Source organism: Xiphophorus maculatus, chromosome 3 (assembly GCF_002775205.1).
Source record: "Xiphophorus maculatus strain JP 163 A chromosome 3, X_maculatus-5.0-male, whole genome shotgun sequence".
In the NCBI taxonomy this organism is placed as follows: Eukaryota; Metazoa; Chordata; class Actinopteri; order Cyprinodontiformes; family Poeciliidae; genus Xiphophorus; species Xiphophorus maculatus.
The window spans coordinates 30459087-30592952 of NC_036445.1; the positions used below are offsets into that span (position 1 = coordinate 30459087).

The 133866-nt window shown below is 39.9% G+C and overlaps 5 protein-coding genes and 1 long non-coding RNA gene across 15 annotated transcripts in view; 4 read left to right on the top strand and 2 right to left on the bottom strand.

The window, feature by feature from the left end:
* The first annotated feature begins 544 nt into the window (after positions 1-544).
* On the top strand, positions 545-29259 carry LOC111608196. The gene is made up of 4 exons (XR_002752587.1): positions 545-812; positions 15679-15716; positions 23706-23805; positions 28820-29259. It is a non-coding gene; the product is annotated as an uncharacterized LOC111608196 (long non-coding RNA).
* A 2281-nt stretch (positions 29260-31540) lies between these two features.
* Positions 31541-39007, bottom strand: LOC102236537 (cytosolic non-specific dipeptidase-like). Its single transcript, XM_005813685.2, has 12 exons — positions 38899-39007; positions 37249-37359; positions 36571-36714; positions 35545-35707; positions 35219-35307; positions 34883-35080; positions 34732-34816; positions 33156-33316; positions 32910-33074; positions 32692-32833; positions 32224-32371; positions 31541-31706 (listed from the first exon to the last, which is right to left on the bottom strand). Exons 2-12 carry the CDS (start codon positions 37357-37359, stop codon positions 31628-31630), a joined length of 1485 nt encoding a protein of 494 aa, XP_005813742.1. The 5' UTR covers positions 38899-39007; the 3' UTR covers positions 31541-31627.
* A 2027-nt stretch (positions 39008-41034) lies between these two features.
* On the bottom strand, positions 41035-45001 carry LOC102237057 (THAP domain-containing protein 6-like). 2 transcript variants are annotated; one of them, XR_002752496.1, is made up of 6 exons: positions 44884-45001; positions 42859-43083; positions 42591-42704; positions 42241-42451; positions 41652-41805; positions 41035-41521 (listed from the first exon to the last, which is right to left on the bottom strand). XR_002752496.1 is itself a non-coding variant. In XM_005813687.2 (6 exons), the coding sequence occupies exons 1-6, from the start codon at positions 44961-44963 to the stop codon at positions 41509-41511; spliced, it is 765 nt and encodes a 254-aa protein (XP_005813744.2). In that variant the 5' UTR covers positions 44964-45001; the 3' UTR covers positions 41035-41508. The 2 variants fall into 2 exon arrangements, 1 of the variants encoding a protein (XP_005813744.2); XM_005813687.2 differs by having other exon boundaries at positions 42859-43051.
* A 1240-nt stretch (positions 45002-46241) lies between these two features.
* On the top strand, positions 46242-77226 carry taf2 (TATA-box binding protein associated factor 2). Its single transcript, XM_014474386.2, has 27 exons — positions 46242-46632; positions 46785-46839; positions 47599-47759; positions 48535-48653; positions 48751-48892; positions 49617-49848; positions 51649-51833; positions 51917-52030; positions 57431-57530; positions 58136-58221; positions 59235-59370; positions 59443-59597; positions 59839-59953; positions 60136-60245; positions 60699-60764; positions 60853-60979; positions 62212-62337; positions 64761-64901; positions 65592-65702; positions 66134-66327; positions 67039-67178; positions 68109-68178; positions 68673-68782; positions 74701-74930; positions 75134-75298; positions 75759-75861; positions 75933-77226. Exons 1-27 carry the CDS (start codon positions 46583-46585, stop codon positions 76253-76255), a joined length of 3666 nt encoding a protein of 1221 aa, XP_014329872.1. The 5' UTR covers positions 46242-46582; the 3' UTR covers positions 76256-77226.
* Positions 77227-80098: 2872 nt separating this feature from the next.
* On the top strand, positions 80099-107311 carry enpp2 (ectonucleotide pyrophosphatase/phosphodiesterase 2). Of its 9 annotated transcripts, XM_023331525.1 has the most exons (26): positions 80099-80181; positions 80464-80569; positions 84967-85122; positions 87023-87148; positions 88171-88231; positions 88334-88431; positions 88872-88951; positions 90281-90400; positions 91096-91151; positions 93082-93147; positions 93753-93825; positions 93901-94009; positions 95551-95676; positions 96314-96345; positions 96455-96582; positions 97988-98063; positions 98313-98400; positions 99058-99227; positions 99690-99740; positions 100577-100712; positions 102475-102614; positions 102780-102915; positions 103140-103217; positions 103360-103492; positions 105841-105994; positions 106106-107311. In XM_023331525.1, exons 1-26 carry the CDS (start codon positions 80164-80166, stop codon positions 106274-106276), a joined length of 2688 nt encoding a protein of 895 aa, XP_023187293.1. In that variant the 5' UTR covers positions 80099-80163; the 3' UTR covers positions 106277-107311. The 9 variants fall into 9 exon arrangements, with proteins under 9 accessions (XP_023187293.1, XP_023187290.1, XP_023187294.1 ...); XM_023331522.1 differs by having other exon boundaries at positions 93753-94009; XM_023331526.1 differs by having other exon boundaries at positions 93753-94009; positions 100667-100712.
* Positions 107312-116924: 9613 nt separating this feature from the next.
* Positions 116925-133866, top strand: part of LOC111608156 (ectonucleotide pyrophosphatase/phosphodiesterase family member 2-like) — a 25965-nt gene continuing 9023 nt past the window's right edge. Inside the window, exons 1-14 of the mRNA XM_023331331.1 lie at positions 116925-117057; positions 121457-121612; positions 123513-123638; positions 124693-124753; positions 124856-124953; positions 125398-125477; positions 125611-125730; positions 126425-126480; positions 128412-128477; positions 130411-130483; positions 130559-130667; positions 131654-131779; positions 132417-132448; positions 132558-132685. Of these exons, the coding sequence (XP_023187099.1) occupies positions 116925-117057; positions 121457-121612; positions 123513-123638; positions 124693-124753; positions 124856-124953; positions 125398-125477; positions 125611-125730; positions 126425-126480; positions 128412-128477; positions 130411-130483; positions 130559-130667; positions 131654-131779; positions 132417-132448; positions 132558-132685 (1364 nt within the window). The remainder of the gene's footprint in view (positions 117058-121456; positions 121613-123512; positions 123639-124692; positions 124754-124855; positions 124954-125397; positions 125478-125610; positions 125731-126424; positions 126481-128411; positions 128478-130410; positions 130484-130558; positions 130668-131653; positions 131780-132416; positions 132449-132557; positions 132686-133866) is intronic.

The window sequence follows — 133866 nt, forward strand, 5'->3', positions numbered from 1 at the left end:
CTTCTGTTCCTGTTTGCCAAACATTTTATATCTCTTGCTGAAATATTTCAGGAGCTCAGATTCTTCATTGATTCCATCCTCCACCCTCCCAGACATCCCATCCTCTGTTCATCCCTTACCCTTACCTCTTCCTTTTCATTCCTCATCTTATTCCCACACTTCCTCCTTCTTCCATTCCGCCTCTATCCATCCTCGTTTCCTCCCTCCCCCCCCCAACCTAAAAGAGAGGATATAGAGAGGCGAGACCTCTTGTCGGCGGTGGGAAAAAAGGGAGAGACCATCAAGGCGCAGACAGAGGGATGAAGCGAAAGTATAGGTTAGTAGGTAGCAGTATAGGCCTGTTCCATCCTTCCTCCCCCTCTCCTCACGCTCTGCTTCCCCCCTACCCCCGTTCACTGTGCCAGGGTGGTATGAACTGCTGGATTACAAAACAGCCCTCCCATGTGTCTGCCTGTTCTCTGTGCCAGCTGAGAGACAAGCGATACTATGCTCCCGGAGCGCTGCTGAGGCTGAGGGGTGGGAGGGAGGGAAGAAAGATGGAGAAAGTGAAGCAAAGAGTGAGAGAAGCAGAACGAAGAAAGTGGGAGGACAGAGAAATCAGATGAGCAGGGATGTAGGGACAAGAAGACATGGAATGGGTAGACAAAAGATGTAGAGAAAGGAGGAGAGAGAAAGAGAGAGAGAGAGAGAGAGGAGGAAAAGAAGAAGGGAGGTTGGAGTGATGGCAGTTGAAAGCTTTGGGAGGAGCGGAGCACTGAGCAGCATCAGCCAGCGCTGTGAGAGCATGTTGAGCCTGCAGGGACAGCCGGGGGGTAAGTCACACACCACTCAGCTAAACATGCAACACTCACGGCTGCCTGCCGTTCTCTGCATCTCTGTCCCGTCCTGGGAGGCCAGAAGGAAAACTTTCACACGCAGTCTGAAATTAGAGACAGGTCTTAAAGCTGCAGGTCAAAAACTCAGAACCACCCGTTTACCTGGGCTGCTACATTATTTTCTTTTCCTGTCACTTCCACCCAGGACAGCAGTATTCTGAAAAGGTAATGTGAGCGAAAGAGACAGCTCAGGAGCAGGACCATCAGGGGATGCAGATGATGGCATGGAGACCGGAGAAGGAAGCCCTGTTTCCTGGAATCAATTTCAAATGTCTGACAGGCTGTCCGAAAATCATTATGCAACCTGCAGACACAAAGACAAGCTTTAAGAAACGGCATGCATGTGTGACGAGCCGCTGCTTCTGCACACGCATTCCTGCAGCGCACAATCAGCCCTTCTCTTCGCTGCACACACTCCACTCAGCTCTGAAACAGGCGAAGCCACTGGGCCTTAAACTGGGTTAACGCTGCAATTCAAACTATTTTTCCATCCTGAGTTTTTCAGCCTGCAGCAGGACAGAATCTCCGTTCGGTGGGTGGGTGCGTGGAGCCAATCGGTTCTTGTTTCCGGAGGTGAGGGGTCACTTGTGGAGGGTGAAGTGGGCTTTATTGTGTAAAGGAGAACTGCTTCCTGTGATTCCTCTGCATTAGCCCCCAGCAGTGTGGGGCTGTGGAGAGTTGAGGGGGGTTCAGCCGGCCTGGCTCCGCTGCAGCCGTGTTAGCTACATTACAGGCCTCCGGAGGACGGCTGGGTGCCAGAGGTCGTCATGGTGAAGGGGGTGGCGGTGGTTCGTCATGGTAAGTAGTTGTCATGGAGACTGTGGATGTGGGTGGGGACCCCTGCAGAAGGGGCTCACCTGGTGGAGTCCAGATGCTGGTGGTGACAGAGTGAATAAGGCGGGGTCGGGTTGATCTGTGGGAGTCAGTTCTGCTTCTGTCTGACCCCGGTGTTCACAGCTCACACTAACTCCTGGTTAACCCTTTAACACTGACTCTAGAAAAACAGAAATTAGTCAAAAATGTCCACACATTTAAGGCTAAATCCTTTTTTTTTTTTGACAAAATCTCTGCTCATCAATATTTTTGCACTATTTCATGGACATTATATCTTCACCTTCCTAAAATAATGGTCCAAGTCATTTTTTGTCAAAAGTGATTTAGGCAACAAGAACAGCAGCAAACCCTCCGCCCGTAAAAAAGCAACAACATTTTTGACAACAAAAATAATGGAGCATATCCGGACAAAACTGGCACTGCCCAACTGTAATACTTAGGTCCTCCAGCAGGGGGCACAGGGTCAGTGTATGATGTGATGCAGGAGATTTTGGAGGAAAACAGCGACTTTGTTACAGAGGAAGAGATGTCAGATGAACACGTAGCGAAGCAGTTTCATTAACTTTAGCAGAAGCCTCACAGTTTAACAACAGTCTTGGTTGAGTATCTGATGGTGGAGCTAGGGGCGGGAGAGTGGGGGAGGGGAGGGGCAGGCAGATGGTGCAAATCCTGAAACTTCACCATTTATTTAACTAGTTTCTTTTTCACAAACTTCTTATTTGCCTTGAATTTGCCTGGACAGTCTGACACTGCGCTGCGCAACTAATGAGAAAACCAATCCCTCCAAATGCATCACTTGACACACATGAATGTAAATATAACTTCTTCATCTATTGTTCAGGCTTTATCACAGTCAGATCACCGTGGTCCCCTGCTCCCCCCTCTTCCTCCAGCAGCATCTTTTATCTGAGCTAATAATGGCCCCCGGCGCTGATAGCGACCCTGTTTGTATACTTTTGTGGCATGAAGCCTCTGCGCTCTCACATGTGCTGGCAAGTAGAAGATCGTTTGAAAAGCACAAAGCCGTAACAGTACGCTGCTCAGTAATGCACCCCTCACCCTCTCTCTGCAGTTCGGCCATTCAAAGCGGTTTGGTGGCTCACCTGGACTCTGGGAACAGGAGAGGCTGTCAGCAGCAAGAAAACCCCAGAATGATTTGAGGATGAAACGATTGAAACGGAGGACAAGAATCGCCTCCGATTGAATTAGTTCTGTTTGATCAGCAGTAATTCAATGTGCTGGTCTGAACGCTTGCTCATCCGTCTCATGTATCCAAGAGGCGGAGAGGCGCCACCCACATCAGGCCGCCTGCACCGGGTATCTGCAGAGAGAACGCAGCAGCTCCACCAGGCCGGGAGCTGCTGCGTGCGTTTCATACCACGACGCTCACTGCTCGTCTATTTGCCTTGAAAACAGAATCAAACAGCGTGCGCCTGTAGCGCTGGGGCCTGTAAGGGCCCCTGGGTGCGGCTTTGGACTGAGGAAACACAGTTCTGCCAAATCAGGTGCGTTTAATCTGAAATTGTAACAGAGAAAATGTCTTTAATTTTAGTCATTTGCTATTCTTTAGCTTTGTTGCTTTTTCACAATCCCTAGACTCATTTGCTGTGATCATTGAGGCGAGTCACACATGTACAGAGGCTTTGACTTTACAGTTTCTGATAACTGCATAAATATATTGCTTTGCATATCTTTGTCTTTGATTAAACGCATCAGCTAATATTTTTCTGTATGTTAAAGCTGTAGCATGCAACTTTCATTTTCTATTTTATTTTTTTTCTAGTATGTAACTTTCATAAAAAAAGAAATGTATTTCACATATTTGTTTAAACTTTCACTTTCATGTCCTAACAGTCTGATATGAGAAAGATAATCTGTGAACAAATCAAGCTCCTCCGCCTTCTCCCAGTGCTAACTAGAAACAACCAATCAGAGCCAGGAGGCGGGGCTTAGGACTGTCAATCATGGTCATGTGTGCACCGCTCACAACCTCCCACCTCAGAATGTGCTAATGATGGAGAAGCAACTTACCTTTACAGGAAAACTGCTTCTCCGCCGTCATCGGTGGCCATACTTATTAGCTTGAGCATTCAGGGTAGGAGGTTGTAAGCAACAGACACACAGCCATGATTGACAGTGCTAAGCCCCGCCTCCTGGCTCTGATTGGTTGTTTTTGGTCAGGAACTGCGTATTTATTCAGGGAGGAGGTGGAGGAGAGATCCATCCTTTTTTGTTATGAGACAGATAACCTTTTCACAGGTTATTTGTCTGTCATTTTTTTTAGGATTATAAATAAATTCTTCTTGACTACATATATAGCTATATATATATATATATATGTATATATATATACATATATATATATATATATATATATATATATATATATATATATATATATATATATATATATATATATATATATATATATATATATCCAGTCACATTTCTTACATCAGATTCTGCTCAGACATCCTTCTGGTGAAACCTCGTCTCTTGTTTTAGCCTTTCTCTATATTTTCACAAAATGTCCTTAAATTTAAAGGACATTTTGTGATACATAACGTATTTGAATATTTATTCCAAATACTATGTAATATATATATATTTAAATATACATTTATTTATTGGTTTTACCACTGATGACAATCCCATTTCTAAGAAGAAAATAATCCTTTTAATTATTTTTTTATTTTGCACCGGACCACTGTCCTATCTTTAAATAGTGAAATAAAATACAAACATAAACTCTCATTTATTATTTATTTTTTATCATTTAAAAATGAATTAAAATTGTTTATTTCAACAATTCTAATTGTTGAAATTAAACAATGTCAACATGGTCATATCTAAAAGTAAAATTAAATATATAAGTGCATTTTTTTTTACTATTTCACATAATTTTAATATTAATATATAATATTTAGGAGCCCTTAACCCTTGGAAAATACAATGGAAGAATATCACGTGGGCATTCCTCTGCATGTTAAGAGGTGTTAAAGACAGCTCTGTCACAAAAGTAAGAAAAAAATACTTTTATGCATTTATTTATTTTACTCCTAATCATAGTAGCGCTTTTAAGGAATGATTAAAAAATAATTAACTTAACTTATATCTTTACTTTATCCTAGTGAAAGCCCAATCTTCAGGTGATAAAAAAAATATGTAATAAACGTTTTGATTTATTTTACATCTGTACACAGATCTGTCTTTGAGAAAAATCCATGACTTTCCTCAAAGGAAAAAAATAATCTGACATGGATTAGGACATTTTGTACATTCAACTTTTTAAACTTGTGTCAAAAGAAAATATGGAGGTAAACAAAACAACCTTTTTCTACAGAGCTGAGTATTTTGTTTTATTCCAGAATGCAGAGAGAAAAATGATCAGAGAAAATAAAAGAACATTTTTGGTTTTCTTATCTGCAAACTGTGAGTCTGGCCTGTAAAGACAGATGTGACGTTTGTCTCCAAAAGTTAATAAGCAGTTTGAAATAACATTGTGTTAATAAAAACATTTTCAGGTGGAACATTGCTGCGGCATTTAATATATGCAGGGCCGGTCACACCACAGAGCTGATGCCTGCTCCTATTCAGCAGAAATCTGAGTCCCACATGGGAACATGTTCATCCTATCAAACACGTGTTTCTAAACCTCTGCTGATCACAGAGAGGACACTGCAACAATAAAGACATTTAGATAGATTTTAATCCCGTAGACCATGCGACTCTTTCCTTAAATCAACCAGGAGATACACTATATTGCCAAAAGTATTTTCTCACCTGCCTTGACTCACATATGAGCTTAAATGGCATCCCATTTCTAATCCACAGGATTCAATTGGACCTTGGTCCACCCTCTGCAGCTAGAACAGCTTCAACTCTTCTGTGAAGTCTGTCCACAAGGTTTAGGAGTGTTTATTGGGATTTTTGACCTTTCTTCAGGGAGCACATTTGCGAGGTCACAAATGGATTGAGGATGGAGGATGAGAAGCCCTTCTCTCAGTCTCCGCTCTAATTCATCCCATAGGTTTTCTATCAGGTTTACTTCAGGACTGTGTGCAGGCCAGTCAAGCACATCCACACCAGACTCTGTCATCCATGTCTTTATAGACCTTGCTTTGTTGCTCTGGTGCAGTCATGTTGGAAGAGGAAGGGTCCAGCTCCAAACTGTTCCCACACAGTTGGGAGAATGGGATTGTCTAAAATGTCTTGGTATGTTGAAGCATTCAGAGTTCCTTTCACTGGAATTAAGGGACCAAGCCAAGCTCCTGAAAAACAATCCCATTTTGCCCACTCCACCAAACTTTACACTTGGCACAATGCAGTCAGACAAGTACCGTTCTCCTGGCAATTGCCAAACCTGGATTTGTCCATCAGATTGCCAGGTGGAGAAGCACAACTTCAGAGAACATGCCTCCACTGCTCTAGAGTCCAGTGGCGACGGCTCTGCACCACTGCATCTGATGCTTTACATTGCACTTGGTGATGTATGGCTTGGATGCAGCTGGTCACCATGGAGCTCCAGGAAACTCTCTGTGCACTGTTCTAGAGCTAATCTGAAGGCCACATGAAGTTTGGAGATATGTAGTGACTGACTCTGCAGAACCTGGCGACCTCTTCACTCTATGACAGGGGTCTCAAACTCCAGTCCTCAAGGGCCGCAGTCCTGCAACTTTTAGATGTGCCTCTGCTGCACCACACCTGAATAGAATAATTAGGTCATTAAGGCTCTGGAGAACTGATCTACACAAGGAGGAGGTGATTAAGCCATTTCATTCCAGTGTTTTGTACCTGTGGCACATCTAAAAACTGCAGGACAGCGGCCCTTGAGGACTGGAGTTTGAGACCCCTGCTCTATGTGCTTCAGCATCCGCTGACCCCGCTCCGTCAGCTTACATGGCCTACCACTTCATGGCTGAGTTGCATTTTCTTAAAATGCAGCTAACAGTTGACAGGAATATTTAGGAGCGAGGAAATTTCACCACTTTATTTGTTGCACAGGTGGCATTCTATCACAGTCCCACGTTGGAATTCACTGATCTCCTGAGAGCGAGCCATCCTTTCATATGTTTGTAAAAACAGTCTGTATGATTAGGTGCTTAATTTTATTCAGCTGTGGCCATGGAAGTGACTGGAACACCCGATTCTGAAAATTTGGATGGGTGAGCAAAAGCTTTTGTCAATATACTGTATGAGGTTAACATGGAGACTTATGTTTTACTCCAGGGTTTTACTTATAAGAGTGACTTTCTTTGTGTTTGTCTTTAGTTTTGTATCATCTAATTAAGACTTGTTCAAATGTCAAGAAGAGTAAGTGAAGCACATCAGGGCCATGTTGACTTTTCAAACGAACATGATGATGATGTTTAACTGTAAAAGATTAGCTCAACTGCAGGAGGAATCCAGAGATAGTTGCTTCTTTTGGAGGGAGTCCAAAACAATGTGTGTGAATGCCAACAATCCTGCTGACTGGAGCGCAGCTAATAGATACTTTTTCTTTCCAAAACTAATCTCTCGATCTGTAAGAAGAAACTGCAGCAGCTCATTGTTAAGTAGTTTAAGATTATGTCAAGATTAAGAGCACAGCTTCTACAGACACTGCAGAATTACTGTAAAGTTACATTACTGTACAGTAATTCTGAGGGACTTTGAATATTTCTCGTCTTTATGCTTAAGAATATTTTTCCTTTACATTATGAAATGTTTTAAGCTTAATAACAAGTCTAAAGGTAAAACTTGGAAAACATATGGAGATAAATAAGATATAAAAAATGCAAAGGAGAAGCTAGAGAGAGGAAAATATATTTAACAATAATGTAGAAAAAATACAACATTTTAAGTCATTTTTAAATTAAATCTAAAATAAATCCCACAGTGAAGAAAAAAAGCTAATAAATGATTATGATTGTAAATATTAGTGTCTCCATGCTGACCACTGAAAACTGAAAAAGATTTATTTTTGCCATGACAAGGTTTTATAAAATAATTGAAATTGCTGCACTTTGCCTTCCAGAAAAAGATGGGATTTTGACGTAGTTAGTGATTTGATCTGTATTAAAGTGTTATTTGAAGAAGGAACCCACAAATAACACTTTAAAACAAAACAAATCATGTCCTGAGGAGTTGTCAAAGTGCAAAAGAAGAATTTCATATTAGTCATTCATGTTAATGTGAACTGTTCACATAGTATAAACAAATCCTACGGAACATCTCAAAATGTTTTTTGCCAAAAATGTCACCGCTTACCCAGTCTTTCATCTTGAAGGTTTGACTTTCAAGAGACTTTGTAAAACAGGAAGTTCAATTTAGAAGGGGGATAAGATGATTGGTCAATGTTCAGTTGAGTTGCAGTGATTGGTCAGATTTGCAGAAAAGTTGCGATGGCAGGTCTTGCAAAATTTGTGAAAGATTAATTAAATTATTAGATATTTCTGTGTTTTCAGCAGCTCTGGTTTGACCCAAAGCGGTGCGTCCCATCTCCATGCATGCTTCACACCAATTGGCTGATGAAGAGCAGACAGCAGAGCAGCACCACCGCTCTCTCTCGCCCCTCCCCCCCCTACACACACACACACACACACACACATGCGCACACTCATGCATTGTACATCAGGCGCTTCACATGATCCCTCTCTGTCAGTGTGACTGGAAAAGGAGCGGGAGAAGAGTGTGGATGTGATGGAATTCCTGGAGAAAAGGGAGGGTAGGCGTGCAGGGGTGTGTGTGTCTGTGTGTTGTGTGTCTGTGTGTGAGGAGTACTACTCCTACATATTCCCATCCAGACAGAGCTACGTTTCCATGTGGGAGGAGTTACAAGAACAATGATGAGTTCTCGTCTCTTCCCCCTCGTGCTCGGTGTGTGTGTAAGACATCACGTGTGTGTGTGTATCCGTGAAAGTGTGTGTTTAAAGAGCAGCAGACTGTCACATGCAGCAGAGGAAGTGGAAGGTAAGCCCCTTTTTTTCTTGTCTTTGTCTCCAGATTCCTTTACTCAGATGTTGTATGGAACAGATTTCAGTTTTGGTCAGCCAGATGTTTGAACGTTGGGGTCTGCGCTCGTTCTTCTTTGTCCGCTAATCTTTCATCCACTTTAAGCACTTTCGCTGTCAGGACGGCTGATCGGGATTGAGTACATTTAAACGATGAAGGGTTGGTTGTAACTCCATCATCCACACCTACTGTTCATGTGTCGCTGTGATGAGTGTGTGTATGTCGGCTGTGGGCTGCAACAAGCCCCTCTGAGATGATGTATCCTCGGTCCCTATTTGTCAAACTGCTCCCCGAGGATACACCTTCCATTTTTCATTGTCTTCCCACGCTTGTCTCTCTCTCTCTCTCTCTCACCGCCCCCCCCCCCCCCCCCCCACACACACACACACGCAGACACACACACCTTCACTCACACAAGAGCAATACTGGGAGGTAAACTTTCTATTAGAATGCATTGCCGGCTAACATCTGGTCCTGGGTGAGTGCTGGGGGCTGTCAGATGGGCTGAAATGGAAAGGTGATCGGGGGGGGGGGGGGCTGTCAGGGACAGACTCATGGAGAAGAGGTGAACATGCCTGAAAAAGAGCAGAAACTAACAGAAAGGAACAGAGTGTCAGGAGGAGGAGAGACAGTCGGTGTGGAATATTTTCACACGCCTGGTTGCCCCCCCACCCCCACCCCCACCCTGGCTGTGTGGACAGGCAGGCGGAGCGGCCCTTTGTTTGACACATAGCTGCACACAAAGGCATCCACACTTTACTAGGGCAAAGACACACACACACAAATGCTGCCTCTCATCAGGACCACTTGTGATTGGCTGCAGCTACACTTCATGCCTGTGCTACAGAGCAGTGCTGGAGTAAAACAAAGCCTTTTGGTTAAATTGCATCTTTCGCTGCGTGTGTGCCCAGAGGAAGGAAAGTCTTTGGTCCTACATGTTAGGAGCAGATAAGATGAAGCAGCGTTCAGCAGCAGCTGTGAGAGACCTTTGTTCCTGCTCAGACAAAAGGGAACATGTTGACTCTAGAAAGCACATTGGCTCACTTTGAGATTGCTCATCCTGAGGCAGTGTGACTCGACTGTCGCTGGAATATTTTCCCAGACGCGACGTGATTCATTAGGCTGAGCGCACACACACACACGCATCAGCAGAGATTTTGATTTTGTTCCGGTGTTGTGCTCTGAAATCCGACCTGAAGGGAACGCCGTGAGTGGGAAAAGAAAGGTTTGCCTCATATGAATTCTTGAATTTTTGAACCTATGCAGAGCTCTGTTTAGTGCAGGAGCAGTCTTCAGACAGGACTGAGTGTTTCTGATGTGATCATTCAGAGCTTAAATACAGGGTACAGTGTGAGTGTGAGGGAGAGTGACAGCTGGATCTTGTGCTGAAATAACAAAATGATCAACTTTAAATATCTGTGCTTCTAACAGAACGGAGCGTGTCTCCAATTCCAGGAAACATGAATCTCTTTGTTTCTTCAGTTTCCTCTTTGTTAGAATCCAGGAGCTGTTCCCTGTTTTACATTCTACGCTGGGCTGGAGTTGCCACTAAAAAGATCTTATATTGACTTGTATCACATTCTTTTCAGTGACTTTGTAATTACTGATATATTTATGCATAATGTGTTATTTGTTTCTGTGGTTTGTCTTTTTTTTAAAAAGTTTTTTCTCTCTTTCAGCAGGTTTAGAGGCAGACTTGTATTCTCGCTATCCTTCTTTCTCTCCTCTACTCTTATTCCCCTCTTTCCCTTTAAAAATGTTTCTCCACCTTTCACCCTTTCTTTTCTTAAAGCCATTTTTATCAAAGTTTTAGATATATTTCAAGTGGAGCGTCATATCGAATGCCGTAATGTTCCACTTGTGAAAATAAATTTGTTGAGCCTCACTTGACACTCAGACACACTCGCCACACTGGCTGCATTCCCATTGCAAAAGTCTGCAAAACTTTTTAAATATTCTGCTAATGTCAGAGGAAACATTGGCATCTTATTCATGTGTTGGAGCGACAAGGCCCGCCTATGGAGGAAGCATTTTGGGGAAGTAGTTCCCGATTTTACAGAAGAGTTATGGATTCAACATGTTCGAATGACAAACTTGACATTTAATGAGCCCACAAATAAGCGTGTTGCTGCTGTGTTCAAACTGGCATGATACAAAAAAAATAGTGATTCCACTGCAGTTTTGCAAAATCCATCTGTTTCTATACAGCTGAAAATGTTTTATTGAAAAAGTTGTTTTTTTTAAATTGCATTTTTCCCATAAAGCAAATTTATTTGCTTTATTTTGCTAATTTAAATTAAAATTAAATTACGCAATAGTATGGAGTAGCAGTAGCAGTAGCAACCATATGTTGCTACTGCTGGACTAGAAATGTTAAAAATACAAGAGATTCCAGAAGCTACTTTCAATAGCCACACCTGAACTTTTTTTTAAAAAAATTTAAATTTAAAGGAAAAATACAGTTCACATCACAAGTCAATATTATGTAGTTCTGGTGTTTCACACCATCAACACAAAACAGAGTCAGAAAGCTGACCACAGCTTCACCATTTCTCTCTTCATTATTGCTATTGTGATAACTGCTGATGAGTCTTGGTGGAGGAGTTTTGACTTCCTCTGCTTCTCAGATTCGGATCATTGCCCTATTCCAGAACCTAAGCGAGGTTGAGCTTAGGGTCCCAAACCAATAGTGGAAAATTCTCCTTCAGATTTTTCTGCTAGAGAATGAGTGAGGCGGCCCCAAGCCATCACACTAGCACCACCACGTTTCGCTGTTTTATGTTCAAGCTAAGAGTAGCTGAACTGAAACGTTTAGTTGTGAACACAAAAAGCAAGGACAGAAGAAATTCTTAACAGTGCTTATAATTTCTCACAGTGCTGTATTTCAGTTGGATTTTTTTTTTTAAATTCCAGTTACAAAGTTTCTGTGGGAATGTGTGGTTGACAGATTCACACTTTAAGTCGCATAGCAAGGAATTTAGGGCAGTGCTGGGCAAAAAGAGACACGGCTGACTCTGAAATGTCATCATTTTCCAATCTGCCACAGAAAGCAGGACCACAGCACTCTGAGAGGAGCAATGTTTAAAACAGTTCCTGGCACTGAGCTGACAAAATACTGCACAGATGTAGGGCTCGCAGGATTGGTGGTTATGCAAATAAATCTAATAAGGACAGACAATGCTTCATTCCTGAGCTATAGAGAGCATGTTACTGTGCACATAAGGAAGCCCCAGTCTTGCACTTTTCACTATGCAAGTTATTACCACAGAGCCTAATCCAGCACACTGCGCAGAGCTACTTAGAGATAGGAGGAAGTGTGAGTCTGGAGGCGAGGGAGAGGGAGAGGTGAGGCTTTAATTCCAGCTGAGGATGGCAGGTGTGTTAAAACCTGATAAAACGCAACATTAGCTGAGTGACAGACTTTGCTAGTGGCTTTTATCAGAGGATGTGTGTGTGTGTGTGTGTGTGTGTGGGGGGGTGTGCTTGCGGGTTTGTGATAAAAAGGTGTGGGGATGTGCATGTGTGTGCATTTGGTCTTGGCAGGCCATCTTCCCCCCATTGTTTTCTGTCTTTCTCTGCTGGCCTTGTTTGCTGGAGCTGAGAGGAGAGCAGTGGTGAACCAGATGCAGCTTCCACTGAGAACATCAGCAGAACCTGCTCTCTAAAAACGGGGCGAAGAAAAGAAAATCACAAATTAATTTCTTCACCCTCCTGGATTACGGCTCCAGCAGCGCTGACTAGAACATTTAGAAGTTTAGAGACACTCGCTTAACCAATACCATCAGTATTTTTTTGCAGCACTAAGACTTTTTCATGGAGGTCAGTTGGTGTGGTGTACTTTGGTCATTAGATGACCCGTTTCAGCTGGTTTCTTGGCACTCTGTCTGACTGTACGTCCTTTTCTTAATGCGTTCAATACGTTTTCACTCTATCATTCAACTTCATTGCATATTATTTAATTTATGAACCACTTTCTTTTTTTGGGATTTGGGGATTTTTTTTCAATTGTCATATTTTTCAGGGTCTTGAACTGCATTCAAATTCTTATTTTATTTGTGTTGTGTTATTTGAGATCATGTCATATTATTGAAACAATATTTAAGTTTTTTAAATTTTATTTTTAAAGTGTTTTTTTTTGGGCTCTCATGGCCTTTATTTGACAGTGGTCAGACAGGAAGGGGGTTGTGAAACTCAGGTGTGATGTTTCACACCTGAGTATGCTCCATTAACCTCCTTCTGAGGTTAATGGAGCTGATCACATGACCATGTTGGTTTGATTGTTCAACAGTGCTGCTCACAGTCGATTAGTGCCACCATAATTATTAACTGAAATACTGAGGACTGCTGTATTAATCACCTTATTGGTCAGTTAATCAAACTTTATTCTTGTGTTCAATAGGCCAAAGGAAGAGAATCTTCATCGGCGCAGACAGAGAGTTTGCATACTGCTCTATTAGGTTGTGTTGTAGCAATGGCACATAAGTTGCTATGTTTATTCAATGGAATTTGGATCAAACACTCAGTGAGGACCTGGACCTGTTGGAGATCAGATGACATGTCGGAGCAAACTGAGGCTCTTTAGGCTCCAGAAACGATGTCAAACTGAGCAGAGGTTTAACACATAAACATCATAACTAGGCTGGTTAAACCTGTTTAATGGGTTTTAACAGAGGGATGCATAGAACAGACTGACAGTAAGGATATAAAGGTCATGCTGTTGCTTAGGCTGCAGGCTACTATCAACAGGCTACTGTTGATTATTTTCTATCAATAATTCAAGACCATTTTTACATTCTCTCTGTTGTTGTTTTTTCTTATTGTTTTAAACTAATAATAACCATAGTTGACATTTTAAGTGGCAGAGATTTAAAATACACGATCAGCTTTACTTTTATTTTTTTCTATCTCTACAAAAAATCTGCTTAGTATGTTTAAGAGCAGAAATGGCTCTTTAGATTGTAATGGCTGCTAATGCCTGTGCTACATTATTAACTAGGTTAAGAAGCATTGCTGTAACATTTTCTTACTGCTGAGTGTCTTCTTACACCGGAGAAAGTAAAGGTAAAGATAAGGCTAGAGTTTGAATTAAGCCACATACATAAATTTAAGTCATCCCGTCTTTCTAATAAGGACAGAAACATGAAGTTGTATCAGTGTGGCTTGATCCGCCTCAGTCAGGTAGCTTCAGCAGAGAGGCGAGGACATGCTTCCTTCACTGCTGAGGGATTTGTGAGCGGACCCCAGGAGCCTCCATTCTTATTTAGGCCTGCCCTCATTTTTTATCCTCGTTTCTCCTGAAGGAGGTGAGGCTGCAAAGCGCAGCATTCACCATGAAGCCAGCACACATCCATGTGAACATAACGCACCTCTACCTGCTGTGTATCCGGCCTCATTTTATACTACACTCCTGATGGATGGTACTTTAAATGCTTTTGCTCAGGCGACATAGGAATATTGTGTCATTTTTGAAACTATGACACATGAGCATGAATTTATATTCAGTTTTAGCTTGATGCGACATTTTCAATGAAACCATGTCAATTAGATAAAAACATTATTAGCTGTATATATTTCCATTGGCCTAATTAGAATTTTTTTTATTTATTGACTGTCAATATTTTCAACATTACAAACATAGTGTTTTCCTGATATTGTGCACTAATATTAACACACAAATCAGTCCAAGCCCATAAAGTATGAGTAAACTGTTGTCATTGTGCCATGAGGAGCTGCTCCGGCCTGCTAATGTGTGACAGGTCACATGATCGCTGTGTGACTTCCATCCATCACTGGGAACAAACAGACACAACTCAACTGAAAATGATCTGTTAAAAACTCACAGCAGAAAAAGTGAAGAGAGTGTAAATTATGATCAGACTTTTCCATGAACCTTTATGGGGATTTAGTTTTATGAAGATATCTGCAACAAGGTTTAATTTAGGTCCAAGCTAATGCATTTCAATGGAAACAAAACCAAGTTCAGTCCAGGATATTACTGACAATAGTCCAGCTGTGTGTAACCCTTATGCAGCTTATTCAGCAGCATGCAGGAGAAAAGAGGCAACTAGGCAAAGAGTGGGAAAAATATGTTGCCATTTTATTTTTAGCAGAACTAGAGACAGGGAGGGAGACGATCCGCTCCAACAGGCTGAAGAATGGTCGGGTTACTGATGGTTAGCATGAAGGAAAATCTCAGCTTTCTATCAGTATTCTATGAGCTGTTGAATTTAAAATATGGTTTGAGTCCTGAACTGATTGCCATTCCTGCATCTTTAAACAGTAACAACATGTGAGTTTTTCCTGTACGGACGCAGGTCCTCCTGACGCTCCCGCTGATAACCGTCTCCTCTCCCAAGAAAAACAGGCTGATTTCATCCGGCCCCCTCCAGCATTCAGCTGCTGAACCCTCCCTGTCTTTGCTATCTCTGATTCAGAGCAGCGGCTGCTTCGTCCCCGAGCTAATCAATGCTGATCATCATAGAGGCATGATTAATGAGCTTATTATCAACGCAGAGCGGACCTCATCAGCGCCTCAGAGAGAGACAGAGGCAGCGCAGACAGACAACACTCACACATATTAAGCACACATGTCAAACATTATTACAACATATAAATCTGTCATATTTCTCAAAACCTCTGGATATATAAATGTCAGTCCAGTATTTGAGAGGCAGATTATTTTCCTTATATGGAATGGATGACATAAAGTAAGATCCTGTATACTTCAAAAATATGCAGTTGAACTTTATACACATTTCAATACAACAGATGTAATTTAATAGAGTAAGTAGTATATAGTCATATTTGGTGTATTATGGATAGGAATATAAAAGCTTTTACTTCATCCTATTCCCTTTGAACCACTCAGTGTTTTTTCTCTGTCAATATGTGTACATGTTACTTTTTTAACTCCATTTGTTTAAATAAATAAAAAATTAAATTAAATGAATGACTGACATCTGTTCTGATCCCACAGGTCAGCTGTCAGCCGTAAGGACTGAAGTCAGCTGAGCGGTAAGAAAACTGCTCTTCCTGTTTCCTGCCTACTGAAACACACCATCCTGCTGTGGTTTAATGAAATTGCAGCCATACATGAACTGGTATGATGGCCTGTTTCACGCTCAGAAGTTAAAAATTGCAGGTTTCAGGTTGAATACAAGCCAACTGCAGCGCTTTGTGAATTCTGACTTGGAAAGTCGGATGTTTCTGTAACAACCCCAGTTTTTGGGTAAGACACTAGAACCCCCTCCTCGCCTGCTGGTGGTCCGACGGCCTGGTGGCGCCGGTGCATGGCAGCCTGGCCTCTGTCAGACTGATCCAGGATGGCTGTGGCTACTGTCCAGTAGCTTACCACTATCAGTGTGTGTATGGATGAATGACTGAATGCAGTGTGAAGCGCTTTGAGGTTCTCTGGTGCAGATGAAGTGCTATACAAGGACAGACCATATCTGTAGTGCAGCCAGAGGGTCAGAAGGAAGAGGGGAGTTCTTTTGTGGATCTTAGGTGGGGGTGAAGAGTTGTGAGGTGTGAATGGATGTTTTCTAACCTGGTGAAGTCCAGCCTCTTGTTCTACGCTTTGCTTTGTCCGGAAGGTCTGGACCCTCGGATGTTGAGAAACGATGGCTGGCTGGAGGCCTGGACTGTGTTGAAGTTTGAAACAACTGGATCTAGTTCTCCAGTTCAGTCTGTAGACTCTGTAGCTGTGGTCCAGTGCTCTTTCTGGACCACTGCCTGGGGCTGCCTGGTGCCTGGGAGTTGCTCTCTGGTGAAACTAACATGAGAATAGCAACAAGGTACATTTGAAATGCAGAAAAACACAAAGTAGGAGTAAACGTAATGGTATTTACAGTTTTCAAATTAACACAAGCTGTTGAGCCAGTTTATCAGTCATGTTTATCAGTTTTCAACCTTCCTTCCTTCAAGCCACTGAAAACATTATTACATTATAATCTTTTAATTTAGCTGAAGGTGATGAGCAAATAACTGTAAAAACTGAATGATTTACTTCCTTTGAACTGATGAATCATCTCCTCCCCCAAAGTTGGAACAAAGCAGGATGGAGGTAGCTACTTTTTACAGGACAAAGTAAATGAACAGGGATTGAAATAGGCCAGTAGATTGACTTTATTCAGAAGAATGGACAGGAGAAGATGATGAAAAGACTTGGTCTTCGCCATAAGACTTGGTCTTATGGCTCAGCTGCCTCCCATATTTGTTCTTGTTCAGAAATTTGTCTTTAAAGCAAAAATCATGCAATAGAAGAATAAAGTACTTTTAGTCAATTCGCAAGAACAGGAAAGCCTAACCTTTCAAAGATGCTGTGGTTTTATTACCAAGTTACAATATGAAGAATCCTCCGACTGTTTCTTAAGGTTTTCATAGTTATTACATTATGAAAAAATATAGATGTAGCAAACCTCCAGGGGTCTACCTACCATCCACAAGATGGGGCCAGACAGTCAGTTATATAGGAACTGTTTTAGTTGACCCAGTGTGGTAGTAGTTAAAATAATTCATAAATGCTTAGACAAGCAAATAACAAAAATACACAACTGTAAGTTTAAACCTAAAACCTTTCAAAGATAATTTAATCTTTGTTTTATCTTGGATGTTTTGGCTATAGAAACCCAAATCTAGCAATTCTAGTAGAATTGCTAGATTTAAGGAATCCAACCATATTTTAGTGTAACTGTGCAAATCGTCCGCTGTCAGTTGATTCAAATACTGCATGTCTCTAAAACAGTCATTTCCTCAATGACCCACCTTGTGATTTACATCTGGAACCAACCAGATATCAGCCTGAAATCCAAAATAACAGGACGTTTCTAGATAAAAGTAACTTTTAAATATGAAAAAAAAGTTTGAAAATTGTACAAAATAATAGCATTGAATACCTGATTACAATTTTGCTAGTATGACTTGGTAAATATCTGAGGCAGTGTGGACAGAGCCTAAGTTAAATACATTTAGAATGTCCCAAGTACAGTTGTCCAAATAAGCAATATTTAGATATGAATGGTTTTTAAGATTTCTTTTTTTACATAGAAAACATAATCATCAACTGAGATCTTTTTAATTTCCCCAAGCTAATTTAAGGCCAACATATGATGCATTTCAGCTAAATGTGTTGTATGTTATTGTTTTTACTTCACTAATTCATCACAGTTGTCTCTTTTGGGGCTGATTGTCCAGCTTGATTGTGATTGGCTCAGATGCCCTTTAATCTCCATATAGACACATTGTCAGATATCTGCAATAAGCCGAAGGTGGCATGTAAATGAAGCAAGTCATATTACAACCTTTTAGCATTTTTGGAGTACTGCTTATTCTACTTTGTAGTTTTTCAGAACCAGGCACTTATTTTATTTTATTTACCCCTCTCATTTTTTACATTGTTGTTGTTCTCACTACTTGAATAGACTTTGCAAAAACAAAGTCATGGTGCAATTATAAAGCTTCAGATTGGGAAATGGGAACATTATCTGCTGCAAATCAAAGTAAGTTTCCACATTCTGTCGTGAGAATCAGCTGTAAAGAAAGACAGACTCTTAATAATAAGGTTTGGTTAAATAAAGTTGATGCAATGGAAGGACGAACTGCTGCAGCATCAGCTGCTCACAGGAAGTCTTGAGCTGTCACTCTCGTTGTTTAGCAAATTATAGTACATTGTTGCATTCCTTTCTTCTTTCTGCTCACACGCCTGCACACTGGTGTGTCTCGTGGGAGCCTGGCAGACGTCCTGCACACTGAGGAAGCTGTCAGTGGCACTGTACAGCTCTCTGAAGCAACCTCTGTTTCCCTACAAGCAATTCCACATTTCCTCTTACTCCTGAATACTTTTTACTTTGCAAAAAAAAAAAAAAAATTGTCATCTTGAACTCTCCTACAAACCCGTCTATAAAAATGGTGAGATGAGGCTCTTTGTCTGAAAATCTGAAAAACGGTTGCCATGGATATTATAGGATTTCTCGAACATGCATGAAATAATCAAGACAACAGTCCAGGTATGTTTTTGATGAGGGAATAACATTATAACCTGTTGCAAAACTCCAAAACAATGATTCTATGTAATATGGCTTTTTTAATGAACTGATCACAATCTGATTTCATTTTTCTATCAGTGCTAAAGTAGGATTCATATGGAGAACTTTCTTTGTGCTTTCCTTATTACAGAGGTTATGGTAGAGATAGTCACCAGACCTAATGAGTGTTTATGACGGTGTAACATGTTGTGCGTTTCCTCTGGAGGTAATTGGGTGAAGCAACAACCTAACAGGAGCCGGTCATTTGGCAGCTCTGGCTCTGTGGATGACAGCTCAATGTGCTGCTGGTGCAAACAGAGGAAGATGGTGGGAGAGGAAGCGAGGATGATGGCCCCCTACAGAGCATGACATGACATGTTTGTGTATTTGTGTGCACAAGACATCTGCGTCTTCCTTTTTTTTATTCTTTGCTTCATTCTTCCTCCACCTCTTCAACTCTCTCTCCTCCATCTTGCTCCCTCATGCCTGCCTGCCTCCCTGCGTGGCTCCCTCCGTCCTCCCGGCTGTCGGAGGGGACAGCAGCTGCTTCGGAGCAGCTGTGGCACACCAGGCCTGTCAAACTTCCATTGTACAGTCCTTGTATTTTTGGTGCCACTCTCTGCAGCTGCAAAATAACATCCAGTATCATGGAACGAGCTTCGCCCTGCTGCTGTCTGAAAGGCCGCTGGGCCACATGGTGCCTGGGAGGTCCAGGCAGCGCCGGCCGGAACGCTGCAGCGCTCTGTCAGCGCCTTGCTCCCGAACAAATCCTGAGAGGAAAAAAGAACAAGAGGAAGATTATGAATGGCAGCAGCTAAATAAGCGGTCGGAGACTCCAACGAGCAAAGGTTAAAAAAATTCAGTTCAATTCACAACACATCGTCTCTCAAAGCAAGACTAATTCAACTATTTATTCCCGATGATGTCATTGGGAAAATGAATCAAAAATGTGAGTTGAACTCTGAAAATCAAAGGGCTCCTTACCAGATTGTTGGCAAACTTGATGGCATGCTGAAGATGTGGTTCAGTAGTTTGATTGGAGCAGAAATGCAGCAAGGCTACGTTCACACAGCAGGTCTTAATGCTCACTTCCCAGTTTTTGCGGAAATCCAATTTATGCTTTATTTTGTTTTGCGTGGCCGTTCATAAATATGACTAATATCAGACTGCTGTGTGGATGGTTTATGATCCCAAAGTGACCTGCAGGCGCAGAAAAAAAACATAGATGTCACACATTGTTTACAGAAGTAATAAAAAATGAGTCTACGCATCAGGTTTAAAGTTTATTCAGCAATCAGAGCTGACAGGATTGTTTAATTCATAACAGGATGATGGAAGTAATAAAAAGAAAAGACGACTAGTAGTGATGGCCTTCAGTGAATCATTGGCTGCATGCAGCTTCTGTCTGTTTGGGTGTGTAGTCAGAGCCAAAAGTGGTGGACTGTGATGGGATGCTGTCCACTGACACACACTTCTTTCATAATTTCATATTTATAACTTTCAGCCATTGTTTACATCCAGATTCACCACGTCTGAATTCTTCAGGTGCAAAATCATTAACTGAGTGACATAAAAGTCTGATGAAACATGATGTGACCGTTCAGACAACAGGCGCTTTGAAAACAATCAAATATGTATCTGATTTAGTTCCACATACAGAAGTGGCAAAATCGGATTTTTTTGCAGGGTGAAAAGTTTGGAACTGGGCCTTTCAGACTACGATGGAAAATTTGGATATACCCACTGTGTGTCCTGGTGTCAGTAGCTCTGGAGGGCTGTAGGTGGCGACCCCTCTCCTATAAAAACTGTAATTTTTTTCTTCCATTTCCTGTCTTTTCCAGATCTAGTCCTCCAGGGTCTTTCGTTCTTGTTCATGAAATATTTCTCTGATTTCCTCTCACGGTCCGGCTGAGTGGGTTAAAACTTGTTCTTGCGTTGGCCTGTGATGGACCGTGGACGGACAGGTAACCGGTTCAGGGTGTACACCACCTCTGCATCATGATAGACAGGTGGCAGCATTAACAGTTTCATGGTGGTCCTTCAGGGCAGCGAGTTTTGGACAGATAACAGTGAGGGACATCAGGCTATGACAAACGTAAGCATATGCTGGATCCACTCCTTGCTGTCACAGATTTCCTGGGGTTGTTGGATTTCTTCTCGTGTGTGTGTGTGTGTATGTGTGTGTGTTCTGCTCATGTTGCTCCAGTTTTCACGTGTGTCCCTCTATGCCGCAGAGACTCGGCTAGCAGCCCATGCAGAGCTGCAGATCCAGCCCAGTGCCTTCTCCTAATGAGCAGGCTGTTGTTGGCCTGCCATGGGGACCCTGCTTCAGGGCTGGCACGCCCTGCAACACTTTACAAACTAATTAAACTCCAAAGTCTCCTCTTCTGCACTAAAGTCAAGGCAGCTCTCATCTCAAAGAAAATCCAGGAGGAAAAACTTAATAGCTTTTTTTTTTCTTCTTCTTCTTCAAACTCTGTTCTATTTGACTTCAGTCGCACAACCTTCAGCTATAGAAGCGATACTTATTGCTTTCTGCAGATCCCTATAAAAGTACTCGCAGCCAGTGAACTTTTTAATATTATTTTCACTTTGCAACCCAAAGCCGCAGTGTATTCTACTATTTTACACAGCAGACACACATATAGCAGACCATAAATGTGAAGTGCAAGGAAGATCATTCGTGTTTTTCAGAATTTTTCACTCCCTTTTGGGTGAGTCTCTACATCTTTTTGCTCTGCCTATCAGATTGGTCAGCTTTTAACCTGGAGTTATCTCCATCCATCTTCCATCAACTCATGATGCTTTAATGAATGTAACTACATATTTAGGGTGATGTGCAGTGTTAATTTCCTTTCAGTTATTATTGTTACATTTTCTTCCACGTGTGCTGTGTCTCCTCTAGGCCCGGCGGCATGGGTGGGCATTGGGGGCATTGCCCACCCACGGAGTCAGCCGTGCCCCCCCTGGACTGGAAGCTGTTTGTTGTTTTTACCTCAGAGTGGCCAACTCTCTGTTATTTCTATATAGATTTGACACAGTAGGGGCTTCCGCACGTCCTATATCAGCGCCTTCCGTCACTTTTTTCAGTCATTTAAACTGTTTAATGTTGTTAACACCGTTGTGACCTGTTTTTCCGAGCCGCCTTTAAACGCAACATGAGCGCTACGACGCTCGCGCTGGGTTTACACCTGTGCGGCAGGAGACCTGCTGCTGCTGTGCACAGCTGCGCAGGTGTGTGTTAGAATTATGGCAGCAAAACGCAAAGAACTTTGCACAGTTTTTTCCCCAAACTAACCGACTGAGTTGAGTAATGCTGGTGGATGGAGGTAATGTTAGCCAAATGATGACTAGCTAATACAAATACAGCACCTTAAGCTTGTTAACTAGTAGCCTGTAGACTACTGATGTTGTTCATGTTCAAAAGTGTGTAGTACTTGTTACATTGAGTAACTTTTTTAGAAAAAATTTACTTATATGAGTAGTTTTACTGCACTGTACCTTTTTCTTTTACTTGAGTAATATTACTATTGCTATGTATTCATTTTGCCTCCCAACCGACCCCCCACCCCCATAATAAGCTGTGCAAATGATCTAATCGTCTGTTGATTTGCAGCAATCCACATTAAAAGCAGATATAGAGGGCCCCAAAATCAAATTTCGCTTTGTCCCCATTGAGGCTTGGGCCGGCAGCCCTGATGCTAACATCTCCACAAAACGTATTAAAGATTGTGATTGTAACATGTGTTACATACAGATGCTGATTTTCCTGTAAAATGTATAGAACAGGTAGGAGTGATTAAGATGTAGCAGAAACAAATTTCATATGGTTCTTGTGGATTTGACGTTTTCCTTATTGGTAATAAAAAGACAGCTCTGTACTTGAAATTTGTTACGTATGGCTTATTTATTATGAAATAAAAACAGAGCCTGTCTTGAAGGAATGATAGTTGGGGTCTGTCTATATGCTGGAACTCTTTGGTCTCAGGAGTGACGGAGCGGTAAACGTGCTGGATTCCACCCTAGCAGTCGAAACATGATTTGAGTAATTTATTTTATTTTTTATTTTTTTTGGCTCTAGTGGCCTTTATTTGAAAGTGCTCAGAAAGGAAAGTCAGGTAAAGAGAAACAGGGAAAGGTCACCAGGCCGGGAATCGAGGACTAAGGCCTCCATATGTTGGTTGTTCTTAACCCCTGAGCCACCACAGCACCCTGAGTAATTCATTCTTAAGTTTATTGAAAATTTATGATAAAAGGATCATTTGTGATTTTCACCTTCAGCATCTTGACTGTTTGCACGAAGACATAAATGGGTTTAAACCATCCGATCAGAGTCTGTTGCTACAAAAGTAACCATGCCACATCAGTTGGGCTTTCTTGAATATTTCCATATGAAAATGTAGCGTTTCCTCCGTTGTGCTGCCTCCAAGCCACGCTCGCTTTGGAAATCCAGACAGGCATCAGATTGGCAGGCAGGCCGCTGTATAGCATCATGGCTCACCAGCCAGCTGCACTTCCTGCGATAAGGCTGCCGTTCATTCTGGGCCCGAAGGTGCTGGATTCAATCTGGCCATCTGCCGATTGCTCAGCGTTTCTGTCTGTCTGCATAAACTGCAGCACATATTCCTGTCAGTCAGAACCTCCACAGTATTTACCACCTTCATTTCATTACACTTTCTTCAGCAGAATAATCAGTGGAAAAAACTCAGAAAACCCCTCAAACCAGGAGGAAAAATATTTTGAACAAGTTAAATGTGATGAACAAAACTTGATTTAGCAGGCAGTGATTACACAGAGCAAATATTCTGAAACGCTATTGAGTGACTGAATGCAGTGACAGCCTCCTTCCTCGTCGCCCTCAGCCTGTGAGAAGAATGATAAGCCATTGAAGCTGGTGTCTGATCTGAATAAAACGACCAGGACCTCCATTAGAAAATGCTCAGCCAGCTTTGGGCTCTCATCGTTTTCTGTCTCTCTGCAGAGCGGAGAAACGGCGGGGCGTTGGAAGAAGCTTAAAAGATGGACGCCTTCAACAGAGATGTGAAGAGTGTGTAACTTTCTAACGACACAGAGAGGAGGAGGTATGAGGTTTCAAATGGTTTTAAATGATTTACTGTTTCAGAATAAAGGTGCACCATATTGAAAATACTGTGTCTATGTTCCTGATAGAGCCTCAGCTCTAACTGCGCAGAATCATCACAACCTGTAGAAACTAGGGAAAGGCTTGCCAAAATAATTCATATTACTACATATTATATACAAAGAATAATACAAAAACATACATTTTGGTATACATGTGGAACTGTTCATTTTCCCAAGTTGGCATACAGACCTTTTCATGGAGCATATCTAATATATTCGAAAGAAAATACAGGTTGGAACAGCGAAGCACCCAGATGCAATGCTACTGACATGCTATCAACAAGAAGCCAATCCAGGACCTGCATTTATTTTCCTTGCTGCTGATTGGTTGTACTTCCAAAAGCAGAATTCGGGAAGACAGTAGATGTTACCTTCTATGGTAGTAATGCATAAACCTGTTTCTGATTCTTGGCTAAAGCAGGTTAGCAAAGAGAAGGAGTTCTTCCCTTCGAATAACCATCTGCTTCATTAGTAAATACAGTATATATGTTATTACAGTAACACTTCAGACATTAACAGATGTATTGCATTAGATGTCCGTATAAAGTTTTTATAAATGTAAATGTTGAAGTGCTGTTAACACTTAGTTTATGCGGCTGAAATTTTGACACCCAAACATCCCACATAAACATCACCTAAAATAATGGAAAGTTATTTTTGGGGAAAAAAAACATCACCACCTCTTTTCTTGCCAAAAGATGATAGAGGCAAAAATTAAATTTTTTTGACAATGAATGTCTTAGGCCATTATATTAGAATGGGGGCGATATTTTACACGTGGTTTGCTTTTTGTACATGCACAAAAATCACATGAAACCTTCAAGCATGTTTGTCCCAGGAGACTTTCCATAGAGGTGCCTATCAAATAAGATGACCCTCTTCACAAAGTGCACTGGTCACAGTATATTGGTCAGCATGCACTCACCAGAATTAAACTGCAAACTTAAATGATTCCATACATGTACAGCTTTAGGATTCAAATAAAAAAAAAGAAAACAGAAATATAAATGAATAACTGCACTCAAATTATAGACGAAACAATGACCAAGTTTTATTGCAACAAAACTATTTATTTACTGTGTCCTAGATTTTTCATGTAGGAGATAGTCGTAATCCTCTTAGTCAGAACACGTTTTTCTCATCATGCCTAAGGTGTCTGCTAAGCAAAATATTATCGGAGGGTGTGAGGTTCGGGGGGGCGGGTTGTCTAATCAGGAAAAAAGAATCAGAGAATCAGACAGACAGCAGCTGGCTTTGCTGCGGCACTTTGTTCACAGTGGAACAGACTGGGACCGTAAAAATCTCTTGACAACAAGATGTTATTGCTTGAGGTATTGAGACGGCCGCATATGAGAAATATATATGTGTTTATGTAATCAAAGTCAGGCGCAGAGATATTAAACTGGAGAGCTCCTAAATAAAGATGCATGCACTGCAGTAACCCTCTGTGGTCTGTTTGTCTGCTTTTATTTCCAGTTAGACGCCTGAAGGCCCAGTCAGTTAGGATGAACTCAATCACAGTGTGAATCTGAACTTCATTAACTTATGAAATAAAACAGCCAATTTTAACTTTTTAATAGAAAAATACTAACAAGATTTTTAAGGCAGTGCCGTTAATTTACAGATGATAAACACGATCAGGTTTAAACAGTGTTTGCTTTGTAAAACATCAGCTAAGGGAAAATAAAATAAATCTCTAATGTCCTATTGTCTGTGTGATTATCATACATGTAGTTATTGAAAATATTTCATTGTGTAAAGCTGAGCAGTGACTCTTAGATCATTTGCAAATATGTTTTGTGCTGAATCCAGATGTAACATAATGTTCAGTGATAACTGAAACGCCATGTGACCGCTCAGGTGGAGGTAAAGCTGCAGACACTCTTTCTCCTCACATTGGTGTGATGCTCTTCCTCTTCCATCTCTTCCTCTCCTTCCACTTCCTCATGTCTCTGATCACCTTTGACCTCCATATGGTTGGGAACACTTTTATGTCACTTCGTCTACTCGACCCTTCCTCCTCATTTCTTTGAAGATTTAAAGCAACTTTACCTTGATTTCTCTTATTGTTGATGGTTGTAATTTACTCATAATGATGATCAAGATTGCTGTGACCAGTGGTTGCGCCCACATCGTAGACGCAGTACTTGCTGCTTAGAAAGGATGTAAAGCCTCTACATCCTCTGGAGCTATTAATAGTCCCTCATCCTACAGAGAAAGATTATTCCCATGTGAAAAGCATCTAGACGGCTGCCAATCTTTCAAGGAACGCTCGTCTCAGCAAAAGGGCTGCAAGGTCAGACTGAGAGTTTAAAGAAATTGCAAAAAAAAAGAAACAGAAAACCAAAGAGCTTTTTCTGAGAGTTCTCACTTAACATGCTAAACACGTCAAGTTCATAACCGAACAGTGAGGAGAAGAGCATCCAGTATGTCTTGGTTTAAAGTGTTGAAGGAGAAAGCTTTGGATCTGAGTAAACCACCAGACAGCAAAAAGTAAAAGGCCATGTTTTTAAAACGAGTGGAGCACGGTGGTGGAGAGGAGGTTATTTGGACTTGTTCCACAGCTACTGGACTATGTTAGTTATTAACAGAGATTGTCTAATATGAAGCTAATCTGCTTGACAGATGAGGCTTTGGGGTCATCATTAGGTCAATGATCCCCAACACAGCAGCTAATCTGCATCAGCATGACCAAAGAAGAAAATGAACAACATGCTGCAAAAGTCCAGAACTCATAATTGAGATGCTCTGATGACAAGTAGTCATTTGCCCATCAGTAGCTGCATTTCCATTAACCATAGAACAGGAAAAGCTGAAATAATTTTGCTTAATTAAAACACGGCAATTCCGTAAAAACTCACATCTTTTGAGAAAAGGTTGTTGAGCTGGGATGAAGTGGTTTTTCAGCTGTACCAAAATAGATCAATTTCGCAAAGCTGAAACGGAAACACTTTTTCTTTCTCCCCTCTCACGAGTCACATGATCAACAGCTGAATGTCACTACTGAAACCCTGAAGAAGACGACAGGAAGTAGTAGAAGGACGATGGTTTGTTTCTGTTTCTTTTATGTGCAGCTGGCTCCACCAGAGCTCTCACTGCATCACACAGCTGATTAAAGGTTGTGTCATTCCAACATGTTGGATCCATAGCTCTTCTCTAAAATCACCAACTACAATTTCCCCCAAACCCCAAAATAGAGTGAAATAGAGCCGCTCCCACATTTAAAGGGCTTGTTGTTCCAAAGCCTGAACAAGACACTGACGTCTCCTCTGATTGGCTGATAGATAATGAGTGCTAGCACCAAGCCTGGATAATGAATATATCTCATGTAGCTGTTTACATCTGTCACTGCCATGGTCACATGAACAAGCTTATCCATGTGCAATTTTAATTTCATTTCTTATTTAATGGAAACACTGCAAAATAGTGAAATAGAGTTTTTTTTCAGTATCTGCAGAATGTAGACTTGTGCACATCTGCAGTGGAAATGCAGCTACTGTATATGAATGTGCTGAAATGAAAGCCACCAAAGTGTATTGTTTGTAAGATCTGGAGAAAGATGGCTACAGAACTAGTGAAGGACAGATTAACAGCAAAGACAGACTGTGGCAGCTGGAACAGTAGCTGAAAACAATGAAACAAAAACTATGTCATGTTTAGATGAGAAGGTTAAAGGAAACTTCCAACAGCCTTTAAATAAGATATCGTTGAGAAGATTCAGACCTCTTCCATCTTTTCAACTGGTGCACCTTTTTGCCTCTAACTGAGCCTGTCTGCATCCCCGCTGCCCTAACATGCACACGCTCCCTATACCTCCTCCAGCTGATAATTCCTCAGGCTACTTTTGATTGTTACTTCAAATCTTTCAGCTCTAAAAGTGTTTGTGAAATCAGCTAAACTGTGAGCAGAGTGGCTGGGTGGGTTATTTCCCCCCACCACCACTTTCTGCACCTCTTCCACCTCTCCTTCACTCAAGTGTTTCCATTCATTATGTGCATGACATTCTTTGTCTGAAGGACATTGGCGGTCAGCCAGGAGTCTCCGCTGAGCCAGTCCAGGCGTTTAATTGAAACCATAAAAGAACTTTCTGTTGGCACAAAAGCCCTCATGTGGGCTTTGTTGCAATTAGATAGACCAGAAAGGCCAGTGAACCTGATGAAAGGGGATTAGCAGGAATGTGTTGCCTGGATATTATGTGAAGTGTGCCGTGGCAGCTTTCAGAAGAATTAGTAAAGGCTTGACCTGTCCATCACCGGTCAGGGAAAAGGACAAACTGATGACTAATGGAGTGAGAAAAGGCAAAGCTTAAAACCCAGCTTCACTACCAGGCCTGCAGAACATTGTGCACGCTGCTGCTAATCAGCTGCTCCCACCTACAGCCCAGCAAAGCACTCTGACACAGTTACTGGGAACTTCATTATTCGAGCTGGCCCAGTGTGAAGGTTTAACCAACACATTTGCAGAGGGTCACAGTGCTGGAGGCATGTCTCTAGTCCACGTAGAACCATAAATGTACATATGGTGATTCTTCATGCCTTATGAAACTGTATCTGAAGCTGGAGATCACACTGTTTTTGATGTCTGGCCATGTTTCTCTCTGTTTTTCATAACTTTGGCAGTTTTGATGCAAATTAATGAAATTTGGCCAGGTTGTGAATTATGCAGGTAAAATTAGACAAATTTAAAAGTCAAAATAAGATGATAATGATAATCATAATGACACATGATATGGCAATTAAAAGAGCATTTTTTGTGTGTGTGTGAGAGAGAGAGAGCAATCCAATGGGGAAAAAATGAGGTCCGGGAAAATGTCCTTGTTTTCACCAGTGTCCCGCTTTGTTGGTGATAGTGGTTATAATAGCCCGTTAAATGCCATCGATATATTATTGCCAAAAGTATTTGCTCACCTTGATTCATATATGAGCCTAACTGGCATCCCATTCCTATTGCCAGATGGAGACAATCTGAAGGCCACATGAAGTTTGAAGATCTGTAATGACTGACTCTGCAGAACCTGGCGACCTCTTCACACTATGTGCTTCAGGATCCGCTGACCCCACCCCATCAGTTTACATGACCTACCACATCATGGCTGAGTTGCTGTCGTTCCCAAACACTTCCATTTTCTGATAATACAGCTGACAGTTGACTGGAATATTTAGGAGCTAGGAAATTTCACAACTAATTTGTTGCACAGGAGCCATCCTACCACAGTTCTGTGGGCTGTGGGAAGGTGCGAAGTATCCTGGGGGCATGTTTATTATTAATGATTTGAAATAAATAAAATTATTATTTTTGCCATAAGAGTAAAATAAACACATGAATTACCACCACTCCTATGAATAACTAATAAAACCAAACTCTATGTTTGTCAGTACCATTCATTAAACCAGCAGTTTACTTCTTTACCTTGAACATCATTAATTGTGGTACCATTTAAAATCATGTTTTCCTGCTGAGTGTACAATCAGAGGAATCATGCCAGATTATGATTGGTAGAAACCAGATCTTGGGCCTCCCAGGGGCCCGGGGTTACAGTTTTACTAAATCTCCTCTTGCTGCAAACCTAGTTTTTCTGACATGATTGGAGTGTTCCCACTCAGCGGGGCTGCTTCAAGGTGGATTAGGGCTTGCTGCTGTGAGACCAAAGTTATTCTCAGCTTCATCATAACCCTGTCCTCAATTCCAAAGCACTTTATAAATAGATGAGCAAATTGAGCGCTGCTACATTTATGGACTGGGCCTTTTGTTTCACAGAGCAACTCTGCAAGATTTTATCTTTAATTGGGAATTTTGTAAAAGATGAACTGCTGCAGTGCTGAGGTCAAGATTCTAAATTACATATTTCCAACATTCAATTGCTGATTAAATTGATTTGCCTTTATTGTCTTTTCTGTAGGTTAAATCGAGGTGCGTGTGTGTGACCTGTTTCACATCATCAGCCTGTAAAATGTGAAAGCAGAACTCCTGTGTGCAAACTGCCCCCCAGTGGAGAGACTGTGAATGACGTGGAAACTGGTCCCAGTATTTGTTGAGGCTCCAACCTGGGTACTGCTGCAGCTATGTGTATGGACAAGGTAACCCTGGACAGAACTGTACTGCAGAGGGGAGATGGCTTCAAATGTTACAGAATCTTTGCTGGTTCAGCAGGTGTTGTGTGTGTGTGTGTTATGTTTCTGTCTGTGGAGAGAAGTTCTCGTCACACTGCCTCTGCATCATCTCACAGCGCCGTGGTGAAGGCTTGTGTGGGTGGGTGGGTGGGGAGGGTCAGCTGGTGTTGTGAATCAGGCCGCTGAGGTGTCAGGGACGGCTTCTTCACAACACCAGGGTTCCTCCCAGCCATTTCCTGCTGGAATACATCAGTGATCTGCAAGAGAGCTTGGCTGAAATAAAGCCTGAAGTCATTTCCACAGTTGGAATAAATGCATTTTTCAGTCTGGTATAAATCGACACAACGGCCATGAGTTTGCGTTGATTTTTGTAGGAATGTTGATGTTATTGAAAACTATTTAACCAATATGAATTATAAACTGAACTTGACTTCATTATCTGCATTTCCACTGACCATATAATTCCAAAAATTGTAATTACAAAAATAGATTAGCTTAATGGAGACACGCCAATTAAAAAGAAACAAAAAAACCCCATTTTTTTTAATTAAAAGATTTTGTCCTAGATGTACTTAAATTTGTGTATTTTACAAAACTGCAATGGAAACATTTTTTGCATCATGGGAGTGATGTGATCAGCAGCCGGATGTTACTACTGGCAAAAAAGAAGATGACGATGACAGGAAGTGGTAGGAGGATTATGACTTTGCCTGGTTTTTAAATATCACATGAACTGACTTATGTATGTGTGATTTTAGCTGTGTTTTGTATTTAACAGAAACTCTGCAACTGCAGAATTTCATTTTTTTACATTGACAGAATACTGATAAACTTTTGCACACATTTGTAATGGAAACACATTTACTGTTTGATAACTTTGATAAATGTGGAGTGGATGTAATTGACTCGGAATATCTGTATGACTGAATTAAATTGATATTATTTGTAAAGTGTCCTGAGATGGTCACATGTTCAATAAACTCAATTAAAAATATGACCATTGGGTATTGATCAGCTTTCTGACCAAGGTCTTCAGTCAACTGGCTTTACTAGCTGGACTCCAGTCAAGTTGCAGAAATGTCTAAAGGACAATCAGATGAACCTGATCTCAGTTCTGAGTCTTATAAAGAGTGTGACTACTTATGCATGTATTATGTCTGAATGTTTACATTTTTAAATTAATTTTTCAAATATCTGATAAGAAAAATAAACCTTCCACTTCTATTTTAATAAATGACTCAATGAACAATGTACTGTAGTTTTTGACTCCTTGTTACCACTTATTACACAACATGACAGAATCTTTTTCAATTAAAATGTATACACAGTTTTGTATCTGTTTTATTTTTATTAAATGAAACAAATGCAGTGTACTACAGTACTGCATGATCTAGAACATAACTAACACTAATTATACATGGGGAGGGATGAAAATAACCAGAAGAAACATGGATGGATGGATGGATGGATGGATGGATGGATGGATGGATGGATGGATGGATGGATGGATGGATGGATGGATGGATGGATGGATGGATGGATGGATGGATGGATAGATAGATAGATAGATAGATAGATAGATAGATAGATAGATAGATAGATAGATAGATAGATAGATAGATAGATAGATAGATAGATATTCCTTTAATGATCAAACACTGGTCTTGTTAATCTGGGCGACTTCATTCAGGTAGGCGATGAATAACTTGGTTCCTTCGAGGTAGTTGTATCTGCAAAATAAAAAAGTCTATTTTGTGCATTTATTAAAATTATTCAACTCAGTTGCACATTCCTTTGATTCGGACTATGCTATTTTTAATAACTGTACAGTATTTTATTTATTAACTTTGCCCTTACTGTACACTGTTACTCCTAAATTAATTTTATATATAGTATTATATTTGTTATCTACATGTGTGATTACCTGTCACTTCCCTAATATTACACCAGATGTTCCCCACTGTGGGACAGTAAAGCATATTTCTATTTAATCTTTCATTCAGAAACCTCAGTGAGTTTTCACATGCATCTACATAAGAATGACTTCAAAGGAGGAAAACTAAACTTTTAGAACCGACTGACCAAGCGGCTGAAATTAATCTGACAGAAAATCTGTGGAGTCACATAAGGGCACGTAGCTTCCAACAGTGTCCTTGGGCAAAAGAGACCAAAACTGAACAGAATTAAGCTTATCTTGTGAAAAAAAAAGGAAATTAGAGTAGTTGTTAGGCATGAAGTGTGTAAAACCTGCTCATTTTCTCATTCTGGGAGTGCATTCCATCATCAAAGCCTCCAATGGGCATCATGATGATGCTTTTCCCCGTCACATCCTGGAAGGTTCTGGCAATGGGGATGGTCCCACCTTCACGGATTAGATCAGGATCCACATTGAACACTGAAAGAGAGCCAATATGTATCATGTATGTTCAGTATAACTCAAATGCAAAAACTCTTTGTCTATTGTATGTTCTTCAGAGTTGGAAGAAAAAACAACAAAGCATTTTCAAAAGCCCTAAATACTTTTACAATTTCACAAATAAGCACAACATCTCCTGTTAGGTTAACAAGCTTCTGTAAAGCCAAACAGTTCAGGTAGAAGAGAACTGAAGTAAAACATATAGCTGTGTGCAGTACAGATAATTTTTTTCTACCTATAATGGCTCTAAAAGGCTGTTGTAGGATCCAGTCCCTGGAAAGCTGAAGTAGCTTTCTTACCTCTCTTGATCGCTGCCTTTCCAGCTTCATACAGAGGGTGCTTAGTGTCAGCCAGCCAGGGCTTGGCCCCAATCACCATGGTAACTTTCAGCTTGTTAGGACTCTTTCTCTTAGCAAACACAGAGTGAAGGTAGTCCGTCACCTAAAGCACAAAAAGGAGACTTTAGTAAAGCAAAGCACTACATAAATCAACACTCTAAAGCACTCATATATGCTACCTGTTTCTTGACCGCTGCTGGGTCCATGTCAGGGACTTGTCTTATTGAGAACTTAGCAGTAACCTTAGCAGGGATGACCGTCTTTGTGCCGGAGTCAGAGAAAGCCCCCTCTATACCATGGATGGAAACAGTGGGGTAGCGCCACCTATGCGCCAACAAGTCCACCTTTGGAGGAGCAATACAGAGGCAACCCCTTGTTGAGTCGGGAGAAAACTCGGGTTTTTTTCTGACTTGACTTTTTACTACCTTGTTGTTGTACATCAGGTGGCTGACGCCAGTCTTGTTCTTGTAATTGTCCACGTCAAACTCAATATCCTGATACATTTTCCATTCTTCATCCGACAGAGGAGCCACTGCTTCCCGGATCCCCGGAATCAGAATCTTTCCACTGGGGCTGATGAGTGTGTCTGAGAGAAAAGTGACCATAAAGCAACTCAGGATTTTTTTTACGATTTTTCTTGTAATTTCCCCCAATATAAAACATTAGCTGAGAAAAGCATTCAAATATGACTATTAAACCATAGTTTACGATAACTGGTAAGTTATATTTTACATCCCTGTAGAGAAATTTTGACCCATTCATGTTTGCAGAATTGTTTTAATTCAGTCACTTTGGATTCCCCCATCATCCCAACATGCTACAGCATTTCACTCAGTTTGAATTTGACTAGATCATCCTAAAACTTCCATTTTGATTTCAGCTAAGACCGTCATAATATCAACACTACGTTTGACTATTGGTGTGATATTCTTTTTCTGAAATGCAGAGTTAGAGGGAAGTTAAAAAGAAGTACCGCTTTTTCCTCATCAGTCTACAGAATATTTTCCCAAAGTTCTTGAAGACTGTCAAGATGGGGTTTTTTTTGTGAAGATGAGACAGATCTTCGGTCAGAAGTTGTTTTTGCCCTGGAAGTTTCACTTTTCTGCTACTTGTCCATGTTTTCTTGATTTGTGGAAAGTGGTTCTACCTTGTGGTTCTCTGGACTCACTAAAAACGGTTTTCTTTTTAGGCCAGTAGATCTCTGTATCTTTGTTTCTTCTCTGCTCTTCGCCTTCTTTATTAGCTTTAGATGTGATAGGCTGCTTTTTAAAGTCTTTTAGCACATTTCATGTTGACAGCAAGGTTCTATTTAAGTGATGTTATTCTACAGGTTTGGGATTAATTAGGTCTGGGTGTGCTCACTGAAATTAAACTCACTGTTTTAGAAACAGCAAGTTTTTTTAAACATATCAGTTAATTCCTGATTTAACAAAAAGGGGTTGCAATGACTTTATCAAAGGGTGTTTGGTTTAGGTAGATTTTTCCCTTAATGAATGAAATCATTGTCTGAAAACAGTTTTTCATATTTGCTCATGTTATCTTTCATAGCAACATTATTTGACTGTCACAAACATTATCGTGTGGAAAAAAAGAAAATTTGGAAACCAACGGTAGCTAAATACACCAGATAATTTACTGCAACAACATATAGGTTTGAACATTTTTTAACAATGATGATTTCTTACTGAAGAGATTTGTCAGGAGGCTCTTGATTTTATTTTTAAATCTGACAAAAATGTTTGTCCACATTATAAACCAATTCACTTCTTATTTCCCTAACTTAGCTAGCCATTTCTAAACACGCAAGTATTTTAATGGATGTTTTCCTTAGAGATCAAAGGGTACTGCTCCTTTAGCCCTTCAGCTAGTTCACTGGGGAGTGTCTTGATGAGAAATCTTTATTCTTAAAGGAAAACAGCTGCGTAAACTACCAAAGGGAACAGAAAAGCAAATGAACAGGGCAAAGTGTGAGGATCAAAGAAAGACGCCTTTTAGACCCACCAAGAATGCCAATGAGGTCAGTCATTGGTTCGATCACAGTGCCTCCATAGACACCAGAATGTAAGTCTTGTTTAGGGCCTTCAACCTACAAACACACAACATAGTAAGAATCAGATACAGAGAGAAACGAGTCAAGAAAGAATTCTACAACCTCTGCAAAGAAGTAGCAGTTCCCTCTGGTGCCATAGGTTAGGGCTGGCCGTCTGCTCAGCCAACCACAGTCAGAAATGATGATGTAGTCCACATCGGAGAAGAAGGTGTCTCTCTGCGCCAGGATCATTGAATCCAGGCCGTTAGAGCCTGTCTCCTCCATACCCTCAATGAGAAACTTCACATTCACTGGCAGGTCCTGGTGGATGCCAGAAGTAGAGTTTAAGAACAAATGCAGTAATTGTTTGACATACAGAAATATAGCCATTTGAAGTGAAAACTATGTTTACATAATACATAATGTTGTCTCTATAGGGGTCGGTGTGTTTTCTCTCACCATGCTGAGGGCTTGGTAAGACTGAACGGCGTGGATCCAGGCCAGAACCGGAGCCTTGTTGTCTGATGTTCCTCTTCCATACAGATTACCTGAAGGTACAGTGCCATAAAACATATTTATTTATTTATGACACTACAACTAGAATTTGCTGAAGGTCAGGAAAATTTAAATGCAGATCACAAATGATGTCATTTTTGAGATGTTTCAAACAGACATAATAGGTATCTTTGGACTGATGTGTGAAAAATAATTCCACAAGAAGAAATCATCATTCAGTCAGTTAAAAATCAGGTAAAAAGCTGTATAAAGAACATAAAGGTGACTACCGTTGATATCTGTCAGGTTGTAGGGATTGGTAGCCCAGCCGTCCTCCAGCTTCGCCGGCTGAACGTCCACATGACCGTAGACACACACTGTGTGTTTGCTGGGGTCACTCCCAAACTGAGCTGTCACTACTTTTGGCAGTGCTATTGTTTGTCCACTTGGAAGCTGCATTTTCAAAGGCATGGTTGGTATTCCCACATTTCTACAAAATGATACATTAGCCACCTGATTTGGAAATAATATGGCACAATGTGAACCAGTACCAGGCGGTGTTGATGTGTGTTTACGCATTTGGCAGAAGCTTCTATCCACAATAACTTACAAATGAGGGTATAACAGTAAAGTTAAAACAATAGCTAATTCAAATTCAAAATTCAAAATTACTTTATTGATCACAAAGGGAAATTAAATGTTGTAACTCATTCATTCAAATTCTTCAAAGAGTTATTGTAGCTGTTGATGGCTGTTGGCAGGAAAAACGTCCTGTAGCAGTCTGTCTTACAGTGAACTTAACTTAATCTCCTGGCCATAGCCTCCTTTCTGATCAAGTTCAAAGTACCCCACTAATTCCACCTTTCACTTTATTGTTCTCGTTGTGGAATAAATGTCGGATCATTAACTGGTTTTCCATAAAGTGGCTGCCACTGGGTCTCAGGTGGAGCAGAAATGAAAGGTAATTGGTGAGCAGGGAACACTGAAAGGCTGCATGTTTAGATTCAGTTTGAATATGGGATGCTTTTATCCAGAAGGTGATATTGTAAATTGGGTCAACGTTTGAAAATGTTTATGAACCTGCTGTTAACTGTTAGCTCCTGGCCTTCAGAAGGTTTGTGCTTGGCTGTTCTGGTAAATCAAGCTGCAGTTTTGTCATCTCAGGTATATTAATGTAGACATAAAGCTGTCCAAAGGAGCAACCCCTGCAGAATTGTTATTAGCCTACTGAAGTAAAAACTACAAACTCCAAATTCTCAAAGAGAAGTTATAAAAGGGAATCACTTTAGCAGAGACCTGGGGGTTTCGTCACTGACCTCTTGCTCTCCGATATCAACCAGTTGTACCATTCCTCCCATCAGTCTCAGCTTCTCAGCCACCAGCTCCATCATGCGGTGCAGGTCTGGTCTTCTCAGAATGTTGCTCGAGTCACTTTCAATTGCAACCCACTCCCTCAGAACCTGGCGCACAAATCAAAGTCTCATTGTGAATGAGCTATAACTTTTAATCAATCCAAAGAAAGTTTATGCTGATATAACAGAAAGTTATTCTGTTGAATAAGTGAGGTGAGTCCTTCTGTAAGCAACTAATACCCACATCTTCAACAAATCACAATGTTCTTCCTTCTAACTTTTATGTCAGACCTGTCCTCACATACCTGTGGACATGAACTATGGAGCACTTTCATGAAACAGAACTCAAACAAATGAAATCCCTAAGGAGAACCTGCTGTCATTGTGCACTGTGGTGGAGACACAACCATAGCCGAACCATGAGGGTGAGCGGAAGATCCTGCAACAGAAAACCTGCTCCCACTTTTATTTGAGCTTATTGTTCATAGGTGCAAATTACTTGCATTGGCTGGACCCAATGAGTGTGGTTGATCAACATGTAGTCAGAGCAATCAGCTTTGGCGAGAGATGAGGCAAGTAGTATGTCAAAAAGATGAGCAGTAAGATGGAGAATCAGCACCATCAGTGTTTCAAGTTTGTCACCTCAACATGTTCTTCCTGATGGTCATCAACGTACTGCGCCAGCTCGGTGTACGGGAAAGCCTGGCAACAGGAAATGACCAGCAGGATGAAGGGGACGGTTTGAAGATTCATCTAGTGGAAAAATGAAAAATCAAATGATAGTGGGAGTAGCTTGTTGGAAAAAGAAGTTATCACAAATCATTAAAAAATTAATAATTATTACATCATAATCTAACTGAATATTGAAGAAGTTCTAATTTAAAAATCAAGCAAACAGATACTGTGTTTGATAATTGCTCAAATAACTCTGAGCAATTATCTGTACGGTGGCTCTCAAAGGTGTACATACCTTATTGAACTAACAAAAACTGAAAAAATAAAACAGGTGGCTTTCGTAAAACATAAGAAAACTTAAAACACATTCTGTGCCCTAAGCATCCAAATATACTTACTCATCGTTGTTCTTAGTAGTTAATATTTATTTCATTTTCCTTTTAAATGTGACCATCACTACACAGCTTGCTTGAAGATCCATTTTCTGATTACTTCATTAGGATTTAACTGAAGTGCAAAAAAAAAAGTATATTTATTTTAAAAAGAAATTGTGTTGGCCTTGGTTTCAGACTCTGCAATTTGGTGTTTAAATATTGTCAATAAAAAAGTGTTCCAATAACACATTATCTAGTAATATTTTCTGATATCCTGTCAACTTTTAACATTTTTGACACAGAAACATGTAGGCTGCTGGCGGACCACCCAGAGCACTTCTAACACCTCGCTTAGCAGGTTGTCAGTGAAAACAAGATGTAATATATGAGACAACAGTGAGAAAAACAAGAAACTGGTCAAGGAGGTTGCAATGAGACCAACAGTAGGACTAAAGGAGCTCCAGGAATTAAAGTACCGGTTGTGTCCTACATGGAATAACCTGTTTTCTCCGTATGTAGTGGTTCAAGATTGAAAGATGGAATCTTTTTTTCCACAGAATAATCAAACACACTTTCATGAAAAGTGAGAACCTTTGGGCCACAGATCCAAAACATCTAATTCACAGAGAACAGCTCTGTACACCTTTGCTGGGAAGTTGTAAAGAGAGATTCTATTTTGCGGCATTAGACTCCATATCATTCCAGATTTGATGGATGCAACCAGAGTCCAGAACTGAATATGGCAGGAAATCTGGGAGGTAAACAGTGGATAAAGGAATTTGTTTCTATCTGAAATATCTGCAGAACATTTGAAAAGCCGAGTGGAAATTCTCTGATTAAGATGTGACATCCTGACTGAATCATAAAAAGGTATTAAAAGATGTTTCAACAAATCAAGTTTGCATCCAGGTATTTTTTAAAATCTATGTAATGTATTTGTTTTCAATTGAATTGTACAGATCATATGTCAGTTTAAAGGTGGAGAACATTTAGAAATGATTTGAAACCTTTAACATCTACAATAGCATTTTAACATGGATATGGAAACATTTTAGACCCTCTACAACCAGCTGCTCTGCTGAGTCGCTCCATCTCACTAAGCAGCTTTTAAACAGAACTTTTGCAACTTCTGCCTGATCCCTAAACCGCTAAAAACTTTTCAGCTTTATCTCGCTATAGATTAAATCTTATTTCTATTTTTATGAACATATAATATCTTCACAATATGAATATATTTCCTTACCTTCTCTTAGATCCAGTGGAAACAGTCTTATCAGGCCCAGCAGCTGTGGCCCCATGTTGCTGGTGGGACATTTATACACATTCCCTCATGCTGCACTCTTACAGGGCCCCGGGGTCACACTGTCAAATGTTTCCTGACATCTTGCCAAGACAGCAGACAAATGCCTTTCTTTTTTTGCTGAGAAAGACAAAACTCCACTCAGATCTATTGATCTTGCTCCAAGAATGTGCTCTAAGGATCGACGGTGGGGGGTTTGTGTGCGTGTGTGGGGAGAGGTGCTCGGAAGGACAAAACATCATGTGAAACTCCTAATTACTGTGCTTCCACACACACATAACAAGTTGCACAACAGACGGCCCCCTGAACTAAACCTCAAAGGAACAGCGTTTCTCAAAGGGCAATGTGAAATCATGGGAAATGACAAATGGACCGAACTTTTCCATCATATTGACCACTGATAGCATTTTACATTAGAGTCACATTCACCCATTCGCACTCACAAATGCATACACATTTATACACCGATACACAATTGTTGTTTTCTGTCTCAGGAGGCACATGACAGAGGAGAGGAGGTGCTGTGTTGACTTGGTTCCAGAATGGAATAAACTTTGAACTACTTGAGAAAAATTGTGCTTTGAGTCGGGGGGACAAAATAAGTGCCAGTACTCCTCTTAATGTCATACATATTGTAGGACAGAAACATGGGTGATATTTTGCATATACTGTAAATCTGTCTATCGATCTATAAATCAGTGGGTTTATTGTACAGAAATGATAAAGAACACAAAAACAAAACCAGTTCTTAATCAAATCCACGAGTGAAATTCAACGTGTCATGGAGCCACTTAACGGCAAGCCTCATTGTGTTAATATTGACATGAAAAATAATATTGAAAAATAAAGATATAAAAACCAATCACAGAAGTGATAAGTCCTTTATTACAATGATAGTGTAAGGTTTTGGTTTTTTCTGTGTTCAGTTAGGTTTTTGTGTGAGTTTCCTGTTGTCCTGTCTACCCCTTGATTGTTCCCAGCTGTGTCTCGTTCCCTGATTACCCTCTGTGTATTTAATGCCACCTGTGTTCCTTGTTCTTTGTCGGTACCTTGTCGTCTTACATGCTGTCTATTACGTTCTTGTCTGCTGTCTGCTCCCGCTCATCTGTGCTGCCTGGATTATTGTGTTTTTTGGATCATCTTCATTAAAATCATCACTTCTTCATTCCAACCTGGGTTCTCAGGTTCCTCACCACTGCTAACTGCACTTTATGACAGTCTGTTAAAAATACTTCATCCCAGTATTATGAACAGAAGGCGACTATACATATACACATAGTAATCACTCTTAATATCTTTAACATGGTTTAATAAAGAATGTACTGTTAAACCAAAAATATTTACAAATATTTTAAAAACAGCTCACAAAAACAAGGCATTTTGTTCATTTGGTTGACGCCAAGCAACAGGACTTTCTTGTGGTAACAGACTAAACTAAAGCGTTTTCAAGTGACATTTTTTCTTGTACTACCTTTCTGTAAATCAAGAGAAGTGACTTTGACAATGTGGTGCATCTTTATCTTAAAAAAACAAAGACATAACCAATGACAACAAGTCAGAAAGAATGATGATTGTCAGGGTTTCCCCTCTATGCCCGGTGATCTTTAATACTACTGGCAGTGTTAAAGATGCATTAATACATCTTTGTGTTAAAGAATGTTAAGCTGACAATTTATGTGGTTTTAGTAGCTGTTCCATTTCGTGGCTATTAAGGTTTTTAAATAAGCGCCACAAAGACAGTTTTGCTTGCCCAAACTTTATGGGACGGGTTTTTCTGCTCTCAGCGCGGATGCGCGCATTAATCTTAGCTGACTGTAGATAAAACATTTCATTATGTGCAGTTTGGTGTGTCACTGCAAACAAATAAAATAAAAACCAACCCGTGTGCTGTGTGACAATGAGGCGAGCGTGAAAGCTCCTCCACGAACAGAACCACCAGCTCACTAACGCACCAGCTAAGCAGGAATTCAGACTTTATCAGCGCAGACACAGAGTCAGCATGTTGAGACTAAACGCACAGAAGTAAAGCCTGCTGGCCTGCCAGGCTTACGATACACTGGGGGAAACCCTGAGTGTCAAATTATGTCTAATCTTCTCCAGTGTCTTTGCGAACAATGTGTGCAATGGTTGACACCTTTGGAGGTTGCTGTGTTGAAGCTCCAGTATCTCAGCTCTCAGCAGCTTCACAGTGCCCTGTGATGGAATCACAAGGGCAACCATGTTCAGGGTTAGGAGGTGGTAGTTCTCATCAAATGATGATGACGTAACATTTCTGACCAGCTCACGCGACACAGCAGTTTTCATAGAATCTGCTACGAATCCTGCTGTATAGACCAGAGCATTTTCCACCAGATCACCAAACTTAGTTGGAAGATAGCCATGGTCGCACACAACAGCTGAAATGGAGATTGTTACTCTTCAGCAATTCAAGCAGAGGACATCTAAAGGTGACAGGTACACGTCATCATGTTGGGCAGCCACATTGCCTGTCCCACTAGGTGAGCCACCACATCGAACCATCAGACGTCCTGGAACTGGCATGCAGATGGATTGTTACTCCAGCCATCTAGATTACAAAACGGGCACAACATACAGGAATTACTTATAAGACATAACATACAAAGATATTTATTGAGTATATTTTCAAAATTTATTGTAATTAAAACAATAAATAAACTGGTCAACATTAAGGCTACCTTTGTAATGTATGTGGATGTGGGAGGGGCAATTTTCCAGTGTCCCGGAGGTACTTGTATGCCTTTGGACTGTGCAGATGGAGTGTGAGGGCAAACTCTCTGTGCTCCTTTGTGTACTCATGGCCCTGCTTTTCCAAGAAGTCCAGCTGAAGATCTGAAATGTTAAGAGCAAAAATGAAAAACCTCTCCTTCAGATAAATAGCTGAGGATGTTAAAAAAACAGTAGTTATATTAAATAAATTAGAATATGTGTTCCAATGAGGCTCATTTGTCAGATAAAAAGTACCTTTTGAAAATAGACGACAACCCGAAAGCAGGTATAAGACAAACTTTTCATTAAGGCTACATCTCTGTATTAAAAATGTTTTTTTTTATTGGTCTGATGTAATGTCTGATGTTAATGAATCTTGTGTGCATTAACTGTAAGCAGGAAATCATAATTAACAGCAATGAAGGATTTTAAATCTATGTTTAGTTAATCTATATAAAGTGTTTCACTTAGTGTTAAAGTTCCTGAAATAGATGGACTTTTGAATAATTTACTGAATGGGTCTTTAATATGAATTTCAAAGAGCTAATTTCATCTTACCTGAGTATAGTTCAAGCCTCTCTCTGAGCTTCTTATTTATTAGTTTCTTGTCACTCAAATCCACCAATAGAGACTGAACTGTGGTCTTTGCCCTCTTTTCTCTGGCCATGGCGTTTTTCTTTTCCCGCTCTAGACTTTCCACTCTTGCCAAGGCTTCCTTCAGTTTAGCCGCAACAGCGGAAAGAGAAGCTGGCAAGGCGTAGCCATGATCCTAAAAGACAGAGAGATGAAGATCACACTATGTGATCTAATTGACTGCCTTCAATTGTGAGTGTGTTTAATATGAGTGCTTTGAGAGTGTAATGTGACCATGACCATAATAGTATCATGTTTAAAATATAAATACTCACATCAATAGACTGAGGTTGCGGCTGTGAGGTACAAGTTTCTGTGGCATCCTGAGAGGCCACAGACAGGCTAGGTTCAACTTTTATGGAGGTTACTGTCGTCCTGCACTTTTCTGGCTAAAGTGAAGAAGCATAATGATTATGAACTTTACAGTATATAGCTATCTGTACACATAAACAAATGGAGGAATGAGTATCTCACCCTGTCCTGTGTGTGATTATACAATCTGTACATTTGTGAATGCTAAGAGACTTAAGACGATACACCTACTCTTTGGAGGTCAGCAGGGAAGCTGAAGATTGATGGAATAGCACCATCTCTCAGTCGGACAATCTGACCGGTTCTGTCAAAATCATCCTGTTTAAAATGCTCACTGCACAGCACTGATGAATCACTTGCAGTGAATCCCTCTCTCTGCAAAGTCGCTTCCCACTTCTTCCTCACATTTTTGTCTTTGGGAAACCTTCAAAACGAAAACGGGATATTTGCAAGTGCCTACACGAAAACATTGTTCAAAGTAGATTAGTCTTATTTTTTCATTATAATGTTCTCCCTGTTTTACTACTTTTTATTTTCAATTTCTTATAACTTTACTTCAATTAAACTCCTATTTTGATGCATTTCTGTTAATAATGAATCAAAACTAATGAAAATGTGAATAAGCTTGTTTGAAAACTGTTCAGTCAGATGTTCTGTTGTATGAATGGTGGGCATGAGATATTGGCATCTTACTGTCAGCTGGGTAGTAGTGATTTTGATTCAATTACATTTACTTGAGTAACTTTAAAAAATATATATTGTAGGAGTTTTTCACTAAGTTGTGTTTTTTACTTTTACTTGAGTAATTTCACTATCACTACCCTTATTGAGTAGAATTTCTGGATTCTCTACCCACTGAATGAAAAACAAACATGTTTTAACTAAAAATTCACCAGACTAAGACTCAGACATACACCCACAGTTTTTGTTAAAAGTTTCACATATTTTATATTGAATTACTGTCATTTTGGTCCTTAAAATACCAAAATTTCCCCTTAACTTTATATTTTGGTCCATCTGTTGACGTTTAAATATTAAATGATTGATAATTTGATGAACTACTGTGGAGAATTAACCGTTCTCCATGAGGAGTTCTTGATGTATGAGGTTACAGAAGAGTCAGTGAGTTGAATTAATGAATTCCATTTATTAATACCACAATATAGCTGGTCCATTTCACATGCCACCTTTACGAGGTAGCAAGTCAAAATGGCCCCCCAGAAGGGGTTGTGATCTCCTTTGTTAGCCTCTAGTTACGCCCCAAAGAGTTCGTTCCTTAGCTCCTAGTATAATATAATCTTCTCCTTGAGGGTGTTTCCTAATATGACATTTCTTTTAGCTTTAGCTTAGCAACTAGCTAACAAAGATAGAAGGAAAACACAGAATTATTTATTCTCAACACTACTCAGTACTTGAGAAGACTTGTTTACCAAATACATTTTTACTCTTATTTGAGTAGTTTCTTGGATGACTACTTTTTACTTTTACTTGAATAAAAATATGTTGAATTAATGATACTTTTAATTGAGTGCAATTTTTGGGTACTCTGCCCACTTGTGCTTAATGTTAATAAGGTGAAAGAATTAAATATGAATCATCTGTGACACACCTGTGTAAACGTTTGATGGTATAATGTCAAATTCATGACAAAAGCCGAGAAAAGCACCATTTTAATTTCCTTTTCCTAGCGTGTATTAAACTCCATGCGCGCATTGAACGTCCCACGCAAGAACAATCAAAAGTGACCAGCGCTATTATAGCAAAAAACTCAACACAAATGCACGAGATGCAGCTCTCTATGCTTTCAATATATCTACCAGGTCGCTTGTGGACTTACTCGTGTGAAATATTTGGTTAACTTTTTTTTTCAAAACTTGAAATTATACTCTTTACAATATATCAGCGCTGAAAAGAGGTGTACGCATCAAACAAAACGAATATAAGACACTGAACACAGAGAGGAAATCCGTAAGAGATTTATAAGTACATACATGCATTATGTAGTACAATGTAAGTTTCATTGTGTAGCTGATGCAATGAATCTACATTCACATACCTCACTGATTTTAAGTGTTTTGCTGTTGTTTTTTAACCAAACTTTCCCATCAGAACATTTCACCTCATTGTAAAAAGCAACAGTGTATTCGATACACTTAAATGCGATTGTACCAGTAATAGCAGAAAATTTATAAGGCACTCAGAATTTATTTTATGTGTACGGTTTTCAATCGACGCATTCTTCCACGTTTATCTTACTTGTGAAAAGTTATCCCCCGAGTCCTAACGTCAACAGTCCGTCGATTTGAGCAAAGATTAGCCGCACAGTGCTGAGGCATCTTGTGATGTTTATGATTTAGCCAAGTAGGTAGGACGACCGCTCCAAGATGGCGGCCGTATTTCCCATAGAAATGAATACGTATACGCCGCATTGAGCGCTGAGTCCTGGGTTACGTCACCGCCATCTTGTGTGTGGCAGTAGAGCGATCGGAGCTCCCTAAATCATGTGCCGTGTGGACTTGTTTCAACCGTTTTACAGTGCAAACTGGATTCATTGGCATTACAGTAAGGATGAAAGAAGTGATTGGAGTTCTCCCAGTGTGACCAGCAGTCTGAAGCCCTGGCTGTGGCCAGTGTTCCCAGTATAATAAATAAATGTGTTTTATTCTTTCACTTTTTGTGTATTTTTAAATATCTCAATCTGAAGTATTAGATTCAGATTGAAGAATTAATACATGTAATGTAATGAAACAAAAATAATCTACTCTCTTAGAATTATTTTCACTCTTTGGTGTCAATAGCAGAGTTGACAACATACTGTAATAAATATTTTTTTCCAGAAAAAAGTAAGAAAAATATGTAGTTTAATGTTTGACAATGATTGATTTATCAAAGTCATTGTCAAGACATTTCTCAATAATATATGTATAAAAATAAATACAAGAAAAAAGATTGTCTTGAAACGTTAAATGTACTATAAATTATGGAATCATGTAAATATGTTCTTTAATAAAACATTGTAAAAGTGTGAGTCTGTTCATCAACGTCAATATAAAAATTATCAGAATAATTTCTATCAAATAAAACACTGTGCTCTTTATTCAGAAATCCCCCAAACCAATTAAATAATCACATCAAAAGTTAGAAACTATGTCTTTAGTCATTTATTTGATTACCAAATATGTGTGTATGTGTGTGTGAGAAAATGTGTCAATGACAGGTATTAACTTAAAATACTTTGTAGAACGGCACTTTGAAGTTCGGTCAATTTACTTGTATTAGCTTACTGGCTTATAGGCCACATCCAATATGGCGGACGCTGTGACGTATCGCAGCAATGGGCTGACCCGCTCCATGAGGCGTCTACGTATTCATGTCTATGGTATTTCCTGCCTTCCAACAGCCAATGGGATGCAGGAAATACGACTATTTTCTCAACCAGGCTCCGCCCACATGGAGTAGTTAAGGTGTTCCTGTTTTTATTCAAGTTAATCTGAGTAATAATAACAATTTAATACTTATGATTCAAATTTGGTCGTTCTTATAAGTGTAAGTTTTATAAATTTATTTATTTTTCCTTTTTTGTTTAGTTTGTTTTTACGCGGCAGGTCAAAGGTTACAAACAAAATGGCGGAACACCAAAGCGCTGCAGCTACAGTTCTGTGAGCGTCTATTTTGATGTTACAGAGTCTCCTTTCTGTATAAATGAAGTAACGGTTCCATGTCGTTCAACCCCTCTTCGGAACTAATCGCTTCTCTTTATTATTTTATGTGGAAATACTTCCGCGGAGTTCTTACGACGGTCTCCGGGTGAACACAGCTCTTGGGGAGCCCACAGCACAGCGGCTTGCAGCTGCAGATCTGTCCGCTGTGTGATGAGTTTTCTCTGATGATCTTCAGCAGCTCTAAGTGAAGAGCACCATTACGGATGCATGACTTATTCAAGCTCTAATCAAAGATGAACAAGAAGAAGGATAAAGGATTCGAAAGTCCACGACCTTTTAAATTATAAGTATTCTGTTCTACGTTGCAAGAAATCAGAATGAAAGAAAATTGATTTCCAGTTGTGTTCAGAATAGTCACCGTGTTGCATGTTGCTAATATTTACTAGTGTTTGTCACATTACTTACGTGTTAATATTATTTGGTTATTGCTTTTACGACCCATCAGGTGGTGTGCATCAACAACATCAATTTCCAAAGGAAGTCTGTCATTGTGAGTACTATTCTTAGTGGGGGATTTTTACATTCCAGGTCTTAAAGAAGACCAGAAAAGGGGCAGCATTCGTTTTATCCATTATCTATTAATCTTTTTATCCATCCATATGATTTTCCCCTCATACTTCTGTCCATTTGCTTTCTTACAGTCTAGTTTTTCAGGTTAATTAATTAAAACCTTCCCTGTGAAGGAATATTATCGAAAAATTCATACTTACAGTGGCTTACAAGGTTCAACAAAATGCAAAACTTCAACACAACAGCAAAAGCCAGAAGAGGATTCATGCTAACATGAGAGTTATGACACATTAGCTGGCATAACTTCCACTTTAACCTAACGCACAACACAAAAACAAAAGGCCACAACACAACAACAAAAGGTTACAATGGATGTTATGCTTAAAAAAAAAATCCCTATGGTCGCCTAGGAGGGTCAAGAAAATGCAAAAGCCACAACAGAATTCATTCAACAAAGGTTTTGATAAACTTTAAAATAACTATAACATTTCTGATCTGACACATGATAATTACATTATGCAAAGGAAAATTACTAGTTACATATTAAAATAGCAAATATTAATTCCTATTTTCAGTTTGAAATGTAGACGGAGCAGCAAAAACAATTTTCTAAGCTTCAGTAATCATTTCTTTTAATACCCTTTAAGTATTTGTTTTTAACCAGATAAATGAACCTCAAATCATTTGTATTTTTCTAGTGATAGCAGTGACTGACCTCTGCCTCCTCACTGTGCCGCAGGGTTATGTGGAGCTGACCATTTTTCCCACAGTGGTCAACCTGAACAGGATCAAGTTGAATAGTAAACAGTGCAGAATCTACAGGGTCAGAGTCAACGATCTAGAAGCCCCTTTCATTTACAACGACCCCACCCTTGAGGTGTGCCACAACGAGTCCAAGCAGTAAGTAGAACCAGAGCTGTCACAGAAAGGGAACCAACAAACTAGTTTACGCTTTAGTTTGTGGAGTTGATGAGTTCTGTGTGATTGGATGCTATTGTTTCAACTTTTAGCCATTTTATTGTTTTGTAATTTTGATTTCTTCCTGTCTTGATCATTTTGGCTTGCTATGTAAGCTATTCCTAGTCTGAAAACATAAAGTATTGCTTGAAACCTGTGGCCTCCTTGATAATGTGGAACATCCTTCTTAAGTAGATTTCCTTTATTTGAGCTCACCAGACAAACTAATCAACCCAGCTCTCTGAAATTAATTATAGTGATTCAAAGAGCCCTGACACAGAATACTATCTATAAATTTAATAGCACAACAAAACATTTTATTTTTATGACACCTAAATCCAATTTGCATAATAATTTGGAACACGGTGTAATATGTAAAATTGTAGTTCCTGCTCAGAATAATGTATCTCAGGGACAGAGTTGTAACATAAATGTGGGCTTCTGAAGTTAAGCACAGTGGAGGAGCTGTGGTAATGTGGGAGTTTGTTGCAGGGAAAAACACAGTTTAATTCCCAATTTTCCAAAACTATATTTATAATTTTGACCATAGGTGGGTTTAAGCCTCTGCTACCATCTGTATGAAGTTGTTAAAGACAGTTTGTGTTCTACTGACACATTCCTTCCTGCTCTTGTCCAGCAGCTTATCTGAGCTGGAAATGTTTGGACAGCTTTCTGAATTAAAGTGCAACTGCTAGATAATAATATTTTTCCTGAACAGACGGAACCTGAACTATTTCTCCAGTGCCTACACAGCGGCTGTAAGTGCTGTGGACCCCGACGCTGGGAATGGAGAACTGGTGATCAAAGTTCCCTCTGAGCTCTGGAAACAAGGAGATGGTGAGATGATGTCTTCACATTCTCATCACCTTGTCAGAAAAAATGACTGAGATTGTTTTGATAATGACTCGTATCACATGTTTGTGTTTGGGTCCAGAGCTGAAGGTGTTAAAGGTTTATATTGAGTTTTCATTGGACCAGCCCAAAGGGGGTCTCCACTTTGTTGTTCCTGATGTGGAAGGCAGCATGGCAGAGAGGGGGGCCCACGTGTTCTCCTTTGGATACCAGAACTCCACAAGGTTGGACATTAGTGCAACATCCGGATTATCTGAAGTCACTTCAGTTTAACCAGTTATATGTAAAATTGACTTTTTTGAGCTTCACATCATGTTATAATGTTATTCACTCATCAAAAACATTCCTGGAGTGTTGCTTTGATTTCTTTTTTCATGCATGTTTGAGAAATTTTTTAATCTCCCGTGGCAACCATTCAGTTGTGCAAAACGCCTGGGTGGAGCTAGCCCTGCCTTCGAGGTGCTACTCCTCCTCAGAACTGCGGTTTCAAAGATTCCACCTCAAAGAGCAGCTCCCCAGTGATTCCCTTACTCGGCTCCTTCAGACTAGCCAGCAGCAATTAGCAAACACATGGTGGAACTACTCATCTGCTGAGCTCATTATATGAGTTACTTTTCAGTAGATTGTGGGTAAAATTGTTGTTAATGGGTTAATAGAGGAGCCATAATGACTACATGAAGGTGACGTTTTAGAAAGAGCAGGAGTTTTTGGAGAGACGGTATCCCAATGTCAAGGGATTAAATTATGAAGCAAAATTTCTTTAAATCATATGTGACATATAGCATTTTTATAACAACTGAAGGTAGCATGGTCACTTGATTGTACAGTAAAATGGCACTATTTGTTTGGAAAATACATAATACTTCCCCTTTAATAGATTGATTATAGAAACAAAACCTGGGAATTCTTCCATCTTTGTGGCCCCTTCTGAATCTTTTCTCTCTCCAGGTTCTGGTTCCCCTGTGTGGACTCCTACTCAGAGCTGTGTACATGGAAGCTGGAGTTCACTGTAGATGCGTCCATGGTGGCAGTGTCCTGTGGGGACCTGGTGGAGACCATCTACACCCATGACATGAGGAAGAAGACATTCCACTACATCCTCCCCATCCCCACTGCGGCTCCGAACATCTCCCTGGCTGTGGGGCCCTTTGAAATCCTTGTGGACCCCTACATGCACGAGGTGCGTACTCTGTGATCTGTCTGGATGTCACTGAAAGATGTCCAGACATTTAGTTCTCAAATTAATAGAATAGGGGAAAAAAAACGCTTTTCTTCTTTTTCTATTGCTCATCATTGGGCTGCCCATCTCTGGAAAATCTTGTTAAACCCAGGAACTTCAGGGACTTCGCAACTCCCTGGTTGTTGTCTCCGAACCTGAAGAACCTTCTGAGAATTAAAAACTTGATCAGGTTTTATCTAGTTAAGTCACCTCTAAATCAGCTGTAAATAGTCAACATATTTAAAAAATATATACAGTCATAGCCAAAAGTTTGGACACACCTTCTAATTAAAATGGGTTTTCTTTATTTTCATGACTATTTATAAGGCAATAAATCCCACTTATTAACCTGACAGGACAGGTTGACCTATGAAGTGAAAACCATTTCAGGTGACGACCTCTTGAAGCTCATCAAGAAAATGCAGAGTGTGTGCAAAGCAGTAATCACAGCAAAAGGTTGCTACTTTGAAGAAACTAGAATATAAGGGGTATTTTCAGTTGTTTTACACTTTTTTGTTTAGTGCATATTTCCACATGTGTTATTTATAGTTTTGATGCCTTCAGTGTGAATCTACAATGTCAATAGTCATGAAAATAAAGGAAAATCATTGAATTAAAATGTGTGTCCAAACTTTTGGTCTGTACTGTATATGTTGACTAAAGATATTGATGACCATTTACTTTTTTTAACCTACATTTCAATCTTCCCGTACCTTGTTTTATCTGGAAAAAGCAAAGTTAATTTTTTTTTTTACAGTAATTCAAGTTAATTTCAGATCCATATTGTCCAGTAAAACTCATAACCATGTAAAGGTAAATAAGTGGTTCTGATACTAAGCAGCCTTTCATTTTTTCCTGTCTATTCATAGATGTCTTTATATTAAAGAATTAGGACCATTGTAGATAAAAGACACAAATCTTAAAAGGAGTAATTTTTTGTCAGAGAAACTGACATTTTTAGGTTAATTTTACACATCTACAAGGAAAAATGCTGATATTTTCTGTGGACAAGAAGTAAAAATTTAAAATTTCCTTATTGCCAGCATAAATTTCCAATGTTAAAACTAGAATATTGTCTGACATTGTAAAGTCAGACATTTGCAAGGGAGAAAAACCATTTAATTTCATGAGAAAAACTCAGAGGTTATCTAAGATTATAAAGTCAGACATTTGTGACAGAAAGTAGCAGACGTTTTCTAAGATTGAGATGGAAATGTGAGGAATGCACTTGTGGATATTTTCCAGAGTGTCAGACATAGATCTTGTAATAGAGGTATAAAACGTCCGGGTCCAGTCTGACTGCAGCCATATGTCAGCTTCCTCCTCACTATTTCAGGTGTGTATTCTGGATCTGGTTCGAGGCATTCCTGGTGAGTCTGGTCCCAGGAGATGTCTGATAATGAACAGAACTCAGGTCTACCACTGACACTTAAACTCAAATGCACATCTCTTAAATTTACCACTTGAACGTTACTGGACCTCTGGAACATTTTATTTAAAATATCTGAATTTATAATCTCTAAAATTGTATAATTTTCTTCTTGCAAATGGATTAGGATTAGGGAATATTCAAGTTTTTTCTTATAAATATGTGAAATTAATCTCTAGATTAATCTAGTTTTGAATGAGCCTTTCTGTAACTTCTCCTCATGACCACTAGATGTCTCTAAACACCAGTTGTCAGATTGAAGTTGAAGTATCTGAGACACAACTGTCCGGGTTCCAGTACCAAGCCCTCTGTCATGCTCCTGTCCTCTGCAGGTGACCCATTTCTGCCTGCCGCAGCTGCTCCCTCTGCTCAAACACTCCATGTCCTACCTGCACGAGATTTTTGAGTTCTACGAGGAGATCCTGACGTGCCGCTACCCTTACTCCTGTTTTAAGACCGTGTTTGTGGACGAGGCCTACGTTCAAGTGTCATCCTATGCATCGATGAGCATTTTTAGGTTTGCATGGAAACAGAGGTCTCGTCTGCAGATTGTTCCATGTGTTGTAGGTTGTTATTCATGCAGTTTGCTTTGTGTTTCAGCACCAACCTGCTCCACAGCCCTATGATTATAGACCAGACCCCTCAGACCCGACGATGTCTGGCCCAGGCCTTGGCCCAGCAGTTCTTCGGCTGTTTTATCTCCAGAATGTCCTGGTGAGGCGTAACTTGTTTCGTTATGCGAGGACAGAATCTCAGACTAAACAAGTGTTTGTATTTCACCTCTTTTCCCACCAAGTCCACCACCATGACTCAGCACCATACTGCCTCTCCAGTGTGGTCATCTTAGGGTAGTTGCTCCAGAGTCTCTGGAGGTTTAAAGCATGATGTAGTTGGACTCTGAGATAAACCTTGTACACCGCATGTATGCATAATGGATAAGAACTGTCAACATTTCTTGGAGGAGTCTTGCAGTAACATGTAAACAATCCTCAGCAGAGGCTGACCTTCTTTTTCAACTCTGCTACTATTTAGCCCTCAATGCATTTAATGGCTGCTGTTAAGAGATTTGCAACAATACTCAAAGTTTTATGGGTTCTTTTTGTCAGTATGAGAAATCATAATCTGTCCCCTCTATGTACCAGATTGATTGCTATGAGAAGCTGTTTTATTCACAGACACTGAGCACACCTAAAGTTATGGGGAAAGGATGCCTTATAACAGGGGCTGACACTTCTGACCACTCCAAAAGCATAAAGCAGACTGCAGCTGAGGGCATTCTGGGTAAATAGAACCAATACAAACTCATGAGTCAAGCAGTAGTGAGAGAAATGGCTCATGGTTTTTTGCCAAAAAGAAGAGAAAATTTCAAAAAAAAATCTGATGCCACTAAAGTTTTGTTTACATTTCTTGAAGAAGGAAGTTGTGTTGTTTCCTTCAATTGTTCTCGGTGCAGCGCCCCCACAGGCGGGGAGGGGAACAGGTTGCTGAAAGGTTTGGTTGGTTTGACACAATGCAGTGTGAAAGGGAACACCAGCAACTGAAAATGGAACAAATACTGCCACTTTGCTCCCCAATTGAACAGAGTCTACCGGACTATCAGGTGTGAAAACACCCTAACAAATAGACTATTACTCCATATATTTCCACATATTGTAGGAGTGCTGTCTGTGCCTCCTCATTCATTTTCTCCTTTTCTCTTCATTCCTCATTTTGTCTGGCCTTGAAGCAAACATCACATGTGGTGGGGCCTTCCCTCTATGTGGTGTTTAATGTTCAGCAGGCTGTTGTCATAATTTTTAACAGAGCGTGCCACTGCTGTTAGCAATTTCTCAAAGCAGGGGCTCACTGGGGCCCTTAACTGAAAACAGGCCAGACTCATTATCCTGTCAGACGCAAAGAAAAGCAAAACTGCTCTTTACCACACCCATCTGTGTTAACTGACAAATGGAGGGGATCTTTGTTAGCTTGAAGGTCTCCACACGCTTCTGTGTGTCCAAGAACACAAGCTGCTTGATCCTCGCTGACACACACACATGTGCTGCTCTCATGCTGTTTCTGACTCTGTTGTGCCTCTATATTCCTCTTAGAGACATACAATTTTCACTTAGCTTCATAGAGGACAGCTGGTTTGTAAACAGTCTACTCAAAAAAATGAAGGTGTTGATTTTTGTTTGTTTGGGGTTCCTGAGAGAAAAATGATCCATCATTGTGAATGATTCAGCAGTTCCTTGAACAGTACGTCAGCATATTCACGAGATTCTGAAGCACATACTGATGTACGTAAAGAGTCCTGGCAGGCTGTAACCATGGAATGTATGGATGATCAGAACAATAGCAGGGTTTTTGAAACTGGGAGAAAAAAATGAAAGTTTATGTTCATACCCAAATTCATTGGGAAAACTATAAATTCTTATTTCTCGCTGTCCAAAGGTGAGGAAAAAAATAACATTCAATATATTGCAGCATCAGTATAAAGAAAACCATTCAACACTAACTGTAAAAACTGAAATATGTCTATAGATGTGTTTTTGCTGATTACTGAACTAATATTTCTGAGAACTGTGGATCCTCCTGAAGTCTTGCACCACTGATCTCTTGCCACTGCACCAGTGGAGACTTGAATGCAGTTGTAAATAGTGAAATGAGACTAATAAGGCAATTATTCACAGGTTGTTTCCTGGTTTTTATGGTTTAAAAGCCACAGACTGCAACTTCCAGTTGTTTGAAAATGTGTAGGTAGAGTTGATTTTAAAAAACTGTGTTGATTCCTTCCACTGGAAAGGAAGAGGGAAAAAATAAACTTTGACCTGGATTACAAATGGCTATATGAAGATACCTCTAATGACACATTTATAATGCTTACAGTCTGAAACTGAATTATTATCACTTCTATCTCAGAGGAAGTTTGCAATAAACCACAGATCTTTTGCCTTATTTCCACTGAGCAGTACGGCATGGTTCGATGTGGTTCAGTACACTGTAGCCCCTTCTGCACAGATGTGCCTTTAACTGGTTCTTTCCCTGTCAGCCCTGGCCAGATTCGTCTCCATTTGCCGATCCTGTGCGGTTCCTCCGCGTTTTAGGAATTACCTTAGGAACAAGCTGGGCCAAGCTGGGTATTGTGCGCAAGTGATTCGATTGGCAGCTGACTAGTGGTGCACCGATTTATCGGCCAGCCAATTTTCTTAATTTTGGGAGATTGGTAATTGGTCTATGTTTAAATGTGAAGCCGATCTTAGCCATCGATCTTAGCCACTGCCTCAACAAATGTTGAAAAATCAACCACTGTCCTGTTCTAATATCTCCTGAGAGAGATTTGACTGTTAGCCTAGTCCACCAGGTCATGTCTGCACATTTACAGTTAACAATAGTCACCCAATCTTTGACAACTTTGCTATTTTTAGTGACATTTCAGACAAAAAAAAAAAGGTATTTGCCAGAATTTGAATCGGCAGATCAGGGTTTTTACAGATTGGTAATCGGCAATCAACCAGAAAACTGCTATAGGTTCACCCCTACAGCAGACTGCATTTGTTGATTGGCCAGTGGAATCACATCACTGGATGAGTAAAGGCAACACTTGCAGAAAAGGTCATACAGCGTTGCATCAACTGGATGGGGCGATCCGCAATGAACGGATAAACCGAGAGATTTAGCAGAAACTGACTGCCCAAGGGAACAGCCAAAATGACATCATCATGGCGTCGACCACAGCTCCTACATACTTACAGCCCGCCCACGTTCCGGCCCATATTCTCGCCCACATAGTGGGGAACACACCACCAATAGAGAGACATCTATCTTGGCTAGAACTGAACCAGAAATTAACCGGCTAGAATTAGAATTGACAATAGCGTTGTTGTTTTGAGCACAACTGTGGAACTGTTGACTATTATCCTCTTAGAAAACTATTTTGTTTGTGCTTTGTGTGTCTGCAGCAGAGTTAGTTTTCCAGTAATAATGACCTCCTAATGAGAAACTTTAGAAAAAATTATTTATTTCTCAGATATTTTCCCCCAAATCTAAGGCTGAAAATCTGATTCTGTGAAGCTGAAAATAATGAAAACATGACCCAGTAGTTATACCCTCATCCAAGGAGGATAAATCTCTTTTTTTGTATTTACTAATAGTAAATGTGTAGATAAAATCAGCTCTGGTAACAAAAGGCAGCCAAGGTTTAGCACAGCATGAAGCGGTGAAACCACCAAGGTTGAATCAACCTATTGTGCCTCCTTTTAACAGGCTAATAAATCCATGATGATAAAATTATGTGAGCAGTGTGTGTTGTGTCAAAGACTGCCACAAAAATACCCAAAGGGCAAAACCATCTTACAGAAATGATGAGGCAGCTCAAGTGTGGCCTTCATTGATTCTGAGTTGCCTGGGATGAGGAAGCTAAGCTGTGTGGGCTGAAAGGAGATGGAAATGACAAACGGAGTGTTTTGGAAACTTGACTTCACATCATCGCATTAAAGCACATTACCTCATAGTCAGTGCTGGATTATCAATGTGAGGTCACTTGGTGGCTATTAAGTCATAAAGGAGCTGATTCACTTCCAAAAAATGAGCAAATGTGTTCCAGGCACGTCAGCCTGTGTGGTCATATGATGATTTAGGATCAATGTTCTGCCTGTTGGTCCTTAGGAGGAATAAGTTGCATAATTCAATTCATCCAGATTGAAATTAGAGCTACAAGTAACTACAAATTATTATAGTTATTAATTATTCTGATGATTAATCAGATTTTTTAAAAATGACACAGTCTACATATTTTTCATTTAGTTACTTAAAATCGTTTTGTACAATATTGGCACTACATTCAAATATGAAAAATAAATAATTCAATTTTCTTATTGAAATAAGAAGATAAACATTTGTAGCCTAAAATGGAATAACATAGCATTAACAACCTGGTGAAGCTAAAACTAGGCCACTTGAGGAGTTTTGGCTAAAACCTATTTACTGATAACGGTATTTTTATTGCAAAACATATATTAGTGCAAAACATGTATTTTGTATAGTTTTGACTTGGTTACTGTTCTGAATATGTTGGGGTATTTTTTTCAGCATATTCCATTTTGTGGAGTCTGTATACTCCAGTTAATGATTAATTGATTACTGTATTAGTTGACGATTATTTCTATAATGGATTAATCACAATTAAGTCGATTAATCGTTTCAGCCCTAGTTCTTCATGTTCATTGTTCACATTGACATTCATAGTTACACATTCTGAACTCAATTCTCAACTTCAAGAACTACTTCTCCCTTCATTTCTTATTATGCCTGACAAAAAGTTTGAACTTCATGTCAAAGGCTTTGGTGGCTTTTTTAATGTAACTGACCATAATTCAGAAAGAAAATATGGATAAACTGAAGCACAGTGATTACTTTCTGAGTGCATTCCAATGCTTTTGTCATTAAAAAGCAAAAATGATTAAAAGTTTAAATGAAAACGGTCCCAATTTGAATATAAATGTAATTTTGGTCACTTTTAACCGTCTTTTCGCCATTCCATCAAGGCAGATAAGTTTTGACTTTTTTGAACTGTCAAAAACACAGACTACTGCTGTGTAACTGTACACATATGTTGCCTTGGAAAAGGGCCAGGCATTAGCAATCGCTGCACTTTTGCTTATTATTCTACACAAAAAAATTCTAAAAGGCTTATTATTCTTTACATAAGGGAATTAAAACACTACAATCACCCTCTTTAAAATCCTGATTCTGTTGAGGCACAGTAGCCTAAAAAATCTTCAATCACAGACTACAAACAAGACAGACTACATTTGTATTAATTGGACTGTTGCTTCCTGAACGCTGGTCTGAGAGAAGACTGTAATATTAAATACAAAGCAAAGCAGAATGTAACTATCCAGACTTTACTCCAGAAAAACAAGTATATACCATTTTTTTAACAAGTTCAGGATGATCTGTACCTACTTCTAAAAACCAGCGTCATTCAGAGAAACTCCATTCATTAGTGCATATCTGTTACAATTTCCCAGATAGTTTGATTGAAACACACATTGAACACATTCAGCTGTTAGACAGAAGGCCTGTGACACTTTGGAAAGGCATGTTTTGTCTCTTATAACCGATGTTCTCCTGCAGGGCTGATGAGTGGGTGTTGAAGGGCATCTCTGGCTACATTTATGGTCTGTACCTGAAGAAGACCTTTGGAGTCAATGAATACCGGCACTGGATTAAAGAGGTAGCTGCTTTGCTTTCAACTGTTCCTACTGAATTGTATTAAGAGCCACAGAATCGTAGGGAAAAAATAAATAAAATCTCCCTCTGATGTAAAAGCTTATAACCAGTTGGAGCTCCAATAACCCACTTGTTTTCTGTATGAATGTAAGGAAATAATTTCAGACCGTTTTTCTTGGCTAAACTTATGTGTTTTTGTCTCATCTTTAAACCAGATGAGCCGTTTGGTTAGAAAAGGCTGCATTAAGTTCAACCAAAGTTCTGCTGCCATAATCAGCTCAAAGAGAAGAAACATATTCAGTATTTTTTTTTCTTAAAAAGTTAACAGAGGCCTGCAGAGTCTGAAGTTTTATTGCATTTCAGAGTGGAAAAAATAAACAATGGACAATGTTGGACTTTTGAACTTTCAGGACCACTTTAGCTTTTGCTGTAGATTGCATGTGGAAATCATAGCAAACAGTCCCTTGACATATTCTAAACAAATATTAAGCCCTTGTTAAATTCAGCTCTTTCTATCGGACTTGAAGGAATTTAAATAACGTAGATCTTTGACAAAAATGTAATTGTGATAAACATGTTTTTCAAAATGTTCTTTTCTGTGTTTGTCAGGAGCTGGACCGGATTGTGGAGTATGAATTGAAGATGGGGGGTGTTCTGTTGCACCCCACCTTCAGTGGAGGCAAAGAAAAGGACAAGTAGGGACTTAATTTGTTTAAAGCGTGTTTCAGCTGTTGCTGAACGTTTCCACCTAGGATATTTTGTGTTTAATTTATAAATTTTCAATATGGGGATCTGAAAGTCTGATTGTTTATAGAGATCATGCTTCGTGATTCAGGGCGGCCAGAGTGCAGCTATGGTCTGAGGATGCAGATCTCTGCCCACCGTAACAGTAGAGTCCACAATGTGATTAAAACTGTGAAACCAGGCTAATACAGAACTAATCTGACATGTTGCAAAGTGGTTATGGTCTAAATATTTGCATTCCAGCTCCAACTGAATGGAATATTTAGTATTTAGGAAAAAAAAGACTTTTATTTAGACTTTCTCCTGAAAACCACACAAAGAAAGGCCACATCAAAGCGCACGCAGGGTCAGTGTGACGCCTCCCCACTGTGCACAGTCCCTCCCCCGGACTGTGCACAGCGTAAAAAGAGCTTGCAGGGGTTCAACTGATGGGTTAAAAAATGCAGCGATAAATGTTTTCTTAATTTAGGAATTTACCATTCCTAAATTATTGTTAAAATGTCTAATTTACGTGTAAAACAAAATTACTTATTTTAAACTGTCCTGAATATAAAAACCTGGAAAACTGAGATGTTTGGTTTGAGACAATGAAATATTTTCTTTAACATTTCTAGGACAACATGCAGTTTTACATTCCAAGCTTACCAACTTAACCATGTTGATGATTAATCACAATGTTCATTCAATTCTTTAATGGAATGACAGCACATACTCAATTAGTATGTTTTTTGTAGGTTTTATACTAAAAACATATCAAGTTATGTGTCACTACCACCACCCATCACAATAGATATTGGGATATGAATTTTGTGCTATATCACACATCCTTAGTGAACCCTTGGTAAAACTAATCTGTGTGAATAAGGCTTTACTCTGTAAATCATTGTGATGTTCAGAAAACGAACCCAGTACCTGGAGGAAGCCACCTGTTGCATCCTAGCTGACCCAGCTTCTCCGTTTTCAGCCCCACTCCCCACCTTCACTTCTCCATCAAGCACCCCCACACCCTGTCCTGGGAGTACTTCAAGATGTTCCAGTGTAAGGCTCACCTGGTTATGAGGCTGATTGAAAACAGAATCAGCATGGAGTTTATGTTACAGGTATGACACTGCCATCACATCACACTCCAGGCTTGTACTTTCCCCTTTTAAGCCGGAGTTGTTCTCCTGTAGGTGTTTAACAAACTCCTGAGCCTGGCCAGCACAGCTTCGTCTCAGAAATACCAGAGCCACATGTGGAGCCAGATGCTTCTGTCGACGCACGCCTTCCTCAAATCCATCTCCAACGTCTCTGGCAAAGATATCGGGCCTCTGATCAAGCAGTGGGTGTATCCTTCCTCATGCTGGGATTCAACCTCATCCGTTTGTCACAACAAAGGCAATTATCAAGATATGTTGCTGCTGAAAAACAAAGCTTCTTTGTTAAATGCAAAGCAAACATGCTCTTGTTCCATCACCTCTCAAATTACAACCAAGTGTTGTTTTTTTTTTCCATGTTAGAAAAAGTTTCTCAGATTTTTGGAGTTAGTGTCTGTGCACACGTCAAGCCCCTTAACTCTTCATGTGCAGAGATCAGAGCGGGGTTGTGAAATTCTTTGGCAGCTTTGCTTTCAACAGGAAGAGGAATGTGCTGGAGCTGGAGATCCGCCAGGACTACACGTCCTCTGGAACTCAGAAATACGTGGTGAGCAACACAACCGCTCAGCCTGCAGAACACACACATGTTCTACACACCGTTATGCTCACATTAACAGTGACCTGGTGGCTTCTTCTATAGGTTTACATCAGTGAAATTGACTTGGTTTCTTTAAAGAGACTGAAGCCTGAATCAGGCTCAGATATCAGGTGTTGTGTGTTTGTCTGCAGGGACCCATCAAGGTGACGGTCCAGGAGCTGGACGGCTCATTCAACCACACACTGCAGATAGAGGAGAACAGTCTGAAACATGACATCCCCTGCCATTCAAAGAGCAGACGGTGAGCTACACTAAAATGCACAAATCAGATTTACAAAAATCAGAATCAGAATTACAAAATGACAAAATTAAATCAGAATTATGAAAATAAATTTGCTTAATGGAATGGAAACATCACATTTATCTTGTGAGCAAACTTATTAATTTATGATTTTAACTGAATGTCTTAACACTGTGATTTCAAAATTTTGTTTAGCAGAATATCAACAAAGATTTGCACACATTAGTAATGGAAACGTGGCTACTGTCATCACTTTTTTGCTGTTTCAGCATTTAAATCAGTAAGGAGCAGCATTAGCTTAAAGGCAAATAAGTTATTTATAATCCTGCCAAATGTGGACAAATTGTAATGTTTTTTGTTTCTTGTTTTGTGGCAAAAATGTAGATTTCTATTTCTTTTTGGGAAACGTGTTGCTTTTTGCTGGTGTAAAGCTTTTTTTGGTGACATTTCCAGAAACAAGAAGAAGAAGATTCCTCTGATGAATGGAGAGGAAGTTGACATGGATCTGTCGGCAATGGAGTAAGAGCTTCAACTCTTTTAAAAGAATTTCCTGTAAGAAGCATTGGCCTGGTTGTGTATTTTCACCTCTCCATGGACTCCTCCGCAGCGCCGACTCTCCACTGCTGTGGATCCGGATAGATCCAGACATGTCCATCCTGAGGAAAGTGGAGTTTGAGCAGGCCGACTTCATGTGGCAGTATCAGCTGCGCTACGAGAGGGATGTGGTAGCACAGGTAGGCTGGGAATTGGTCAGGGTCCGTCTCCTAGCAACAGGCGTCTGTCTCTGGACGTTTGCTTGGACAAATAAGTTCTTCAAAACGGTGAACGCCGATTTTGTTCACAGGAGGTTTTTAGAATAAATTTTCATACTTGTAAAGTTGGAGAAACATAAAGTCTTCTGTAAATTTAGGACACGGCTGCAGGCTTCTGCCTGAAGGCCTCAGATAGCTTTTTGAATGTCACCCTGGGTTTCACCCTTTTAACAAGACAAACCTTCTTCAGAGGGTGGAGTAATAGTGTTGAAATCATGTGTCTGATGTGATACATGTGATAAAGTATTCCTCACTAGAAAGTAGACCTGCCACGATTACAATAATAAATTGTTCCGGAAGTTATTGCGATAAAAGGGAATAATGTTGTTTTGAGACCATTTCTAAGTAGTAGATAATAGCGTAATAATGCAAGAACACATTCTTGAGGATCAATAAACATAGAAAAATAAATATGTAAACCAACAAAAATAGCAAAAGAAAATTTATTATGTAGTCTCTGAAAACTAAATTGTCCTTCATAAAAGTCTAGTTGAGACCAGAACACCAAACATCCAGTGTTTGGTAGAAAGAGACAAAAGAGAAAAACAATAAATCATCAAATTTGAAATTATTGAGTTTGTTTGAATTTCTCATCTGGTTAATAGATCTATTGCTTATTGCAACAGGCCTGTTACAAAGTGTATTTCTTAGGCTCCATTTTACAAACTTTTTAAAAGTTTTTTTCTCTGCTTATAATTGAGCTGTTATTCCGTGAAGTAATCTCAAATTTCAAGGGACAGAGAAATGAATTTCTGGTTAATCCTGCTAGGAATCTGTCCAGTAAAAAAAGCTGATGATGTGTCACTTATGATAGACATGTCCTGCAGAAGCATGTCTTCCTCCAGAGGAAGAAAAGTTTCTGTTGATGGTGATCAGCAGTTGGGATTCTCCACATATCCAACCAAGTGCATGGTGCTCCAGAGGCTAATTACATCCACATAGGTTCCCATAGCAACACTCACACTGTATTAAACATAATTCAGATTTTCTGCTGGTAACTACCTAATTACAGGATGATACTGAATGATTCAAATGATTCTGTTCCCTGCAGAATGCTGTCAAACATACAAACAGTCTGCCAATATGCTCTCGTCTTTGTTCCTTAAATGACAAGCTTTCATTTAGATGGCTACCTCATCTTCTTTGTTTTGCAGGAGGAAGCCATCACAGCACTGGAAAAATTCCCAACTCCCGCCTCCAGATTGGCTCTGACTGACATCCTGGAGCAAGAGCAATGTTTCTACAAAGTCCGCATGCAGGCCTGCTTCTGCTTAGCTAAGGTTGGTCTCTCTTCACTCTCTTCACGATCAGGAAACCTGGAAGATTGTTGTTTTGTAGAGGCACCAGCTGGAGCTGCTATTTTCATGTGGAATTGCTCACAGTAAAGCCTTCCTAGATAGAGAATGGATCCCAGATAAACAGCAGGTTTGTTTAAGCAGCAAGCTCTGCTTACCCTGGTCACATCAGTTCTAGTTATCACAGCAGTTCACTGAGATGAGCGCACTTCTTTTTCACCAACCTGGGTGAGACAGGTGAGTAACCTTTACAGGATGATGCACCATGCTCTAAAATTCTAAAAGAAAGCGAGAGATAAAGGAACATAAATTTAAATTTAAAATCTGAAACAAATCATTCTAACTAATCAATCAATTGATGTTCCTCTTTTTTTTTCTTTTAAGAAAAGCTTCCATCAATTAATACATTTTTAATGTAATCAAGTATTTTTTTAATGTTGATTCTATGAACTCAGGGTTTTGTCCAAATGGGACAGGAGAAAGTTGGTCCATTTGAAAGCGTTGTGGTGTGTAACGGGGTTGATGCTCGACGCGCACTGATAAATCTGTCCCAATTTCCTTACATGTGAAACTAGGGCTGGGTGCTATGGCTTTACAAAAAATGAATTGTACCAAATTCAATTTTAATCTTTTTTTTTTTTTGCTTTTTTTCTTAAAAAGTAATGGCAAATGACAGAAAATATTTTCAAAAAGGGGCTTTATTTCAATCATCCCTTCTGTGAGCTGTGGAACACACTCGTCAAAACAAGATGGCGGACCTTGGTGGGACTGACATCATCAGAATGTCAGAGTGACATCATCAAGTATGAAGACCCCAGGAGTGTACTGCTGGAAAAGATCCAGATTTCCCTTGAATTAAATTTTCAAAACCAGACAAGTTGATAATTTGTTCAAATGGATTTGTCACCCAGCCCTACTTCATGCTGATCTGATCAACTGTTAGAAAGGTCTGAACATCGGCCTCTGTCCCATTTGCTCTGCCATGAGAGAGGCTGACTGGCAGCGCCACCCACCACTTCATGACGGCACATAATTTTATTGCTCTGTTTAGCAACTTCTCAGACAAAAAGATATTGGTACATGGAAAAATTGGAATCGGTGCAGGCCTACCAATGAAGACTAACACTAGTGTTTTCCTGTGTGTTCAGATATATTCCTGATCACGGATGAATTTCTTTGCCATTTGCAACATGCATCTTTCTGTGTTTTTTTTTTTAATATGCCGCCTTTTGGCTAATCATTTATTCCTCTCCACATTTTTCTTCTCAACTGAAAGTGATCCAAGCCAATCAGAGGTTCTGCCAGGTTCATTAGAGAATTAACATGTGCCATACTTCACTGTGTGGTGAGCCTGGCTGACTCATGGTGGATTCAGAAATGAGAGAAAGCTGAAAAACGAGAACAAAGAGGTTCAGTTTGTAGCTTCAGAGACTGACTGGACTCACACACACACTTTTTACACATTTTCACTTTTAAATGTCTCTGTAAAGGCCACCTCTTAAAGTGAATGTTTGGTTCCAGTAATATTGTGAAAACCCAGAAGGGCCACCCATCAGTTTATCTCTTGCTGCTCTGAATAATCCCATCATGTGGCTGCAGGAAATTCTCCTTTCTCTGGATTTCGGCTTGGATTTCCATCCTACAGGTTCCACCTGAACCAATATTTTCACAGCACAATAAACTAACTGTGTGGAGGTTCAAATGGACGTCTCACGAAACCCCGACAGACTGCGTCGTAATGCTCTTATGACACACACACTGGCTCGACCAGCGAGCTCAACACACTCTGTCATGTACATAAACATGTTTGCACTCCTAACGTTGACCCAGGCTCACCACAAAGTGAAGTCTGATGCACTGTCATGAACTTGGCTGCTCTCTGATGGGCCTGGATCACGTTGAGTTGTGAGTAACAATCAGAAAATGTGGAGATGAATAAGCAATTAGCCAAACGCTGATGTGAAGAAGAAAAAGGCCAAGCGTGATCAGCCGTGTTGGTGAATATATCTGAAATCAAACTGCTGCTGCCGCCTCGCTTTATTTTTCCAACTAAAAACAACATCCCGTGTCAGTGACCCTGGCCCCATATTAGCACATTTACATAAATTCCCTAATATCCTGTTGAAGCAACCGCTGGGCTGCAAACCCACGAACTGTTTAATTTGTGGGCCAGTTCTCACCACAGCAGCCAGAACGCACAGAAAGCCCATTGTTGCAAGAGTCCCAACATTTTTCACCTTTGGTTTCTGTGGCACACAAAGCAAAGTGTTTTCGGATTTCAGCTTTCATCGTCCTGTCTCAAGTTTGTGTCTGCAAGAACATTGTTTCCAGTTCCTGTTTAGGTTTAATGCAGCAGCTGACCTGAACTCCTACTGACCGAGCTGACTGGTCTCACTCTAACAATGCAGATCGCCAACTCCATGGTGAGCACCTGGCAGGGTCCACCCGCCATGAAGTCGCTCTTCACCAGAATGTTCTGCTGCAAGAGTTGCCCCAACATCGTCAGGACCAACAACTTCATCAACTTCCAGAGCTACTTCCTACAGAAGGTACAAACTAAACTACCTGTTTAGTTTGATTGTTGAAATAATCGTCAACTAATTTACTAATCGATTAATGGTTAACTGGACTATGCAGATTTTAAAAGGGCAATTTGCTGAAAGAACAACAGATTCAGAGCAGTAATTCAGCCAAAACTGTATACAAATATATACATTTGCATTTAGGATATAGAAAAAAACCCTTTGTGTGCAAATATGTTTTATGAGCTTCATCTTGTTCATATTTTGTTAATAAAGAAGTCTCTTATTAAACACCTTTAGCATAAATCTAGCATAAAGGCCTGATCTTTCCACATGTTGATGTTAGAAGTATTTGTAGTTCACTAAAGGATTGCTATTGTTGCATTTTAGGCAATAAATAGTTTATTTTCTTATTTTAAAAATAATTAAATTATTAGTTTATTTGCATTGTCTTATATATTTCTAATATTGTGTAAAATAAGTTTAATTGGTTAGATGAAAAATCTGCAGAGTGTGGCAGTTTTTTAAAAACTGATTAATCATCAGAAGAATTATTAAAATAATGGTTAACTCTGAGCTAAACACAGTGTTTGGTTTCTTCATCTTCAGCTTTCCATTATTCCACTGAGCCTGATTATCAGTATCTGATTGATTTCTGTTTCTCCATTTGCTTCAAAGACTTCTAACATGCTATGTATGTCGCGTCATTCATGTCAGACGATGCCGGTTGCCATGGCGCTACTCAGAGATGTGCAGAACCTCTGTCCCAAAGATGTCCTCAACTTCATACTCGACCTCATCAAGTACAACGACAACCGAAAAAACAAAGTAAACACTTCCTCTTTAAGTGACTGGGCAAATACAAAGGCACACCACACCAGCCAGAAGTTAGTTTGTGGAAAACATATGTAAACATTTAGCCATAAAACACATAGACATTTGTTATTGTAAAATGTGATTAAGTGCCAGCAGTTACATAATTTATTAATTTTCTGGTCATTATCCAGTTTTTACGTTAACAGATAAGATGACATTCGTATAGCAGATGTTTCAGGCGTATAGTTCTAGAACGGAGGTTTTGGTCTCTACGTTAAACACATCCTACTCTGACCTGATTATTCAAAGCAATGCTTGAGCCAGTGTGAGCATTCATTTTCCATACATCACCACCGTAAATCATAGCCAGAAGAGCCAGGAAGAACAAAGCAGTTTCTGAACAGCATGAGAATCTCTTTCTCTTCCTCTCAACCTGCCTCCAGTTTTCAGATAACTACTACCGGGCTGATCTGATCGAGGCCCTGACCAACTCCCTCACTCCAGCCATCAGCATCAACAACGAGGTGCGAACGGTGGACAACTTAAATCCCGACGTCCGGCTCATCCTGGAGGAGATCACACGCTTCCTGAACATGGAGAAGCTGCTGCCGAGTTTCAGGAATACCATCACTGTTAGGTACAGAGAGGAGACGGTCACTAGTCTTCATGGTTTCTCCTGGCAGCGCTGCATCTCAGTTTACAGAACAGAGAAAGAAAAAAATGATATATATATACACACATAAAATTTTCCTAGAAAAAAATGTCTTCGAATAATGAGGAAAAAAAGTTGTTTTAGCAAGATCTGATGTGACTACCTCAGTCTGTGAGATTCATTCTGTGAGGTGGACTCAGTGGTTTGTACAAATTAATGCTACTGACAATATAATAATTTGATGCTGATGTGTTAAAAAGATGAATTATTAAGTATTAGCTCTAAAATTGATACCAAAGTAAAACTTCACAAGATGGTCAACAGTCCCCATTAAAATTTTTTGTTATTTTTTATGTTGGCATTCTCATAAAATTACTACTTCATTTTAATATTATGAATCTATTCAAGTAATATCATGACTTTATCTTGTAATTAAAATAAAAATATATATCTTTCCCTAATATTCCATCATAGAGTTGAACTAAATTCGGAATCCAAATAAACAGAAGCTATAAACCACAGGGTTTCTGTAGTTCATTGATGAAAATAATCCTTACTTTCCAAAAATTGAATCTTCAAAACCCAAGAATTTTCTCATTTAATGAAGTTGATGTATCACCCATTCCTACTCATTTGTTTTGAATAAAACAATAAAGCTTAAACTTTGTGACAGTCGTGGATGTAATGTCTCTGCAGCTGTCTGAGAGCTATCCGCCAGCTTCAGAAGAACGGCCACATTCCCAGTGACCCGTCTCTCTTCAAGGCCTACGCTGAGTACGGACACTTCGTAGACGTTCGTGTTTCTGCTCTGGAAGCTTTGGTCGACTACACGAGAGGTAGGAAGTCACGGACGCCTTGCTGGTTCCTGGCATTTTTCTGAAAGTTGTTGATGCAGATCTTGAAAAGCTGAGATGTCTCTTCTGTGTCTCATCAGCAGCTTTACCAGGTAAACCTCATTACTGCCGTGTTGGAGCCTCGTTGGCTTTCAGAAGTGCCTTAAATTTAAGTAATGTGCAAAAAACCATTCTTCAGAGATTCTAATGAAAATGGCTCCACTGTAACCATGAAGGGATGCACATGTCTAATAAATCTCCTCTAATATCCGCCAGGTTGTTTGTCAGAGGAATGTTTGAAATAATATAATAAAGGTGTATGTATGTCCAAATGCTGAAATGGCAAAGAAAAAAAATTTTTTACTAGTGGCGTGACCATTGAAAGTTCCACACTGTCATCAGTACTAGCGGAACAAGTCAGCATTGGCCAGGGGGCGGGGCTAATGACCGGGCCCTTTATACCCAAGGGGTTAGGGTTAGGGTTAGGCGCAACCATTAGTCAACCATGCCTGGGGCAATCTATATAACCCTACATATATCGTGCCACACCTCGTCACGTTTAGCATGTTAACCTGTGGTCCGCTTCACCCTGCTGATCATGCTGGGTGGAAAACTGACTTTGATTTAAGATTTAATTTGGCTTCTAGACTTTTTTTATTTAAAAAGTCCTTATGATTAACGATTAAAGAGGAACCATGATGTAGCATGGCTTCAATTCCTCACCGTCTCCCATCCAGTTAGTTTTTATACGGCAGCTTCAGGCCTGGTTTTGTGCGTACGCCACCTTTATAAATGAGACCGCTGATCTTTTGAGTGAGCGCAAGCATGTGCTTTTGGAACAAGGCCAGTCCGAGCTGGCATGTCCTTCCATTCCTGCTGCTCAGTTCTCTCCCTGCTGTGTCTGCATGATTACTGTTTGTTTTCTTGCTGCAGTTGAACGGAGCTCAGCAGACCTGCAGTGGCTGCTTGACATGGTCCAGAGTGACCCTGTCCACTATGTCAGGTCAGCACACAGTGTGATTCTCACAACTTAGAACAAAAGCATCTTTATAGGTCAACAGTTGTACAATGTAATGTCAATGTAATGAATATCTGTGTAGTGAAGCATGAGAATATGAAATTATATCGGTCTCAAGTTTGGTATAAACCTTTCTGTCTAAAGGTTCAATTATTTTTTGTAGAGTGTGTGAATATATGAAATATTTTTATTCTAAGAATCATAATATTAATACTTTATTTGAAATGTACATGATCTAGTCACTAGTAGAATGAATACATAAGTATTAGTGATAATACCAATATAAAAGTGATATGATATCTAACTACTTTAGATATTTAGGTTTTCTTTAACTGATAAAAATCTTTTTTTTTCTTTTTTAGCACGACGCTTACCATGAACAAATCTGAACTTTAGGATTTTCTGTCACTTTGGCTTTTATATCAGAAGTAATCAGCTGACAGACTAACACACACACTCTTGTTTTCCTCTCCAATCAGACACGAGATTCTGGGCATGCTCTGTAAGAACCCACCGTTCACCAAGTCAGCAGACTCTGGTCTGTGTAATGAAGCTCTGGTCGATCAGCTCTGGAAACTTATGAATTCAGGTGAGGCAAACACACACACACCCCTCCAAGATTAAAGACAAATGGAATAACTGAGATCTTAGTGGAGCTCAGTTTAAAGTCAGTCTTTTGGTGACCAGTGATACCAGTAATGCCTTACTCCAATATGATCAGTTTTTTGCAGTTGCAAGTAATCTTATGATTTACTGTTTCCAAACCAGTCATAATATTAAAGTTATCCTAGTGACTGTGGGTTATTATTATGTGCTAGTGACTTAAGTTTCATCTAGTTTCAAAAATACAACTTCATCAAATTTAAGTTTAATTTATATAGTTTAAATTATATAAAACTATGTTTTATATAAATTATAGTTTAGTTATAAACATAGTTTATAACTAAACTATGTTAGGAATCAAACGGCTTGTTGTTAGCAGTATGTACATTTTCTAAATTTGAATGGCTCTTTGTAGTGAACGGATGCTGAAAGTTCCATTTACTGACTACTTGTTAAAGGATTAATCGGTGATCCCACATCAGATTATTTTTTCAAAGTAACTATGACAACACTGTTGGTGACAGACTCAAGTTATAATAAAGACTGAGTGAGTAGAAAAGGCCAGTTCTGTCTTTGGGTAGTGAGGTGCAACTTTAACACCAGCTAACATAAATGCAAAATATTCATGAGAATATTTTACACTTTTTAAACTGGATCAGACATTTCTTGTCACCTTGGCTTGACCTTATGACCTGTGTACAGGCTGAGTTAGCACACCTGAGGCAATGAGCGAGGCAGTCACAAAGCCGAGTGGGTGAATTGGTGTGACATGGTGCTAGCAGAACGTAAACTCACCACAGTACTGTCTCTGGATGTGGAAGACTTGCTGCCTTGTGAAGAAACTGAGGCAGATTAAAGAGATGGCATGTCACACACTGATAAAAAGACTTCATGCAGGCTGATGACAAACTCAAATAGAATCAGCCTTTAGAGTCCATGTATAGTAAACCCACAGCTACAATTGTTCAGCAGGATGTCACTGCACTGATGCATGTTCAGTATTTTAGCTGGGTTTAAAGGACCTGACTTTAAAAACTTGCAACTGCTACCTCTCTGTGTTTTTAGTGTCTCTGTAACATAATAGTAATGATAATGATCAGTTGGGTTTGGACATAGGGCTCTTTGGCTTCTTTTTCACTAATACAACAAATTAGGACTGAGCTTTTCCCTCCACTCGTTTGGTGTAGAATCTGACCACAGCAGGCTGATTCTACCACACGTAGAGTAAATAACATATAGAGGTTCAGTTACTGCATGCTCAGTTTCTTTACTCAAAAACCGCTTAAACAGTGCATGTAGCAGAACCAAGAAACTTTTTTTTTTCAGAACATATTGCCTGGGTCAGAATGTGTACACAGCAGCCTGTCATCAGAGAAGATGAACTGCAAACATATGTATATCTTGTTCTCTTTACAAAGAAGAGGATAGGGTTAGCAAATTTATGGCGATATTGTTGTCTTTAATTTCAGAGCATAGTTCCTGAAATTAAATAGCTAGAAGAACCTAGTCTAATTTTAACAGGCTCTGTCACTCATTAAAACTCCTTCTCACGGTCTCTGAATGGTGTGGACCTTTCAGTTCTTGAGGTTGCATGATGCACAGTGGCTTTAGAAATTACTAAAACCTCAATTAGGGTTTGTGGTTGTAAAGTAGATTTCACAAGTTTGCACATCTTTCTTAAAGAGCTAGGCTTTCCTGCTATGAGAAAATCATAAAAAAACCACAAAAAAACATTTTTCCAGATTCTGCTGAAAAATAAAAACTTCTATTAGAGGGGAAATGTCAAGAGTACAAAAAGTGGAAAACACAATTGCTTAAATGCTACACTTTGATTTACTACTTTGCTGAACCACCTTTCAATCCATTTACTGCATTTAGTTCTCCTGGGTACACACCCATTTTCCAATGATAAATCAAATGTCAAGTATTGCACCACTTAAGTCGACATTATGTTGGCGTATCTCTGTTAGATTCATTCTGATTTAGTCCGTTTTCTGGTTGAGGAATAGGTGATTATTCCCCCTGGTCTAGCATACTGCAAGAATGTTGCTAAAAGTTTTGAAACTTTTTGGATGGTTGATATGATACATAAACATAGCAACTAGATGTGAAAAGCCGATTGACATCTTAAAAGCTCAAATAACACCTGCACTACATGCAACTCCGTTCAATTGATTGAGAGGTGTGGAAGTAGAGAAACATCTGAAACATGCTGGACTCAGCAGTCACAACAGAGCACAGAGTTAGCTGTGGTGACTGTTAACTCTGCTAAAGAGTTAGCTTTATATGTTTCATAGCCAATATATAAAGTAGTGGCACAACAATCGAAGAGTAATGCAGCCAGTCAGCACTGAAGTTTCTCCTACCTAACATTTATGCCTTAGCAAGAACTTTTGTTTTGATTTTATGTCCATTTCTTCATTTAAGGGCATTTGAGAAAACACATTTGAGAAAAGTTTAGGTTGGGACCATTTGGAATTGGTGATGTGATTGTCAAGCTTATTTGTTTTACACATTGCAGCAACAAGGCAGTTCAAAGTGCTTCATGTCATAAAACCAAAATACAGAAACCAGTTATAAAATAAGTAACAAATATTAAATCAAATGCCGTCATTAAAATCAAGAATAATCATCATCGGATATGTTGATCAATGTTCCACTTATTACTTATCTAAAGCAACTCTAACCAGGAGGATTTTTAGCCTTGATTTAAAGGTGTTTTTTTTTGTGTAGTTTTCTGGAAGTTTGTTCCAGATGTGTGGTGCATAGAAGCTGAGTGCTGCTTCTCTATGTTTGGTTCTGGTTCTGGGGGTGCAGAGCAGAACCAGAACCAGAAGACCTGAGAGGTCCGGAAGGTTGAAACAACACCAGCAGATCTTTAATGTATTGTGATGCTATGCTGTTAAGTGATTTGTAAACTAACAACAGTATTTTAAAGTCTATTTTCTCAAAGGCAAGACTTTAGATCTGGGTGATGTGCTCTGTCTTCCTGGTTTTAGTCAGAACACCATCAGCAGCGTTCTAGATCAGCTGCATCTTGAGGGTTGATTTTTATTTTTTTTAGACAGACCAGTGAAGACACTGTTGCAACTAAAGATAAACACATGGATGAGTTTCTCTAGATCTTGCTGAGACATTAGTACTTTAATCCTGGAGATGTTCTTCAGGTGATAGAAGGTCAACTTTGTAATAGAAGGCTCTGAAGGTTCAGATCAGAGTCTATCACTACACCCAGATTTCGGTCCTGATTGTTACTGATTTAGTTTTAGCTTTAATAACTGAAACTGTAGTTCTGTTTTACTGTCAGGTGGCCCAGATGAACCTTTAACAATATAATTAGCAGGAAAATGTTTAGAAAATCAGTTTAGTCTTTGAAAACAAAATGTTTCACTACCTCAAGGACTCTGGAGTTAAAACACATATTCAATATTTTAGTGAGTGGATTTAGAATTTCTAATAATCGGAATTTTTAAACTAAGAATAAAAATAAATTCTTGTGAGATTTTTTTTGGTAGCATGAACTTTTTAAAGTTATGCTTCTGGAATACCTTGAATGAGGAAAAGGTAAACTGTGAGTTAATATAAATATATTTTTTAAAATCCCTGGTCACATCTGGTGGAAAGACTGACCCACCGTTATCTGCAGCTTTGGCTAAGGCTTCATGGATGATGTGCAGGCGGTGTAGCCTAATCTCTTTTTTACGACAAAAACTGAGCTAAGCATGCTGATGTGCTCTCAGACCAACACTAACACAGCCACCCACTTAGAAAGCTGTGTACTTCTGTCAGACTGTTGAAGCCTTCATTATTTATGCACATCCTCCTGTTTGGTGTTTGGTTTTTTTTCTCACATCGCTCTTGTTCTGTGTAGGAACAGCAGCATCCAAATAACAGAGCTCACATAAAATAAGCTTACTGTCTCTGTCTGCTGTTATTATATGCTGTGTTCTGTCAGTCAGGCCTTTGGTCGGCTCTCTGGTTCACGTCTCCTTCCTTCCATTGTGTCCTCCGGTTTCATTATTTCTTTTCCTTCCAGGGGGTCCTGTGTACCTTTCAGCTAAGCTAACCAGGTCATCCAGTGGTAGAGTGCCAACCCAAATACCCACCACCTCAAAAGCCAAATACCAGTATATGTTCACAGTTTCAGTTTCCCTCCAGCCCCTGGGTTCTTGTTGCTGCGTCTGATTTACAAGTGGAGGAGGATGGGCTGAGTTATTTATGATGATTACTTTCAGTGGACGGCTGTTTGTTGGCCAGCTCGGTGTGGGGAGCTGCACGGCTCTGCTGCCAGTTTAAATACGTAGTGACCATTGTGGTCAGCTTGAATAGCGTGTAATGAGAGCGTGCTGGTTGTTCTGCTCCCCCCCGCTGTATTAAACACTCTGACAGGATGATGTTTCACCAACTGAAGGTCAGTCCTGTGAGCATTTTCAGTTGCTGCTGCCGATTTATTGCCCCCATGCTCTGCAGCCACAGTCTGCCCCCACCCCCATTGTTCGGCGCCGGACCGTTTGGGTCAGCTTCAGCATGGCTTATTTAGCCCCAACCCAACTACTCAAATGACTCCTAACTTGGACCAGTTGGTTCTGCTGCCATGGAGGGTCCATTATCTTGCTTTCCATTGCCTCTGTGGGGCTGTTTAATAAAAATGTGTGGCCAGGATGCATTCATGTACAGAAACACAGTAAATGTGAGGGCCAAAGTGCTGATAGGTTTTCCAGATGGATGCACAGCTAGCTGAACTGATCAACGAAGGATGCACAGGATGCACCAACGTAGCTCATTTAACCATGATAGGAAAATGTCGCTGGTAATAATCAGAACTAACCAATTTTCAGCCTTAGCCACACTGAGCGGGCCGGAAACTCAAAAGTAGAATTCTTTCTGATCCTTAAAAGCACCATGTGTAATACTCTATGGGACAATGCTTTTCGGTGTAGATCCTGTAATTGAGTGAAGTCCTAAAGTTCAGGATTCCTGAAAGAGACTCGCAGGAAGTGCAGAGATGAATGAAGCTATTTAAAAACCCAAATGCATTTTTTACAACGTGTCAACGCATCCCTGATGTTCATTTAGTCTACGAAAGACTGAGACTTTCAGTTCAGTTCAAAGCTACTTTATTTTTCCTAACGGAAAATTTATGATCATAAACTCATATCATGAAAGTATCGTCAGAGTATTGTTGAAGATGGTGAGGCCTCTGACTGAAGACTGCTACTGTATGATGGTCTCATGACTGTTACGAGAGCTCAATGTCCAGGCAGCAGAGATGATATTCCTCAGTAATGTGACTTGGATGATACCATCAGCTGTCAGCAAGGTCTGCTAATCCACCTCCTCTGCTTTTGCTGCTCCTTTTTAATTCTGGCTGGCTGTGTAGTTAGAAAGTCGGGCAGAGAGACGTTGGAGTTGCGATATGATCCTTGTCCGTTCTAATGGGTGGAAGAGTTGCTTTGAACTTCCTCCTCCTCTCTGCATACACAGACGCCTCCTTTTCAACTCCTCTAGGATCTGGGGTCGTAGTTCAGATGTTTTTGAGATATTAATCAGCTGCTCCCATTTGTAAAAGAAAAAAAAATAATTATGATGTCATCTGCTCCATTTGAGCCTTCAGCCCCCGTCATGGAAGAGTATGGATTTAAAAATATTTGTTGAAATCTCCCTGTTGAGGGTATCTACACTCTGCAGGTTATACATACAGAAACAGCTGCTGTAGTAATGCTAACCAACCTTTTTTTTTATCTATGGAACTCTCAATTGTTTTCTTTTCAAATATTGGTATTACATTTGCAGCTTTCTTTTATGCACAGTTTGATCAGTTTCATCTTAGGTTCATATAGATAATGGCCAGCAACAGCAGAAAGGCTGCAGAGAAAATTGAAATACTGTTCTTCTGTATCCCAGGTACGGCTCATGACTGGCGGCTGCGCTGCGATGCCGTCAACCTCTACTACACGCTGTTCGGCCTCACCCGGCCGTCCTGCCTGCCGCTGCCGGAGCTGGGCCTGGTGCTCAACCTGAAGGAGAAGAAGGCTGTCCTCAACCCCACCATCAAGCCTGAGCTCGGAGTCAGCGTCGTCATGGACACGCCAGCCAGCATAGGCATCCATGGCGTGGGGATTAGCTATGCAGCTGTGAGTAGCTGCTGTTTGTTTCTGGGCTGTCGGTACATTCAGAGCATTGATGTTCAGTTAAACAGGAAGCAGGACAAATGATGTCACTGTATAGGTTTTGTTATACTGTGTTGTGTTCTTCAGAATAATGAACTGGATACCATATAAAAGCTAAAGTAGCTGATGCTGAGGAAAGTGCATATGTGTGTGTGTGTACCTTTGAGGTGGACGAAGAGCCAGACCCTGTCTCATTAGGGGTGTGTGGTGTGGGCCAGCCCCCTCTGGGCCTGAAGAGGAAGGCTGAGACCCCTTTGGGTTCCCCCCCAGAGCCGGGGCAGATTCTGCAGCACCAGGAGGATGATGGGAGAGCTGGACGCTACAAGATCAGGGTTAGCTCATCCTCTGTTCTTAAACCAGCTGCTGCTTTCAGGCTCAGTGAGGACACAACTCCTGAAAACTATCATCCAAATCACTCCCTGCACAACATTCACTTGGATTTCTTTATTCCTTTAAAGAGTAAAAATATTCAAATCTCTTTTACTCATAATTATACAACAAAATTAGGCTTTCTTGTGAAAAAAACCCCCAACAATAAATAACTCTTTTACTGTCAAATGGAAATCAATTTCTACAAAATAATGTGTATATAAAGATATATATTTTTAAGTTACATACGGCAGCTTTCAAGGTCATTAATTATCAATAAAAGCTGATTTATGAAAGTAGAAGAACAAAATGAAACTTGATCTGAACAGAAAGATAGAAGACTAATGCATAGAATGTGCTCCATCCCAGATTCTCTGCTTTAGTCTGATGGATGGAGGTTGAATGATCAGTTCTGTGTTGCAGTTCAACACCATGGAAGAGGAAGACATTGACATGGAGACGGTCCATGACAGTCAGGCCTTCATCCACCACCAGCTCAACCTGTTGGAGAGACCTTCCACTCCAGGTAGGAGCGTGATCCATGACCATGCATGATGTCACTTCCTCTGCTGAGCTTCATCTTCCTCACCTGCTCAGGTAAAGAGCCGCCGCTGGTGGAGCAGTCCCTGCTGTCCACGCCCGCCACGCTTGCTCCGCCGTTCTCCAAGGAAACGGCCTCATTGTCCTTCAAGCACAGCGGTGACCACGCCCACCACCACCACCATCACCACCATGAGCACAAGAAGAAGAAGAAGAAGCACAAGCACAAACACAAGCATAAGCACAAACATGAGAGCAAGGACAAGGAGAAGGACCGGGACAGGGACAGGGACAGGGACAGGGACAGGGACAACTCGTACGCCTACAGCAACAGCCCGGCCAGCGGCAGGTCCCTGCGCTCGCCCTCGCTGTCCGACTGAACATCTGGACCCCGTTTTTCTCCCAAGTGCCAGCAGTTTGCTCAGGATCATTTGCAGGCATGTGTGTGACAGGCGCCAACACACACATGTGTGTGTCCACGTTTGTGTTCACGTGTGGCGCAGCTGCTTCAGTAGAATCAGATGAAACATGAGCTAAGCTGAGGCTGATGTGTCAAACAGTTGAACCCTCCAACATCCTACACACACACACACACACACGCCCACACACCATCTTAGCTGACCTCAGAGTCTCTTCCTCCCAAGCGGAGCCACCACTCTGGTGAACCTCAACCCAAACCTCAGCCAGCGGCTCCTGAGGTCAAACAGAACATGGAACGGGCTCCTGGGGGTCCATATCACTGACTGCTCTGTGCCGCCATGGGCTTTGTTTTAATGCCTCCGATTCCCTGTTGCCCTCAATGATTTAAGAAATTGTTGTGTTTTAACAAGTCGGTTCCAGTACCGCAGCGGCTCTCTGCGACTGGTTTTCTATAAGCAGAATAATCAACGTTTTTCCTCATGTTCTCTGCAGCAACAATAAAAGCTTTCAGAGAAGAGCGGATATCCCAGAGATCGTCACAAACAGTTACTGTGCTGCCAGCCTCAGCTCTGTTGCCCACTCTCTGTTTCAGCTGGTAGAGCTTGTTGTAGCAGAAAGTCTGAAACTAGATTTGGTTCTACAGAGGAACATGGTTCTGGTTTTAAACTGACCGAAACACAGCAGGTAAAATCTATATGCAGCTTTGGTTTTAATTGATCTGACTTTGGAGTTTTGGTTCAAAATTGTTGGAAGGAAAATAAATTATCTTTTTATTTTTGGGAAGTCGTTTGTTCTATTGAGACTGGCCCAATGCACGATGTTCTTTTTTTAAAATTGTGTCTTGATTTTTCCCTCCATCGGCTCTGGCTGAGTGGAAAGTTACTGAAAAGCACTGAAAACTCAGTTTTTCCTTTTAATAAATGTATCAAAACCAAAAATGTATATATTCCTCTTTTTTTCAAACACACCAACAAGCATCACCTTTAATCATCTTTAATACTCTGATCAAGGTTATAGACTCTTTGATGCATAAATGTATGTCAGTTTAGCTTCCTGTTGCATTTTAAATCTACTTCCTGTGCGGTGGAACCTGCAACATATCACAACCAGTATATATTACTAAATTAAAACAAAGATTGCACAGATTAGTTTGTATATGTTCCAAGTTTGAATGAGCAGGAAAAGCCTTCTCAGTACATCTCTTCATTTTAACCCAAGTAATCATGTTGGAAGCCGAGTACAGAGCTTTTGGTTCCATTTTGGATTAAATAACAAATCATGAAATTCACCTGCTCGTCCAAGTTCCAGCAAAGCAGAACTTAAAATGATCAAAATTATACAGTTTGTCTATGTACTGTACAACGTCTGCACTCTGTAGTCATTTGCGGCTCCTTTTGTATGAATTACTGCATCAGTGCAGCACAGCATTCTGAGGCACTAATAAAATCCACAGCATACAGTGCAAAGTTATCAGATTCATTATGAAAGATCTGAACATCCATCTGGATTTTCCTTAACAGAGGCAACAGGTCTGATTCCATTGGAAAGTCAATGAATGGATGATCATGTTTCTGTTAAACCCAAACTGATGGAGGAGCAGCTTCTTGTTCCTTAGACAACCATGATGGAAAAGTCCTTCTGTGTGAATTCATTTCAGAACGGTCGAATTATTGAACATGGGGAGATTGCTGAATCTACTGGATTATCAGCTGTTCAATGATTTATGAAAAGCTTTTATGGGGGAAATGAGGTCAGAAAGGTCAAGATAAACCAATAAAATATGATGTGATGAACAGTATTCCATCCCTTAAAGATTTATCTATATATCTATCTATAGATATATAGATAGATATATATATATATAGATATATAGATAGATATATATATCTATATATATACACTGCTCAAAAAAATAAAAGGAACACTTAAAGTGTTCCCTTTATTTTTTTGAGCAGTATATATATATATATATTTATATATATGATTTTTTTATATGATCACTTTAATACTTTAGACCATCAAGCAAATTTTCATAAAACAAAGATAAACTGAGTAAAAACAAAACAGTTTTCAAATGATAATCATGGGCCAAAGCACTCAAAAACAACCTGGGTTTACATGAAAAATATATCAATCCCCAACTTCTTAAATGATCAATTAACTGATGAAACTTTATTTTTTTTGTTCAGTTTCATCAGACACACCTGATTACTGCCAGTCCAGCAGAATCAAAAAATCACATAAGTAGAAATTTCTGACAACAGGAAATACAGTATACAAAAAGAAAATCTCAGACAGTAACACATCTAAAGAAATTAACAGATGAGAAACAATAACAGCTATCAGTCTGGAAAGGGTTACAGAATCATTTCAAAGGTTTTAGGATTCCAGAGAACTACAGCGGCCGCCGTTATGCGCACATGGAGAACATATGGAATAATGCAAACATTTCCTAGAAGTGGCTGACTTACTGAAACTAGTCCAAGAGCTCCTCATCGCCTCCTTCAGGAGAACGACTGCAGGCTCCACCACTTCAGTTAAGGTCAGAGTTCATGGATTAACAAGAATGAACAGAGACTGGGCAAAAATGGCCTTCATGAGAAAGTTCCAGGATCAGAACCACTGCTGACCCAAAAGAACACAAAGATGTGGAAACATCTGAATGGCTCATAACTTATGAGTCATAAGACTTCAAAAATATTGGGAAAATATTCTGTGGACACAAGAACATCATACCTGCTGTTAAATATGGTGGTGGCAGTGTGATGGTATGGGACTGCTTTTCTGCTGCAGGTTCTTGCCGACTTGCTGTAATTGATTGGAAACATGAATTCTACTCCTTACTAGATCCAGAAAGAGAACGTGTGAGACTCATTTGGGTTCTGCAGCCAGGCGACGATAGAAAACCAACCAGTTAGTCCAGATCAGAATTTAAATCTTAATTGAAATATTTTTGTGGGAAAGGAATGTGTAAATCATTGTAGATCCAAAACGTCATGCCAGTTTTGTAATAATTTATTTGAACTGACAAAGACTGTATCTAAAATGATTTGGGGAGCTCTTTGTTAGAAAACTCTTGCTGTTTATAGCCAAGTTTTAATAAAGTACATGAAAGTAGATTTAGATGCATCAAAATCTGGGCTAGTGCATCAGTGAATGGATAGATGTGGTCTGGTTTAAAAGGAACGCAGACAGCTTGATAATTAAAAGATGAATGCTTTGTGATTATCTAGAGAAGATGTGGGAGTTTTATCCTGATTGAAAACAACAATCTCCATCTGCTTCAACCACCAACCAACAAATTTGTGGGACAAATTTGTTTGATACTGGCGACGCAAACGGCCCGCAGGCCGCACTTTGGACACTGTGGGCCTGGCCTAAATTTAACAGAGAGCCTGGTTTCCAGAAGCTGTCCATCATATTTGACAGCCTGAGCTGTTTGGTAGAGACTGTCCCTCAGACCTGCAGACAGCTGCTTTACTGTTTTACTGGTTCTGGACTCAGTGGAGCTCAACGCAAACTCACACTTTCACATTTTCAACAGATTTCTTCCACTTTGCAGGTTTGCTGTTCCCTGAGTTGTTCTGGCTTATAATGTAAAAAATGTAAAATTCTGACAGTGTGAAATCAGTGGGACATGAACCATTTTACATAGAAGCGTATAATCAAGGATGGGGCCCATTGGCACCCCATTGCCCCCATAACCTCCAGCTCAGCCAGGAGCCCCTCCTTCACATCCAAACCAATAGGATTCTGGTCTGCTCCTCCGGCCCCTCCCTCCGGTTCTATTTAACTGCTCTCCTCCTCAGTGGTCCTTGGCTCCTGAAGTGTCTCGGACCCTCAGCTCAGGACTGCTGTCAGGGGAAGCATGTTGCTGCAGAAACTGGTACGGTAAGACATGCTGCTGCTTTGCTCTGCCTGGGTTTGGCATATTTACTCTGCTTTCTCATTTCCAGCTGCAGAACCAATCTGGATGTGTGTGTGTCAGTTGCAAGCTTCTGGCATGTGGGTGGTCCCTACTGTCCGGGGTGTGTGTGGGGTCTGAAAGGGTGCAGGAGCAGCCTCCTGCAGCAGGAGCAGTCAGCTTGCATTTTGCCTTGCAGTTAGAAGTTAAACAGCTGAAGTGTGAGAGTGTGTTGTAATGCCAGGCTGGTTGCTGTTCCCTCAGTGTGTGTGGATGCTGTCGGTGCTGTGCAGCTCGGACCTGTGTTGGGGCTTTGTCTCCGGGCGGCCCAAGCGCTCAGGAGAGGACGGGACCGCAGCCAGGATGGAGAGTGAGTACACTGTGACTTTGGCCTTGAGCTCCGTGTGTGTGTGTGTGTGTGTGTGTGTGCGTGTGTGTGCGTGTGTGTGTGTGTGTGTATAGAACGGATTCTCCTCAGGGATCATGTCATTGAAAAGTTTCCTTCCTGCTGCCTGTTAATGAGCTGCATGTGGCTGTGGGCCCCATCATTACGATGAAGGAAAGGAGGACATCAGCATGAGATGACAACACAGGGACAGTTTTTAATCATAGCTGTTAATAAAACAGCCTCAGATCTTAAAAAGCCCTAATTGAACTGATCTTCTGTATATTTTCATATACAGCTGTGAAAAACTATTCATCCCCTTAAAGATTTTAATGTTTCAGATCAAGAGTCGCATTTACAAGGATGTGGGCTCCTGGGCTGTAGCCAGGTTTTATGACCTTTCTACAACAGACAAATTATTCTACTAATTCTATAATACATTAGCAAGTAGTAGTATTGATGTATTAATGCATAATAGCAATAGCTTCAAGTTGTTCCCCCAAAATGCAGATAACTTCCTAATTTTCAATTCTTGAATTTTGTTTATATTCATCAAAATCCCAAGATTTTTAAACAATTTGCCTATGACTTTGATATAAAGTACAATGCAAAGCACATATTCTAAGTCTTGGGCCCAGTTCAAATCATATGGCGACGTTAGTACCAGACAAACATAACCAGAGAGAACAAATGCAATTTTTGAATGGTGACTTTATTGAAGGAAAAGAGTAAAACATGGAGGTAGATAGTGGAACAGAATTACTTTCTGGTTCCAGATGAATGAAAACATAAATTTTGATATTTCTCCATTCATGACTTTAAACTTATACACAGTAGGGTTGTGCTGCAGAACAGTTATCCAAAGTACAACATTAAGTCCACCTCTGAATTCATCAAAACACAAATAAAAGAAAGTTTCTGAGTGACCTAGTTAAAGTCCAGTCTTTAACTGAGATGCTTTATGACCTTTAGCGCATTGTTAATTCTCAGAAACTGAATTAAAACTAATAGTCTCAAATGACAATACTGAAGAACCCAGAAGATCAACATTGTGGGTCTGGTTGCTCAGCAGTGTCAGTCCAGATTTGCTCCATTAAAGATGAAAACAAAAATGCTGCATAACAGGCTATAAAGAATTACAGTAACGACAGGCAGCAAGGTGTCGCCTTGAGGATAAGCTGATACAGACAGTGGACGTAATAATGTGGTTGTAGGTGTGTGTGTATAGGAGTGTGTGTGTACATGGTGAGAAGTGAAGGTAGAGGCTGTCTGAAGCTCAAGATGTTAGAGGGTTGCCGTAGGGACCTTCAGTCTCAATATGGAGGTGCAGGTGAACAAGAAACGGAGACACAACATTGACTCTGGGGCCACAGAGGGCCAAAACCTAAGGGACCTACACTGCTCCTCCAAAATTATTATTATCATTATTATTTATATGTACGACTTACATGAATGACCATGTAAGAAAATAAGATGCAAGAATTATTAGTTTGTATGTTTTATGTAGGCGGTTTTCAAGTCCCTCAAAATTAGAAGTGCTCTAATACCATAGTATTGTGTTGACATACTATTCTTCTGAAAAATGAATAAATACATTAAAAATAACGTCTAATCATATTTCTGCTGGTTTCAGCTTGGACTGAAGACGTGCAATGAAAAGCTGGCACTAGCCAGGCAGAGAGGCTCCCTGCTGTGTCTAAGTTTGGTGGCAATAGGCTAAAACTAACATGGTTTTCTATGTAGCTATAAAAACACAAAAATCTCAGTCAGTAATCCTTCATGTGTGAAGGAAAAATGTCCATGAAACCTGAGGTGGAGGATTATTCCTTTGGCTTGATCATGTCAGAAATGATAGAAATCAAGTTTGTGGTTTGAAAGCATGAACTGAGAATAGCACAGAGGCTGAGCAGGTGGTGCTCAGCCTGCTGGGAAATGATGTTCTAGCAGCTATTGAACATGTGAAGAGCTGTGCAGCAGAAAACCCACATGAAGCAAAAACAACAAGATTCCCTTCAGATTTCTGCAGCTTCTTTCAACAGGAATCAAACGCAACATGAACATGTTTCAGACAGAGAACTTATGTTTTCTTTGTATTATTTTGTGTTAAGATGAGGTTGAAGGACATTCTGTAACATTATCTACACACTGTGCTGCTTAATGGTTAATTTGATTAATTTGTGTAAGTAAAGTTGGAGCTGACTGTAATCTTAAAACGTCACAGCTGCTGCTTTCTGAAACAAGCTTTTTTTAGTTTGAATGTTGGATCAACATTATATATATATATATGTACATATATATATATATATGCATATACAAATATACAAATATTAATTTTTTGAAATATTATGTTTAAGGAAGTTAAGTCAAGTTTTGTATAGCACATTTCAGAAACAAGGCTGTTCAAAGTGCTCTACATAAAACTGTAACCAATTATTAAGCAAGTAATAAACATTACATTTTGTCTAATGCCTTCATCACAATCATCAAGCAAGTATACACCAAATATATCAGTCAATACAGTTATTATTAATGAATAGCAGCTTTAATCAGGTGGGCTTTTAGCCTTGATTTAAAAAGTAACTTTGTGTTTCAGCACTAAGTTACTGAGCTGAAACAGAAGCATAAAAACTGAACTCTGGTTCTGGTTCTGGTTCTGGAGATGCAGAGGAAAGTTGATCAACATCAGACCTTTAATGTGTTGTGATGTAAAGCTGTTCTGTGGTTTATAATCTTCTCTATTCTCTCAATAGAAGGACTTTAGAACTGGGGTGGTGTGTTCTATCTTCCTGGTTATAATGAGAGTGTGAACAGTTCTCATTCTCAGAAAGTGATATATTTTCACTTGAGACACACAAACATCAGTTACCACGACAACCCTGGCAGTTTTCATTAGATGGGTCCTGAAAATGCAAGCAACATGCGGTTAGACGGACAAATTTCTCATACACAGTTGGCTGACTTCAGGACGAGACGTGTGTGCCAGTGCAAACGAAGCGAGGGAGTGGAGCACGGCGGGGAGTTTACAACAGATCTCTGTGAGCCGGGGGAGGCTGTGATTGGTCGACTCATGTTCCCTCACAGAGACAGAGTGTATGATGCTGATCGGCCTACAATCACCATAAGGAGAGCATTGGAGCTCATTCTCCACCCCTTATTCCTCCAAGACTGTCCACTCTCAAACCAAGATAGATTTTATTTCCACGATCCCCCAACCAAACACACTGCCCACTTCTGCTCTAAATTCTGTTTCTTTTATCAGTTTTCACCTCAGCATGTGTTTATTGTACATCTAACATAATCATTGTCACAACTTACTATCAGGAAATAATAAAATACATGACCTAGCAAACACAACGGTGTGAAAAAGTATTTACCTGCTTTCAGATTTCATGTTTAAGATCATCAAGACAAGATAACCTGAGCAAATCTCAAATATAGCTTTCAAATGAAGATTTAATTCATTAGAGCAATCCAAAGCAATCTGGCCCTCTGGTAAAGTGGAACTGCACAATTGTTAAATCATTAATAATTATTAAGTAGAGTTCAGTGTTAATAGGCACACACAGGTCAACCTCCATAAATCACCTGAAAAGAACAGAAAGTTCTAAAAGCAACACACCAGGCCTCAATGTAAAGACTTCAAAGGACAGACGAGAAGCTAAGTTGTAGCTTTAGCGTAGCATCTTACCTCAATGAGCTTAATCACATCAGTTTACAGTATTTTTCTCTTCAAGCTTTTGAGGAAAGAGATTCATTTAGCACATTTTGGAATAAGGCTGTGATACAATAAAACAAGGAAAAACTGTAAAAATGTTGCTTGAGTTTTCAGCAAAATGTCAGCTGATAAAGCATCCAAACTTCAGAACTAGAACTAGAAAACTCCTGAAAACTGGAGCTTTCTCCACAGACCTGACCTTAAACCTCATCATTGGTTCTTCATGTAATAAACTGTGCATCAGTGTGGCTTCTGTCATTATATCAGCAGCCAATAACAGCACTGTACACCTCTGCAGCTGAACCTGTTGACATAAGTATTTGACCACTTGGAGAGGTCAAGGGGTCACACTGAAGGTTGGAGAATTGAACAACCCTGATATGATCAGTAAGTATGGATAAAGGATGGAACAGTGTCATCAGAGCAAATGATGCCAACCAATCCTTGATGCAGTAGAACACTGTAAAAGTTTACAGCTTTTATTCCAACAAACAAACACTGTATGAAACAGGAGCATAAAAAAATGACACTTCACAAATGTGACAGGGCTTGATGTTCTACCAGATGCACCTTATTTCATCTCGATTATATCCGTGTAAGCCGTGGATGACGAAGACGACCTGAGGTTTAGATATTCTTCCTGAAGCTCTGTTTCTCCTGTCGGCAGCTCGCTCCTTGCCGGTCTATGTGCCGACCTCCGGCTCCTGCAGGAACAGATGCTATGAGCTAGTGGAGGCCGAGGCCCCAAACTGTCGCTGTGACAACCTGTGTAAGACCTACAACAGCTGCTGCTCTGACTTCAACCAACTCTGCCTCCGGACAGGTACGGCAACACAAACATGCCTTCATGCTAACCTGTGACACCTCAAGACCGTATCACTCCTGCATTGTTCCTCTCATCTCTCTGCTGGGACTTGCAGAGCCGCAGCAGCTCCTCAGTGATCCAGGTCAGATCACAGTCTGTCCTCATCACCTGGTATTTAAAGTTTCTAGTTTACACGGAAAGAGGAGTTGTTTTCCAATAGAAAGTTATCCTGGATGCTAGAGTACTTTGTAAAAAAGTAGAGTTAACAGAAGTATTAGCTACATAAAGCATCTTTTCATTGTGAAGTCTCACCAGTTATTGTCTGGTTTAATTATAGCCACATTGGGTGTGTCTCCATTGGTAATGTGTTCCTCACCATGTGGGGGTGAACATGGACAGGAACGTGGGGGGATGTGGAAATACGTACCATGAGCGTACAGGAGCTACAGTTGATGCTTCGATGATGTCATTTGTGTGTGTGTTGCGTTGAGTGTCCAGTTTCTCTGAAATCTCTCTGTATATTCTGGTCTTGCTAGTTGCCCAGTCCAGTTGATGCTGAAGGCTGTCTAAAAAGGTTTGAACCTTAAAGTTTGACCATGGAATTATCTATTTGCAGTTCACTGTCTCACCAACAGCCATGGTTCTTATTGCAGATTGAAAACGTTAGTTGAGACGTTGTCAGTGATGTAAATCCACCGGTCAATCAACAAAGGTGGTCTGCTGCCAATTACTTCTGAGCAACACCCAGCTAGGTCTGGCTTCTACCATATGAGATGGTTGCAACAAATGGGAGATGATTCTGAAACCACAGCTGAGATCATCCAGCCACAGTTTATGTCTGCTTATCCCTGCCAGGTCAGGTAATCTGGTTCCTGCCTCCAGGTCATGAGGTGAGAGGTGAGGCTCACCTGGGAAAGGTTGCCAGGGAAACATGGAGACACTGAAAAAACATTCATACTGGCAAAAGGGCAATTAAAGAGCATAGTTTATCAGCATTCATGTCTTTATACTGTGGGAGGAACCAGAGCACCGACAGAAAACTCACATATCATCAGAGAAAATATGCAAACTGTACAGAAAGTACTGATACTTGCACCATGCAGCCTCCACTCAGCAGAGCCGATCATTAAAATCCATTTTAGTTTTCTTGTAAGCCTTTATTAAAGCATGTAGCTGCTTTTCATCTTGATCTTCCAATACTGCACCATTTTATTTACGTGCATAAAAACCGGAGGCCCTTTTGTTTCGTCAGTCGTCCGTTTGAAGCAGGACTTACAGCATTTCTGATCGAAACATTTCCATTATTAAAAGACCATGATTTTCATGAAGCAGTGCATAAAGGCAGCAACAAATGAAACAGGGTTTGAAAGAGAAAGATTTGTTCAGCATAGATGTAATCTCTAAATAGTTTTTAACATGAAAGAATTATTCATTACAGAAATAACAGAAAACTATCAAGCTGATGGTTCAGCTGCATGAGCTGGAAGAGTGAGCTGCACTTAATGATGCTGAAACAGGTTTGCTGTTTTTTCTCTCTCTCCCTCTGCAGTGTCAACATTTCCCCCCTGCTACTTCCAGCACTGGTGGTCTGATTTTATGCTCCCTCCTTCAGCCTGGTGGTCTTTGGCTCACTGCTGATTGGCCACTTTAATCCTGAATGTGCCTTAAAGCCATGATGCAATTTTCCCTGACAGTGTCACATCCCAAATAAAAACTCTGTTCAAAAGGAAAACTGTTTAAGCCACAAAAGTCACTTTAGACCCCCGGCTGCCTGCCCACTGCCCAGCCTCACCGCCGCTACCCACTGTCACCGTGATGTCGTGCTTTTCACGATAATCTCTAAGATTAGTTAGAACTCCATAAGGATCATTGAGTCAGCAGTTTTCCCTTCTTGCTTCCTGTTCCTCGTTGTGTACAGAGGGAGGTTATGAATGCAGCAAGGATCGATGCGGTGAGACCCGGAATGAACAGCACGCCTGCCACTGCTCTGATGACTGCCTCGCCAGGGGAGACTGCTGCACCAACTACAGGAAGCTGTGCAGAGGTTTGGAGCGTCCACCTTACCTAAAAAACAACAAAAAATGTTTTTAGATGATGATTACTGCACCAAACAACCTGCGCCTTTCTGAAAAAGTCATTACCCCCTAAGCCTCTCTTGGCAGCAGCTGCTGTCAAGTCTGTGATCAGGATGTGCGATATATCGGCATCAGCGTCAACATCAATATCAACATCGGTATCGGCTGATGTTAGATATTTTTAAAGGGGCAATATTATGTGTTTTCCAAACACACAGAGCTATTTTATAGCACAATCAATAGATATGTTAAGTTCAGTTGTTATAAATATGTCATCTATATCAGATATGACTCCTTGTGGTTCTCTGGAATCCCAAAACCTCAGAAATGGCTTCATCACCCATTCCAGACTGATGGATGCCAGAGAATTTGTTTCTCTTCTGTTTTTGAACTTTTTTGATCAGGGCATGATGTGTTGTTGTTAGAGATCTTATTGCCTACTTCATGTTGTTAGGCTGCGACAGACTGGCGACCTGTCCAGGGTGAACCCCGCCTCTCGCCCGGAACGTAGCTGGAGATAGGCACCAGTAACCCTCCCGACCCCATTAGGGACAAAGGGTGAACAGAAAATGGATGGATGGATTGATGTTGTTAGGCATGATCTGTTGAAGGGAATTCTTGGTTCTACTGGACTGATCAGACCTGGGTGTGGTTTGTAAAACCTACTCAGCTTTACACAAATGTAATCAATTACAGTTCATTCTTGATTTAACAACTTGATTGGACCCATTTCTCCTTAAAGAAAGTTGAAAGCTTGTTAAATATTGGTGTCACTCACTGAAATCATGAAGAACAACAAATCAAATGAAGTGAATAAGAAATAAGAATAATAAGAAATATTTATTTGGGGAAAAAAAGAGTTTAAAAAGTGTTTGATGGGACAAATACCTGTTCCCTGCAATAGTTGCTTATCTTATTAAAGTTGAGGAATGTTTCGGCTTTCTGGAATGTGGCTGCTGCCTCGTTTCACCTCCCTTTTGGATCCCTTTAGGAGAAACTTCCTGGGTGCAGGATGAATGTGAGGAAATCAGGAGCCCAGAGTGTCCTGCTGGGTATGTTAATACTTGAAACCTTCGCAGTGTTGAAGAAAGGAATGAGATTACAATAGCCTGACGAAGTTTTGCCCTTCACATTCCATGTTGGTCCATGTGCAGGTTTGCTCGTCCACCTCTCATCGTACTGTCTCTCGATGGGTTCAGAGCGTCTTACGTGAAGAGGGGGAACTCCATCATACCCAACATCGAAAAACTCCGTGAGTTAGCATCTTTTTTATTAGCTTCAATTAACATCTTCAAAATGAAGCATGCAACACAGAAACAATGATTTCCTTCTATATTATGAAGTAGGGATGATATTGTCAGCACAACCAAATCCCTCTTAGCTGAATCAGCTGATCTTTGTTATGATTGTGCAGTGCAAGACTCTTCCCTTTTTTGATGCTGGGAAATTTACTGGGAAACTATATTACCTGCTTTCTACAAAAAAAAAAAAAAATCTGTCAGTTCCCTGCATTTTATTTATGTATTTATTCATTTTTCTTGTATTTTAATTAACAACCTATTCCTACTAATAATTATTCTAAATTGCATAAAAACAGTTACCTTTAAACAGAATTTTGTGTTGTGTTCATTGTGTTAAATTCATGGCTGACTTTTTATTAAATCAGATAATTAAAATGTTTTTATTATTTAGGAACATGTGGAACCCACGCTCCTTACATGAGGCCTGTTTATCCTTCCAAAACCTTCCCTAACCTCTATTCAATAGCAACAGTGAGTATGATTTCAGTTTATCCTTACAAATATTAATATCTGCACATCCTACCTATATTAATCAAACCACTTATAAAAAAGAACAATCTGGACAAATCACTAATGCAGAATTACAGGCCGATCTCCAACCTCCATTCATCAGCAAAGTTATTGAAAAAGCTGTGTGTAAACAATTAACTAGCTTCCTAACGATAACCAACCGCTTTCACTCCTTCCAGTCTGGTTTTCGTGCTCACCACAGCAGCACTACCATAACTATGCAGATGACACACAGCTCTGCATTACGATGTCACCAGGTGACTCAGAGCCCATCCAATCACTGAACAGATGCTTAGAACAGATAAATGTGTGGATGTGCCAAAACTTTCTCCAGCTGAACAGAAACAAAACTGAAGTTATTATTTTTGGACCTAAAGAGGAACAATCTAGAGTCAATGCACAGCTTCAGTTATTACAACTGAAAACCAGCGATCAGGCCTGAAACCTGGGAGTAGTGATGGACTCTGACCTGAACCTCCAGAGCCGCATAAAGACAGTTACAAAGTCGGCCTTCTATCACCTGAAGAACATTTCCAGGATTAAAGGACTAATGTCTCAGCAAAATCTAGAGAAACTCATCCATGCATTCATCTTCAGTCGTACTGATTATTGCAACAGCGTCTTCACAGGTCTGTCCAACAAATCAATCAAACAGCTGCAGCTGATCCAGAATGCTGCTGCTCGCGTTCTCACTAAAACCAGGAAGATAGAGCACATAACACCAGTTTTAAAGTCCCTCCACTGGCTCCCTGTAGCTCAAAGAATAGACTTTAAAATACTGTTGTTAGTTTACAAATCACTGAACGGCTTAGCACCACAACACATTAAAGATCTGCTGTTATTGTATCAACCTTCCAGACCTCTCAGGTCTTCCGGTTCTGGTTCTGCTCTGCATCCCGAGAACCAGAACCAAACGAGGAGAAGCAGCTTTCAGCATCTATGCACCACAAATTTGGAACAAACGTCCAGAAAACTGTAAAACAGCAGAAACACTGACTTCTTTTAAATCTCAACTAAAAACCCACCTGTTTAGAATTGTATTTGAAATGTAATCAATTACAAATTTACTGATGGAACTTGACTTAATGCTGTGTTTTGATTATTGATTCTATGTTGCATTGTGTTTCTGTGTTTGTAATGATGTAAAGCACTTTGAAATGTCTTGCTGCTGAAATGTGCTATACAAATAAAATTTGATTGATTGATTGATTGATTAATACTTAGTTGGTTTTTAAATAAGTAAATAAAACAGCTGGTATGACTCATATATGACCAATCGTTTCATTTAAGGGTCTCTATCCAGAGTCTCATGGCATCGTTGGAAACTCCATGTATGACTCAATATTTAATGCAACATTCAACCTGAGGAGCAGAGAAAAGCTGAACCACCGCTGGTGGGGAGGACAACCAGTAAGTCCCTGCAGAGGCCCAGCATTTTTGTCTGGGCCTCTAACAACAACACATCATCACATTTGTAAAGATGTGTAAAGATAGCAGATGGTACTTAATGGTTGTTATGGTAACACATTGCTACTGTTCTGTAGCAGTGGTCATCCTGTGCGCTGGATTTATGGTTCCCCATCAGCAGCCAAAACAAATAGGCCTCTGCTCCGTGTTACATCATATTTACTCCCCAGGGAAACAGAAAGTTGTGGATTAGTAATTAGAAGTTGCTGATGAGATCAAACAAACAAACAAAAGAAATGTTTTTGTTACTTTGTTATATGAGATTTGTTTGTTTTTTCCACTCAATAAATGTCGTCAACTTAAAGCTTGGATGTTTCTCAGTCGTTCAGCTTGGTATTGTAATTCTGTTTCTAATTTTCAGCTTTTTGCTGAAAATTGAAAAAAAAACGCTCTTCCAGAAAAAGTAATGGACACAAATTTGGGAGAAATATAGATCTGAAAGAATGAATTATTCTAATAGAATAATTCTATTATATAGAACAGTTATTAGTTATTAACAGTTAATAATGGACACAAATTTGGGAGAAATATAGATCTGAAAGAATGAATTATTCTAATAGAACAGTTATTAGCTTCCACTTAACACTTTTATATGAATTGAAACATAATAATAATTAACCGAGAGTTTCTTCATTCAGATCTGGATCACTGCCCTCAAACAGGGACTGAAAGCTGCCAACTTCTTCTGGCCTGTGTAAGTTCACACATAAACACGTCACCACTGAGTTTTACATGGAGACATTTTCCATGTAAAAACAATCTTGTATGTATTTTCAAAACTTACAGTTCCAGCAGAAATTTCAGATTATATTAATATCTAAAATGTTGCTCACAGGCTGTCAATGACTTTGTTTCATATCTAGCCCCTAGTGGTTAATGAAAACACTGCACATCCACTTTCATCTCTTAGCAAATCTGTTATTTGTCTAAATAAGAAAAGCTTCACCACATTCTGTCAATCAGGTTTTACTTGATGATTTTCACCAGGGCTGAACAATATATTGCAGATATTTAGTTATCGCAATATTAGTTTATGCAATATTCAGATTGCGAAGCACTGTTATAAGTGCAATAATTGTTGGCTAATATATTCACTTGCATGTTGAACTTGTATTTTACACCTGAATGTGATCTTAGCTTGTTGGACAGAGACTTATGGCTGCAGATGTTCACATTGAACAGTAATGATATTACCCACAATGCTAAAGGTCATAGAGTGATGGATGACCAGATGAGGAAGAAAATAAGCACATATCACAATTGTTATCATCTTTGCATTATTTTCTAAAATTGTGCAGCTCTAATTTTTACATCCTTCAACAGATTTTACATTAAAATGATGAAATGACAGACTGTAGATTTCTCACCACATAATTCTTAATTTGTCACAGTGCTCCAAACAGTGCATTGATCCAAAACACTCATAAAAAAGCAGAACCTTCTGGATTGGCCCTGACCTCAAACCTAAAATGTTTTTGGACTGCAATTAAAATCCCGGTACATAACAGGAAGCCAATCAGTTTATAAGAAGTCCAACAATTCTATCAGGAATAATGTTCAAATATCCAAAAACCCAAGCAGATATTTATCTTTTCAAATACACTGCCAGACTAATGCCTTGTTGGCGGCTACAAAAAGCAAAACGTTGAGGACTGATGGTTGACAGCTGGAGACTGTATGAGAGCCAGGAACTTGGCCATGGTCCTCATCACTTCACAGAGGCAGCTTTGGCCTGAAAGCCGGAACGCTCCAAGTTAGGATCGTTCAAGCCTTTTGTGGCATAGTGGCATTTTATAGCACAGTCAAGTAACTATGTTACCTTCATTTGCTTAAAAATGCTAATGATAGCAAATATGATTTAAAAGAAATTTGTCTAAATTGGTGTAAAATTAGAAACAGCAGGAGTTAAAAAATTCCTGCTCTTTCTGAAACTCCACTTTCAGGAAGTCGTCACAACATGGCTCCTCTCTTAACCCTTTAACACTGTTTTTTCCTGTGTGCTGCATACATCCTCATACTAGCTTTCTGCTGCGCTACAGCTAGCTACCCACAATGTGGTAGCTAGCGTGGGTAGCTAGCTGAGTGCATGACTGAGAGCATTCATGCATTCTGTCATTAATGCTTAGACTAGTCAGAATGATCACTGATGATAACACTTTTTCTGTAATGTGATGTTTCTTCACTTTGCAAAACTCTTGATTTTGAAGACATTAATAAATACATTTCTTCTGACATATTTTTTGTTTTACTGCCATTTAACACTTAGAAATAATTTTGGTGAGTCTAAAAGAAAAGTTAGGTCTGATTTAACTTCAGAAAGTGAGAAAAAAAACCATATATGTGTGATAGACCACAAAATTGTCCCATTGTTTATTGTCCCATTTGGAAAATACTTTTCAGTTTGAGAAAATCAGCTGAGTGAATTCATCCCTTCTCTTGAACAAACATCAGAAAAAGTGTGAACTTTTATTGGGATCAGGATTTTTTTCCCCTGCAAAGTTGAAAATGATGTAAAATGTAATTATTAAAAATGTTTTGTTTGTCCTAAATGTTGCCCCCTCATAGCTTTAGTATTAATATCAGAATGTGGAGGCTTTAACAGCAGAAGGTGTTTCTGTTTGTAGGGCCATTCCTTCGGAGAGGAGGATCCTGACTTTGCTGCAGTGGCTCCATCTTCCTGAAGGAGAGAGGTGATCACACATTCACACATATGTTGTCTCTGGTCATACTTTCCTCTCACTGAAACAAACCTAGTTTGGATTTTTGACCTGTCTTTCCTTTTCAGTCTCTCTCAGGTGTTACTGATCATCAGTCTACCTATTCCTACACATCTCCTAGTAGAATTGAAGTCCAGACTTTTACTAGGCCACTCCAAATCTCTCATTTGGTTGTTTTTCTTTGTGACTTTGTTTCCCAACTGTTCTTGAATTTCTTTCAGTGATATCATGAGTTCTACATAAGTAATTTATTGTTTCTTTAGATTTGGCCATAATCAGGCCTGGGCTAAGGGTTTGGTGAAATTAAACAAAAACATAACTCATATTTGTAGTTACTGACTTGTTATTGACCAGTTAATTTAATTTTCAATAACTTCTTCACATAGAGCCCGGTTGGTTTGGAGAAGTTTTTTTCCCTTTGATGAATGAAATCATCATTTGAAAACAGTTCATTAGCATATCTGACACATAGCCGATCTTCTGCTCAGGATTAGATTCACTTCTAAGCTAATAGTATTAACTTTGCATTGGACACCACAGGTTCAGCTAACACCCATTTCACCTGTATTCTGTTTCAGGCCCTATGTTTATGCCATGCACTCTGAGCAACCAGACGCTTATGGACACAAAATGGGCCCAAAAAGTGCAGACGTGAGTAGGTTTGTTCCAGGAGATTCTGATCCTGAGAGGGTTTGGTCGCTCACGGCTTCCTTTATCCTCTTCCAGCTTAACAATCCTTTGAGGGTGGTTGATCGGATTGTGGGCCAGCTGATGGACGGACTCAAGCAGATGAACCTGCACCGATGTGTCAACATCATCCTGGTGGGAGACCATGGTACAGACCCTGGCTCTGAGTCCAAACCCTCATCTGAAATTCTGATTGTTCATCTTTTCATTTATGACTTTAGCTAAAGAGCTTCTAATGTGATCAACTGAAAAACATCTATTTGAGATGCCTGCTTGGCATTTATAGCGAAGCAGGGACCCAAGTGTTGTTTGAGGTGTTTTTTTCTATGACTAATAGCCCAGTAGACACGGTACGGTTGGGTTACCACATTGAAACCGGAGCATTTGACGTGGTCCCCAGAGAGCCAAGCTTGTCCTGTCTGTCTTCTGAACTCCCACTTCTTCTCAGAAGCTCATGATGTTGTCAGTTTTGTGTGGCACTACTCTACTGTACGGTTCAGCTCCACAGCCTCCATTTTCCTGATTAGCTTGAAATTACCAGCAGCTGACCTGACGATATTTCTGTCACAGCTTTTAACTCGTAATGCGGATGGATATGTAAGCCTCTGTTTTGGTTGTGTTTACCCACAAGGCTCTGTGATGAATTCTGCTTCCTGCATTTAGTTTACTTGAATAGGACCAAGACCTGTATCTTTAAGTGGACCAGAGATCAAGCGTACATTAAGATCAACCCAACTGACCTGGACTTTCTGAACAAATGGTCCAGAATTCGATTCAACAGGGCTGGTCTAAATGCACCTGCCAAACGTTCTTTATATCAAAAGTTTACCTTCACTGCAGTTTACATTGCTGGGGGAATAATTGGGGTTCATCGTGGTCGCTTTCAGGGAACTGGGAATATTACAGACAAAGTAACAGCTTTCTGGATCATCAAGTGCACCAAGTTGAGATTCACATTGTGGAGATTAATCTGTAGGACATCGGAAGGCATTGACTAAATTCCTGATAAGTTGTCCTCTCTGGTCAATCTTCTGATCAATCTTCCATCTGATTGGGAGGTCATTTCTCCAGAAATGATTTTTAATTTCTGGAGAAGTGAAAAATCATTTCTCCAGAGAAGAAGAAATGAACTGCCATGGATTGGGTTTGTGTCTCAAGAAAGCAGCAGGCTTCCTCACTTCTGCCCACGAATATAAAGAATGGGAACAAAATGTTTTCCAAGGAACAACTTAGTCATGATCGGTGGAATTTCCAGCATGATGGAGCTCAGTGTCACATGGCTGAAGTTATAACAGAGTGGCTCAAAGGTTGAAAATTTGGATCTGTGGTGTGGAAACTCCATAAATCCAATAATCAGTGGAAACTTAATAAATCTTGTGTAGGAGAAACACAAGACAACAAACTGGAGCCACGTCCAAGAACTCAAGACCAGAACGGATCGTCATCAGTCAGAAGTTTGGTGCAGATGATGATATCCAACAATTCCAGAAGTTAACAATGATTGGCAGAATAAAGTGGGCCAGCCAATAGGAGAATCAGTCTGTCAGTGAATCGACTGAGTAGGATGAACTCCAGCCTACAGACTTTTCCAGAAATGTAAAGCAAGAATCCAATTAGATGATTTCCCTCATTGAAAAGTTTGTATCCTTCAGAGTTTCACACCTGCCTTCTCCTCCTGCGATGTTTCAGGTATGGAAGAGGCTCACTGTGATCGCACAGAGTTCCTCAGCAACTACTTGACCACTGTTGATGACATCATCCTCGTCCCTGGGTCTCTTGGCAGAATACGCTCCAGATATCCCAGCAACCTCAAATGTGAGTGAAAGGTTCTGTTCTCTCTGCTTTAAAGAAATAAAACCAAACAAGAATTGCTGTAAGTAACTGATAGATTAGGGATCTTTTCCTATCTTGTTTTATCTGAAATGCTGCTGATGATGATGATGCTTAAAGAACCTGTGATGAAGAAAAGCAACTCTCTGAATTCTTCCTGCAATGTGCTTCAGATGCAATGAGGAGCCGAGGAACAAACAGGCTCACTGACTGAGCAAGGACTAAAGGAAATAGTCCTGCCCTGATCTCTGACTGTACATTCAGGCATCAGCAGAAACATTGTACCATTTTTCAGCGGATTTGTCTCGTTTCGTTTATCTCAGCAGCTTCGGGTCAGCCTATCCCCATCATGCCATCACTGAGCCTAAATCATAAAGGCACAAGAAATAACTTCTCAAACTGTATTTAAAAGAAAAATGCCAGTATTTTTCCACATAATACCTTACAAAAAAACAAGTATCCCTTTAAGGTCTTTTTAGAACATATGATGGACTTCTCAACCAACCAAGCAGTTTAGAATGAAAGGATGTAAAGATGAAGCCAACATTTCAAACTTACTCTTGTCATCTCCATTTCTCAGAAACTCCAACAACTTGTGTGATCATATGTTTTCTTTTCTCAGATGACCCCAAGGCTGTTGTTGCAAATCTAACAGTGAGTAAAATATTTGTTCAGAATATGAAGGTCTGAAATGAGGAAGTGGAAATGCAGGTAATTTGATTTGACATGTGATGATGCGTCATCTAAATGATTTCTTCAACAGTGTAAGAAAGCAGAGCAGCACTTTAAGCCGTACCTGAAGCAGCACCTGCCTAAGAGACTGCACTATGCCAACAATCGGCGTATTGAAGACATCCACCTGCTGGTGGAGAGGAAGTGGCATGTGGCCAGGTACGGTGACAGAACTACTGCAGCAGCTGCACTTGATATTCAGTCTTAACTTTACTATTGTCCTAATTTATATGCACAAAAACAATAGTCCTGAAGATTGTTTTACATGATGTACTGCAGGGTGCAAACTTTTTGTCACCTAAGTTAAATTCACCAAATCAAAAGTAATCGTGGTTCCAAAATAATGGGTTTATTTTTTTTAACAAAACACCACCTCACCTTAAATTCTTTAAGTGGTTGCTGTACCATATTAAAGTCAGTTATGTAAACTATATATTAAATATTAGTCAACCTTTTTTTCTTAAACAACCTGCTGCTTAAATAAATAAATAAAAACCATGCTGTGACTGCCTTCCACATATTAACAGTAGGAGTAATGAAAGCCCCAAATATGTGAAATAATGGAGAAGCTGAGATGTTAATGGTGCACTAAGGTAAAATAGCTTAGTGCTAGATTACCTTAATCTAGTTTAAGATAAACTAAAAAAGATTAAACTAAATTAAGCTATGTAAAGCTAAACTGAACCAAATTAAGTTCACTAAGCTATGCTAAACTAAACTAAGCTATGCTAAACTAAGCTAAACTAAGCTATTGCTAAATTAGTGTTGCTAAGCCAAACTAAGCCAGCCTAATCAAAGCTAAACTAAGACAGATTACCTAAACTAAACCAAACTAAACTAAGCTAAGCTAAACCGAACTGAATTAAGTTAACTAAACTTCGCTAACCTTAAGTAAACTAAAATAAACTGAACTTATGTAAAGTGAACTGAGGGGAGCTGAGCTGAACTGAGTCTGATGATGTTGACCTGTAGGAGGTTTCCACACAGCACCCAGCCACCCCAGCAGACGGTGTAAAGCCAGCACCACAGCTACCTTTACTGGTCTTGGTTGTTGACATTCTGTCTGTTGGTTTCCCCCACTGAAGTGCACAACCATAAAGAAATCTTTATGGTTTCTGTGTAGCTCCCTTCCACAGGGCTAATCGTTGGCACCAGGGCTGTGAGCAGAGTCTTAGACCATTTGCACCCCCCACCACACACACACACACACACCCCAGCAAGCATGCACACATACACACAGAACTCCAAATGTTCTCACGTCATAAAATGCTTTCAGTTACTCAGTTACATTTTTTACATGCTTGTGGCTTTACTAATTTGAAATGCAAACCTATGCTTAAGCTGATATGCATTAGGGCGTTTAACTGGAAGTTACTAATAAATGAAGTATTTCTTTCTTTAGAGTAAATCGCTTTTTGTCAAAGTTGAAAAACTTTACATGTTTGTTCTGAGTGAGTTGAATGATCTGAGTTATGCTTCACTAGAACTTTGGCCACAGATTGTGAGGAATTTAAAGCCACTGTAACAATAACGTGATACTGATCTCATCCAAACTGGACTTCAGGAAAGTCCCAGTGGGGAGGAAACACTGTGGATTCTTAGGCGACCATGGATATGACAATAAGATCAACAGCATGCAGGTATTTCACATCTTACATCCACTATATGAGTAGCAGACAGACGCTATGCCAGAACAATGTTAACAAGCCAACAATGTTAGCATATGTATTACAAATTATTTTAAAGTTTCGATTAAGTAGAAAACATTTTCTACAGCAACAATTATATAAAAATAAAACCTACTGGTGCACAAAGTATTAAAAAAGCAGGACATATTTTCTTTCTTTATTCTTTTTGATCATATGACCAGTCTCACCCTTCTATTTCAGACTATTTTCTTGGGCTATGGACCTTCATTTAAATTCAAGACCAAAGTTCCAGCCTTTGAAAACATTGAGCTGTATAACGTCATGTGTGGTAAGGCCCGTTTCTGAATTTGTTTGAGTTCAAAACTGAGCGCATGTGTTTGATTTGAAACTATTCCTGCAACTGGAAGGCTTCATTCAGACAAACAGTCACAGAACGTCCATCATGAATGGTTCAGTGAGGAGTAGTCACATCTAAAGGAGGTATTACAGGGAATGTGTTAGGGCTCCAAGTAACAGGCAATCCCCAGATTGTCTGACAGTGAGTGGAAGATCCTGTGTGAACACATTGGACAACATGGTGGTCTTATAGTGCAATCCTGTGACATATAGAGGTCATAGTGCTCAGAATTATTTTTTAAATTAGCTTCTTAAATTAAAACTATATATAAAGTCAGAAAAAACTATTTGTTTGTGTTTTTTTATTTTTATGTATAAAACTGTGTGAATGTTTATGCCTTGTGTTGTTAGTGTTATGGGACTTCAGCTGGAAACCAGCATTTCGCTAAATCCGGCATATTTCTGACAACATTGTTGTACATTCATTAACAGGCACCTTACGCTTTAACATCAATCAATCAATCAATCAATCAATCAATCAATCAATCAATCAATCAATCAATCAATCAATCAATCAATCAATCAATCAATCAATCAATCAATCAATCAATCAATCAATCAATCAATCTCTGATTTATCCCAACCTCAGATCTCCTGGGTCTAAAACCGGCTCCAAACAATGGAACTCATGGCAGTCTGAACCACCTGCTGAGAAGTCCAACTTTTAGACCCACCATGCCAGAGGAGGTGTCCAGGCCGACGGCCTCCAACCTCATTCCTATGGCAACAAATGACTTGGGCTGCAACTGCGATAAAAAGGTCAGCCCTTTAGACTGCTGAGAGGAATGCCTGGTTTTAGCTTTACTGAATTCCACAGGTACAGTGGAGGACCAGCGCAAGCAGACTGAAAACCTTCTGATACAGCATGAGAGATTTGAAGGCTGTGTGATAATACAAACACAATGGAAAAGTCTTCACACTCTGTTAGGATGCTTGTGTTTTGGCCTGGAAAAAAGGAGAACTTGGCAAATAATTTCCTAACTTTTTTAAAAATTCAACTGAAAAACAAACCAGTTTGTTTGGAAGCAAAAATAGCGAATAGCTAAGTGCACACACTTAAAATAAGAATGTTTCAGAACATTTTGATTAACTTTTAGCATTTAGTCATGTTGAGACATTACAGTAACTGATAAAAAATTACAGTCAAAAGTCCAGACAAATTGTACTTAATTACAGTAAAGTGGGTAATTGTAACCAGTTACTTTCCACCCCTGCTTTTAGGTGTCTGCTGAAAGGCTGAAGGTGAAGAGAGATTTTCTTTTTTCATTAACGGTGAGCCCAAACATCCATCCAGATCCACAAAAGAATGGCTTCAGCATAAGGTTTGGAGTAAGGAACTACAGCTAACAGAAAAGCTTGGGAGAACTCCAGCTTTTGCTTTAACAGCAGTACAGCCAGGAGGAAGGTCTTAGCCAGGGCCAGTTCTAGCTTTGTGGAGGCCCTAAGGGAGATGCTGTATGGGGGCCAATAGTTTATCAATAGAATCTGAATAAACAGATCTGGAGTCAGTCAGTTATTCCCATGGCAGCACAGACTGTTCATTTTCATGTGACATCATTTAGTATAAAAACTTTCATGAAGCAGCGCTAAAGCTGAGTTTATGACAAACAAATTCTGGCTGACTAAGTAACAAGACCAGCTAGCATAACAAATAATCATGCTAACAAAATAAAGTGACAATAAGATGACATTTTTTTCAGTTTAAATATCCTAAATATGATTTATTTTTACATGATTTACTATTCATTGACTTGTAAAATGATCATCTGCATAAGCCTGTGTCCTCCACAGTCACCTGTACTTGTCTGACATGTTCAAAACATTCTGCACTGGGTTGCTTTACGTCCTCCTGTAAAACTGAAATAATCTTGTTACCTTCTTGCCTTCTGCAGCAGAGCTAGAGTCATTTCACCTTCAGTTCACAGTGTTTTGTTGCAAACAAATGCACAGGCTACCATTTCATATTCTCTTTTGCATATGAAATGTGTTTTCCAGTCCACTGGTTTGTTCTGTGGTGAATGAGACTCAGTTCTGCACTGTTTCACTGTGTTTCTTATTCCCTGTAGATCTCTGGCAAGAGATTGTTTCAATCTCCAATCTTTTTGCAGTTGCGTGTAAAAAGTAGGGGCCAGAGAGGTTTGAAAGTGACCCTTGTACGAGGCTATAACCTGGAGTCACTCTGGCTCTGTCTCTTACAGAACAAAGTGGAGGAGCTAAACCGGCGATTGAGGCAAGCTATTGATGGTCAGTTTGTCATGAGATTTGCAAATACAATATGTAAAAACAGTGAATGCACTTCTTGAACTTTTTTACATTTCACCACACTAAAAAACAGGCTGCAGCTATGATGCATTTTAATAGGAGTTTATATGACACACCAACACAAAGTAGATAATAGCAGTGAAGTGAAAGGAAAGGAGAATGATTCACAGTTCCAGGATTTCCTTTAATAAATAAAAATCTAAAAGGGAGGCCTGCCCCTGAATTTAGACAATATTTTGTGAAGCTCTCTTGGCTGCAGGTCGGTTATTTTCTGTCTCTACCAGTTTTCACACTCTAGTCTGAGGTTTTGCCTGTTCTTTGATTGGATGGAGAGCCTCTGTACAAACATGTTCAAGTTTTTTCACAGATTCTCAGTTGAATTTAAAAATGCTTATTTTAAAAGTTCAAACACCAAGTATTCCTTAATGTGCATTAATGCATGCAGTGGAAGCCATCTTGGGACTGTGTTTTTGCTGCTTGGGGTACAGCCAATCACCACCCAGATAAATGAATGGGGCTCCAGGATTGGCTAGTTCAGCTGCCTGAGCTGCACTTACTTTCAAATATTTTAGATATGCTTTACAAAAAACATCACTGAATGGGTGGATGTTCCACAAATAATTTAGCAACATTTCACAGAAAAATTCACTCATGTCAATCTATGAATAGGCGAGGGTCAGTTGTAGACCAAAACGTTCAGTTTGGTTTAATCTGACAGAAACACTTCTTTAATATGATTGTTGTGTCCACCACATATCAAACTGCCCCTCTTCCATAAAGATGAGATTTATAGAGAGCACATTTATGTTTTTTTTTTATTAATATTCTTTACTTTTGAAGCATTGAGATTACAAAAGTTTGATTCTACCTCAAGGTCACAGTTCCAGTTCCAGTCTGATCTATTACAAAATTCCTTCTCTTTAACATTTACAACAACAAAAGAAAACTAAATGAAAACAGAACACAAAGAGGAAACAATACATTATTACAGTATTTTGAAAAGACATTACTTTTATATAAGAAATTATACAGCACATAGACACTTCCTGAAAGATGAATCGTCTCTTTTAATTAATTCTTATCAATCCAATATTCGTGCATTTTGTGTTTGGTTAACATAGGACATCCATTCAGCTGAAGATGGATTGAGAATGTAAATCTTTCCATCTGATAGATTTCATTATCACACTCTGTCTGTTCTCCTACAGTGGGAGGTTCAGGGTGCAGCCAGCGTCTGGTGACAGATTTTTTTTACAGACTGTAATTAATATCTCATACAGATATTTTGCATTGTCAGGTAGAAATTTTGTTAGCTGGAATAAAGGTGGTGAATTTAAAAGGTATTTTTTACAATAAAGATATTTTCAATATTTCTGTCCAGTATTATCTTACAACTGTACAGTCCCAAAATAATTGTCAGCAACATCTAAGATTAAAAAATAAATAAATAAATAAATATTTTGAGAATCATGTATCATTTTCCCTCCACTTCATAATAATTCATTTATTTCTGTTGGTGTGTCAAATGTATGGAAGCCAAGCTGCCATGAGAAAAAAATAAAAGTTCAAAAGTTGAAAGTTACATTTGCAATAACAAAAGCAGTAATTATGAGAAAAGTCACACTGTTTCTGTAGTATTTCATAATCATGACTTTGAGGGCATGTTCACACCTGGCAGTATAAATGGACCTTGTTACATTGGTGCCTCTCTGTGCCGTGTTCCTCTGTGTGCTCCGTCCCTCAGACAGCAGGAACCTGCCGTATGGCCGACCTGCTGTCCTCTTCCATGATAAATACACCATCCTACATCACAGCGACTACATCAGCAGCCACAGTGAAACCCTGTTCATGCCCCTCTGGACATCCTACACTGTCAGCAGACAGGTACCGCCCAGCCTGACCCCTCCTTTCGGACGGTCAAAGACACACTCTTTGCATGTACTATACTCAAAAGTCTTTCTGTGAAACACTAAAGAGATCCAAGCAAACCTCTTGCTTCTTGCACCCCCTAGTGGTAAAAGTGGGGTAACATTTTCTTTGTCCATCCAGGTAGAGCTGTCTCCTCTGCCTGAGTCTCTGTCCAACTGTGTGAGACCGGACGCCAGAGTCCCACCGCCCTTCAGCCAGTCGTGTTCCAACTACAGAGCAGAGAAACATGTCACATATGCCTTCCTGTACCCGCCGCGTAAGTGAATATCCACTGCAGGCTTCCAAAAACACACTCAACCTCAGTGGACACCACCACACACTGCTAAAGTAATCATAACCCCTGAGAGACAATTCCATAGTTAGTCACATTGCAGCCACTCACTTCACTTGGTCTTATTAGGATTTAAAGTCATGAATAATTGTGATTTCGACAGAAAATCATCAGTGGGATCAGTTGGAATATCTTGTGTGTGTTCACAGAGCTTTCCTCAAACCTGGAGAAAAAATACGATGCTGTCCTCATCACCAATACCGTGCCCATGTATCCTGCATTTAAGAGTAAGTTCTCACTTCATGAAATCCTGATGCATTCCTCATTTTAGGTTCAGACGTTTTAACAATGTTTTTAATCATCATTTCCACCATTCACTCCCACGTCTGCCACGTCCTTCTCTCTGCCCACACTCCCACTCCCACTCAGGAATCTGGACTTTTTTTCAGAAAGCTCTGGTGAAGAAATACGCCACTGAGAGGAACGGAGTGAACATTCTTGTTGGACCCATCTTTGACTACAATTATGATGGAGTCAGAGACTCGGCTGAGACAATCAGAGAGTAGGAGAATTCATTCATTCATTCATTCATTCATTCATTCATTCATTCATTCATTCATTCATTCATGTGAATTGTCTGAATAGTTCATATCTGTGCAAAAGTCTTCAGTCATCTCTTATTTCCCTAAACTTTGTTTCTAATGAGTTTCTTTAATGCTTTCTGGCTGCGAGGTTTTAAACCAGGTTGATATAAAGCAATACATCAGTTTTATACTCAAACTATCCTGTAGTTGAAATAAATCTAAAGTGTACATTTTTTTTCAAGATTAGGATTTATATTTTTATGAAGCTGTTGTAATGATCTATGAGCTACAGATTATGAGAAAATTGTGAGAATCCAATAATCAAATGAAAGTTCAACATTAGTCAGTGAAATTGATATTTACTAGCCTCTACTAATTATAAATATAGGGAACAAAAGAAACAAATATAAGGACTAACAAAGAATCAGGACAGTCTTGTAAATGAGATTTTTTTAAAATCACAATTAGGTTTTCCTGGTTAAATGAAGGTTAAGTACATAGACAGAAAAAATAAACAACTTAACCTCTGCTATTAAAAATATAGGGAACATTTCTGAAATAATAAATGAACATTCAGAATTTTTTTCCAACAATGGACAAATCTCTAATGGTTATTTGGGGCTTACTGGACCCTCAGAAACCCAAGGTTAAAAGCTACATCTTAACTTTAATCCTAATCTAACTCCACTGGATCCTAGGATTCCCACATGTCCACCTTTAACTAATTACGGACATATAAAAATGTTTGCAAAGAAAACATTTGGATATGTCCAAATATTAAAATGTTTGGAAATATCCAAATGTGTCGGTTTTTGTGGCCTGCCGGACAGAGAACTGGTCCTCTGGGTCGGCTCAAAGACGGCAAGACTCTGTCATCTTCGGTGGAGGTGTGAAGTCATGCGGCCCTTCTGAGTCTAACTAGACTCGATGAACTGCAGGCCCCGGCCTGGTTGGTTCCAAACCGGGATTGGGTGCCTTTACATTCGCCTTGAGGGCCCCCAGCTGGAGCGGAGTCCTGAGAGCTGTGGTTCCATTGGGGCCGGCCAGATAGGGATGTTTGCAGTCAATTGATTGGTGGGTTGGTATAAAGACAGGTTACCTTCCATATCTCTCAATCAGAGACTGTGGCTGACCAAAGGGGGAATTCGCTGGGCTGAACAGGCAGGTTTGCAGCAGTAGAACAGGAACGTGGACAAAGTCTTTTTAGAAGTTTACTCCAACTGATAAGTGAGTGGTGCTGAGAAAACTATTCTGCAAACCATCAGTTTTTAACCATCCGTCTGTCTTGGTTGGGTGGAGGAAGCGTCACTAACTAGCACTCAGTGGTGCTTCTCTCAGAAACTAAGAAATCAACTTTTAATTTTTTCTTGTGTAGATAGGCTTTTAGGTCTCACTTGTACCTGCACTTGTCCACATTAATCATCATAACAATATTTTGCCACAGTCAGAAAGAAGGAAGAGACTGAATGTAAGTTCAACCAAAAGGAAGGGAAACCAAGAAAAACCTTCATAAAGCCTTGGTACTGTTGATCCAGAGTTCTTTATTAGATTATTAAAAGTGTGGCTCCTTGGAAGCAAAGTGTACATGAACCATTAAAACTGCAGTATGTAAATTTTATAAAAAATATATTTTTTCTACATATTTGTTTAAAGTGTGAGACAGACAATCTGTGAAAAAAATTGAGCTCCTCTGCCTTCTCCCAGTGCTCCCAGTTCAGTGAAACAAACAGTCAGAGGAAGGAGGCGGGTCTTAGCACTGTCCGTCGTCACCCTCCATATGGCGCCGCTCATCCCCCCTCTCATTTTCCCACCACATTCCTCTCTGCTATGCTGCAGCTAGCATAGTAGGTTATGGATGCTCAGGTCAGTTAGCATAGCCACTGATGACGGCAGATAAATGGTTTTTCTGTAATGGTAAGCAATTTTTCCAGCATCACCACATTTAGCAGCATTTACATGAGAATGATTGACAGCCCTCAGACCCACCTCCTTGCTCTTTTTGGTTGGGATCGGTGCATTTCTTCAAACGGCATTAGTAGCTCAGGGCGGACTGGAGGAGGTCCATTTATTCATAGTTGAAATGTTTTGCACAGTACTCTAAATATGGTTTTTCCTTGTAGAATTATAAAGAACATTAATAAATTTCTTAATGTCAGTTTAGATAGTATCTGCTGAGTTCCAAATTGTAGATTAGCCATTGAAAAAAGATAAGTTTTATTTGGACTTTGTTCTTCATAAGCTGTTCATGTCAGACTCTCATAATTGGAGAAAGAATTGCTGAGTCAGAGTCAGCAGACTCCTGACTAAAAGGTGAAATCTTTTCCAGCCATGTGAGTGGAGTCGTCCCCATCCCGACTCATTACTTCGTGGTCCTGACCAGCTGCCTGGACTTCACACAGCCTGCAGACTCATGCAACGGTCCACTGAGCAGCGCCGCTTTCATCCTCCCACACCAATCCCACAACGACGAGACCTGCAACGTAAGAACCAATCACATCGCATGTACCTTTCAAGTTCTGGTCCTACCTGTCCACACGGCTGTTTCTGAGAGCAGCGGACATGACTTTCTGTGTGTGACCCCAACCCAACAGAGCTCTGAGGATGAGTCCCGCTGGGTGGAGGACCTGATGAAGATGCACACGGCCCGGATCAGAGATGTGGAGCTGCTCACAGGCCTGGACCTGTTCCGGAGAACCAGCCGGAGCTACGCCGAGATCCTTTCCTTTAAAACATTTATGCACACGTATGAGAGCGAGATCTGACCTTTGCTGACCTTTTCTGCAGTTGTGGTGGAGGAATGTGGCACACGCTTCCATCTCTGTCTGTCTACAGTATGTACGGCTAGAACACCACTGAACTCTTCCAAAACTGTGCAAAGGTCTTGAATCATCCCTCATCTCACCTTCCTTTTGAGGACCCAGAAGATCATGTAGCCTTTCGGTTCCCTGAAGGACTTTCTAGAGTTGCAGAGATACAATTTTACATCCTCTTGGCACCTTAGTATAAACATGCTGCACTAAAAATCAGTTTGTTTGCATTTTTTCTTTTAAGCTACAAATTACACTCAAAACATCCCAGAATGAAAGGTATAATAATCATATTTTTGCACTTATGTGATTCCTGAGCAGGCGTTATGTTACGCCTCAACCATCCAAAGATGGTTTAAAGGCTGCTGCCTCTGCACTTTGTTGCCCCTGTATCCCATCAGCTAAAGCTGGAGTCCAAAGAATCTTCTCTGCAGCAGCTCCAGGTGACTATACAGTCACACATATTTTGGTTTCTTTCAGAAATGTTGTTGCACAGTACATGAATATTCTGATTAGCTTAATGAGAATCATGTGGAATTTGTGTTAATCATCCATCCTCAATACCTGCTTAGTTCCTGCAGGGGGAGCCTGTCTCCAGGGGTCTGTGTACTCCCCCTGCAGGTCGCCAAGTAGACACACACACTCAAACCTTAGCACAATGAAGTCCCCTTAGAAGCTGTGAGATGAGTTGCAGTTGTACCACTTCATCAGGCTTAGAAAATAATCAACAGGCCGATATGGAATCACTCTGGCTGGAGATTATTGAATAAACCTGATCTGTATGCCACCCTTCATAAAAAAGCCGTTGCTTTTAAATGCAATTTAACGGTAATGATGTATCTGTGTTTGTGAGGTTGCGTGTGTGTGTGTGAGACAAATATAACATATCGGACTGTAAATGTGGCTTGAATGTGTGTGTGGGTGTGTGTTGTGACTTTGATTTGTGCACAATTAAATTTGTTGATTATAATAAAAGTTTGATCAAAATCACCATCTGTGAGTTCGATCTATTTGTCTGTACGTTTTCCGCCCCATGAATTCAAATATCTAAACATGGTGAAGATGACTTGTTGAAGCCCGACCTGAACTTCAGAATGAAGGGGCTTTTAGTTACTTTGAATGTGTTGTGGGTTTTGGTACCGTACGGTGTGGTCTGGGTCTCTAACGACCTGTTGATCTACTGGGCTGTAGATCAGCACAGCCATCGCTCAAGCCCAAAGACAAGAAAGGTCTTCTTTTCCTATGGTTGCTTCATTTGACTGAGTGTTTTTCATTAAGCGAACCTGGATGATCATGACCATGATGAGAGGGCAAGTAGGTGGTGGAAAAACAAAATTATCCAAGCGCCGTTAAGTTGAAAAGAACTTATTCAGGTTTATCTGTTGACGTTTAAATATTAAATGATTGATAATTTGATGAACTACTGTGGAGAATTAACCGTTCTCCATGAGGAGTTCTTGATGTATGAGGTTACAGAAGAGTCAGTGAGTTGAATTAATGAATTCCATTTATTAATACCACAATATAGCTGGTCCATTTCACATGCCACCTTTACGAGGTAGCAAGTCAAAATGGCCCCCCAGAAGGGGTTGTGATCTCCTTTGTTAGCCTCTAGTTACGCCCCAAAGAGTTCGTTCCTTAGCTCCTAGTATAATATAATCTTCTCCTTGAGGGTGTTTCCTAATATGACATTTCTTTTAGCTTTAGCTTAGCAACTAGCTAACAAAGAAAGAAGGAAAACACAGAATTATTTATTCTCAACACTACTCAGTACTTGAGAAGACTTGTTTACCAAATACATTTTTACTCTTATTTGAGTAGTTTCTTGGATGGCTACTTTTTACTTTTACTTGAATAAAAATATGTTGAATTAGTGATACTTTTAATTGAGTGAAATTTTTGGGTACTCTGCCCACTTGTGCTTAATGTTAATAAGGTGAAAGAATTAAGTGTGAATTGTCTGTGACACACCTGTGTAAAGGTTTGATGACATGGGGTCAAATTCATGACAAAAGCCGAGAAAAGCACCATTTTAATTTCCCACGAGCGTGTATTAAACTCCATGCGCGCATTGAACGTCCCACGCAAGAACAATCAAAAGTGACCAGCGCTATTCTAGCAAAAAACTCAACACAAATGCACGAGATGCAGCTCTCTATGCTTTCAATGTATCTACCAGGTCGCTTGTGGACTTGCTCCCAGGGCGGCCCAAGGCATAAGCAAACGAAGCACCCGCTTATGGCCCCAGGGCCACCAAGGGGCCCCCTCAGTAGAGCTGATTTTTCTTTTCTTCTTAGGAACGATTTCAATGTCATTATAATAACAAAAACACACAATTTCATCATGAAGTGATTTGTTTTTACAATAATACTGTATATTTGATAATGTATGTAGAAATCATTATTTTATGGACAAAAAGAAAAAAACATGCTCTTGGTGACCCCATGGTGGCAGTGGTAGGTCATGCAAGCTTCGCTGGTAATATGAGCTGCCGTGTAATATGCAATGTTCATCAAAATGTCCAAAACTCTGGTAGAAGATAAGTTAGCAAAACAATGTCTCTAAAAATGACTTATCTTTCAGGGAGAAAGAAAAGAGGAAAAATAGAAAAAAGCCAAGATAAAGGTTTGTTTTGATATGTCTTTGTAATGTAATGTTTCTAAAAAAAATGGCGGTTACCGATCTTTAAAGAGCCTGACCTGCCAATTTTGATTTTGGCCGATACCAATTTATTTTGTTTGTTTGAAATGTCGCTAAATGTGGCAAGAAAGTCACTGAGTTGGCAACAGTGGGGTGAAAATTGTTAATAGTAAACATGCAGACCTGACCTGTTGTCTGGTCAGGTCCTATGTTATACATGCATAGGGTATAATGAAAACAGCACCATCAAAGATGCAATAAGTTTATATCAGGTGTGCGAATGATCTAATCGTCTGTTGATTCCAGCAATCCACAGTTTAGACTGAGGTTAGGAGTAGTTTTGTGTTCTGGTAATGTCAAGGTTTGGGGTTGTCTAATGGTGCGTTCACACCAAACGCGTTACGTCAAAACGTGCCCAAAGCTTCAAGTTCGACGCGTGTCCACTTTGCTGCGTTCACACCAAATGCGTTTTGAGCGTCAGGCGCGTCTGGTTAACAGTCAAAGTCTATGTGGAGGCTCGTCGAAGGCCGTTGCGCGTTTTGAATCGTTTGGAGCGTTTGACGTGTCAAGAGCGTCCAACTGAAAACAACGGCTAGAGCTGACGTGCCCTCGACGCGCCTCCACACAGTCTTTCAATGTACACCAGACGCACCAAATGTCAAGCATTTGGCATCAAGCGTCTGCATTCAAAGTGCACACGATTTGAACTTGAAGCATCGGAGGCGTTTTTGATGCAAGTAACGTGTTTGGTGTGAACGCACCATTAGAATTCAGGCACTTGATGTTTTGCTCTACACCTATCGTTTTGCGCATCTGGTTTACATTCACAGTTTATATGGAGGCGCGTCAGACACGTCAGCTGTAGCCGATGTTTTCTGATGTACGCTCTGATAATAGCGTGTTTGGTGTGAACGCACCATTATGGTGCGTTTACTACGAGGCAATAAACCACTTTAGATATACAAGATTACAGTCCTGTTACCACTAAGTTACTGGTATGACTTTCATATCTGTATTGACACATTTTGAGATGAAAAACAGGGCTTGCAAATGTCGGCAGGCTAATAATTTGCTGTGCCAAAATAAGCATCCCTGCTAACTCAGACACATAGTAAGCCTTTCTGCATAATCACACCTATTCTACAAACTACTGGTATGAGTTTCATATCAATAAGATTATATTTGTGGGAAGTAGACAGGCCATGTATATATCAGCAAGCTAATAATTAGCGTTGCCAAAAAATGCATCCCCGTCTTATCTTGAAGAAATAAAGAGTTAAGATTGAAATAACCCTACATAATCACACTTGTTCCATGAGCTGCTGGTATGAGTTTCATATCAATAGGACAATATTTGGGGAAAATATATAGGGCAAGCAGATGTTGGCAGGCAAATAATTTCCTTAGCCAGAAAATGCATCCCCCTCCAAACTTGCATAAAATGTATACATATAGAAAGACGTGCATACATAACATGTATTGCATGCATGAGAAATATTTTACTCAACAAAACTCTTTGTTGCAAATCTGTTACTGACTAGCACTAACTTTAACACAATTAATTCAGCAAATATTCAAAGCTGTATTTTTTTAATAGTGCAACGTTGTCAGTAACATTCCATAGGATTTAGTTTTACTCAGTTTTTGCCCCTGAAATTTGGCATCTTTTATCCTGGACAAGTACATCAATATCAGGCATCATGTCCTGAGCAGCAGCCAATTTCAGAGAGTCATTAAAGTGCTTATGTGTGAGCTTTGAGCGCAGCTTTGTTTTATTTATATTCATTAGTGACAAAATTTGCTCACAAAGGCAGGTAGTCCCAAACATGGACATATTTGCAGCCAGTGCAATTTAGGACAGCCTGGTAGGAGACACTTGTAAAATGTGTCCAAGCCAACTGATGCTAATTTGTCCTTCAATTCCACATCACACTAAAAATCAATGATTTCAAGTTGCATGTCAACGGGCAAATCAGAAGCTCTGACTGTGAGCGGTGAGCAAAAAACTGAGAGTTCTGTCTCGAGTTCGCTGAATCCTGAAATGCACCATCGTTGTATTTCACCGCAGCATCACTGGCGTCAACATCATCAATATATTTTTGTTTTATTTTATTGTTATTTTTAGGAGCAAATATGGGGCGAGTCTTTGTGTCCTTTTTGTGTGCTAACGCATGTGATTAATCTAAAACGTTTACCTCGTTTGTAGCTGCGTTTCCATTTACCATAATTGTGCAATTTAACATTTCAAAAATAAATTCACTTAATGGAACCACACCATTGTTTTTTGATAGTTTTGGCACTATGATGTTTTTATTTTACCGTACAGAAATTGCTTTATTTTGCAAAACTGCAATGGAAACACATTTTTCACATCACACCAGTCACATGATCAACAACAGGATGTTGTCGCTGGTGGAAACCACGAAGAAGACAACAGGAAGTAGTTGGAGGATGATCACAAAGCATATTTTTTAATGACTTATCACTGAACAAACTCATTTCAATGTGATATTAATTCCGTTTCTTATTTAATGGAAACATCACATATACAAATTGTGTTTTTTTGACATCAGTGGCATATTGACAAGGTTTTACAGACATTTGCATATAAAGCAGCTACTGTTGCATAATGCAGATTAATTGTACTATCTATTTTGAGCTAAAAGCGTAGGACTACCGCTTCGAGATGGCGGCCGTATTTCCTGCCTCCCAACAGCCAATGGAAATTGGAAATGCGAAATACGCCTATTTTCTCTTCTTAGACAGGCTCAGCCCACATGGAGTAGTTAAGGTGTTCCTGTTTTTATTCTAGTTTATCTGAGTAATAATAACAATTTAAGACTGATGTTTCAAATTATGTCGTCTTTGTAAGTGTAAGTTTTCTGATTTTTTTTTTCCTTTTTTGTTTAGTTTGTTTTTAAGCGGTTTTTAAGGTCAAAGGCTACAAACAAAATGGCGGAACACCAAAGCGCTGCAGCTACAGTTCTGTGAGCGCTACAGAGCTAGTTTGATGTTACAGAGACTCTTTTCTGAAGTAACGGTTCCATGTCGTTCAACCCCTCTTCGGAACTAATCGCTTCTCTTTATTATTTTATATGGAAATACCTTCGCGGAGTTCTTACGAGGGTCTCCAGGTGAACACAGCTCTTGGGGAGCCCACAGCACAGCGGCTTGCAGCTGCAGATCTGTCCGCTGTGTGATGAGAGTTTTAGTTACTTTCTTTCTATTAAAGTTGAAAAAAGAGTAAAAAATACCCACTATATGTCTTTAGATAGTTACTTTCTTCACTTTAAGGTGAAAAAAGAGTAAAAATACCCACTATCTGCCTTTAGATAGTTACTTTCTTTCTATTAAAGGTAAAAAAAGAGTAAAAATACCCACTATCTGTCTTTAGATAGTTACTTTCTTTCTATTAAAGGTAAAAAAAGAGTAAAAATACCCACTATCTGCCTTTAGATAGTTACATTCTTCACTTTAAGGTGAAAAAAGAGTAAAAATACCCACTATCTGCCTTTAGATAGTTACTTTCTTTCCATTAAAGGTGAAAAAAAGAATAAAAATACCCACTACCTTTAGATAGTTACTTTCTTTCTATTAAAGGTGAAAAAGAGTAAAAATACCTACTATTTGCCTTTAGATAGTTACTTTCTTTATTTAAATTGAAAAAGAGAGTAAAAATACCCACTATCTACTGTTTAGATAGTTACGTCGTTACAGTCCTTGAATATTCAGATCAATGGGGTCCCTATTGAGCAAGTATCATAAGAAAAATATTTAGGAATAATTCTTCATATACTTTCAATCTCGGACCACTCTCCAGTCTTGCTGACTCTCGACCTTAACCATTAGAGACAACAGTATTCCTGGCGCTTAAACCAATCCTTGCTATTAGAAGAGACATTTTGTAAATTCCTAGATGATAAAATTTCTAACGATACAAAAGATGTTACAGATTCTACTTTATGGAAAACTTTTAAAGTTGTGATCAGAGGCCATATTATTTCCTTCGAAGAGTTTCTGAAAAACAAAAGGTGAGAACGCCTCGCAGGAATTGAGACTGAATTAGCATGCTTAGAATCTAACTACAAGTCCTCTAATGACCCTCCGACTTTGTGATAACAAGCCCCATAGATTATTGGCCCGTCAACTGCGGGGCTTGCAGGCTAACAGGGCAATACATAAAATTAAGTCCAGGGCAGGAAAAATTATAACTGATCCAAAAGGTATAAATGATTCCTTTATTCATAATTAAAGAATATTGTGAATGACTATACATGTCTAAGGCAAAAGGAAATATCTCAAACTGGCTCAAAGATCAAAATCTCCCTAAGATGAGTGAAGGCGCTCGTGAGGCTCTTAATGCAGACATCACTGTGAAAGAGATCCTTGATGTAATTAAAGCATTCCCCAAGGCCAAAGCCCCAGGGCCTGATGGTTTTGGTACTGAACTCTATAAAAGATATGCCAAGAGGATTGCTCCTCTCCTTCAGAGGATGTTTACTCATTCTTTTGATTCAGGTAAATTTCACCCTACCATGTATAAAACCAATATAACTTTAATGAGTAAAGAAGGCAGGGAGGAGACGGAGCTTTCATCATACCGCCCTATTTCATTATTGAATTCTGACATTAAAATCTTCGCTAAAGTACTGGCAAATAGACTAAATAAACATATTTCCTCTATTGTACACCTGGACCAAACGGGCTTTGTTCCTAGTAGGTTCTCATTTTTAAATATTAGACGGTTAATGAACATTATGTATCATAAATATGACAGTAGGTTTAAGGGAGCGGCTCTTTGCCTTGATGCTGAAAAGGCATTTGACCAACTGGAGTGGCCCTACATCCTGACTGTATGTGAGGAGTTTGGGTTTGGTGATAAATTTGTGTCTTGGATTAAAACAATGTATCCTCATCCATCTGCCTCTGTCCTTACAAACCAGGACAAGTCAGAGCCCTTTCCGCTACACCGGGGAATCCGTCAGGGTTGCCCCCTTAGCCCCTTGCTTTTCGCGGTCGCTATGGAGCCCCTCACCATTAGTATTAGAAAACATCCATTAATCAAAGCGATTCTACTGGGATACATTGACCATCACATTTCATTGTATGCTGATGATGTTGTGGTTTTCGTATCACATCCTGAGCAGTCAGTGCCACTACTCCTAGAAACTATGTTCAAACCAATATTCCGAATTTCATATCTCTCCCGGAAGAAAATAAATTATGCAAAATTCTGCTGGGCTCTCCAGGAGCGAAAAAGTTAATCACGAGTTTTGTTGACGTCTTTGCAGAGCGAATTAACTTTACCACAGACTCCTTGAGGGCTGCATGGTAGGAGGAGTCGGGTTTGCAGGGAGTGAGGTCTGGGAGGATTCGGACGTGCTCTATCAATGTAAGACACCAGTTAATTCAGTTCAAGGTGTTTCATAGACTCCACTATTCTAAAATTAAACTGCACAGAATATTTCCTTCGACTTCTTCAAAATGTGATAAATGTAAGTCAGTGGATGGCTCCCTGTCTCATTTGTTCTGGACATGCCCCAAGCTCTTTCATTAGATTTTCAACTTGTTTTCTAAGGTTTATGGATGCTCGTTGGTTCCTTGCCCACAGACATTGTTTGGACACTCTCATTCATTGAGGAACTGCAGCATTTCTATGCAAACGATGGTGGTGTATGGAATGGTAATAGCCAAAAAGTAATATTGAGTCTTTTGAAATCTGACAAAGTTCCACAGTTTAAACTGTGGTTGAGCGACTTTACTGAGATTCTCCATTTGGAGAAGCTACGATATGATGTTGTGGGTATCTCTAATAAGTTTTGTAGTATCTGGCAGCCGGTTTTGGACTATTTTTCTCGATCCAAGGTCGACCCCGACACTCGCTCCGTTTCTTAGTATGCCACTTATGTCCTTACGGACAGGTATTACCATCCTTAAGAGTAAATTGTACTCAATGCAAAGTAATCAGTTCTTTGGATAATTTTCCTGACTTGGTGTTATAATTTTTTTATTTTTTATTTTTGGTTATTGTACGTATTTATTTTTGTTACTAGGTTGATCAGAGTACTCTGCTTTCATACAGGATTTTGTTACAAATCTGTGTGTGGATGTAAGTCGAGGTATATATGTGTATGCGTATATATATATATGTGTGTGTCTGTGTGTGTGTGCTTCATACTCAGATTTATGTGTGTTATATTCTGAAAACCTAATATATAAGATGAAAAAAGCAAAAGGTGAAAAAAAGAGTAAAAACACGTACTATCTGCCTTTAGATAGTTACTTTCTTTCTACTAAAGGTGAAAAAAAGAGTAAAAATACCTACTATCTGCCTTTAGATAGTTACTTTCTTTCTACTAAAGGTGAAAAAAGAGTAAAAATACCTATTTGTTTCCCATAATTTTAGGGACTTTAAACCAATTAATAGCGCTTTTTTAACTCACGTTTCTGTCGGTTCATCTTGTCCAGTCGGATCTCGTCAATCCGCCCTTGGCAGACATAGTCGGACATAGGGCTCTGGCCCAGCGAAGAAGTTACTTCCTGGGACTTTGTTTCCAAGTCCTGTTAACTCTGGCTGTGCACGGTTTTCAGCGCGTCGTTCTTCGTCTGTCAACGAACGGGTATGGTGAGATCTGGGTCACGGCACCAAGATGATAGGTATTTTCTCAACCTTCATAAAAAGAGAACCAGAGACAAAGTTTTAGTTTTCAATCAAGTCTTTTGCAAAAGGAGAAGACATAGCAAACCACTTCTCCAAGGTGTTTACCATGCGTTCTGACTCTGCATCAGAACTTGTCTTTTATTGCAAAACAAAGCAGGAGTGAAATGGAATGTGGGGGGTAATAAATTAAAAGAAGATGGACTATTCTGGACAAGGAAGAAGGAACACAGAAACTGACATCCCACACAGACAATCTAACAAGTTATCGGGTAGATAAAAGAACATCTGGAGAAAACATGTTCAAGGTGAAGGAAAAAGCTAGTTTTGTCTTTCACACGGTTTAACAAATTAGAAAACTAAACTTTTAAATGAAAAACAACTAGTAAAACTATTAATGTAAGAATGATAACAAAACATAATTATTTTAAAAGTCTCCATCTGCTTCAACCACCAACCAACAAATTTGTGGGACAAATTTGTTTGATACTGGCGACGCAAACGGCCCGCAGGCCGCACTTTGGACACTGTGGGCCTGGCCTAAATTTAACAGAGAGCCTGGTTTCCAGAAGCTGTCCATCATATTTGACAGCCTGAGCTGTTTGGTAGAGACTGTCCCTCAGACCTGCAGACAGCTGCTTTACTGTTTTACTGGTTCTGGACTCAGTGGAGCTCAACGCAAACTCACACTTTCACATTTTCAACAGATTTCTTCCACTTTGCAGGTTTGCTGTTCCCTGAGTTGTTCTGGCTTATAATGTAAAAAATGTAAAATTCTGACAGTGTGAAATCAGTGGGACATGAACCATTTTACATAGAAGCGTATAATCAAGGATGGGGCCCATTGGCACCCCATTGCCCCCATAACCTCCAGCTCAGCCAGGAGCCCCTCCTTCACATCCAAACCAATAGGATTCTGGTCCGCTCCTCCGGCCCCTCCCTCCGGTTCTATTTAAGTGCCCTCCTCCTCAGTGGTCCTTGGCTCCTGAAGTGTCTCGGACCCTCAGCTCAGGACTGCTGTCAGGGGAAGCATGTTGCTGCAGAAACTGGTACGGTAAGACATACTGCTGCTTTGCTCTGCCTGGGTTTGGCATATTTACTCTGCTTTCTCATTTCCAGCTGCAGAACCAATCTGGATGTGTGTGTGTCAGTTGCAAGCTTCTGGCATGTGGGTGGTCCCTACTGTCCGGGGTGTGTGTGGGGTCTGAAAGGTGTGCAGGAGCAGCCTCCTGCAGCAGGAGCAGTCAGCTTGCATTTTAACTTGCAGTTAGAAGTTAAACAGCTGAAGTGTGAGAGTGTGTTGTAATGCCAGGCTGGTTGCTGTTCCCTCAGTGTGTGTGGATGCTGTCGGTGCTGTGCAGCTCGGACCTGTGTTGGGGCTTTGTCTCCGGGCGGCCCAAGCGCTCAGGAGAGGACGGGACCGCAGCCAGGATGGAGAGTGAGTACACTGTGACTTTGGCCTTGAGCTCCGTGTGTGTGTGTGTGTGTGTGTGTGTGGGTGTGTGTGTGCGTGTGTGTGTGTGTGTGTATAGAACGGATTCTCCTCAGGGATCATGTCATTGAAAAGTTTCCTTCCTGCTGCCTGTTAATGAGCTGCATGTGGCTGTGGGCCCCATCATTACGATGAAGGAAAGGAGGACATCAGCATGAGATGACAACACAGGGACAGTTTTTAATCATAGCTGTTAATAAAACAGCCTCAGATCTTAAAAAGCCCTAATTGAACTGATCTTCTGTATATTTTCATATACAGCTGTGAAAAACTATTCATCCCCTTAAAGATTTTAATGTTTCAGATCAAGAGTCGCATTTACAAGGATGTGGGCTCCTGGGCTGTAGCCAGGTTTTATGACCTTTCTACAACAGACAAATTATTCTACTAATTCTATAATACATTAGCAAGTAGTAGTATTGATGTATTAATGCATAATAGCAATAGCTTCAAGTTGTTCCCCCAAAATGCAGATAACTTCCTAATTTTCAATTCTTGAATTTTGTTTATATTCATCAAAATCCCAAGATTTTTAAACAATTTGCCTATGACTTTGATATAAAGTACAATGCAAAGCACATATTCTAAGTCTTGGGCCCAGTTCAAATCATATGGAGACGTTAGTACCAGACAAACATAACCAGAGAGAACAAATGCAATTTTTGAATGGTGACTTTATTGAAGGAAAAGAGTAAAACATGGAGGTAGATAGTGGAACAGAATTACTTTCTGGTTCCAGATGAATGAAAACATAAATTTTGATATTTCTCCATTCATGACTTTAAACTTATACACAGTAGGGTTGTGCTGCAGAACAGTTATCCAAAGTACAACATTAAGTCCACCTCTGAATTCATCAAAACACAAATAAAAGAAAGTTTCTGAGTGACCTAGTTAAAGTCCAGTCTTTAACTGAGATGCTTTATGACCTTTAGCGCATTGTTAATTCTCAGAAACTGAATTAAAACTAATAGTCTCAAATGACAATACTGAAGAACCCAGAAGATCAACATTGTGGGTCTGGTTGCTCAGCAGTGTCAGTCCAGATTTGCTCCATTAAAGATGAAAACAAAAATGCTGCATAACAGGCTATAAAGAATTACAGTAACGACAGGCAGCAAGGTGTCGCCTTGAGGATAAGCTGATACAGACAGTGGACGTAATAATGTGGTTGTAGGTGTGTGTGTATAGGAGTGTGTGTGTACATGGTGAGAAGTGAAGGTAGAGGCTGTCTGAAGCTCAAGATGTTAGAGGGTTGCCGTAGGGACCTTCAGTCTCAATATGGAGGTGCAGGTGAACAAGAAACGGAGACACAACATTGACTCTGGGGCCACAGAGGGCCAAAACCTAAGGGACCTACACTGCTCCTCCAAAATTATTATTATCATTATTATTTATATGTACGACTTACATGAATGACCATGTAAGAAAATAAGATGCAAGAATTATTAGTTTGTATGTTTTATGTAGGCGGTTTTCAAGTCCCTCAAAATTAGAAGTGCTCTAATACCATAGTATTGTGTTGACATACTATTCTTCTGAAAAATGAATAAATACATTAAAAATAACGTCTAATCATATTTCTGCTGGTTTCAGCTTGGACTGAAGACGTGCAATGAAAAGCTGGCACTAGCCAGGCAGAGAGGCTCCCTGCTGTGTCTAAGTTTGGTGGCAATAGGCTAAAACTAACATGGTTTTCTATGTAGCTATAAAAACACAAAAATCTCAGTCAGTAATCCTTCATGTGTGAAGGAAAAATGTCCATGAAACCTGAGGTGGAGGATTATTCCTTTGGCTTGATCATGTCAGAAATGATAGAAATCAAGTTTGTGGTTTGAAAGCATGAACTGAGAATAGCACAGAGGCTGAGCAGGTGGTGCTCAGCCTGCTGGGAAATGATGTTCTAGCAGCTATTGAACATGTGAAGAGCTGTGCAGCAGAAAACCCACATGAAGCAAAAACAACAAGATTCCCTTCAGATTTCTGCAGCTTCTTTCAACAGGAATCAAACGCAACATGAACATGTTTCAGACAGAGAACTTATGTTTTCTTTGTATTATTTTGTGTTAAGATGAGGTTGAAGGACATTCTGTAACATTATCTACACACTGTGCTGCTTAATGGTTAATTTGATTAATTTGTGTAAGTAAAGTTGGAGCTGACTGTAATCTTAAAACGTCACAGCTGCTGCTTTCTGAAACAAGCTTTTTTTAGTTTGAATGTTGGATCAACATTATATATATATATATGTACATATATATATATATATGCATATACAAATATACAAATATTAATTTTTTGAAATATTATGTTTAAGGAAGTTAAGTCAAGTTTTGTATAGCACATTTCAGAAACAAGGCTGTTCAAAGTGCTCTACATAAAACTGTAACCAATTATTAAGCAAGTAATAAACATTACATTTTGTCTAATGCCTTCATCACAATCATCAAGCAAGTATACACCAAATATATCAGTCAATACAGTTATTATTAATGAATAGCAGCTTTAATCAGGTGGGCTTTTAGCCTTGATTTAAAAAGTAACTTTGTGTTTCAGCACTAAGTTACTGAGCTGAAACAGAAGCATAAAAACTGAACTCTGGTTCTGGTTCTGGTTCTGGAGATGCAGAGGAAAGTTGATCAACATCAGACCTTTAATGTGTTGTGATGTAAAGCTGTTCTGTGGTTTATAATCTTCTCTATTCTCTCAATAGAAGGACTTTAGAACTGGGGTGGTGTGTTCTATCTTCCTGGTTATAATGAGAGTGTGAACAGTTCTCATTCTCAGAAAGTGATATATTTTCACTTGAGACACACAAACATCAGTTACCACGACAACCCTGGCAGTTTTCATTAGATGGGTCCTGAAAATGCAAGCAACATGCGGTTAGACGGACAAATTTCTCATACACAGTTGGCTGACTTCAGGACGAGACGTGTGTGCCAGTGCAAACGAAGCGAGGGAGTGGAGCACGGCGGGGAGTTTACAACAGATCTCTGTGAGCCGGGGGAGGCTGTGATTGGTCGACTCATGTTCCCTCACAGAGACAGAGTGTATGATGCTGATCGGCCTACAATCACCATAAGGAGAGCATTGGAGCTCATTCTCCACCCCTTATTCCTCCAAGACTGTCCACTCTCAAACCAAGATAGATTTTATTTCCACGATCCCCCAACCAAACACACTGCCCACTTCTGCTCTAAATTCTGTTTCTTTTATCAGTTTTCACCTCAGCATGTGTTTATTGTACATCTAACATAATCATTGTCACAACTTACTATCAGGAAATAATAAAATACATGACCTAGCAAACACAACGGTGTGAAAAAGTATTTACCTGCTTTCAGATTTCATGTTTAAGATCATCAAGACAAGATAACCTGAGCAAATCTCAAATATAGCTTTCAAATGAAGATTTAATTCATTAGAGCAATCCAAAGCAATCTGGCCCTCTGGTAAAGTGGAACTGCACAATTGTTAAATCATTAATAATTATTAAGTAGAGTTCAGTGTTAATAGGCACACACAGGTCAACCTCCATAAATCACCTGAAAAGAACAGAAAGTTCTAAAAGCAACACACCAGGCCTCAATGTAAAGACTTCAAAGGACAGACGAGAAGCTAAGTTGTAGCTTTAGCGTAGCATCTTACCTCAATGAGCTTAATCACATCAGTTTACAGTATTTTTCTCTTCAAGCTTTTGAGGAAAGAGATTCATTTAGCACATTTTGGAATAAGGCTGTGATACAATAAAACAAGGAAAAACTGTAAAAATGTTGCTTGAGTTTTCAGCAAAATGTCAGCTGATAAAGCATCCAAACTTCAGAACTAGAACTAGAAAACTCCTGAAAACTGGAGCTTTCTCCACAGACCTGACCTTAAACCTCATCATTGGTTCTTCATGTAATAAACTGTGCATCAGTGTGGCTTCTGTCATTATATCAGCAGCCAATAACAGCACTGTACACCTCTGCAGCTGAACCTGTTGACATAAGTATTTGACCACTTGGAGAGGTCAAGGGGTCACACTGAAGGTTGGAGAATTGAACAACCCTGATATGATCAGTAAGTATGGATAAAGGATGGAACAGTGTCATCAGAGCAAATGATGCCAACCAATCCTTGATGCAGTAGAACACTGTAAAAGTTTACAGCTTTTATTCCAACAAACAAACACTGTATGAAACAGGAGCATAAAAAAATGACACTTCACAAATGTGACAGGGCTTGATGTTCTACCAGATGCACCTTATTTCATCTCGATTATATCCGTGTAAGCCGTGGATGACGAAGACGACCTGAGGTTTAGATATTCTTCCTGAAGCTCTGTTTCTCCTGTCGGCAGCTCGCTCCTTGCCGGTCTATGTGCCGACCTCCGGCTCCTGCAGGAACAGATGCTATGAGCTAGTGGAGGCCGAGGCCCCAAACTGTCGCTGTGACAACCTGTGTAAGACCTACAACAGCTGCTGCTCTGACTTCAACCAACTCTGCCTCCGGACAGGTACGGCAACACAAACATGCCTTCATGCTAACCTGTGACACCTCAAGACCGTATCACTCCTGCATTGTTCCTCTCATCTCTCTGCTGGGACTTGCAGAGCCGCAGCAGCTCCTCAGTGATCCAGGTCAGATCACAGTCTGTCCTCATCACCTGGTATTTAAAGTTTCTAGTTTACACGGAAAGAGGAGTTGTTTTCCAATAGAAAGTTATCCTGGATGCTAGAGTACTTTGTAAAAAAGTAGAGTTAACAGAAGTATTAGCTACATAAAGCATCTTTTCATTGTGAAGTCTCACCAGTTATTGTCTGGTTTAATTATAGCCACATTGGGTGTGTCTCCATTGGTAATGTGTTCCTCACCATGTGGGGGTGAACATGGACAGGAACGTGGGGGGATGTGGAAATACGTACCATGAGCGTACAGGAGCTACAGTTGATGCTTCGATGATGTCATTTGTGTGTGTGTTGCGTTGAGTGTCCAGTTTCTCTGAAATCTCTCTGTATATTCTGGTCTTGCTAGTTGCCCAGTCCAGTTGATGCTGAAGGCTGTCTAAAAAGGTTTGAACCTTAAAGTTTGACCATGGAATTATCTATTTGCAGTTCACTGTCTCACCAACAGCCATGGTTCTTATTGCAGATTGAAAACGTTAGTTGAGACGTTGTCAGTGATGTAAATCCACCGGTCAATCAACAAAGGTGGTCTGCTGCCAATTACTTCTGAGCAACACCCAGCTAGGTCTGGCTTCTACCATATGAGATGGTTGCAACAAATGGGAGATGATTCTGAAACCACAGCTGAGATCATCCAGCCACAGTTTATGTCTGCTTATCCCTGCCAGGTCAGGTAATCTGGTTCCTGCCTCCAGGTCATGAGGTGAGAGGTGAGGCTCACCTGGGAAAGGTTGCCAGGGAAACATGGAGACACTGAAAAAACATTCATACTGGCAAAAGGGCAATTAAAGAGCATAGTTTATCAGCATTCATGTCTTTATACTGTGGGAGGAACCAGAGCACCGACAGAAAACTCACATATCATCAGAGAAAATATGCAAACTGTACAGAAAGTACTGATACTTGCACCATGCAGCCTCCACTCAGCAGAGCCGATCATTAAAATCCATTTTAGTTTTCATGTAAGCCTTTATTAAAGCATGTAGCTGCTTTTCATCTTGATCTTCCAATACTGCACCATTTTATTTACGTGCATAAAAACCGGAGGCCCTTTTGTTTCGTCAGTCGTCCGTTTGAAGCAGGACTTACAGCATTTCTGATCGAAACATTTCCATTATTAAAAGACCATGATTTTCATGAAGCAGTGCATAAAGGCAGCAACAAATGAAACAGGGTTTGAAAGAGAAAGATTTGTTCAGCATAGATGTAATCTCTAAATAGTTTTTAACATGAAAGAATTATTCATTACAGAAATAACAGAAAACTATCAAGCTGATGGTTCAGCTGCATGAGCTGGAAGAGTGAGCTGCACTTAATGATGCTGAAACAGGTTTGCTGTTTTTTCTCTCTCTCCCTCTGCAGTGTCAACATTTCCCCCCTGCTACTTCCAGCACTGGTGGTCTGATTTTATGCTCCCTCCTTCAGCCTGGTGGTCTTTGGCTCACTGCTGATTGGCCACTTTAATCCTGAATGTGCCTTAAAGCCATGATGCAATTTTCCCTGACAGTGTCACATCCCAAATAAAAACTCTGTTCAAAAGGAAAACTGTTTAAGCCACAAAAGTCACTTTAGACCCCCGGCTGCCTGCCCACTGCCCAGCCTCACCGCCGCCACCCACTGTCACCGTGATGTCGTGCTTTTCACGATAATCTCTAAGATTAGTTAGAACTCCATAAGGATCATTGAGTCAGCAGTTTTCCCTTCTTGCTTCCTGTTCCTCGTTGTGTACAGAGGGAGGTTATGAATGCAGCAAGGATCGATGCGGCGAGACCCGGAATGAACAGCACGCCTGCCACTGCTCTGATGACTGCCTCGCCAGGGGAGACTGCTGCACCAACTACAGGAAGCTGTGCAGAGGTTTGGAGCGTCCACCTTACCTAAAAAACAACAAAAAATGTTTTTAGATGATGATTACTGCACCAAACAACCTGCGCCTTTCTGAAAAAGTCATTACCCCCTAAGCCTCTCTTGGCAGCAGCTGCTGTCAAGTCTGTGATCAGGATGTGCGATATATCGGCATCAGCGTCAACATCAATATCAACATCGGTATCGGCTGATGTTAGATATTTTTAAAGGGGCAATATTATGTGTTTTCCAAACACACAGAGCTATTTTATAGCACAATCAATAGATATGTTAAGTTCAGTTGTTATAAATATGTTATCTATATCAGATATGACTCCTTGTGGTTCTCTGGAATCCCAAAACCTCAGAAATGGCTTCATCACCCATTCCAGACTGATGGATGCCAGAGAATTTGTTTCTCTTCTGTTTTTGAACTTTTTTGATCAGGGCATGATGTGTTGTTGTTAGAGATCTTATTGCCTACTTCATGTTGTTAGGCTGCGACAGACTGGCGACCTGTCCAGGGTGAACCCCGCCTCTCGCCCGGAACGTAGCTGGAGATAGGCACCAGTAACCCTCCCGACCCCATTAGGGACAAAGGGTGAACAGAAAATGGATGGATGGATTGATGTTGTTAGGCATGATCTGTTGAAGGGAATTCTTGGTTCTACTGGACTGGTCAGACCTGGGTGTGGTTTGTAAAACCTACTCAGCTTTACACAAATGTAATCAATTACAGTTCATTCTTGATTTAACAACTTGATTGGACCCATTTCGGGTTCTAGAGGTTAAAGAAAGTTGAAAGCTTGTTAAATATTGGTGTCACTCACTGAAATTATGAAGAACAACAAATCAAATGAAGTGTCTTTGAATTTGATATCGTACTTTCTCAGGTTACTTCTTTCTAATAAGAAATATTTATTTGGGAAAAAGGGTTTAAAAAGTGTTTGATGGGACAAATACCTGTTCCCTGCAATAGTTGCTTATCTTATTTAAGTTGAGGAATGTTTCGGCTTTCTGGAATGTGGCTGCTGCCTCGTTTCATCTCCCTTCTGTTTCCCTTCAGGAGACACTTCCTGGTTGCAGGGTAAATGTGAGGCAATCAAGAGCCCAGAGTGTCCTGCTGGGTATGTTAATACTTGAAACCTTCGCAGTGTTGAAGAAAGGAATGAGATTACAATAGCCTGACGAAGTTTTGCCCTTCACATTCCATGTTGGTCCATGTGCAGGTTTGCTCGTCCACCTCTCATCGTACTGTCTCTCGACGGGTTCAGTGCGTCTTACGTGAAGAGGGGGAACTCCATCATACCCAACATCTTAAAACTCCGTGAGTTAGCATCTTTTTTATTAGCTTCAATTAACATCTTCAAAATGAAGCATGCAACACAGAAACAATGATTTCCTTCTATATTATGAAGTAGGGATGATATTGTCAGCACAACCAAATCCCTCTTAGCTGAATCAGCTGATCTTTGTTATGATTGTGCAGTGCAAGACTCTTCCCTTTATTGATGCTGGGAAATTTACTGGGAGACTATATTACCTGCTTTCTACAAAAAAAAAAATCTGTCAGTTCCCTGCATTTTATTTATGTATTTATTCACTTATTTTGTATTTTAATTGGTTGGTGGGCAACCAATTCCTACTAATAATTATTCTAAATTGCATAAAAACAGTTACCTTTAAACAGAATTTTGTGTTGTGTTCATTGTGTTAAATTCATGGCTGACTGTTTATTAAATCAGAAAATTAAAAAAATTGTATTATTTAGGAACATGTGGAACCCAAGCTCCTTACATGAGGCCTGTTTATCCTTCCAAAACCTTCCCTAACCTCTATACAATGTCCACAGTGAGTATGATTTCAGTTCATCTTTACAAATATTAATATCTGCACATCATACCTATATTAATACTTAGCTGGTTTATAATAAGTAAATAAAACAGCTGGCATGACTCATATATGACCAATTGTTTCATTTAAGGGTCTCTATCCAGAGTCTCATGGCATCGTTGAAAACACCATGTATGACTCAATATTTAATGCAACATTCACCCTGATGACCAAAGAAAAGCTGAACCACCGCTGGTGGGGAGGACAACCAGTAAGTCCCTGCAGAGGCCCAGCATTTTTGTCTGGGCCTCTAACAACAACACATCATCACATTTGTAAAGATGTGTAAAGATAGCAGATGGTACTTAATGGTTGTTATGGTAACACATTGCTACTGTTCTGTAGCAGTGGTCATCCTGTGCGCTGGATTTATGGTTCCCCATCAGCAGCCAAAACAAATAGGCCTCTGCTCCGTGTTACATCATATTTACTCCCCAGGGAAACAGAAAGTTGTGGATTAGTAATTAGAAGTTGCTGATGAGATCAAACAAACAAACAAAAGAAATGTTTTTGTTACTTTGTTATATGAGATTTGTTTGTTTTCTCCACTCAATAAATGTCATCAACTTAAAGCTTGGATGTTTCTCAGTCGTTCAGCTTGGTATTGTAATTCTGTTTCTAATTTTCAGCTTTTTGCTGAAAATTGAAAAAAAACGCTCTTCCAGAAAAAATAATGGACACAAATTTGGGAGAAATATAGATCTGAAAGAATGAATTATTCTAATAGAATAATTCTATTATATAGAACAGTTATTAGTTATTAACAGTTAATAATGGACACAAATTTGGGAGAAATATAGATTTGAAAGAATGAATTATTCTAATAGAACAGTTATTAGCTTCCACTTAACACTTTTATATGAATTGAAACATAATAATAATTAACCGAGAGTTTCTTCATTCAGATCTGGATCACTGCCCTCAAACAGGGACTGAAAGCTGCCAACTTCTTCTGGCCTGTGTAAGTTCACACATAAACACGTCACCACTGAGTTTTACATGGAGACATTTTCCATGTAAAAACAATCTTGTATGTATTTTCAAAACTTACAGTTCCAGCAGAAATTTCAGATTATATTAATATCTAAAATGTTGCTCACAGGCTGTCAATGACTTTGTTTCATATCTAGCCCCTAGTGGTTAATGAAAACACTGCACATCCACTTTCATCTCTTAGCAAATCTGTTATTTGTCTAAATAAGAAAAGCTTCACCACATTCTGTCAATCAGGTTTTACTTGATGATTTTCACCAGGGCTGAACAATATATTGCAGATATTTAGTTATCGCAATATTAGTTTATGCAATATTCAGATTGCGAAGCACTGTTATAAGTGCAATAATTGTTGGCTAATATATTCACTTGCATGTTGAACTTGTATTTTACACCTGAATGTGATCTTAGCTTGTTGGACAGAGACTTATGGCTGCAGATGTTCACATTGAACAGTAATGATATTACCCACAATGCTAAAGGTCATAGAGTGATGGATGACCAGATGAGGAAGAAAATAAGCACATATCACAATTGTTATCATCTTTGCATTATTTTCTAAAATTGTGCAGCTCTAATTTTTACATCCTTCAACAGATTTTACATTAAAATGATGAAATGACAGACTGTAGATTTCTCACCACATAATTCTTAATTTGTCACAGTGCTCCAAACAGTGCATTGATCCAAAACACTCATAAAAAAGCAGAACCTTCTGGATTGGCCCTGACCTCAAACCTAAAATGTTTTTGGACTGCAATTAAAATCCCGGTACATAACAGGAAGCCAATCAGTTTATAAGAAGTCCAACAATTCTATCAGGAATAATGTTCAAATATCCAAAAACCCAAGCAGATATTTATCTTTTCAAATACACTGCCAGACTAATGCCTTGTTGGCGGCTACAAAAAGCAAAACGTTGAGGACTGATGGTTGACAGCTGGAGACTGTATGAGAGCCAGGAACTTGGCCATGGTCCTCATCACTTCACAGAGGCAGCTTTGGCCTGAAAGCCGGAACGCTCCAAGTTAGGATCGTTCAAGCCTTTTGTGGCATAGTGGCATTTTATAGCACAGTCAAGTAACTATGTTACCTTCATTTGCTTAAAAATGCTAATGATAGCAAATATGATTTAAAAGAAATTTGTCTAAATTGGTGTAAAATTAGAAACAGCAGGAGTTAAAAAATTCCTGCTCTTTCTGAAACTCCACTTTCAGGAAGTCGTCACAACATGGCTCCTCTCTTAACCCTTTAACACTGTTTTTTCCTGTGTGCTGCATACATCCTCATACTAGCTTTCTGCTGCGCTACAGCTAGCTACCCACAATGTGGTAGCTAGCGTGGGTAGCTAGCTGAGTGCATGACTGAGAGCATTCATGCATTCTGTCATTAATGCTTAGACTAGTCAGAATGATCACTGATGATAACACTTTTTCTGTAATGTGATGTTTCTTCACTTTGCAAAACTCTTGATTTTGAAGACATTAATAAATACATTTCTTCTGACATATTTTTTGTTTTACTGCCATTTAACACTTAGAAATAATTTTGGTGAGTCTAAAAGAAAAGTTAGGTCTGATTTAACTTCAGAAAGTGAGAAAAAAAACCATATATGTGTGATAGACCACAAAATTGTCCCATTGTTTATTGTCCCATTTGGAAAATACTTTTCAGTTTGAGAAAATCAGCTGAGTGAATTCATCCCTTCTCTTGAACAAACATCAGAAAAAGTGTGAACTTTTATTGGGATCAGGATTTTTTTTTTCATGCAAAGTTGAAAATGATGTAAAATGTAATTATTAAAAATGTTTTGTTTGTCCTAAATGTTGCCCCCTCATAGCTTTAGTATTAATATCAGAATGTGGAGGCTTTAACAGCAGAAGGTGTTTCTGTTTGTAGGGCCATTCCTTTGGAGAGGAGGATCCTGACTTTGCTGCAGTGGCTCCATCTTCCTGAAGGAGAGAGGTGATCACACATTTACACATATGTTGTCTCTGGTCATACTTTCCTCTCACTGAAACAAACCTAGTTTGGATTTTTGACCTGTCCTTCCTTTTCAGTCTCTCTCAGGTGTTACTGATCATCAGTGTTAAGGAAAAATGATTATTTTTAGTGCTTAATACAGTTAATCTTACGACATGTGTAAAAGGTATATTCAACACTCTTATTTGGAACCGCTTTGTATTGAGCATTCGGGACTGGGCCAAAATACAGATCACTCAATGGGGCGTCCCCACTGTGAGGCCAAACCACGGAGCCATAAAATTAGCATTCCCGGCAGGGCAGGAGCACTGGATAGATTTCACAGGTATCTGTGAGATTTTATCTCAGGATTGTTCTGTGCCCGGGATGGCCGTGGGAGCCACGGGGGGTCAGGGCCAGCGATCCGCTCTGTTGTTTTGCCAGAGACCAGATGGCCCTTTGATCTTTGCCGTAAATTAGGGGGAGTTCCAAGTTCCTCTGAGTGCTTAAGGGAGTTTCCAGTTGGTCAACAAGAGGAACGCCTTGAGTGCATAAATTAAATAGAAAAACACCTCCTTACTATAAGATTACGTGTCAGGAGAAAAAATACAGAGAGCGGCCAACATTTTGCCTTTTTTACATCGGCTCTCTCCAAAGACGCGTCTTTGCTTTTTTTTGTTCGTCTTTGTTTTGTGTTTGTCTGTCTTCCCCTTGTCTGTCTTTGTTTGTATAAGGTAAACGATGTATATCTCTGTTCCTCTGCAGCTTTGTTGATTGATTCATGCGTTGCTTTGTATGGAATTAAACTCTGTGATCTGTGACGCCAACGCGCTTTGTTGTTGTTTTCACTTTAGCAGCACGCCGCCGCTCGCTGAGAGGATCCGGGAGTTTTAAGGAGGAAAGAGCTAAACGTTTTGTCCAAAGTTAACATTAAATTATCTCTTCCTTTTAATATCAGTCAACCTATTCCTATGTAAAAAAGTAATCACTCTCTAAACCTGACAGTGTTACTCCAGTTCGTCCTTAACAAGAACTAGTTTTAATTCAGTTCAGTCAGATCAATTTGAATTTGTTCATGTTCAAAGTTTCCCACTTACACATTCCAAGTTCAAAACGACATTCTGAACTAGTTCTTGACTATTTATCTTTTGGAATAAAGTTTAGAAATGTGTCTTGGTCATGACGTCCTATGTGTTATCCTGTTGCCTAGAATCTGTTTTATTTTCTTCTGTTGTCTTTGATCACATAAACTGTATTTTATGACATAATATCCAAAACAAAACATCTGATCTCTTTCAGAGACTTTAATAATTTCATCAACAGAAAGGAAAAGCATCCATTCAGAGTATGTTTGTGGCTGCTGCTTGTGTGTTCATCTTCGCTCCATTCTCTGCCCATTAACACAAGAATCTTTCATGTTGGAGCATTTTTGAACAAGAACCATGCTGGAAAATCGTGTTGGTTATACACATCTCCTAGTAGAATTGAAGTCCAGACTTTTACTAGGCCACTCCAAATCTCTCATTTGGTTGTTTTTCTTTGTGACTTTGTTTCCCAACTGTTCTTGAATTTCTTTCAGTGATATCATGAGTTCTACATAAGTAATTTATTGTTTCTTTAGATTTGGCCATAATCAGGCCTGGGCTAAGGGTTTGGTGAAATTAAACAAAAACATAAATCATTTTTGTAGTTACTGACTTGTTATTGACCAGTTAATTTAATTTTCAATAACTTCTTCACATAGAGCCCGGTTGGTTTGGAGAAGTTTTTTTCCCTTTGATGAATGAAATCATCATTTGAAAACAGTTCATTAGCATATCTGACACATAGCCGATCTTCTGCTCAGGATTAGATTCACTTCTAAGCTAATAGTATTAACTTTGCATTGGACACCACAGGTTCAGCTAACACCCATTTCACCTGTATTCTGTTTCAGGCCCTATGTTTATGCCATGCACTCTGAGGAACCAGACGCTCATACACACGTAATGGGCCCAAAGAGTGCAGACGTGAGTACGTTTGTTCCAGGAGATTCTGATCCTGAGAGGGTTTGGTCGCTCACGGCTTCCTTTGTCCTCTTCCAGCTTAACAATACTCTGATTGCGGTTGATCGGATTGTGGGCCAGCTGATGGACGGACTCAAGCAGATGAACCTGCACCGATGTGTCAACATCATCCTGGTGGGAGACCACGGTACAGACCCTGGCTCTGAGTCCAAACCCTCATCTGAAATTCTGATTGTTCATCTTTTCATTTACGACTTTAGCTAAAGAGCTTCTAATGTGATCAACTGAAAAACATCTATTTGAGATGCTGTAAATGCCAAGCAGGGACCAGCAGCTGACCTGACGATGTTCATCGTGGTCGCTTTCAGGGAACTGGGAATATTACAGACAAAGTAACAGCTTTCTGGATCATCAAGTGCACCAAGTTGAGATTCACATTGTAGAGATTAATCTGTAGGACATCGGAAGGCATTGACTAAATTCCTGATAAGTTGTCCTCTCTGATCAATCTTCTGATCAATCTTCCATCTGATTGGGAGGTCATTTCTCCAGAAATGATTTTTAATTTCTGGAGAAGTGAAAAATCATTTCTCCAGAGAAGAAGAAATGAACTGCCATGGATTGGGTTTGTGTCTCCAAGAAAGCAGCAGGCTTCCTCCTACTTCTGCCCATGAATATAAAGAATGGGAACAAAATGTTTTCCAAGGAACAACTTAGTCATGATCGGTGGAATTTCCAGCATGATGGAGCTCAGTGTCACATGGCTGAAGTTATAACAGAGTGGCTCAAAGGTTGAAAATTTGGATCTGTGGTGTGGAAACTCCATAAATCCAATAATCAGTGGAAACTTAATAAATCTTGTGTAGGAGAAACACAAGACAACAAACTGGAGCCACGTCCAAGAACTCAAGACCAGAACGGATCGTCATCAGTCAGAAGTTTGGTGCAGATGATGATATCCAACAATTCCAGAAGTTAACAATGATTGGCAGAATAAAGTGGGCCAGCCAATAGGAGAATCAGTCTGTCAGTGAATCGACTGAGTAGGATGAACTCCAGCCTACAGACTTTTCCAGAAATGTAAAGCAAGAATCCAATTAGATGATTTCCCTCATTGAAAAGTTTGTATCCTTCAGAGTTTCACACCTGCCTTCTCCTCCTGCGATGTTTCAGGTATGGAAGAGGCTCACTGTGATCGCACAGAGTTCCTCAGCAACTACTTGACCACTGTTGATGACATCATCCTCGTCCCTGGGTCTCTTGGCAGAATACGCTCCAGATATCCCAGCAACCTCAAATGTGAGTGAAAAGTTATGTTCTCTCTGCTTTAAAGAAATAAAACCAAATAAGAATTGCTGTAAGTAACTGATAGATTAGGGATCTTTTCCTATCTTGTTTTATCTGAAATGCTGCTGATGATGATGATGCTTAAAGAACCTGTGATGAAGAAAAGCAACTCTCTGAATTCTTCCTGCAATGTGCTTCAGATGCAATGAGGAGCCGAGGAACAAACAGGCTCACTGACTGAGCAAGGACTAAAGGAAATAGTCCTGCCCTGATCTCTGACTGTACATTCAGGCATCAGCAGAAACATTGTACCATTTTTCAGCGGATTTGTCTCGTTCCGTTTATCTCAGCAGCTTCGGGTCGGCCTATCCCCATCATGCCATCACTGAGCCTAAATCATAAAGGCACAAGAAATAACTTCTCAAACTGTATTCAAAGGAAAAATGCCAGTATTTTTCCACATAATACCTTACAAAAAAACAAGTATCCCTTTAAGGTCTTTTTAGAACATATGATGGACTTCTCAACCCACCAAGCAGTTTAGAATGAAAGGATGTAAAGATGAAGCCAACATTTCAAACTTACTCTTGTCATCTCCATTTCTCAGAAACTCCAACAACTTGTGTGATCATATGTTTTCTTTTCTCAGATGACCCCAAGGCTGTTGTTGCAAATCTAACAGTGAGTAAAATATTTGTTCAGAATATGAAGGTCTGAAATGAGGAAGTGGAAATGCAGGTAATTTGATTTGACATGTGATGATGCGTCATCTAAATGATTTCTTCAACAGTGTAAGAAAGCAGAGCAGCACTTTAAGCCGTACCTGAAGCAGCACCTGCCTAAGAGACTGCACTATGCCAACAATCGGCGTATTGAAGACATCCACCTGCTGGTGGAGAGGAAGTGGCAAGTGGAGAGGTACAGTGGCAGAACTACTGCAGCAGCTGCACTTGATATTCAGTCTTAACTTTACTATTGTCTTAATTTACATGCACAAAAACAATAGTCCTGAAGATTGTTTTACATGATGTACTGCAGGGTGCAAACTTTTTGTCACCTAAGTTAAATTCATCAAATCAAAAGTAATCGTGGTTCCAAAATAATGGGTTTATTTTTTTTAACAAAACACCACCTCACCTTAAATTCTTTAAGTGGTTGCTGTACCATATTAAAGTCAGTTATGTAAACTATATATCAAATATTAGTCAACCTTTTTTTCTTAAACAACCTGCTGCTTAAATAAATAAATAAAAACCATGCTGTGACTGCCTTCCACATATTAACAGTAGGAGTAATGAAAGCCCCAAATATGTGAAATAATGGAGAAGCTGAGATGTTAATGGTGCACTAAGGTAAAATAGCTTAGTGCTAGATTACCTTAATCTAGTTTAAGATAAACTAAAAAAGATTAAACTAAATTAAGCTATGCAAAGCTAAACTGAACCAAATTAAGTTCACTAAGCTATGCTAAACTAAACTAAGCTATGCTAAACTAAGCTATTGCTAAATTAGTGTTGCTAAGCCAAACTAAGCCAGCCTAATCAAAGCTAAACTAAGACAGATTACCTAAACTAAACCAAACTAAACTAAGCTAAGCTAAACCGAACTGAATTAAGTTAACTAAACTACGCTAACCCTAAGTAAACTAAAATAAACTGAACTTATGTAAAGTGAACTGAGGGGAGCTGAGCTGAACTGAGTCTGATGATGTTGACCTGTAGGAGGTTTCCACATAGCACCCAGCCACCCCAGCAGACGGTGTAAAGCCAGCACCACAGCTACCTTTACTGGTCTTGGTTGTTGACATTCTGTCTGTTGGTTTCCCCCACTGAAGTGCACAACCATAAAGAAATCTTTATGGTTTCTGTGTAGCTCCCTTCCACAGACGGGCTAATCGTTGGCACCAGGGCTGTGAGCAGAGTCTTAGACCATTTGCACCCCCCACCACACACACACACACACACACACACACACACAACCCAGCAAGCATGCACACATACACACAGAACTCCAAATGTTCTCACGTCATAAAATGCTTTCAGTTACTCAGTTACATTTTTTACATGCTTGTGGCTTTACTAATTTGAAATGCAAACCTA

Coding starts and splice junctions, on each gene's coding strand:
- LOC102236537 (XM_005813685.2), bottom strand. CDS start 37,359: ATGAATCTTCAAACCGTCCCCTTCATCCTGCTGGTCATTTCCTGTTGC. Junction 32,372..32,691: donor AAAGGCAGCGATCAAGAGAG/GTAAGAAAGCTA, acceptor GCTCTCTTTCAG/TGTTCAATGTGGATCCTGAT. Junction 31,707..32,223: donor CAGAATGAGAAAATGAGCAG/GTTTTACACACT, acceptor TTTATTTTGCAG/ATACAACTACCTCGAAGGAA.
- LOC102237057 (XM_005813687.2), bottom strand. CDS start 44,963: ATGCCTCAGCACTGTGCGGCTAATCTTTGCTCAAATCGACGGACTGTT. Junction 42,705..42,858: donor TCCCTGCTGACCTCCAAAGA/GTAGGTGTATCG, acceptor TCTTCACTTTAG/CCAGAAAAGTGCAGGACGAC. Junction 41,806..42,240: donor GAGGCTTGAACTATACTCAG/GTAAGATGAAAT, acceptor TTAACATTTCAG/ATCTTCAGCTGGACTTCTTG.
- taf2 (XM_014474386.2), top strand. CDS start 46,583: ATGAACAAGAAGAAGGATAAAGGATTCGAAAGTCCACGACCTTTTAAA. Junction 58,222..59,234: donor GGAGGCAAAGAAAAGGACAA/GTAGGGACTTAA, acceptor CTCCGTTTTCAG/CCCCACTCCCCACCTTCACT. Junction 59,954..60,135: donor CTGGAACTCAGAAATACGTG/GTGAGCAACACA, acceptor GTTTGTCTGCAG/GGACCCATCAAGGTGACGGT.
- enpp2 (XM_023331522.1), top strand. Junction 88,952..90,280: donor ACCTCTATTCAATAGCAACA/GTGAGTATGATT, acceptor GTTTCATTTAAG/GGTCTCTATCCAGAGTCTCA. Junction 91,152..93,081: donor GCCAACTTCTTCTGGCCTGT/GTAAGTTCACAC, acceptor TTCTGTTTGTAG/GGCCATTCCTTCGGAGAGGA.